General features: G+C 32.4%; 8 protein-coding genes and 1 long non-coding RNA gene across 12 annotated transcripts in view; 8 read left to right on the top strand and 1 right to left on the bottom strand.

Moving 5' to 3' along the window:
* The window catches only part of LOC143048348 (baculoviral IAP repeat-containing protein 7-like), an 11,381-nt gene extending 9,061 nt beyond the window's left edge, over positions 1 to 2,320 (top strand). For both annotated transcript variants that reach the window (XM_076221992.1, XM_076221993.1), the window contains exon 7: positions 1,596 to 2,320. In XM_076221992.1, the coding sequence (XP_076078107.1) occupies positions 1,596 to 1,753 (158 nt within the window). In that variant the 3' untranslated portion in view covers positions 1,754 to 2,320. The remainder of the gene's footprint in view (positions 1 to 1,595) is intronic.
* A 25,292-nt stretch (positions 2,321 to 27,612) lies between these two features.
* Positions 27,613 to 32,158, top strand: LOC143048347 (myophilin-like). The gene is made up of 4 exons (XM_076221991.1): positions 27,613 to 27,774; positions 29,914 to 30,050; positions 30,982 to 31,198; positions 31,626 to 32,158. The coding sequence occupies exons 1-4, from the start codon at positions 27,724 to 27,726 to the stop codon at positions 31,800 to 31,802; spliced, it is 582 nt and encodes a 193-aa protein (XP_076078106.1). The 5' UTR covers positions 27,613 to 27,723; the 3' UTR covers positions 31,803 to 32,158.
* A 3,526-nt stretch (positions 32,159 to 35,684) lies between these two features.
* Positions 35,685 to 56,726, bottom strand: LOC143048346 (myophilin-like). The gene is made up of 4 exons (XM_076221990.1): positions 56,571 to 56,726; positions 45,911 to 46,065; positions 44,992 to 45,226; positions 35,685 to 43,142 (listed from the first exon to the last, which is right to left on the bottom strand). The coding sequence occupies exons 1-4, from the start codon at positions 56,622 to 56,624 to the stop codon at positions 42,957 to 42,959; spliced, it is 630 nt and encodes a 209-aa protein (XP_076078105.1). The 5' UTR covers positions 56,625 to 56,726; the 3' UTR covers positions 35,685 to 42,956.
* Positions 56,727 to 56,907: 181 nt separating this feature from the next.
* Positions 56,908 to 63,027, top strand: LOC143049333 (myophilin-like). The gene is made up of 4 exons (XM_076223005.1): positions 56,908 to 57,035; positions 61,082 to 61,197; positions 61,695 to 61,899; positions 62,244 to 63,027. The coding sequence occupies exons 1-4, from the start codon at positions 57,024 to 57,026 to the stop codon at positions 62,427 to 62,429; spliced, it is 519 nt and encodes a 172-aa protein (XP_076079120.1). The 5' UTR covers positions 56,908 to 57,023; the 3' UTR covers positions 62,430 to 63,027.
* A 3,873-nt stretch (positions 63,028 to 66,900) lies between these two features.
* On the top strand, positions 66,901 to 94,917 carry LOC143048345 (ubiquitin carboxyl-terminal hydrolase 45-like). 2 transcript variants are annotated; one of them, XM_076221988.1, is made up of 20 exons: positions 66,901 to 67,039; positions 69,214 to 69,368; positions 69,942 to 70,027; positions 72,455 to 72,595; positions 75,029 to 75,132; positions 75,684 to 75,793; positions 76,359 to 76,477; positions 77,197 to 77,244; positions 77,837 to 77,992; positions 78,933 to 79,069; positions 80,218 to 80,305; positions 83,484 to 83,574; positions 84,117 to 84,205; positions 84,894 to 84,950; positions 85,634 to 85,792; positions 86,063 to 86,252; positions 87,287 to 88,411; positions 92,884 to 92,978; positions 93,302 to 93,388; positions 94,432 to 94,917. In XM_076221988.1, exons 2-20 carry the CDS (start codon positions 69,260 to 69,262, stop codon positions 94,789 to 94,791), a joined length of 3,351 nt encoding a protein of 1,116 aa, XP_076078103.1. In that variant the 5' UTR covers positions 66,901 to 67,039; positions 69,214 to 69,259; the 3' UTR covers positions 94,792 to 94,917. The 2 variants fall into 2 exon arrangements, with proteins under 2 accessions (XP_076078103.1, XP_076078104.1); XM_076221989.1 differs by having other exon boundaries at positions 66,902 to 67,039; positions 69,235 to 69,368.
* Positions 94,918 to 106,095: 11,178 nt separating this feature from the next.
* LOC143048344 (placenta-specific gene 8 protein-like) lies at positions 106,096 to 117,939 on the top strand. The gene is made up of 4 exons (XM_076221987.1): positions 106,096 to 106,199; positions 107,563 to 107,855; positions 114,051 to 114,190; positions 116,528 to 117,939. Exons 2-4 carry the CDS (start codon positions 107,585 to 107,587, stop codon positions 116,621 to 116,623), a joined length of 507 nt encoding a protein of 168 aa, XP_076078102.1. The 5' UTR covers positions 106,096 to 106,199; positions 107,563 to 107,584; the 3' UTR covers positions 116,624 to 117,939.
* Positions 117,940 to 122,679: 4,740 nt separating this feature from the next.
* Positions 122,680 to 126,054, top strand: LOC143049332 (placenta-specific gene 8 protein-like). 2 transcript variants are annotated; one of them, XM_076223003.1, is made up of 4 exons: positions 122,680 to 122,874; positions 123,888 to 124,129; positions 124,624 to 124,763; positions 125,860 to 126,049. In XM_076223003.1, exons 2-4 carry the CDS (start codon positions 123,901 to 123,903, stop codon positions 125,953 to 125,955), a joined length of 465 nt encoding a protein of 154 aa, XP_076079118.1. In that variant the 5' UTR covers positions 122,680 to 122,874; positions 123,888 to 123,900; the 3' UTR covers positions 125,956 to 126,049. The 2 variants fall into 2 exon arrangements, with proteins under 2 accessions (XP_076079118.1, XP_076079119.1); XM_076223004.1 differs by having other exon boundaries at positions 122,735 to 122,874; positions 123,898 to 124,129; positions 125,860 to 126,054.
* A 4,639-nt stretch (positions 126,055 to 130,693) lies between these two features.
* Positions 130,694 to 134,586, top strand: LOC143048343 (cornifelin homolog). Its single transcript, XM_076221985.1, has 4 exons — positions 130,694 to 130,780; positions 132,280 to 132,760; positions 133,069 to 133,208; positions 134,391 to 134,586. Exons 2-4 carry the CDS (start codon positions 132,523 to 132,525, stop codon positions 134,484 to 134,486), a joined length of 474 nt encoding a protein of 157 aa, XP_076078100.1. The 5' UTR covers positions 130,694 to 130,780; positions 132,280 to 132,522; the 3' UTR covers positions 134,487 to 134,586.
* Positions 134,587 to 140,411: 5,825 nt separating this feature from the next.
* On the top strand, positions 140,412 to 142,252 carry LOC143048342 (uncharacterized). Its single transcript, XR_012969797.1, has 2 exons — positions 140,412 to 140,551; positions 141,829 to 142,252. It is a non-coding gene; the product is annotated as an uncharacterized LOC143048342 (long non-coding RNA).
* Positions 142,253 to 144,179: the final 1,927 nt, after the last annotated feature.

Genomic DNA, 144,179 nt, shown 5'->3' with positions numbered 1-144,179 from the left:
AATTAACCCAAACTTGGGCACAATCATCATTGGGGTATCTTTGTAATTTTTCGTAAATTTTTGTTGTCTTTTACAAAAATCTTCTCCCCTGAAACTACTGGGTCAAAGTTAACCAAACTTGGCCACAATCATTATTAGGGTATCAAGTTTGAAAAATTTAACTGTTGACCCGGTCAACCAACCAAGATGGCCGTCATGGCTGAAAATAGAACATAGGGGTGAAATGTAGATTTTGGCTTATAACTTTGAAACCAAAGCATTTAGAGCAATTCTGCAAGGGGTTAAATTGTTAATCAAGCAAATATCTATCTTCCCTGAAAGTTTTAGATGAATTTGACAATGAATTGGATTTTCACCATGACATCTATAAAATTTGTAATTTTTGAAATACAAAACTGTTATTTCTGTTCTATAGTTACTTTATTAGAATTACAGTTTGAAAGTAATAGTAAGTAGGTTAATGTTGCCTCTGGTGCAGGAAATAATAATAAAAATCACAATTGAAGTTTACATATTGTATTGTCTGCTGCTTGAGTAATATTCAATATGATAAGTACACTGTAATGAGTTCAAAATTGAAACAACTATAGATTTGTGCATTTTTCCTACAAGTTAATAAAAGTTTTGTCTAGCACAAAATGTAGCAAATAAACTTGGTGCATGGAGAATATTATGGGACCCTGCTTAGTGCAGATTAGTTGATGTAATATTTTTTTTAAATCTAAACAAAAGACTAAATAATTAATACTTTCAAGTTTGTCTAAAGTTATAAAACTTTTTCACCAATTGATTCCTGTTTAATTTTCAGAATGAACAACTATTTATTTCCCTCTAAAACTTATGTGATGATGTGCCATTTTAAGCATTAACAAGATGTTTCCTGGTGCAAATATGATTTGTTTATAATATAAAAAAGCAACCATTCTGCTAGCTAGGTGACAAGCCTTCACAGAGTGCACACACTTTCTGTTTATACAACAGGCTGTGCTGCAAACATTATCTCTGAAAAAATAATTACATATATACTTTAATATAATATACATAAAAAAGTTCAGACAAGTGCTTTTGGCTCTAAGCTTAATACACATAAAGCCATAAAGGGTGGCTCCAAAAATGAGAAATACATTGAGATGAATTTGGACAAATGCACCTATAAATAAATGATTAGATATATCTACAGACTATTTTCATATTATGGACTTTTGATTCAGGAGTATATATATATATATATAGGTTATCTTAGCTGTGGTATGACATTCTAGTATTCCATCAAGTATGAGCAACTGAAAGATCAAGCTTACAGTTGCATGAGTTAGTGCAATATTGGGAGAAAATTAACTGTTGAATGTTTTCTACACACAACAAAATCATTAGACAACAGTTTATCCCCCATCCCCAACTCCATAATTAATCTTGATTCAAATACATGTATATTTTGTTTATGCAGAAAAAATTAACATATGTACATACTAAGCAGGAGGGTAACAATTATTTAAGCTCTGCTCATAATTTGTTTTAGTTTTACCTTTGTATGTTCAGTAAGATGTGGATTATAATATCATTATATTATTAAAAATATCATCATATTATTTCAGATATGATTACTTGTAAGATATGCCTGGAAAATGAAGTTGGTATAGTCTTTCTACCATGTGGTCATCTTTGTTGTTGTGTCCAGTGTGCACCAGCTGTCCAGCAGTGTCCAGTATGTAGGGCACAAATTAGAGGGAATGTTAGGACATACATCACGTAATTGACAGAGTTGAATATATTTTTATGAATATCAATGCTTAATTGATATATTTATTTAAATTTTGGACTGCGAAACCGGTTGAGAATTATATGCTGGAGTTCGATGTTTGCCTCTAAAATTATGATGGAAAAATATCAGCGTGTTCTCAGTGTAGTAGTATTTGTTGTTGACCAATCTCAATGAAAGACTAGGACACTACTGTCATATAAAGGAGGAAATAACTTGAATGTTGGCAATGTTTTGTGTGGATGCTAGTGATAATGCAGTAATTTTATTTTATTTTAACTATTTAGCTGAAACAAAAGTCAGGAAGGAGAGTAATTATAATGAATAGAAAAAAAGCTGTTGAAAGATGTTGTGTCAACCCAAGTTACCAGTATCAAGAAGAACGGATTACCAGTAAATGTGATTATTCCAGCCAATACTATGATATGACGGTGATGTCGACTCTGTACCTAACAGGCCTAGAGTTTTTTCTCTGTACTTTTGGTTCAAACTAAATACATGTGAATACACCATTTATGTTCATGAGCTCATAGAATAAAATAAAGTTTTTTTATTTATTAATACTCATTTATAATTATTCTCACCTTAATTATTTATTCTTTTATGTTGGTGTTCAGATTGTTCCTAAAGTACTAATTATTTGTACTACTGTAAACTGGGAAATTTTCGCGCTGTCTTTATTTCGCGTTTTATGAACACAATCTAAATTCACGTGGCTTTGAATTCGCGATTTCCCCGTGGCTTATATAAATATTTTCAAAAGGGATATATAAAGTGAAAAGCTTTACATGTATAGTAAATCAAGTGATAAAATCAATCAGAAATCTTTTGTTTTCTGTTCATTAATGTTAAAAGAGATTAAAAGTTGTGTCTTGTCTTGTCTACTTGTAAAAACACATACACAAGAACAGAGAAGACAAGCTAATTAAGAGTGAATTAAATGCTGTCAGAGTTAATGGTAATTAATCGATCTTTGATATGATTAATCTGTGTAGCAAATTCAAAGAGGTAATACTTTTATAAGTGATTGACAGGTATCATTGACATATTTGTAATGAGTGCTGTTTATGTAACAATATCGGTAGTGTCCGCTTGCTTGCATTGTGATGTCTTCAATGCTAATGAGATAACTTGAGAGTTAAAGTAATAATTTCTTACATTGCTTTTTATTTAAACTTACAGTTATAATTTAAGGTTAAAAGAAATACAGGCTCGATCTGTCGTTGGTAAAATCCGTGTTATACAGTGGTCCCCTACATATCCTATTCATTTACGTATACATTTATAGTATTCATCGTATGAATAGATTTTCCTTGAAATTTTCGCTGTCGTTTAATATTCCCGTTTCAAGTCTTACGGCGAAAATAGCGAAAATTAAACTGCCGTGAAAATTTCCCTGTTTACAGTATATAAAGTACAAATTTTTAACACCTGGTATCAATTCAGAAGGTTGAGTATTTTATATTCATTGTTTTTATAATATGCATTTTCTCCATATGGATTGCTGTCTTTTTTAATTCAAATAAGCATGATAATTATGTTGATTTACCTATGTAAATTTAGTCCCAATGTTAAAGGGGCACTAGCTACGAGATATATAAAAAATCTAAAGTTTGATTTTTTCTGTTCAATCAATAATGAAAGTGAAATAGTGAAATAACAATTCGCTTTTTGCAGCCAAAAAGGTTCAATTTTGTCAAATTACGCTAAGAAACATTGATAATTAGTAATTCACTTGCAAGTGAATGAGTCAACCTCATTAAATCCGTATTCATGTGAACTTCAATTTAACCCCTAGCTAGAGATTGACAACGCATGCATTGTACGTGTACTGGTTATTTAAAGAAAAAGAATGTCAACAAAGAAAATGAAACTACGGTAAATCAGTTGATTACTAATTCGATGCACATAAAATCATTCTTATACGGTTAAAAACAATGAGAAACATCTATTTTTAATCTATAAAATAAAATCAAACAAACCTATAAAAATACAATTGCACGTGTTGGTTTAATCTATTCATATCTTTATTTATGTTTACATCGCTTATATTGTCATCTGAGGTCAAATCGATTGGTAATTAGATGGCGTCTGGACTAAAATACACAAGAAACAAACCTATATATTATCTACCCCATGCTCTGTAAACTGTTTATTTTAGACTTTTGATAGTTTGGATAAATGTTTTACATTGTCATAAATCAAATATGAGAATTTGAGTCAAATCGGTGACCATGAATTTGACAGCTAGTGCCCCTTTAATGATATTGCTTGTTTTAATCTTTATATGATATAGTTAGAGTTATCTCCCTTTGAATAGTATAGCAATTTACAAGAATTCATAATTTTATCAGGAATCAAGGCATGTTTGTATGGATAAACTAATGCTTGCTGTATGGTGTGAGCCTCCATGTTGAAGGCCGTACCTAGACGTATAATGATTTATTTTTATATAATGTTACTTAGATTGAGAGTTGTCTCATTGGCACTCATACCACCTCTTCCTATATCTATAATATCAGTAATGAGTTGCAATGTTGCATTTTACATGGTATGATTTTGTAAATGTAGTTCCCAAACAAAACTTATTTTTACAAGATCAGCCCTATGCTTAGATTATGTCTTTTTGTTTGTTTCAACAAATTTTGACTATCAATAATTCTTTTATATCCTGTTATCTTTTAATTTAAAGATGAGGAGATGTGTTATGATTGCTAATGAGACAACTATTCACCAGAGATCAAATGATCTGGATGTAGGCAACTGCAGTTTAATAAACTAATCTTAAAGAGTAGATGAGATAAGCCCTTATATGACCCTAATATTTTAAACTTTCAAATAAGAATATTAGTTTACTAACTATAACATGTTTAACACTGAATCATAGGTAAAGGTGGTACCCAACACTTTCACTAAAATTAATTTGGCTCTTTTAATTTTCATAAAATTTTGACAACGTATTTACTTTGACCCTTTAACCAAAATTATAAATTTCAAAAATTTTGAGCCAACCATTTTATCAAAAAAATTACACTGGTTATAAAGCAGATTGACAAACACCAATTTTGATCATTGAGAAGCTTAATATTCCCTTTACAACACAACATTATTAAAACGTTTGGCTGATTTTACAGAGTTATCTCCCTGTAGTGTTAGGTACCACCTTAAACAATGACTATATACACATGTAGGTTTATGGTATTTTTTGTTGACTTTTTTTTTAAATTAGGGTTCTTCACAATACAGTACATCAGAAATAGCACACATTTGTAACTGCTTTATACCTACAGAAACTAAAAAGGTTTAACATCCTCAATCATTTTGTTTCTCAGTCAAATAAGACATTTTATAAATGAGTGTGAAATTGTGTATTAAAGACGTTTTATGTGTTCATGAGGTCAGATAGACATCTCATGTATATAAGTTATAAAGTTATTAAACTTGCCTTAAACTAATGTAAAAGTAATAATTTTTAAAAGTGTTCATTTACAGCATTGTATTTACCAGTTTTTGATGAGGTTTAACGGTTTTAACTGGTTGGCAGTAAAAAAAATAAATGGGTGTATTTGTGTAAACTTATTTTATTAATTAAATTCAATTTAAGTTATTATAAATTACACATTTTGCAACAAAAGCAATGGATTTGTGGAATAATAACATGTTTTAAAGATCGATAAGCTTGTTATCTCTAAACCAATTTAAATGGGAATGAACGGATATGTGGAATACATGTGTGCATCAATGTGACAGTAACCCAATTGCAAAGTGTATTTTTTTAACAGAGGCTTGCCAATTTTAGGGGGTTTCGTGGGTAGAAGTGAACCACGAAGTCAAATGTTTAACGAATACCATAATTTCAATAGGCTTTGTATACAGAGATTGGCAAAACCATGAAATCAAATATCCACAAAATGGCAGTTTTCAGCAATCCCACGATAATAAATGAATCCACAGTATTGCCATTCAATACTCACAGAATGCTTGTTATCTCTATTCTACACTTCCGTACCTCTTCTTCTTACATTCAGAGATACAGCATCAAACATGCATTACAACTTTGTAAGCACAACTTTCTAAATAATACATAACTCCCATTTAGGAGATAACTGTATTGTATTTCAAGCTTCGACGGCATCAAACATCAATTGGGGGATTTGATGGTCGCAAATAAAGTTTACTGGCGACGCGTTTGTGGAGACAGTAAACAGGTATTTGCTACCATCAAATCCACAATTGATGCCGTCGGAGCTTTCAATTCAATATTGTTGTCTCCATTCTAATGAAACTGACAGAAAAACAACGTTAAAACATGTATTAAAAATATGTCATATGCCGTCTGCACTTGTAAGTAAGTGACGTTATCCAATCAAAATGAACGTTACAAACATTGTTGCATTAGAATTGTATATCAATATGGTTAAAAACAGTTGTTGTGGTGACTTTAGTTGTAAGGAATTGTTGGATAAGTTGCTTTTTGTTACCTTAAAAGCATTCAGCATATATGACATGGACATTCAAGGTGAAAACAATTTAAGCAGTATTGTTATGTTATTGTTCTTTCTTTTGGGTCAACCGGGATTAAGGCTAAAAGTTTGTTTTAATATAAGAGAGTATTATGTATCTTTTCTGGCAACAGACAACCTGTGGACTCCTCAAAGACTTATTATGTTGTTCACATGCAGAGTATTCAAGACCTAAGATTTAAAATCCACAAAAGCAGTTTATAAGGACATAAAATATGAAGTTTTAGCAAATTAAGTGTGCAGGCTTTTGGTTTTGGAACTTTCCAGATTTTACACAAATAACCATGAGATATTTTGCATGCACTCAAGTGAAAATCTTTCTTTTTATTCCCCACTTACAATAGTAGAGGGGCATTATGTTTTCTGGTCTGTGCGTCCCGGTTGTTCATCTGTGCATCTATCCGTTCATTCATTCGTTCGTTCGTCTGTCCAGCTTCAGGTTAAAGTTTTTGGTCAAGGTAGTTCTTGATGCAGTTGAAGTCCAATCAACTTGAAACTTAGTACACATGTTCCCTAAGATATGATCTTTCTAGTTTTTAATGCCAAATTAGAGTTTTTACCCCAATATCACGGTTCACTGAACATAGATAATGATAGTGCAGATGGGGCATCAATGTACTGGGGACACAGTCTTGTTAAATCAAAGATAATTGTAATGAAGAAGAGTTCTCCTCGTTTGAATTTTTGCTTAAAATGTGAATGATGCTGCTTTTTCAGCTCACCTGCTCCATGAAGACTGTGTGAACTATTGTCATCACCTGAGGCCTGTCAATCCAACTTTGAAACTACAATTATCTTTAGAATGTCTTCTTCCAGAAAAAGGGGGAAACTCAGGTGCTCTAAAATTGAAAATGACTTTCTTTTGAATACACACTTTAATACTCTCCTAGACACAGTTTCATCAAATATATGACTATGTATCTTAGTATCTGAGGTATAACCTTGGTTATAAAGCTTCAAACAATTCAATGATGCATAAAATATAAGCATTAAGTCATTGTGACCAATGAACTTACAAACAAAAAAGGATGGAGGATTGTCAGTTTTCTTTGCATTATATTATAAGTAATAGGATATATTTTGTATGTGTGGATCTTGTAAGGTCCTCATGCCCATCAGACAGTTTTCGCTTGACCTCAACCTCATTTAAAGGATCAGTGAACAAGGTTAAGTTTTGGTGGTCAAGTCCATATCTCAGATACTATAAGCAATAGGTCTAGTATACTCGGTGTATGGAATCACTGTAGGTGTCATCTGACCTTGACTTTATTTTCATGGTTCAGTGGTTATAGTTAAGTTTTTGTGTTTTGGGTCTGTTTGTCTTATACTGTATGCAATAGTTCTACTATATTTGGTGTATGGAATGATTGTAAGGTGTGCATGTCTAGCTGGAAGCCTGTGTCATCTGATCTTGACCATATTTTCATGGTTCAGTGGTCAAAGTTATTTTTTTAAGTTTTGGTCTTTTTTTCTAATACTATATGCAAAAGGTAAACTATATTTGGTGTATGGAAATATTTTATGATCTATATGTCAGTAGCCATTTTATTTGACCTTGACCTCATTTTCACGGTTCATTGCTCTAAGTTAAATTTTTGTGTTTTGGTCTGTTTTTCTTTAACTATAAGCAATAGGTCAACTATATTTGTTGTATAGAAGAATTGTTAGATGTAAATGCCTGTCTGGCATGGTTCATCTGACCTTGACCTCCTTTTCATGTTTCATTGGTCAATGTTTACTTTTCTTGGTTTATGTTCAAGTTTATGTGGCAATTTTAATAAACCTTTATATTTAGGACTATCACCATAATATCAATGATTAGTAAAGAAGGCGAGATATTTCAGTGTGTGCACTCCTGTTTTTAGAAGTTAATGTTTTAAAAAATGCTGATTAAAGAATACTTTAATTTTAGCCTTGATTATGTATGCCACTATTTTAAGACTTTTATCATGTATTTTAATGGGTAATTATGGTTGCAAACTCCATTGGAAATTTGAATTGAGATTATGACCATATCTTGAGGGGGGGGTTGGGAAAAAGGAGGGGGAGTGAAAAAATAAAATTGGGGGAGAGGACAATTTTTTTTTTCATTTCAGATTTCAGAAATTAAAAATAAAATTTCTTTCAATATTTTTTTTGTAAAACAAGAGGTTCAATTCGCAACAGCATAGTGTATTTTGCATAAAAGCAGAAAAAAAATGAATATAAATTCAAATCATATAACCAATTCTAAGTTCTTTGACTACAGTTATTCTGTGTCAGAAGCCTATTATGTGTCAAATATCTAATAGCAATCTAAATTAAGACATGTATCAAGCGCGAATGGTGTGTCCATTTTTGCCCCAACTGTTCAGGGTTTACCTCTGTGGTCGTGATATTTGTAGTAAAGCTTTATACTTAGGACTATCAACATAAAATGAATGATCAGGAAAGCAAACAAGACATTTCAGCGTGTGCACTCTTGTTTTATATATAATTTTAATACGATATTTCCGAATTGAAAAGTTGCATTTATACATCTGCCGGCTAAATCATAACTGAAATGATAAAAATTTAAATTTTCACTCGTAAAAGATCTGTTAAGATAAATTGACTATAAAATTGAACTTGACAATAGACTGATTTTAGATAGGCAAATTATTGTATAACCTAATAAATGGATTCAGGCTACAACATTTACTAAGAAACTATGTTTAAGACGAGGACTATTCGATAATGGAGGAGGGGCGACGAACTTCGAAATAAAATGACATGAAAATGCAAATTATCGAAAAAAAAAAATGTTTTCAAAATCGATATCCTAAATCACAAAATGTTTAAAATAATTATCTTTATACGCCCGGCATGTATACGTATCAATCTAAATTATCAATCAAACAAACTGGATTCCTTATGATAAAGTTAAAAAAAAGTTTTGGGAACAAGACATCTGGAAGAAAGTGGCTCTTATGGGATGTAAAAAAAAATATAAAGCTTTTAATTATATTTGATGCCTGTTTTAATACGATACCGAGAGTTTGCTGCAGTGGCCATTTTATTACAAGAAACGTTAAAATGTTGTTCTATAGACATCTCATACTCGTTTTAAAATTATTAGCTTTGTTTATATAATCTTAGGTTTTTGAGTTTAAAATGTTAAACTGGAGTGGTGTCAAAATATGAATATTATAAGATATTTTCATTATTAATGGAAAACTTGCTCTCCTTACACCTGGCCTTTTATTAGATTTTATGTTCACTCTATAATTACGCAAATATTTGCACTGATAAGAAACCTGTGGCCTCATTTAACCTTTCAAATTCCTTTTCTCTATAAAATATTTAATCTGTAAATAAATATAACATTTTGAACTTGAAATGGAAGACATAAGTCTAAAAATATTTATTCTAATCTCATAAATATAACGTGATTTTGGTTTCTCGTTCGACGAATTCAACAGAATGCTAGACATATATTTGTATGTGATGAGACTACAACAAAATAAATCTGAATCAAAATGTTTTGTATAATAACTGTGAGAACTAATTTTGATTTATAGAATCCATGCAAGGTGAACTTGTCCGTTAAAAATAACTCATCGAAGACACTAGGCTCTAGACGCACGGTTTGTCTTCAACAGTGACGGCTCGAATAATAAAAGATTCAAGTCCAAAGAAAGTTCCAAAATGAACAGCAAATATAACTCAAAATTCCAAAAGGTTAGTCAGCGCTTGCCTTATCTCGAGAAAACTAAATAAAACAGGTTTTTCCGAAGATAAAAAAGAGATTAATGAACCAAATACGAATGAAAAGGGTTCACAAATAGGAAGCACATTGTAAATGAAGACTGTCAGTTTCTCTGTTACTATGAGTTATGGACAATTGATACATAAAAAGATAACTTCCAGGAATCATGCACAAAACACGATGGACAGTATACACAAGACAATATCGTTCACTATAGCAACCGACTCCTACTGACACACAATTTGGATATATATACTAAAAATTGAATTATGTGTCCACACTAATTTTATTTATATATATATATATATATATATATATATATATATATATATATATATATATATATTGTACTAAAAAAATATTGACACCGTATGCTTGTGGCATAACATCGTGGCCACAAGTTAATTTTTTTTCTGTTTAGTATTAAATTTATATTAAGATTCATTTTGTTACATCTTGTGATCAATTTCATTTGGCAATCATCAATGGCAGTCAGATCGCCTGCACTGCAGCCGTCCCGCTAGACCACACGACCACCTGGGCTCTACAATAATAAAGCTTTCAGTGGCTGTGTGTTACCTTTCCTCGTCAGTTTTAATCTAGCGGCGTACTACAATATATATACCTTTTAGTTTGGATAAACCAAATATGAGAATTTGAGTTAAATCGATAAACGTGAAATTAACAGCTTATGCCCTTTTAAATATGATAAAATAAGCCTAAAAATGTATATTCTGCACATTCTTTTTTTTACAGCTATGTCTTTTACTGTAAATTCTAAAATATAAGATGAGGTTGCATGGTAAAGTGTTGTTTAAAGCTACATGTTTGAAATAAATGGTCAACAAAGCATGTACTCGATAATACCAGAGACATGTATACTAAATGTATTTACATGTCTCTGATAATACACATTAGAACTTAGAGAGTATTTTTGTCTAGACGCCATCTAATTAACTATTGAGATGACCTCCGAAAACTGCAGACGGTCACCTAACCCGATACTGACAAACATAAACATAAATATAAGTAGATATCTCGTGCTTTATCTAGGTCTGTTTGATTTCAAATGTTAGGTTAAAAAAAGTTAATTGTCGTTTTTACCTGTATAAGAATGTTGATCAATTCAGTGAATGAAATGGTTTACCTTTGTTTAACTTTCAAGGTTGTCACTCATTTCCATTTAGTGGTTGAATACGACTAATTCATGTATAACCCGTCTCTAGCTAGTGGTTTGAATTGAAGGTTACATGCATACGGATTCAATAAGTTGAAGTTATTTATTTGCAAGTAAAAAAATTAAAAGCGATGTATCTTTGCCAATTTACAAAGTAGAACCAAAATTGGCTGCTAAAAGCGAATCATTATTTCATTTTTTCACTTTTATGAATGATTAAAACAAGCAAAATAGTATTCTATTTTTTTCATATCTCGTAGCCAATGTCCCTTTAAAGCAAACTAATTAAAATCGCAAAAAGACTGAAACATTGGTGATAGCCAATTATATAGAGGAGTTGTCATTTTCTCATTTTAAACAAATACAATAAAGAGTATATGTAATATTTTTTCAGATAGCTAATACAAATAATCAATAGATTCGTAATAAAAGAACAATTTTCATTACTTTATTGTTTTTATGTATTAAAACATGATATGAGTATTACCCTTTTCTAGTTTGCACCACTTAGTATGTAGCAATTTGAAATAAAATCAAAGGTATTACTTTTGAGTGATTTTAAGTGCTTTCAGATAGGGGATGGTAGTTTAGTCCTTTGAAATAGAATTTCGGAACCTCCTGAACTTAATTTGTATCAATTTGATCGGTATCAATCTGACCCCAGGGGGTGATAGATATCTAACCGTTACAAGTTTCTGGATAATGTTATTATTTAAGTCAGGACTTGGTTGCTAACAACTATGGACACTAAAGCCCCTCTTTCATGTAGAACGTTTATGAGTATATGAGTGCGAAAATACTGTCACATGTTGTTTTACATTATCAAAACAAGATGGTATCAATTTAAAACATAATTGTATAAGATACTTGAATTTTTTATTAATCTCATACCTAGTTCTAGTCAATTAATTTCAAGTTCAGAAATCGTTTAACTTGATACTCTTTTGTATCGATGGATTCACTAAATTCGAAAATTCACAAAGATTAACAATTCAATTATGAATTCATAATTCTTCGGCCTCACCCTCTATAGTAATTTACTAACCCTCTTTGGATCCTCAGGAGACCAGTAACAATTCATATTACTATAAGTGTCATGAAACACTTTGGCGTAATATAGAGCTTATACAAATCTTTCACTATAGATAGAAGCCCGTTGTGAATTATATTTCTCTTACCCATTATTTTTTTCGTTAAGAACAAGACAATAAGGATTGTTTATAATTTGAATCCAGGATAATTCAAATTCTCTTTTGACACTGGCAATTTCCCTTTTGGTCCGATTTTTATACGACAGCAAAAATTGAAAATTTTTTGGTCGTATATTGGTATCACGTTGGCGTCGTCGTCTGCGTCGTCGTCGTCGTCGTCTTCGTCGTGGTCGTCCGAAGACATTTGTTTTTCACACTATAACTTTAGTATAAATAAATAGAAATCTATGAAATTTACACACAAGGTTTATGACCACAAAAGGAAGGTTGGGATTGATTTTGGGAGTTTTGGTCCTAACAGTTTAGGAATTAGGGGCCAAAAAGGGCCCAAATAAGCATTTTCTTGATTTTCTCACTATAACTTTAATATAAGTAAATAGAAATCAATGAAATTTAAACACAGGGTATATGACACAAAAGGAAGGTTAAGAGTGATTTTGGGAGTTGAGGTCCCAACAGTTTAGGAATTAGGGGCCAAAAAAGGGCCCAAATAAGCATTTTTCTTGGGTTTCGCACCATAACTTTAGTAAAAGTAAATAGATATCTATGAAATTTAAACACAAGGTTTTTGACCATAAAAGGAAGGTTGGAATTAATTTTGGGAGTTTTTGGTCCCAACAGTTTAGGAATAAGGGGCCAAAAGGGTCCAAAATTAAACTTTGTTTGATTTCATCAAACATTGAATAATTGGGGTTCTTTGATATGCCGAATATAACTTTGTATGTATATTCTTAATTTTTGGTCCTGTTTTCGAATTGGTCTACATTAAGGTCCAAAGGGTCCTAAATTAAACTTAGTTTGATTTCGACAAAAATTGAATCCTTTGGGTTCTTTGATATGCTGTATCTAAACATGTACTTAGATTTTTTTATGGGCACAGTTTTCAAGTTGGTCCAAATCGGGGTCCAAAATTAAACTTTGTTTGATGTCAACAAAAATTGAATTCTTGGGGTTCTTTGATATGCTGAATCTAAATATGTACTTGGATTTTTTATTATCGGCCCAGTTTTCAAGTTGGTCCAAATCAGGGTCCAAAATTAAACTTTGTTTGATTTCAACAAAAAATGAATCCTTGGGGTTCTTTGATATGCTGAATCTAAACATGTAATACGATTTTTTATTATGGGCCCAGTTTTCAAGTTGGTCCAAATCGGGGTCCAAAATTAAACTTTGTTTGATATCAACAAAAATTGAATTCTTTGGGTTCTTTGATATGCTAAATCTAACCATGTATTTTGATTTTGGATATTGGACCATAATAGGTAATGTCCAATTTAAAATTCAAAGTTTTTAAGTTTAAGTTCATAATGTGTCAGAAACCTTTGTTGTGTCAACTTTTTAATCACAATCCAAATTCAGAGATGTATCAAGCTTGAATTTTGTGTCCATACTTGCCCCAATGTTCAGGGTTCGAAGTCTGTGGTCGTATATATTATATTTGGTAGAATTATACACATGCACTTTCGGGTCTCAGAAAAAAAAATCCTTGTACTTAACTCGCATTTAACAATCAAAGAGCTGAAAGCTCTGAGGAAAAATGACGCCACTGTCTCTAATATTGGGATATTTTTTATGCAAGTCTTGATTTTCACATACCGTAATAGACAACTTTTTGAGTTCGATGCATTTCCGTCAAAAACTCTGGTTTTAGTGAACGTAATTTGTGCGTTTAGGGGCGTCGTCACTTCCATTCCAATGTTGAGCGAGTGGTTGGAAAACTATAATCAGTCTATATTGTACGAATTATTCGGCAAATTGAATTCTCAAAATTGACAATCAGCATTGCTGTCATTAGGGAATTTTTCTTATGCCCTTTTAAATATGATAAAATAAGCCTAAAAATGTATATTCTGCACATTCTTTTTTTTACAGCTATGTCTTTTACTGTAAATTCTAAAATATAAGATGAGGTTGCATGGTAAAGTGTTGTTTAAAGCTACATGTTTGAAATAAATGGTCAACAAAGCATGTACTCGATAATACCAGAGACATGTATACTAAATGTATTTATATGTCTCTGATAATACACATTAGAACTTAGAGAGTATTTTTGTCTAGACGCCATCTAATTAACTATTGAGATGACCTCCGAAAACTGCAGACGGTCACCTAACCCGATACTGACAAACATAAACATAAATATAAGTAGATATCTCGTGCTTTATCTAGGTCTGTTTGATTTCAAATGTTAGGTTAAAAAAAGTTAATTGTCGTTTTTACCTGTATAAGAATGTTGATCAATTCAGTGAATGAAATGGTTTACCTTTGTTTAACTTTCAAGGTTGTCACTCATTTCCATTTAGTGGTTGAATACGACTAATTCATGTATAACCCGTCTCTAGCTAGTGGTTTGAATTGAAGGTTACATGCATACGGATTCAATAAGTTGAAGTTATTTATTTGCAAGTAAAAAAATTAAAAGCGATGTATCTTTGCCAATTTACAAAGTAGAACCAAAATTGGCTGCTAAAAGCGAATCATTATTTCATTTTTTCACTTTTATGAATGATTAAAACAAGCAAAATAGTATTCTATTTTTTTCATATCTCGTAGCCAATGTCCCTTTAAAGCAAACTAATTAAAATCGCAAAAAGACTGAAACATTGGTGATAGCCAATTATATAGAGGAGTTGTCATTTTCTCATTTTAAACAAATACAATAAAGAGTATATGTAATATTTTTTCAGATAGCTAATACAAATAATCAATAGATTCGTAATAAAAGAACAATTTTCATTACTTTATTGTTTTTATGTATTAAAACATGATATGAGTATTACCCTTTTCTAGTTTGCACCACTTAGTATGTAGCAATTTGAAATAAAATCAAAGGTATTACTTTTGAGTGATTTTAAGTGCTTTCAGATAGGGGATGGTAGTTTAGTCCTTTGAAATAGAATTTCGGAACCTCCTGAACTTAATTTGTATCAATTTGATCGGTATCAATCTGACCCCAGGGGGTGATAGATATCTAACCGTTACAAGTTTCTGGATAATGTTATTATTTAAGTCAGGACTTGGTTGCTAACAACTATGGACACTAAAGCCCCTCTTTCATGTAGAACGTTTATGAGTATATGAGTGCGAAAATACTGTCACATGTTGTTTTACATTATCAAAACAAGATGGTATCAATTTAAAACATAATTGTATAAGATACTTGAATTTTTTATTAATCTCATACCTAGTTCTAGTCAATTAATTTCAAGTTCAGAAATCGTTTAACTTGATACTCTTTTGTATCGATGGATTCACTAAATTCGAAAATTCACAAAGATTAACAATTCAATTATGAATTCATAATTCTTCGGCCTCACCCTCTATAGTAATTTACTAACCCTCTTTGGATCCTCAGGAGACCAGTAACAATTCATATTACTATAAGTGTCATGAAACACTTTGGCGTAATATAGAGCTTATACAAATCTTTCACTATAGATAGAAGCCCGTTGTGAATTATATTTCTCTTACCCATTATTTTTTTCGTTAAGAACAAGACAATAAGGATTGTTTATAATTTGAATCCAGGATAATTCAAATTCTCTTTTGACACTGGCAATTTCCCTTTTGGTCCGATTTTTATACGACAGCAAAAATTGAAAATTTTTTGGTCGTATATTGGTATCACGTTGGCGTCGTCGTCTGCGTCGTCGTCGTCGTCGTCTTCGTCGTGGTCGTCCGAAGACATTTGTTTTTCACACTATAACTTTAGTATAAATAAATAGAAATCTATGAAATTTACACACAAGGTTTATGACCACAAAAGGAAGGTTGGGATTGATTTTGGGAGTTTTGGTCCTAACAGTTTAGGAATTAGGGGCCAAAAAGGGCCCAAATAAGCATTTTCTTGATTTTCTCACTATAACTTTAATATAAGTAAATAGAAATCAATGAAATTTAAACACAGGGTATATGACACAAAAGGAAGGTTAAGAGTGATTTTGGGAGTTGAGGTCCCAACAGTTTAGGAATTAGGGGCCAAAAAAGGGCCCAAATAAGCATTTTTCTTGGTTTTCGCACCATAACTTTAGTAAAAGTAAATAGATATCTATGAAATTTAAACACAAGGTTTTTGACCATAAAAGGAAGGTTGGAATTAATTTTGGGAGTTTTTGGTCCCAACAGTTTAGGAATAAGGGGCCAAAAGGGTCCAAAATTAAACTTTGTTTGATTTCATCAAACATTGAATAATTGGGGTTCTTTGATATGCCGAATATAACTTTGTATGTATATTCTTAATTTTTGGTCCTGTTTTCGAATTGGTCTACATTAAGGTCCAAAGGGTCCTAAATTAAACTTAGTTTGATTTCGACAAAAATTGAATCCTTTGGGTTCTTTGATATGCTGTATCTAAACATGTACTTAGATTTTTTTATGGGCACAGTTTTCAAGTTGGTCCAAATCGGGGTCCAAAATTAAACTTTGTTTGATGTCAACAAAAATTGAATTCTTGGGGTTCTTTGATATGCTGAATCTAAATATGTACTTGGATTTTTTATTATCGGCCCAGTTTTCAAGTTGGTCCAAATCAGGGTCCAAAATTAAACTTTGTTTGATTTCAACAAAAAATGAATCCTTGGGGTTCTTTGATATGCTGAATCTAAACATGTAATACGATTTTTTATTATGGGCCCAGTTTTCAAGTTGGTCCAAATCGGGGTCCAAAATTAAACTTTGTTTGATATCAACAAAAATTGAATTCTTTGGGTTCTTTGATATGCTAAATCTAACCATGTATTTTGATTTTGGATATTGGACCATAATAGGTAATGTCCAATTTAAAATTCAAAGTTTTTAAGTTTAAGTTCATAATGTGTCAGAAACCTTTGTTGTGTCAACTTTTTAATCACAATCCAAATTCAGAGATGTATCAAGCTTGAATTTTGTGTCCATACTTGCCCCAATGTTCAGGGTTCGAAGTCTGTGGTCGTATATATTATATTTGGTAGAATTATACACATGCACTTTCGGGTCTCAGAAAAAAAAATCCTTGTACTTAACTCGCATTTAACAATCAAAGAGCTGAAAGCTCTGAGGAAAAATGACGCCACTGTCTCTAATATTGGGATATTTTTTATGCAAGTCTTGATTTTCACATACCGTAATAGACAACTTTTTGAGTTCGATGCATTTCCGTCAAAAACTCTGGTTTTAGTGAACGTAATTTGTGCGTTTAGGGGCGTCGTCACTTCCATTCCAATGTTGAGCGAGTGGTTGGAAAACTATAATCAGTCTATATTGTACGAATTATTCGGCAAATTGAATTCTCAAAATTGACAATCAGCATTGCTGTCATTAGGGAATTTTTCTTATGCCCTTTTAAATATGATAAAATAAGCCTAAAAATGTATATTCTGCACATTCTTTTTTTTACAGCTATGTCTTTTACTGTAAATTCTAAAATATAAGATGAGGTTGCATGGTAAAGTGTTGTTTAAAGCTACATGTTTGAAATAAATGGTCAACAAAGCATGTACTCGATAATACCAGAGACATGTATACTAAATGTATTTATATGTCTCTGATAATACACATTAGAACTTAGAGAGTATTTTTGTCTAGACGCCATCTAATTAACTATTGAGATGACCTCCGAAAACTGCAGACGGTCACCTAACCCGATACTGACAAACATAAACATAAATATAAGTAGATATCTCGTGCTTTATCTAGGTCTGTTTGATTTCAAATGTTAGGTTAAAAAAAGTTAATTGTCGTTTTTACCTGTATAAGAATGTTGATCAATTCAGTGAATGAAATGGTTTACCTTTGTTTAACTTTCAAGGTTGTCACTCATTTCCATTTAGTGGTTGAATACGACTAATTCATGTATAACCCGTCTCTAGCTAGTGGTTTGAATTGAAGGTTACATGCATACGGATTCAATAAGTTGAAGTTATTTATTTGCAAGTAAAAAAATTAAAAGCGATGTATCTTTGCCAATTTACAAAGTAGAACCAAAATTGGCTGCTAAAAGCGAATCATTATTTCATTTTTTCACTTTTATGAATGATTAAAACAAGCAAAATAGTATTCTATTTTTTTCATATCTCGTAGCCAATGTCCCTTTAAAGCAAACTAATTAAAATCGCAAAAAGACTGAAACATTGGTGATAGCCAATTATATAGAGGAGTTGTCATTTTCTCATTTTAAACAAATACAATAAAGAGTATATGTAATATTTTTTCAGATAGCTAATACAAATAATCAATAGATTCGTAATAAAAGAACAATTTTCATTACTTTATTGTTTTTATGTATTAAAACATGATATGAGTATTACCCTTTTCTAGTTTGCACCACTTAGTATGTAGCAATTTGAAATAAAATCAAAGGTATTACTTTTGAGTGATTTTAAGTGCTTTCAGATAGGGGATGGTAGTTTAGTCCTTTGAAATAGAATTTCGGAACCTCCTGAACTTAATTTGTATCAATTTGATCGGTATCAATCTGACCCCAGGGGGTGATAGATATCTAACCGTTACAAGTTTCTGGATAATGTTATTATTTAAGTCAGGACTTGGTTGCTAACAACTATGGACACTAAAGCCCCTCTTTCATGTAGAACGTTTATGAGTATATGAGTGCGAAAATACTGTCACATGTTGTTTTACATTATCAAAACAAGATGGTATCAATTTAAAACATAATTGTATAAGATACTTGAATTTTTTATTAATCTCATACCTAGTTCTAGTCAATTAATTTCAAGTTCAGAAATCGTTTAACTTGATACTCTTTTGTATCGATGGATTCACTAAATTCGAAAATTCACAAAGATTAACAATTCAATTATGAATTCATAATTCTTCGGCCTCACCCTCTATAGTAATTTACTAACCCTCTTTGGATCCTCAGGAGACCAGTAACAATTCATATTACTATAAGTGTCATGAAACACTTTGGCGTAATATAGAGCTTATACAAATCTTTCACTATAGATAGAAGCCCGTTGTGAATTATATTTCTCTTACCCATTATTTTTTTCGTTAAGAACAAGACAATAAGGATTGTTTATAATTTGAATCCAGGATAATTCAAATTCTCTTTTGACACTGGCAATTTCCCTTTTGGTCCGATTTTTATACGACAGCAAAAATTGAAAATTTTTTGGTCGTATATTGGTATCACGTTGGCGTCGTCGTCTGCGTCGTCGTCGTCGTCGTCTTCGTCGTGGTCGTCCGAAGACATTTGTTTTTCACACTATAACTTTAGTATAAATAAATAGAAATCTATGAAATTTACACACAAGGTTTATGACCACAAAAGGAAGGTTGGGATTGATTTTGGGAGTTTTGGTCCTAACAGTTTAGGAATTAGGGGCCAAAAAGGGCCCAAATAAGCATTTTCTTGATTTTCTCACTATAACTTTAATATAAGTAAATAGAAATCAATGAAATTTAAACACAGGGTATATGACACAAAAGGAAGGTTAAGAGTGATTTTGGGAGTTGAGGTCCCAACAGTTTAGGAATTAGGGGCCAAAAAAGGGCCCAAATAAGCATTTTTCTTGGTTTTCGCACCATAACTTTAGTAAAAGTAAATAGATATCTATGAAATTTAAACACAAGGTTTTTGACCATAAAAGGAAGGTTGGAATTAATTTTGGGAGTTTTTGGTCCCAACAGTTTAGGAATAAGGGGCCAAAAGGGTCCAAAATTAAACTTTGTTTGATTTCATCAAACATTGAATAATTGGGGTTCTTTGATATGCCGAATATAACTTTGTATGTATATTCTTAATTTTTGGTCCTGTTTTCGAATTGGTCTACATTAAGGTCCAAAGGGTCCTAAATTAAACTTAGTTTGATTTCGACAAAAATTGAATCCTTTGGGTTCTTTGATATGCTGTATCTAAACATGTACTTAGATTTTTTTATGGGCACAGTTTTCAAGTTGGTCCAAATCGGGGTCCAAAATTAAACTTTGTTTGATGTCAACAAAAATTGAATTCTTGGGGTTCTTTGATATGCTGAATCTAAATATGTACTTGGATTTTTTATTATCGGCCCAGTTTTCAAGTTGGTCCAAATCAGGGTCCAAAATTAAACTTTGTTTGATTTCAACAAAAAATGAATCCTTGGGGTTCTTTGATATGCTGAATCTAAACATGTAATACGATTTTTTATTATGGGCCCAGTTTTCAAGTTGGTCCAAATCGGGGTCCAAAATTAAACTTTGTTTGATATCAACAAAAATTGAATTCTTTGGGTTCTTTGATATGCTAAATCTAACCATGTATTTTGATTTTGGATATTGGACCATAATAGGTAATGTCCAATTTAAAATTCAAAGTTTTTAAGTTTAAGTTCATAATGTGTCAGAAACCTTTGTTGTGTCAACTTTTTAATCACAATCCAAATTCAGAGATGTATCAAGCTTGAATTTTGTGTCCATACTTGCCCCAATGTTCAGGGTTCGAAGTCTGTGGTCGTATATATTATATTTGGTAGAATTATACACATGCACTTTCGGGTCTCAGAAAAAAAAATCCTTGTACTTAACTCGCATTTAACAATCAAAGAGCTGAAAGCTCTGAGGAAAAATGACGCCACTGTCTCTAATATTGGGATATTTTTTATGCAAGTCTTGATTTTCACATACCGTAATAGACAACTTTTTGAGTTCGATGCATTTCCGTCAAAAACTCTGGTTTTAGTGAACGTAATTTGTGCGTTTAGGGGCGTCGTCACTTCCATTCCAATGTTGAGCGAGTGGTTGGAAAACTATAATCAGTCTATATTGTACGAATTATTCGGCAAATTGAATTCTCAAAATTGACAATCAGCATTGCTGTCATTAGGGAATTGTCATTAAGAACCTACAGAACATCCATATTTCTAGTTTATCCAGCACAATGACGATCACTAAGACGCTTGATGAACGTAAATAGTGCAGGGATACACGCGACCCCCTCTATCTGGTAAATGACATCATAAAGGCGCGTATAATTGACGAGTTTTTTTCCGGTGACGGATGAACTCGAAAGTGGTCTATTAGTTTAATATTGCAACATGTCTCGTAAGCATACAATTGATATTCGTATATGTGTGTGTGTGTAAAGTGAAGATGACAACTGGCTGTTGTTTTTAGTACAAATGAATAGGTCAAGACTACCTGAATGATCTACAGTATCCATTGACTACTTGCTGGTTTTTTCCTACAAATAAATACCGTAGAAAGGCTTGTATAGTTCGCAGTGGTTCATAGTCCGAACCCCCTTCTCCCCACGAAAGTTTGATTTCAAATCCTGTGCGATTGTTTGCGGTATTTTCTTGGGAAACCCTGTTTTCCATCATCAAACAGAAGCTGAAACTGCTTGTAAATGATTCTAGAACGCTTCATGATTGTTAAAATAAGTTAAATTCATTTAAAAATCAATTTAGACACTTGTGTATGTTTAAAAGGAAGTTTAAAAAGCACGTGTAAAAGAAGAAATTTAAAGGTGAGAGTCGAAATCCGTATACATGACAGATATCACTATAGTACGACTTTGAAAATAAAACAGTTCCACCCTTTTGTAAAACAGTTTTTAATATACCTATCACATTAATGTTTGAAGGGTCTTAAGCTAATACAAACCGTATTAGTAGGTATAAAACATCAAAACGGAATGAACAATAACCGATTACGTTTTGTATTTTACAAATTCTAAGCTGGTTTACGGTTGTCTTTTTTACTATGTTTGTATCGTTTCAATCAAGCACATACCATATAAAAAAAGAAGAGGTGGTATGATTGTCAATGAGACAACTATCCACAAAAGACCAAAATGACACAGACATTAACAACTATAGGTCACCGTACGGCCTTCAACAAAGAGCAAAGCCCATACCGCATAGTCAGCTATAAAAAGGCCCCGATAACACAATGTAAAACAATTCAAACGAGAAAACTACCTAACGGCCTTATTTATGTAGAAAAAATGAACGAAAAACAAACGTGTAACACATAAACAAACGACAACCACTGAATTACAGGCTCCTGACTTGGGACAGGCACATACATAAATAATGTTGCGGGATTAAACATGTTAGCGGGATCCCAACCCTGCCCCTAACCTGGGACAGTGGTATAACAGTACAACTTAAGAACGAACTATAAAAATAAGTTGAAAAAGGCTAAATCATCAGATGGACAAAAATACAAGTGGACGTGGCCTGGTACTTATACATCCCGACACAAAAACACACAATGAACAGATCTGAGAGTACTCGCAGTTATTTGACAGCTAGTTCAAAGCCACTAACAACTAATAAAAAAATCATGCAACTAAGACTAAACTTATTTCAACCAATACATTGAAAAGAAACGAAAAATTTGTAATGGAAGGTTTAGTTTTTATATTTATCAGTATTAATTTCATATTGAATAGAAATAACTTATTAATATGGATGAGTTTAAATTATACGTTTGAAAAATGAAGAGAGCGCCCTCTTCAATATCAAAAACAAAGATGGCGGAACGTAAACAAACCACCGCGAAATTGAACTTGTTCTCTTATTTCTTACTTATTGTACTCTATAGTCCGCACCCCTCTGGAAGATCCAATTCTGGAGAATAAAATCGCGGACTATACAAGCCTTTCTATGGACAGGTCAAGATTTTTTTAAAATGAAATACAGTATGTAAACTGGTTCCCGTCCGACTACAACGGTTTGTTCCAGTGTAGCGTAATACAAGCAGATTCCAGTTAGTATGTAAAATAGTAAATATGAAACCGAGTGCGGTAAGCGGAAATATAATCGACTTTCGTTCTGGTCAATGGTATCGGAAACATGTCGCTGATGGCGTCATTTTCCAAAAAAACTATGTCACCCGGTCGCGAACTGTCATTATAAGTTTCGACTTCACGGTTGTCAACCCACTAAAACTTGTTATGTCGTAAATCGAAATATTTTTTCTGTGACGAGTGCTGCGGAATTCTAAACATTTGACTGTCCTTGACCTCATTTCCAGGTTTCATTATTCAACGCCGTTTCAAATATAAATGGTAATGTCAAAATGTACTACTAAGTAGAAGTTAAGTATTAATTGGTATTCAGAACCATAATGATTGTAAGAGGGTCATGCACATTTGGTTGACAGAATTCAACTGTTCGTGACCTCATTTTCATGATTATTGGTCAATGTTAGTGTTGAGTTACAATATGCTATATATGATTAATTATTTTAAGGCGCATATATTTGTCTGATAAAATGTTCTTGATCTTGCCCTTATCAACATCCAATAAAGAATAAGAAGAGACTGTAAAATATATCTTACCCATTAAACTCATTTATTACACAACCGTCTTAAAGATTCCTTTCTTCACCATATAAATAAACAGTATGCAAATCTGCATGTAAATGACATGATATAATATAACATGCGTCAAACCCTCAACCTTTTGGTTAATACACAATCTTTCGTTTACATCTTTGTGTTCAGGGTCGTCCTGTTGGTAGATGCACTGTGCATGTTTTCTATTGTGTGTTTTAGTTTTCGTCTACAAAGGAAATATGGGGTGTTCTGCGCACGAAAAACTGATTAAACACCACAGTTTGTGGCTTTACTATGCTCTCTGGAAAATGTTTTATTCGGTCTTCGTACTTTAGTTTTTTTCGAAGGATTCTGGAGTTGGTGGTTGATATGGTCTGGTATACAAAGATACTGTAACAGGGACAGACATTAATGCCCCGATCAGTCCTCTATGTCAACACATGATACTTCCTATAAAATGTATACACGTACGTGATGTTGCAATGGGTATACTATTTCTTTCCTTTCAGATATGATTGGACAACGAAACCTGTTAAGATAATTCATTCTCATCAGTGCATTTTGAATAAGAATGATTGGTAATAAAACAATCCATTTAATTTGCAAAACATTTTTAAAAGCCACATTTAGACCCCTTACAAAATAAAAAAAAAAAACACAAGACGACTAAGACTTCAACAACAGCCAAACGTCTATACAACGTCATGTCAAGTCCTTAGGCTCGAGTCTAGAAAAACCGTGAAGAAATGTAATAGAGATTATCAAATATCTTCAATCAACATCAAATTAGCTCAAGGACATTTTAGATTGTCTCTCTCTCGTATATGTATACACATCATTTCATTTCGTATCTCGTGCTGCGTCTTAAATTTTGTATGAGAAGAGCTGTTGAACAACTGGCATATACTGTTAAAATTAAATTAGTCGTTTACAAAGTTGTCCTTTGAAGGAATATAAGACTAACTATAGTAAAGATGAAGGACCAACTGATGACGCCTGTTAGGTTGTATACTCCGATAAAGACTATATTCAGTAGTAACGATAACTGTACCTTCTTCATTATCTCATGACCGGAGTTTAACATACCTAAGGTTATATACCTTAAAAAGAAGTTTTTTTTTAAACAAGACTTAGAGTCCCATGTTAACCATCAAGTGTGTAAATCCTCACTCAGCCGAGAAATTGGGATTTGATCATTGTTGCACGAAGGCCGTTCACTGACCTTAGTTGCTTAAAGTAACTTTAGCTGAACTTGTATTATTTGCAATCTTACCACATCTCCTTAATTAATACTCTAATTGTTGTATGAAATACAGATGTATCGCACATTTAATTAAAATAGACATATATACAGATACATATTATACAACAACGAACAACACATTACAACCGGCTCCTCTGATAAAATAGACAAACAAATACACACAACAACGAACAACACAGTACAACCGGCTCCTCTGATAAAATAGACAAACAAATACATACAACAACGAACAATTTAACACAGTACAACCGGCCGTCCTCTGATAAAATAGACATACAAATACATAAAACAACGAACAACACAGTACAACCGGCTCCTCTGATACAATAGACATACAAATACATAAAACAACGAACAATTTAACACAGTGCAACCGGCCGTCCTCTGATACAATAGACATACAAATACATATAACAACGAACAACACAGTACAACCGGCTCCTCTGATACAATAGACATACAAATACATACAACAACGAACAACACAGTACAACCGGCTCCTCTGATAAATTAGACAAACAAATACATACAACAACGAACAACACAGTACAACCGGCTCCTCTGATACAATAGACATACAAATACATACAACAACGAACAACACAGTACAACCGGCTCCTCTGATACAATAGACATACAAATACACACAACAACGAACAACACAGTACAACCGGCTCCTCTGATAAAATAGACATACAATTACATATAACGACGAACAACACAGTACAACCGGCTCCTCTGATACAATAGACATACAAATACATACAACAACGAACAACACAGTACAACCGGCTCCTCTGATAAATTAGACCTACAAACGTTCTTATGTTGTACTGTTATACCACTGTCCATGGTTAGGGGGAGGGTTGGGATCCCGCTAACATGTTTAACCCCGCAACATTATTTATGTATGTGCCTGTCCCAAGTCAGGAGCCTGTAATTCAGTGGTTGTCGTTTGTTTATGTGTTACATATTTGTTTTTTCGTTCATTTCTTTTACATAAATAAGGCCGTTAGTTTTCTCGTTTGAATTGTTTTACATTGTCTTATCGGGGCCTTTTATAGCTGACTATGCGGTATGGGCTTTGCTCATTGTTGAAGGCCGTACGGTGACCTATAGTTGTTAATGTCTGTTTCATTTTGATCTTTTGTGGATAGTTGTATCGTTGGCAATCATACCACATCTTCTTTTTTATAAATACATACAACAACGAACAACACAGTACAACCGGCTCCTCTGATAAAATAGACATACAAATACACACAACAACGAAAAACACAGTACAACCGGCTCCTCTGATAAAATCGACATACAAATACATACAACAACGAACAACACATGGACCAGATAATCAGACTGGGTATTGACACACAATGTGATGGGGATATCCATTAAATCCTCCACATTTCCCATTCTATAAACTAGACATTGTAAAAGTTAAACATATAGAAAATAGCCTGCATATTCCAGAAACCAACATATTGGCCGCCAACCGCTGAAACAAGTCTGAAGAATATGGATAGAAAGGTTTAAAATGATAGCTGCTACAGACATTTGGAAAGGGCTGGATTCATTAAATCGGCAGTGGTGGTTCAGAAATGTTCAAGGGGTCTGGCTTCCTGAGACTGCGGGCTTACTATAGTCATGCTTCAGTGATTCCCTAAATAATCAACCAAATTTTGATCACAAACGGGTGGCTGGTTCCCTGCCGCCACTGGTCGGTATAGTAAGCACAAAACAACTAACTGGTCGGTATAGTGAGAACAAAACAACTAAGAGAGAGACACCGATCACAAAGTACCACTCTTGGATTTCTTGTGGTTAATAAAAGCTAGTTCAAAACCAAATTTCTAATACGCCGTAGTAAGTAAATAATGTTGTACAGATTTAAAAAAAAAAGACAGCATACAATATGGTGTACCCAGTGGTCTGTGAGTCCGTTCGTTCGTTCGTTCGTTCGTTCGTCCGTCTGTCCCACTTCAGTGGGTTGAAGTTTTTTGTTAAGGTAGTTTTTGATGAAGTTGAAGTCCAATCAACATGAAACTTAGTACATATGTTCCCAATGACATGATATTTCTAAATTTTGTGGCCAAATTAAAGTTTTTATCACATTTCACGGTCCATTGAACATAGAAAATGATAGTGCGAGTGGGGCATCCGTGTATTATGGACATTTATTGTCTGTTCTATTGTTATAAAGAAGTTTCCTATCCTTTCCTTGAACACTAGGCTGTACTGATAGTAATGTACACTTCTAAGAAGATCTATGATGAATTAAAAAAAAATCAGATATTACATGAATCCACCCATATGGTAAACACTCCTTAACACTGACGGTCATTTTTCGTGTACTTAATGAAAACCACAACCAATTAATTCAATACTGTAAAGTTATCTCTAACAAATAATTTCACTAAAATAACAGAATAGGAATGTTAACTATTCCTGACGTATTTACAAGTACGATAGAGTACTAGTATTCGATTTGATCATTATAAATTATAAAAATTATCAAACAAAAGGTGTCATTTAAATCCACCTTAATGCCAAATATGGTGCGGTACAAAATACATTTATGGGTGCAAAATTACGTAAGTCAATGGGCTTAATAGTACAAATTGTAGTAAACAGTGTATTCAGGTATACGCCCTTTCCAACTTTATCTAATGAAATTCAGATTCTTGTATCATGTGACTTGTTATTGATTGAAGTTGTGAATCACTCGTGTCGCCGGTATATATCGCCAGTGGTGTAAAATTGTTACTTACTTTGATTTTTAATTTTAATAGAAACCTGAAAATGTCTCACAGAGCTACAAAGTCAGGATTTGCTGCTGAAGCCCAACAGAAGGTAAGGTGTCATTTGTTATGATAAACATGTCAAATAAAACCATATCAGACAAGCACATGCGGTAAAGATGACTAAACGGTGAACACTCTCATATCAGTCAGGAAATACAATAAATGTTTCCTGTGCGTTATCAGGTTATGTATTTAGAAGCAGTTTGGGGTCTCCGACCAAACCCAAAATGTAATGTACTGCACTTTGTCGCAGTATAACATGTTTTTTTTTTTTAAATTGCTGTGTGTTGTCCTATATATTTTCATTTAACTTATTTAGCTATTTGTTAGTTTGCTTTTGTGCATTAAAATAAATGAAAAATTGAATATATCAACATGAAAATGTTAAAATGGAGACTAAAAGTGATGTCATGCAGAAATACTGCTCTTTCCAACAGAAGAGACCGTTTTCAATCTGTTACGCGTATACGAGTCGTATACAGTGGCGGATCCAGAAATTTTCATAAGTGGGGGCCCACTGACTGACCTAAGAGGGGGCCCGCTCCAGTCATGCTTCAGTGATTCCCTATATAAGCAACCAAATTTTTTCCCAAAAAGTGGGGGCCCGGGCCCCCTGAACCCCCCCCCCCCTAAATCCGCCTATGGTATAATCGACAAATACATCAGGGGCGGATCCAGGCATTTTAAAAAGGGGGGTTCCCAACCCAGGACAACGGGGGGGATCCAACTATATGTCCCCATTCAAATGCATTGATCGGCCAAAATAAAGGGGGGTCCAGATAAAAGGGGGGGGGGTTCCAAACCAGGACCCCCTGGATCCGCCAATGTTCATGATGGTTCCCAGACTTATTTAAGACTTATAAATCTTATTTTCCCTCAAGTCACCCCTGAGACCTCCTCTAATCTTATCAGTCGCTGAAGTTACTTGAAATATTTACAGTGAATTAAAATTGACGATGTATGTAGGCTAGTTTCAGTAGACACATACACAAATACAAACTCATATATTATATTTCATAGTGATGAACAAATATGTTAAAAGTTGTCATTTATCATTCTGTCGGAAGACCAGACATTGAATAAACAAATGTTACCTGTAATATATTTCTACAGGTAACTTATGAAATGAAATGATCTGAATCTAATGTGATGGATTTGATATTGATTTGTAATTTCTATACGTATACTGATACGTTTCAATTTCCCCAGGAATGCCAGAATATGCACTTTCTCATTAAAAAGCAAGAAGACACCAAGAGGTGTAATAAATAATCAATTTTCTAATTAGAAAATAAGATTCAATAGGTACACATGACTATGGGTCTATATCTAATTGTACATCTGCCTCGTTTTTATCGTGCCGCGAAGACTCGATTAATGTAAGTAATAATCCCAACACTTCTCATTTGAGAACGTATAGTAAAGTGAATATTATATGTTCACGACCATATAATTTTAAGATTAAATCTGTCTGAATTAAAATGTATCCGGCATACCAAGATGAAATTGAATCACCTAAGACACGCCCATTAAACATTTCAAGAGCACATAGTTAAATCAACATCCGGAGGTATGGAAATGTTGCCTGGTTAGACGACAAGAAATTATTCACTTTTCATTTTTTATTATCGAAAACCACTCGACTGAAGTCCTAATAATATTTATTATTCAATATATTTCATCAACATTCATAGTTGGATTTAGAATTGAAAGGCGAGCTTATGCTTTATGGTCTTTTACATATTTCATTACAGTTAATCATATAAATGACATAGATGGTAGTTACATCCCCAAAACTACAAATTGGAAGTCCGGTCTTCATGTAGCTATGTGAATTTATGACAAAAAGAAAAAAATTACTTTATGAAAAGATAACTGTTAACTATTAAAATTAAACCTGAGACTTCTATATAACATTATAGTAGACTCAGTTTAAACCAAACACAGCCATGCAGGCATTGAAAAGACATTTTACGAAATTATTGTTTAAGCATTGATCTCTCTCGTAACTATAACCTTAAGAGTACATGTTATTCAAATACTATTAAGTGTCAAATTTATACTTATGGCAATACCTTGCATTATTCATATGATAAATATATTCTTACTTTCAGTCGTACATGTGATAGATCATAGCCCTTGTTCAACTGACAGCAACTCTTATATATTTTTATATTTGCCTTTTCAGAACCTTGATAAATTCGACAAAAACCTAGCTACAGAGATTTTACAATGGATCCAGACAACTACTGGAGAATCTATCAATACGTCTGGAGACATGGATAACTTTGGAGCAGTTTTGAAAAATGGCATGTTATTATGCAAGTATGTAATCTGTTATTTTGTCTTCTTTCATCCAACAGTCTTAATATGACAGAACACACAAACCGGTACGATTTAGGAGGCTACTATTTGGTATTTATGGGTGGTTTGGGGACGGGGGGGGGGGGGGGGGGGCTAACTTAAGCCGACATAATCAACATCTAGGTTGTATATGTGTTTGTATCGTTACGTCAAGGTACCAAGTCTGGCCTCACGGTCATAAAACTTTCGAGCATGATTTTTGTACTCAGACTCCGAAAAATCAACCAATGAAATTGCTGGATTTCATGTTTCGAGCATGATTTTTGTGCTCCGAGCACTGAGCAAAGTTCTATGCTTTCACTCGCCGGGAGTATGAGTATGATTGGAAAAATCGGCGAATCTTATTCATGGTGATGATATTGTAGTATGCAGAAGAAAAATTGTGTATTTGGTTGTGTTGCATACGAAAATCGACGTTCATTCTTAACTTTACTGTTGTTTGAGACAATAATGGGCGTTTGACTGATTCAGTGATTGTACTTAGTCATGCACACATGTATCTGACTTTGTATAAGAAATATTGGCGTTTTATTCACAGGCACTTGTCTCACAGACAAGTGCCTGTGGTTTTATTCACAAACTGGTGCACAGTGACTTTACTTTGTAAAAGATAATATATCAACGTTTCATTGGTTCACAGTGACTGTAATTTATATAAGAGTCGGCGTTTTATTGGTTCACGGTGACTTAGTCCGAGATTACTCTGACCCACGGCCCCAGCTTGTCTGGAAAAAACAGCCCTTGGACGTCAGGATAATTTTCGGTAATTACGGTGACTATACTTTTTGTTCACGGAATGTCGGCTTTTCAATTTACGTTGGTTTACAGTGACTGTACTTTTGATGTTTTATTATGCTTAACTTGTATAATGCATGCCTTAACTTTTTTCCAGGTTAATGAATACCTTAGCTCCAAGTCCACAACTACAGAAAATAATTAATGGCAAAGTTCCAACTCTAGCATTCAAATGTATGGAAGTTATAAATCAGGCAGTCATGGCCATGGAATCATACGGTGTACCTAAAACAGAACTTTTCCAAACTGTTGATTTATGGGAGGCAGGGAATTTGACAGCTGTATTAACGTGTTGTTCTGCAGTAGGAAGAAAGGTCAGTGTTATAACTATAATAGGTTTTTTTTTTTACTGAAAACGGTGTTACAGTAACACCCTTAAATTGATAAATAGCTGGAAAAATTATATAAACATGCAAATGCAAAGCAAAGGTAAACTATCACATTTGAGAAACAATAGTAAGAGTTCTATATAATTAGAATGTTATGCCATAGATGTAGATACATCCACAGATAAAGTTGGTCAGAAGTTCCCTAGTTCTCTCTATTGTTAGATAAAAAGAACCATTATACCAAATTGACTGTCTTTGATGTTCCATGTGTGTTATCCTCAATCGCGTTAATCTAGCTACATCTTTTTAAACTTGCTAAATTGTTAGACCATGTTAACTGAGGAATAAGACACTTGTTTTCTGGAAACACTTCTGCTGTCCTTATTTTTTTTTTATTTCTTTATCATTTTAGGCTAAATCAAAAGGACAGGGTGGTATTGGACCAAAGGAATCTGCAAAGAACGAAAGACAATTTACTGAAGAACAATTAAGACAAGGACAAAGTGTTATAGGACTACAAATGGGTACCAATAAAGGTGCTTCACAAGCTGGCATGAATATGGGAAACACACGACATATTATGGATTAGGAAATCAATCTCAGAATTATAATTATCTCTTTTGTTCATTTTTATCCTCATTTGCATTTATTAGATCTTGCCATCTACTTTCTAAAGGTGTTTTGATGCAATGAACCAAAAGGGTGCAATTTCATGTTACATTGTTAGTATGTGGGACCAAGATGTTGTCATCCGTCAGATCTCCAAGGATTTGTTATTGTTTTGAAAATGTATTTGTCAAATTATATGTTAATGTTAGGTCATATGCAAATGATAAGGGCATACGTGAATATGATTCCAATACAGTACACTTTCAGTAAGTTAACTATAATTTTACACCATTTTTGTTACTATTATTATGAATATTAAAGTTATAAAACAATGTCTTTTCAAGGCTTTATTGTATTTATAGTGCATGTATGTATTTCTAACATACACCTGCTATAGGCGTTCGTTTATATATACCATAGGGTTTAAACGTATGCTTGATAAGGTATTATTAAAATACCACCATCACTTATTTATAAGGAAACTGCAAATAATTCAACATGTAGAAAAATAAAAGGAAAATCAATTGGGAAGAAGTTCTACCAACTTATTTCATCAAAGCAAGCAGAGATTAATTTCATACTTCAGCGCAATAATTTCAATGATTTTTAATAATTTCCATGATATCAAGGTAAGCCATGCAGGTATCTTAAAACTGCTGATCAAGCATTAATTCACGATGATTATCGTTGAACTAGGATTAACCTGAGTATAAGGATTAGTAATGAGGAGTTTAATCAAACATGAGGAACAAAGTACTGATATGTAATGCATATTTACGAATCGAGTCACGAATGCACGAAAGGGAAGAATTGAAATTGAAACAAAGAAGAGGAAATACTTTAAATATTTAAAAAATGAAAGAACCTATAAAAAGAATGGGTATATTGTTGTTTTGTGACAGTCTGGATAACCCAATGAGGAAATACATCCTCTTTACAATGGGAAAAGTGTTATGATAGAGGAAAAACAGAGAATATTTAAAATTCATAATATATTGGAGATACAACCGCCACTTATAATGTGAATAGCTATAAAGCTTTATAGCTTGCTATTCGGTATGAGCAAAGGCTCCGTGTTGAAGACTTTGACCTATAATGGTTTACTTTTACAAATTGTGCGGACTTTGATGGAGAGTTGTCTCATTGCCGGCACTCATACCACATCTTCTTATATCTATTTAATACAAAGAAGGTTTAACTTGAACAGAATAGTTGCCAAGTTGAAGTCTGAAAGGACGGAATTTCCGCATGATGTGATACATTATAAAAATGAGGAGATTCTCATCTGTATGATTGCCATTGAGACAGCTATCCAACAAAGTCCCGCGGCAAAATGACGTGGATGTAATGAAATTTAAGTTAGAAAGTTATAATGACCAAGTACAATTATGAAATTTAAAATGTTTAAATAAAAGAGCGAAATAAAAATCTATGTTAACGACTGTTGCTCGCTGGCTTATTGTGTCCCAGTCCTAGTCTGCATGGTCTTTATTGTATATTAGACTTTTGGGCGTATTTACCCAAGCAACGAGTTTCATGGACTTGCAAAGGTTGCACAATCTAATTATTCGGCCTTGAATGATTAAGGATATAACTCCACCCACTGATGTGACATGTGAAACACAAGTTTGTTTACTTTACTATCGTGGAAGGTTGTTAAAAGAAAATATATCATTGTCCGGGTTAAGTATCTGCGTCATGAAGAAAGTATTTTAAGATGTTTTACTTTAGTCAGTAAATTTTTAAATCATTATTTAGAATTGTGAAGTGGGTCTATAAATCCTTTTTCAAGCCAATGACCTTTTTCTAACTGAATGGAAAATGCAATCACTCCGTGACTCGTTGTCTTTCCTTCTATTACTAGTATATTTATTGCGTTCAATGATCTTCAATGTCGAAATTTCTAGTTATTTATTTGAAAGTTATGAAAGTATATTCTAACTGTAACATGTGTAAAGTAATTTCTTATAAATGATAAAGCTTAACGGTCCAATGACCTAGATACTAGTATAATTTATGATGCTGCTACTAAAAACCAGCCGGCGTCATACACTGGAAAAATTACATACGAACCAAGCATCAAAAGCACACGGATTTGTCTAGGTATAATGGATTAAGGCCCACAACCCTATTAAATAATTGTATTGATAACATATGCAAACCCCATAGTTTTTGGGTTTTGAAAGCCTGTATTGTAATGTACATGTATGATTCATATCGATAATGCTGCAGGAACATTTAACATATGAACACAATTGATTTTAGTAGACATGTTATAAATCAAGTTTCCTCCGGTAATCCTTGACGTATGATTACGGTAGATTTGTATGCATATACATATACGTTAAAGTATCATAAAGGATATATAAATCCATACTATAGTGTGTATTTATTACAGTGTCTAGTTACATATTTCAATATCGTTTTGTTATGATCAAATTATAACAACTCGTCTTATTCACCTCTCATTTGATTATGACACGCCTAATAAAGGCTCGCATGATAACATCACATTAATGGGTATTTTTTTCTATTAACGTCTTTTGTTACATGTAACAGGTAAAGTTACTTGCCCTTTTGGTATTTACATTGTTACATATAAACGCATATAATTATGATAGTATTAATGATTGGAATGCGTCCTTCAAGCGAGAGGAAGAAACCAAAAAACCTGCGATTAAGCCACGGTCGCACTTTAAATTAAAATTCAATACGTGTACGATACACCTTGAGGATGTTAGCGCGAATGGGTTTATATAATGCACACAAACATATTATCGTCAATGTAGAATGATAGTTTTCATTAATTACAGAGGGAATCTTTCAACGATAATGCATGGTTTTCAATTTCATTTAACGAAGTATTGGTGTAAACACTAAAACTGCATGAGCTGAAACACATTTTGCTAAATATGTGACAAAAAGAAAAATATAAAAGTTCAAGGTTGAATACATTGATATGATTAGTTGTGGTAGTGTTAATCATTTCTTGCATATTTAAGATAAGAGCAGACTAAACTATAGGTACTGCAAAGGGAGTAAGTATCATGTGACCAGGATGGAGAGCATGAATCTTTGGACTGCCACTGGAAAACTGAGAGGAAATGTTGACCGGATACGGGCACGACTTTGACCTAGCAATAGATCACTTACAGAGCAAAATGAAGCATGCAGCTGATTCGGCTTAATTCTTTTGATGTCAGTCCCCTAAATAAAACATGAAAAAATCCAATGATTTTTAAATACAGATTTTGGAGTATATAAGGAAGGACCAGTACAATTAGCATAGAATGATAGTTGCACTCCAGAATGTTTGCTCTCCAAAAACACATGTTAATACTTTCTGTCGTGGTGTATAGTGCCTGTTTTTGTTGCTGGTTTCTAGTCCTAGTTTAATGCATCACTCATTCACAACGGTTTCATTGATTTGATTTGCCTTTTCTCACATTCAAAAATACCATATCAATGGACAATGGCATTCACAAGCTAGGGTGAGGAATATTCAGAAAAAAAAACTTTCATGTGGACTTAATACGTGTATGCATAGAAAACTGTCAAAAATCTTTTAAGTATTCCAGTCAGTTGAAAAAAGATGTCAGAGAGAATGTTTTATCCACCATTTTGCCATTACACAGGGCATTACAATATTAATCTACTATTCCAAACTATTTGTGGACCATGACAAATTTATTTTATGTAACATGAAGAAGGATGGGGTCAATATTGATTCAAAATCAACCTACCAAATAATCATGATATAAAATTGAACACCACACCATCAACAATATCTAATACTGGATTCCAAGTTAGAGACCTGAACCTGAACATAACATTTACAAACATACAAGAAAAGACACAGATACAGATATAAAAGACTTTAATAAAATATATGTTTAATACATTGTTCAAAAATAAAATTTACATGATACATATACAAATTTAACAAAGTTCAAAACAGTGTAAAAACTTGGACATTAATTAATGGTCATCAATACAGATCGTCATTTCTCAGTAATACTATAACAGTCAATATTCTGCATACAGCAGTCAGCTGGGTAACACAACTACACAACTTGAGGGCAACAATGATTATATTCAGCTAAAATATCAGTTGGCATTAGAAATGTATTTAATTTAACAATAGTAATCTCAATAGAAGGAAAAAAATGCAAAAATTTATCTCATCTACTGTTGATACATTGGAAAAATTCATTTTTCAAGATCTCATGATTTTGGTCTAGGTTGCATCATGCATCTAACCCTGTGTGATTCAATGTTTGCTTAAACTAATTATAAGCTATGAAGCACCAATTTTGTTTTGGCATTTAGGAAAAACTTTCAATATATGGCACATTACAACACTAAATTCTGTTTGTTTAAGTTATTGTATAATGATTTTTCTTTCTAAGTTGAAAAGAATTTTAGAACTTTGGGAGAGAAATATTTTGTAGCTGACTAATATTTTTAACATAGTATTACATCATAGTGCTTTCTAAGGTTTAAATCTTGTCAGTTAACTTGACAAGTGATATAATATTAATAGTCTAGTTCCTTACAAAAAGTCACTGTAGATGAATTCAAAGCTATAAAAAAGATTAAATTGTGATAATCTGAGTCAATTGTTTATAGCACTTTTATTGAAAAGATGTAACCTTAGCTTGACCTTAGATGTCAATAAATAAGTTGTTAGAGACAATTCAGTATTTTGTGAGATTTTTAAGTGAAAACTACATGTACTTCTTTGTTTTAATCTGATTTCCTGACAGACCTTCAGATGATTTATATTAAAATACATGAGTTCAATATACATAATATCCATAACCTGGTGTACAATTATTGAAGTACTCCTTCAACTTAAAGAACAGGATTTACAGATATAAGATTTAGAGCTTGACATATAGCAGACACTTGTCTATTGTTGAACCTTTTAGGTAGCCATCCAATTTTACTTATTTTTTTGTTTGAGGTTGTAGTATTTCTTATCATGCAACTTAGTAAGTTACAGATATTTCAAAGCCCATACAATTTTACAGGCATTAAAAAGAGTGATTGCTAGATATTCACAGAGAAAATTCGATATTTATGGTAGCTGCAGCCTAATCTGGTTTACCTCACTATAGGTTTTGGATTGTTTAGGGTTGATGAACAATAGAGGAATAGGTGAACCAAAGTTTTGTCAAGACTGGATTGAAAAGTAGCATTGACCTTTGACCTAAGTTTTAATAGGGTTCATCCTGTACTTATGTGTAATCATTTAAAATTTTGTTAAAAAGAAAATGTTTGCAACCTTCATAGTGCAAGTTTCTTTCAATATTTACCTCAAAACAACCTTCACTTTGGACCATGATGAAAGAAACAGTTTATAACCTTCTCATGGTGAAATTTGGTTCAAAGTTTCATTAAATTTGATGCAAGAATAAAGATCAATTGTGCCTTCCTGTTGATATACCATTGTGTTTTTGCCCTTGACCTCTAACATCGAAATTGAAAAGGACCCAAGCAACCCTGTGGGAAAGCACTGTACAAATTTAATGAAGTTTAAAGCACACTGGAACTCTAATGTTTCTATAATTAAACAGAAGGGTAGCATGACCATACTGAAATATTGAAATCTAACTGTATCACCACCAGTTATACATTATAAAGAGAATCACAAAGATTATAAAGTCATCTCAGTTTAAATAGGGAAGATAAGTTAAGGTAAAACAATTTTCTGACTATATTTACCTACCTGACACAACACGTTTATATTTGCTTTCACCTTTTAAAAAGATAAAAAGATTTCAAATAATCTTCAATTTTCATCATGTCACAAACTTTGAACAAAATTACAAAAAAATTGTTTGACAACCACTGTTTATCTTTAAATCACATTTCTTTCCTTTAAAATTATCATAACAAATACATACAGATCAAGTGAAGTGTTACTTCCTACTTATAAGTAACATTTCCTTGTTATTTCGTTAAGATCTCTAATCTTAAAGAATTTTACATATTATATTGGGAGTATCTATAAATAAATAGTTTCTATATTAACAATTGACTTTTTCACATTTGAGGGGGGCTCATTGGGGGGTTCTGATCCTGTATCCCGCTTAACTGTTTTGTCAGATTCCTGTATCCCGCTTACACTATTTAGTTAGCAATTCTCATTTTTTTGTAATTTCCCCTGTCCTGTTAGACTTCATTTCCCATTAACATGGCACAATAATTTGACTTTCACTTGTCACGCTTACAAAAATATCGACTATCTTGCGTCAGGCTTAGACCCCAATGCGACCCACTTTTGACCTAAAAATACATTGTTCTTTTTGAGAAACATCACTACAAATCTGTAATATTGCATATTAATATGTATTTAACACAACATTATATTCCCTGTTAAATTATAAATAAAACCAAAATTATTTTGTAATATTCGCTGATATTGTTCATGGCAATATTGCTTCAAAATGGTGGCATTATTGTAAGGTTTCAATTTGGAAACACATATTTGGTCTTGGAACTAATAATTCATTTTAGGATTAGCTATAAGTTTACTACAGAGCAATATATTCTACTACCAGATAATGGCCACTATCAACAAATTGAATATTTTGCCATGATTTTGGTGTGCGAACAGACCTCTTCCCCATCCCCATATTGTTAGAATTTAGTTCAGCTTTGTTACGGGTGCTGTTACAACCCTGGGAGGGAGTGTTTTCCAGACTTTGATGGAAAGAAGGGATAATGAAAAAATAACATCACACATGCCAAGGATTTAATAGCCCCCAGTATAAATACAACAGATCATAACATTGAATGATAATAGATTAAATCATATGAAGTAAGAGAGCAACTATTTACAAATGTGGAAATACATTGATTTTATAATCTGTCCTGTCGCAAGATATTTTATCGCAAGAATTTTTAGAATAGATTTATAATTTTGTGTGAATAGGATTCATATAACAATTTATCAAGTCTAGCCAAGATGTTATCAACAAGGTTTTTCTTTTTAAGAAAAATCAAGTGATCAATGTAGATAAAAGAAAGTATGAGCTGAAATAGAGCAACCCAACAAATAAACAAAAATAGACATCAAGTAACCCTTAAAAGTTCAACAATAGACAAGAAGTTGTATACATGTATATATATTTCTAGCTCTAAATATGTCAGTATGGACATTAGAATAAATTCTAAGAGAAAAAAAATATGACACACTATTTACAAATTGTCAATAGATAAAAATATTTGAGATCAAAATCTGTTGACGAAAAACCTTGAGACAGGCACATAAACATATGGTGGGGTCAAACTAGTTTGATAAGGTTGTGGGGTCGAGAAAATTAGTTTATTCTGTAATAGGTTGACAATTTGTTTTTGTTTACTCTTGGACATTGTCTAGATTTCAGTTTGATCTTTTAGTGATTTCACTGATACTAGTAAGTGATTTTTGGTATTTAATACCTAGTACTCTTGTCTAAATTGCAGTCGCAAGTTTTTATAAGTTGAAGTAGGGATTTCATCTTAATCTTTGATTGATTTCACTGATTTTTGGTGTTTATGCCACTTTAAGTGCTATTGTCTATATTGTGGCAGTAAGTTTTTATAAACAAAAGAAATAGTCCCTGTAGAGAACCACCAGCCTTTCGCTAGAAAAATGACATCCTTCTCAATATCAGAGTTTATAGCATCTGCCACATGCGTTTAAAACTCCAAACTTATGTGTTGACTACCAGTAGCCAGTGTTTATGTAGATGAACTACTTACACAACTCAGTTACAGAGGCCTACTTTAATTTCAGACAATAGAATTAAAAATTTACAGATAAAGTTTCGAAATTTGTGACATTTTAACTTTCTGCGGTAGCCAATTTTATCTTAAGTAATAAATCTAGCTCATCTAGTATGTACGTATGCCTAAAAATGTTTAAACTGACAAGTTAAACTCTGCTACAATATACAAGGCAAGATTACACTGAAAATATGTACAATTAAAAACTACTAAAAACGTAAGAATTATGCACTATTGTAATAATACTGTTTAGCACCTAGATATATACATTAATACACCACTACAACCTACTAACTATATTTTGATTTAATACTTCTAAAAACAAAACCAGCAGTTCTTTAACAGTCAATCTTAAGATCAACCCATTCTATTATTTAGAAAATTTCCCTTAAAATGCTACTGAAAAAAGAGAAGTGATCACTTTAGTCTGTATGGAATACAGATTTCTACAACTCTATAGTCTTGGGTTTATTCACTTGTGTGCAATATTTACTTTGAATGTCAATAGATTGAATTTCACCCACTTAACAAATAGTGACTTGTTACTGCTATAGGAATCTGCTGAAATGAAGAATTATCTTTGCTCTATACTGCAGAATTGCTGTTGTGAGCAACCCAAGATGCAATATTTTTTTTTTAAATCTTGGTTACCAACATCCCTACATTATTTTTTGCAATATAACAAAGTCATTCAAAATTAAAAATTTAGGTCCATAAGTCATGTATGATATATCTTAAAATCAACAAATTAATGGGAAGCTTTGCTTTATAGAAACATAGTGTAAACATTTTGTGAAGATTCATCAAATCAAACTTAAATGTATCTTGAGACATAAATAGATAATTTCTCAATGATCAAAGTCCCATAACTATGGAACAAAAAATCTGAAAATTGAATTCCTAAATTGACAGGCAAAAATACATATTATAATAGAATGATCTTTTCTTTTAAAGACATGATTAAAAATTGATTAATATTTTCATAACTATTACATATTTTAATGGAAATTTTAGATATTTTGTTCAACAAACAATGAGCTTTGTTTTGTTTAGAACATCTTTAATCAAAATAATTGAGCAGGGCAAAATTTAACCCTATTTTATCAAAAATTGTATTAAGATAGATGTAGGGGAAATAACTCTTTGATATTTTGACTACAAACTAATCAAAACTTAATACAAATTTGACAATTCAGTTGTGACCTTAGTTGCAAAAAAGTTTAAAACATTGAGCAGTTTTCAACCAGTTTAAATAAAATTTCAAAATATATATTATGTATAAAGTTCCTTAACATATGAGATTAATTTGTTTTTCTATCCTTTACACTTTCTTCTTCTGATAAAAGCTGTACATTGCAAACTTTAACAACCATTTATTACCCTGTGCATTCTGCTTTTAATTCTGATTTATGGACAACCTTTACTTCAACAATCACAATGGTATAAGGGAAACAACCCTCAATATTTTGTAAATAAATTTTAGAGTTAACATTTAAAAATGTTCTTGTTTTAAAAATTCCATTAGGGGACATACTTTTCATTATTGTAGTATTAAACCAATTTTTTAGATGATTGAAAAAGAAAAAATGTCTGCCATGTAGGTGTGAAGAGAAATAAAAAAACTGAAGAAGGCCAATGGCTGAAACGTCTTAAAAATTGGTTTAATACTACAATAATATAAAATATTGTTTAATTAGAAATGGTGGGCAAAGGTTAAAATGTTTCAAACAGAAATATATGGGTGCTAACATTTTGTGAAAGGATCATGACATTAAGATACAAATAGCTATTAATCAGTGATAAAGTACCAGTTATAATTGTTTTAATTTTGTTAGAAATCATGTCAAGTTTTTAACAGAAATGCTTTTTAAAATGTATTTATTCATTATGAAAAGTTGCAAGATTCTATATATATTTTTAGTACAAATGTATTAAAGAGCAAAAGAGATTCCATTCTTTGTTTAAACATAATAATTAGAGTTTTTTGTTATGTTAACAAAATGAACTTAATAACATTTTTAACATCATATTATCATCGATTGGGTATAAAATTATTACTTTTCATTGAACACTTACATATACAAGTATATATAAACATTGGAATTAGTGAATTAAGTCTTTATCAATTATCTAATTAGTACAAATAAAACAGGAGTTGTCTTTCCTTATTACAATGGTCCCAGTAACACGTGGAATATATCAAGAACAAATATTGCCAACAAAAACAATACAACCTAACAATATAAAATATCATCAACAAGGATTTCCTCTATAATAAACAAACAACACATGTTTTTATTAATACTGACATCTCCAATGTTTGATTTGTGTTAATTGTGGAGACTTTGAACAAAACAATTATCATTTCATGAATGAGTATAAATATATATTGTTATACATTGTAAAATAAAATAGAATAAATGTGAATGGCTTATACATGAAACAACCGTGTTTAAAGAAAAACAAAAGAAAATAATATGTCTTTCAAATCTTCATGAAAAGAACAAATGTTAATTGCTTTTCTTTTAAAAATATGTTAAATAGACAACTTTCGAGTTCGCTGCATTTCCGTCAAAAACTCTGGTTTTAGTGAACATCATTCGTGCGTTTAGGTGCATCATCACTTCCGTTTCAATGTTGCAAGTGGCCGGGAAAACTATAACGTCCTATTGCCTGAATTATTCGGCAAATTAAATTCTAATAATTAACGATCAGTACTGCTGTCATTAGGGAATTGTAATTAAGTACTAACAAAACAAACATTATTTCTAGTTTATCCTGCACAAAGACGATCACTAAGATGCTTGATGAACGTTAATAGTGCAGGGATACAGGCAACCCCCTCTATCTGGTAAATGACGTCATAAAGGCGCGCATAACTGACACGTTTTTTTCCGGTGACGGATGAACTCGAAAGTGGTCTATTGCTTTCTATTTTATTGTTTGTAATAGGGTAAACTACTACAGAATAAATTTGTATGTTGGCACAAAATTGCATAGCACTTCATATTATCACAGATGTATAACTAAAGCTTAGTAATATCATGTACAAAAATAATATCAATCAAATAACAAAATTTTTAGAATATTTCCTAAAGCAGATCTATGGTTCAAATAGGTACAGCTATATTATGGATGTTATGGGACTATTTCTAATGATTAAAGCTTAATGAAAACTGTAATATGAAATGAAATCGTTAAAAGCAGTAAATAACTTCTCAATTTATAATTTCTTATCATACGGCTTTCGTATACTGCAACAATAATATCTTACATAAGCATCAAGGAAATATTCTTCAATATCGCCCTCCACAATTTAGATTGACTAGTAAAATGTTTTTTCAACCTTAAAATGACCTTAGTCGAGAATCTTTCGTTGTTTACCAAAGTTCATGCCTGCCTGACTTGCCCCTTTGTTAGTTCCATACTGCAGGCTGATTATCTGTTGGCCTGCTTTCAGCTGATCCTCAGTAAATGTACGTCTGTTTTCCTCTGATTTCTTTGGCCAAATCATTTCACCGCTATATCCTGGCTTAGTCTGAGCCTGCAACAATTAAAAATATACATCAAAAGTATTTTTACTATTAACCATATCATTCTTTTATTATCTTTAAAGGAAATCATACATTAAATAAATGGGGAGGACACAGATGATGCCCCCGCTTACATATCATATAAAGTTATAAAGGGGCATGACTCTAAAACAATAAATGTGACACTACCCAAATTTGTAATTGATCTGAGTTTTGTGAAATATAGCTTTGTGATTAGTTTCATAAACTTTGGTTGAGGCAAACTAAAGCTAGAGAAAGGAATGGAAAATTCAGCAATTTTTCCATTTGGAAAGGGGCATAACTCTAGAACTGTTAAAAGTCACATCATTAAAAGTTAAACTTGATCTGTTTGATAAAGGCAAAATAATATTAAGAGAACGGAAACATTTTTCCATTTGTAAAGAGGCATAACTCTAGAATGGTTTTTAAATTGATACTTGATCTGTATTATGTGGTAATAAACATTGTGTATATGTTTCATAACATTTGGTTAAGGCAAATTAAAGTAATGGGAAACCAACATTTGGACATACAAGACGTACGTATGTACATAAAGACGAATAAGGGTAAAACTTTATGCCTGCTCTGTTACAGTGGGGGCATAAATATTCCAAAAGAAATGTTTGTAATGTTAATGACTTTTATATGAATAGAGATTTAAATATACATCCACTAGCTATGTATAGACATCACACATACAGCACAAATAATTTGTTTCATCATTATCAATATTTACACCAGATTACAGTTAGCAAAATAATTGTTTTGATTGGAATTAATGTATGACAGCAACTAGCAGTGCTAATATAACTTAATTAATAGGGAGAATTTTTAACAGAAACTCAGTTGCAATATTCAGTACTTTTTTTTTACAAATATACTTTACATCAGAAAATGTTGTCTATCAAAAAAGGGTATTATTTTTAATTTTTTTGTGAATCCCCAGAATTGAACTTTTAACTGCATACCGGTAGGTAAATAAGGGTCAATCTAGAAATTGAAGCATTGTAACAAGTTTGCAAAATTTGTGTCTTACCGTTTCTGAAAATATTTATCTTACCACACTATATCCATATTCCTTGAATCAACAAATTTAAATACAGGGAAATATAAACATTCATTCAATGAATAACATTGGTTGATTGGTTGTCTTCTAAAGCTCTGTTTTAATTGGATAGGAAAATAAAAGCTATTATCATTGACTGTGGTGGTCTCTATGATGATTGAATGACACCTGTTTCAGTATAGATTATCTTATAATCAATTACTGCACACTGTTTTTTATCTTGTCTATCTAATTGATTATCTTAATTAACATATGAGAAAACACTGGAATCTACATGACAACAAATTTTGACAGTATGCATGATCCAAAATCATTAACACCAAAAGTTTTGATTGAAGCTCACAGTTCTAATTTACTGATATAGAGATAACACCTTCCTCTAATATCAACTTTTAAGCAATGCTATGAACAGAGCACGAAAATATATTCCATCACTAAACTGAGGTACAGCATTCAAAACTTATAAATGGATACCCCTGTCCAAAAATAAAAGGGGGGGGGGTTGCACTCATGCTTCAGTAATTCCCTATATAATTAACCAAATTTATCCAACAATGAACAAAAGGGTAATGAATGTACAAATGTGTTTTATAGTGTTTTAATATGAAGAAGTTCATGTCATGCCATATAATAAGGTATTCCATATTTGGTCCTTATGGCAGTTAACCAGTTAACTGTTGATAACACTACTGTTTTTGGTAACATTAGAAGGGATTTTAGTGTGTAATCATGTTTGTGTTGGAGGTATGTTCATATAATAGACCAGTCCATACCTCTATTCCTAATGCTCTGATTGTATTACAAACTTGTACTAAGTTAGTCCTCTCATACAAATTATCTGTCTGGAAGATATTAGCTTCTGACACACCATAAGCTTTGGCCTTGTTCAGGAAGATTCCTATCCTCTCCCTTTCTCTGGCCGATTGAAATGCTGGCAGTTTAGTTTCCTGAAAACTCTTCGCATTGAAGTCTATTTTATCTTGTGGTAACAACAAAGCATCTATCAATCTGTAATAGTCACACCAAATATGTGTTTTCTTAATGATAAATCCATCATACAAAATAAGTTTATTACAAATTTGTTCAGGTCTATTACAATACCGATTATTGTAAAAGAATATTTCTAGTTTATACATTACATTGGGTTAGAGTACTGTGGATTCATTTATTTTTGTGGGTTGATGATGGTGGTGTTTATACAGCCCTCGCACAGTCGTTTTTTCGCGGGTACCAATTTTCGTGGGTTAAGGAAAACTTGCATGTTCATGGATATTTAATTTCATGGTTTTGCCGGTCTGCATACAAGCCTATAGGAAATTTGTTATTCATTGTACATTTAATTTTGTGGTTTGCCTGTACCCACGAAAGCCAGGAAAATGGTATCCAACAAATAATAATAAATCCATAGTATATAGGAAAGTTGACTTTCCTCTTTTTTATACATGTACTTGTAACTTGGAAATCAATAATAGAAAAGTAATGAATATGTTGAAATAATTGTTTTAATGTTCATATCTTGATAAACATGATGCATTCTATAAGGAATTATCTATAGAGGTCTTATTCCAAAATGTTCTCTTGAATTGATGATTTCAAACTTAACTGTATATTAGTGTACAGGTATTAGAATCACCAAATTTTTAAAAAGTTTTTTTTTTCTTTTTCTGTCATCCTTGTCAAATACATTTATACCTGCATAAAACCATTCCATCTTTAAGTGTAGTATGGAAGAATGCCATCATCTTGTCTCTTTCTTCAATTCCATTTATTTCAATTGTCTCCCCTGACGTAGAACAAATCCATTTCAAACATTTTTTAGCCTCATCAATATCAAAAGATCTGTTTATCTGAGGAGAACAAAATAACAGTATATATCATTAGTAAAACTTCACTGTATAATTTGGTATGGAGATAAAAAAAAAAAATTCAACATAATAATCATTACTTTCACTAAAATCAAAATAGTTGGATTGGATGATGTTTAATGCCACTTTCAGCACTATAATGCTATTTTAAGGTGGTCATTTTGTCATTTGTGGAGGAAGCTGAAAAAACAGTTCACCTTTGGTAGGAAAACAGTTGGGGGCCAAATCATATAAATAATGGACACTGTTTCCTATGTTTGTATTCAGATTTATCATATAAATAGTGGACACTGTTTCCTCAATCTAATTAAAAACCGATCTCTCATCTCTCCCGTTTTCTGATATGTCGCGTGGGAGATCTAACGAAACCCCAATTTGAGGTCACATGTGAGTGACCTCGTAGGTGTGTCTTTTTTGACCAATGAAATTGAGTCTTCCACAATCTTGAAAGTTTATCGTAAGGTAAAGGGATGTGACTCATTTTATATACGACGAAATCATCAGTCAAAATAATTCATAAACTTTTTTGATTGGCTTATTAATAGGTTGTCAACATATTTGCATTTCATTATAAATTTGTAACTTCTAGTTCACTCAGATGTGACCTCAAAGGGGGTTTCGTTAGATCTCCCACGCGACATATCAGAAAACGGGAGCGATGAGAGATTGGTTCTTTATTAGATTGCTGTTTCCTATGTCTGTATTCAGATTTATCATATAAATAGTGGACACTGTTTCCTATGTCTGTATTCAGATTTATCATATAAATAGTGGACACTGTTTCCTATGTCTGTATTCAGATTTATCATATAAATAGTGGACACTGTTTCCTATGTCTGTATTCAGATTTATCATATAAATAGTGGACACTGTTTCCTATGTCTGTATTCAGATTTATCATATAAATAGTGGACACTGTTTCCTATGTCTGTATTCAGATTTATCATATAAATAGTGGACACTGTTTCCTATGTCTGTATTCAGATTTATCATATAAATAGTGGACACTGTTTCCTATGTCTGTATTCAGATTTATCATATAAGTAATGGACACTGTTTCCTATGTCTGTATTCAGATTTATCATATAAATAGTGGACACTGTTTCCTATGTCTGTATTCAGATTTATCATATAAATAATGGACACTGTTTCCTATGTCTGTATTCAGATTTATCATATAAATAGTGGACACTGTTTCCTATGTCTGTATTCAGATTCATCATATAAATAGTGGACACTGTTTCCTATGTCTGTATTCAGATTTATCATATAAATAGTGGACACTGTTTCCTATGACTGTATTCAGATTTATGTTTTAAATCACTTACCTATACAATTGCCAATAAAAAAGTCATCTTGAAGTTAAATGTATGAATTTTATTGAAATTTAATTAATGGAAGGGACATAACTCTAACATGCCTAAAAATCAACAGGAAGAGAATATTCTAATTACCCACTTGCATATAATGTAATGAGAATACTTGATGAATGAGGTTACAACTGTTTTACAGCTGTCTTCCTGGATGATGCTAAATTACATAATAATGTCTGTTTTTGTGTGTCTTGTATTAATCTAACAGATGAATGTAGCTGGAAAATGTAAAATCAAGTTAGTTTAGCTCTTACTCTTGATATTAAGATACAAAAAGCACAAAAACCTAAACTATTTCTGTCTGAACTAATGAAATTTTGTCAGTCAGACAGAGTTTGGGATACACTGGCTTTTTTGAAATCGCAAAACATAGTTGAAAATTGAAAACTAAAGTTTATCTTCAAACTTTCAAAGCTCAAGTATTTAAATTATTTTGAAGGCCCTTTATACACTTCTATATATATATATATATATACACTACAGAAGGAACTTCACTTAGATACACCTTCAAATAAACCACTTAAAATTCTGTAATTGCATTCCAAAAATAGAATGTACTGTACGTGTATAGCTTATCTTTGATGTGTCATGAATATTTTCGGTAAGTTCTGAAGCTGTACATAATATATCTGATAAAATGTTTATCCCAGATCAACATAAGAATTTAATCAAGATGAAGTTAATATGAATGGCAATAACAAATGAATGACATCACAAACCTTTATACAACATATGTCATATTATATATATATATATATATATTAGAAAACTGGACCAGAAAATAATAATACCAGATTTTCAGACATTCAAAGACACAGAATATAGTGTTCACTTTCAAATGAAACCAAATACATATCTATGAAAGACAAAACAAAACTAATCTAAAACATATTCCACTCTTGCTTATACTTAAAATATAAAATTTTGGAAACTAACATTTCACTTGGGTGTCAAAAGTCCCATTCATGCCAAAATTAATTTACTTAGTCTGGCAACTTGACTTTTGCCCATGTTAAGTTAAATCAACCGACTTAATGTAAAAGTTATGAGGACATTTGAGAAAAATAAACTGTTTGACATTAAATAAAAATTATTGTTTGTTCACAGAGTGACAAACTCCTTGTGAAAAAAATCTCAAAATATATTAATAAAACAAATATGCTGTGTCATTCAAAAGGAAAATATAGTTTAGTGTCCAATATAAGGAAAAAAGTTCACTGTCAGGTCTCAGGGCATAGAGGGAACCTGTAACATTATAAATAGGTCTTGGCATAGATGACAAAAGGGCAAACACCTCATCTGAGAGGACATTTGTGCCGTCTACACATGAATAGTACAAAAGGTCATTTGGCTCAATTTTTAATGTGCTTGGCACCTGACTACATAACAGTTGATTTTTCATCCATCTTCCTATTAGCCTTTATATTACTATTCAATACAAAAATTCTTCACATGGACCTCATTTCTAATACTGCATTAAAAAGTAACAGATCAATGACTCTTTCAATATCAAAATATTTTAAGAATGTGGTGTGTTGTAATAAAATATGAGAAGTATGAAATCTAATCAATACAAACATTTCTATCATTCTGCACATTTATACCACAAAATATTTAAATACACCTCAAAACATTAACAATATCTTAAGGACTGGTGAAGAAGTAAATTGTTTTTTAAAAACCACAGATTAAATTACAATTAACTGACTACTTGTGACAAAGTAAATATTTTGTTTAGGTCTTTATTCTTTTCAATGGTTCACTTACACTTATTTTAAATCACTTAATCGTATTTAAAAGGATATGTTCGAAATTATCCTCTTACAAACCTATGTATTCATTGTTTGTAAATTTTCAAGAGCTTCCGTAACTGTTCTCAGATTCAAGGGGTAGTTTAAGTAAAACTCGAATCCTTTAGTCTTTGGTAAAAAAAAAATATATATATAATTTTCAGAATATTCACTGAAACACATCCCTTCCTCAGCTAATAGATTTTGCTATTCTGCTAAAAAAAAAGAAAATAATAATAAAACTTTACAACAATCCCCCTCCTTTCCCAAAACTAAATATAGTGCACGCTGGAAAAGAACCTGAGACTAGAATCCCCTCCTACAATATTGATAAAGCTTGTTGGAATTTGCTGAACTTCCAGCACTTTGATACACATTTTACAATAGACTGTTTACCATATAGTCAAGGTCATATGAATGATGAATAAGGCATTTTACACACAGATGGATACTTAAAGTAAGCGTTAAATTACTTATCTAGTTGTATTATCTGTGAGACAACATGTTGCAGAATACTACATCAATACACAGAAGGTGTGTTTTTGAATACAAATAATTTATCATGTTTATAATCCAAGATTTTGCGATCAGGATGGTTTTATACCAGACTTTCTACTTTGTAGTTCTTAGCAATCAGGTACAAACAACAGTCAAATTATGGAAACGCAAAATACACCAGATCAGATCATGGAATCATAATCTATATATGCAATGTATATCTGCTTGTGTACTGAAAAGAGAGGGGGTTATTCCTTTTAATGATCTATAAAGTTTTTTAAGAGTAATCTCCCTTTAAAATTGTAGGTACATGTATTTTAAAATAGTCACACACAAAAAAAATAAAAAGATAATTATAGCGGATGGCGTCAAACAAACTTAAACACTTTACAATACTGTATATTATGAAATACAACATTATATCTTCACTCTTGACAGTTGAAGGTTAAACATAAGAAATGTTTGGCAAGTCTCATGTTTCAAAATTTCAAATATAAACAATCTTAAGTGGAATAATATCCAAGGAAGTGGAAAAACCATATACATGTTGTAAGTGTTCATCACTGGTTAATGTTTGTTTTATATGTTTCTCATTTGGTTTTAAATCATGTAAATAAGGCTGTTGGTTTTCTGGTATGAAATGGTCCTTTCCTGCACATTTTGTTATGTCAAGGCCTATTATTGTGACAATATGGTATGAGTTATGGCCAGGCCTATTATTGTGACAATATGGTATGAGTTATGGCAAGGCCTATTATTGTGACAATATGGTATGAGTTTTGACAAGGCCTATTATTGTGACAATATGGTATGAGTTTTGACAAGGCCTATTATTGTGACAATATGGTATGAGTTATGTCAAGGCCTATTATTGTGACAATATGGTATGAGTTATGGGCCGCCTATTATTGTGACAATATGGTATGAGTTATGTCAAGGCCTATTATTGTGACAATATGGTATGAGTTATGTCAAGGCCTATTATTGTGACAATATGGTATGAGTTTTGGCAAGGCCTATTATTGTGACAATATGGTATGAGTTATGGCAAGGCCTATTATTGTGACAATATGGTATGAGTTTTGGCAAGGCCTATTATTGTGACAATATGGTATGAGTTATGGCAAGGCCTATTATTGTGACAATATGGTATGAGTTATGGCAAGGCCTATTATTGTGACAATATGGTATGAGTTATGGCCCGCCTATTATTGTGACAATATGGTATGAGTTATGGCAAGGCCTATTATTGTGACAATATGGTATGAGTTATGGCCCGCCTATTATTGTGACAATATGGTATGAGTTATGTCAAGGCCTATTATTGTGACAATATGGTATGAGTTATGTCAAGGCCTATTATTGTGACAATATGGTATGAGTTATGGCAAGGCCTATTATTGTGACAATATGGTATGAGTTATGGCAAGGCCTATTATTGTGACAATATGGTATGAGTTATGTCAAGGCCTATTATTGTGACAATATGGTATGAGTTATGGCAAGGCTTATTATTGTGACAATATGGTATGAGTTTTGGCAAGGCCTATTATTGTGACAATATGGTATGAGTTATGGCAAGGCCTATTATTGTGACAATATGGTATGAGTTATGGCAAGGCCTATTATTGTGACAATATGGTATGAGTTATGGGCCGCCTATTATTGTGACAATATGGTATGAGTTATGTCAAGGCCTATTATTGTGACAATATGGTATGAGTTATGTCAAGGCCTATTATTGTGACAATATGGTATGAGTTATGGCCCGCCTATTATTGTGACAATATGGTATGAGTTATGGCAAGGCCTATTATTGTGACAATATGGTATGAGTTATGGCCCGCCTATTATTGTGACAATATGGTATGAGTTATGGCAAGGCCTATTATTGTGACAATATGGTATGAGTTATGGCAAGGCCTATTATTGTGACAATATGGTATGTCAAGGCCTTCTATTGTGACAATATGGTATGAGTTTTGCTCATGATTAAAAGTAACCTTTTGTTACTTACATCTTTTCATATAAACCAAGTATATTTTGTTTTCTTATGTTGTTTGTTTGCTGTCTCATTGATACATACATGTACCTACATCTAGAAGCTTCTTATCAAGTTATGTAAAAAGCTTTGACGCTAGTTCTTATAACTCAAAATGCTCATTTGAAAACTGAATTAAACTACTTAAACTTTGTGTATTTAAAAAGCTCCCCACTGAATATCTAAAGATCTGAAGGTTTTAAAAAAGGTCACAGCAGGTCAAGTATACCAGTTAAAAAATCCTGTCTGACATAGATATTTATGATTGTGTCAAAAGATAAGTATCATTATCAATGGCTGATCCACTTCAAATATTTTAATCCCACAAAAGGTCTCACAAAATGACAGTCATACAAAAGGTGCTACATAAAAAGTTCTAGTTTGGGGAATGTAACTGTTTACTATGAACCTGTATTTACAAATACTTGTTATCATCTTTTGAATTTTTTTGAATATTTCTTCGATTTATCTGATTTTAATTTCACGCATTATATTTGGCCTGGTTAAACCTCATACCTATATTTATAATTAAATTATTGAGCAACCTTTCACACAGTACAAAGTGATAAAAAGATTAACATACTTACAATTAAAGAGATTAATCAATATATGCAAATATATAGATTTGGTAAGTCTTTTTGAGCAATGTATGCCCAGAATCTTTCAATTAATACAACCAGCATCAGGACAGGGGTAAAAGGTTAAAGGGGGGGGGGGGGGGCAACTATATGTCCCCATATCCCCCTCACATGGATCCTCTACTGATCATTCATATTTCTCTGTATATCTTGTATATGGTAAGTCTAATGGGCCTGTGTAAATATTAACAAATAAATAAAGACTCTTTTGGGTTAGACTACTAATAGACTAGAAACAAATCTGAAACCTTGATAAATTTCAATTCACATACATTTGACATCAATATGTTTTTAAACACATTAATAATCTGTTGGTTCAAGGAACTACCCATAATACTGTGAGTGTTTCCTAATTAAATAATGATATAATTCCCAGCTGATGCCTACAAGTGCTACTATAGACTTAACAAAGTCTCATTGAGTAAATTCACATATGTTAAAACGGGTACAGGTATATTATTAAAATACCATTCATTCAGTTGATGAAGGTCCTTGCTTTATTAATGGAGTAATTATATATGGTGTTCCTATAGCACAAGTACATACCAATTTCACTTTAATAAATTACTTTGAACTAAAGATTTACACTAGTAGTGAAATGATAATTTCATGCCCAGGAATTTTTATTTTATTGAACTTGCATAACTTCTTACTTGAACTTCATGTAAGTCATGTAAGTAAAGGTAAACTCAAACTTTTATACCTAAATAATGTCCTAACAAAATGCAACAAGCAAATTAAAATTGTTCAAAATATAAATATTTATTGGTGTTTGCAATTGCATACAAAAAAAGATCAAAAGTTCAAACTTAAATTAACAAATAAAAATCTTATTATGCAATGCTATAAGCATGTTGTGTTTCCTTTGAATCTGCAACAAAAAATTACATTTTCTTTACTCTCTGAATAATTAAATTCTAAAACTTATATCCCATACTGAACCCCATAAAATTGTTTTCTTTCTATTAAATTTGCAAGATTCTTGATAAACAGAGGAATGTAGTATTTGATAAAACTTGTAATTACACAATATCAGTTTCAGTGTGTATTCAGCTGACAGTAGTATCAGTTAACTTGGAAACATGTGCATGTTAAAATAAAATTAGCAAGTACAAAATGTAGCAGGAAACAAATTTACATCAATGAGAAAACTGAGCATACTTTCTCATGAGGGGAGAAAGGTCATCTTTACCAATAACATCTTAATGACTTTAACAGACTTTAAGAGTAATTACTGGCAACAATAAAAATGAATTGAAAAAGCCTAACTACCAATGACAAATGTACCACAAGAATAGGATATTATCATTGTTGTATTCTAGGATTAAGCATTATAAATATTGTGCTTTTATCCAATTAAATAATTTCAAATTTTAAACCATATTAAAATGCATAAAATTATATAATTAATTTTTTTTTTTGTAAAACCTGTTATTATGTGATGCTTTGAACATAGCTTTTATCCTTTGAATCTGCAACTTAACTGTATAAGGTGCAGTGGCAGATCCAGGGGGAGGGTTCAAAAGGTTGAACCCGCCCCCCTTTTAAAAAAATTGTGCATAGTTTTCCTCCAACTTGATATACTGCTTTGAATATGATCATAAGGAGAGTTGAACAACAACCTCACAAGACAATAAAACAAAATAAAAGACATCTATCAGATGTGATTTCTATGTTCAAATTTGCATGGACTTTCATTTACAATTTACCATGTAAATAGCATGCCATGATTTTCTTTAAACTTTTCTGAGACATCTGTAAATATCACTCTGACATCTTCACTGTAACTTTCTACTAACAGGTGGGGTGAGAACATGAGAGAAGCTAATTAAGAAATCAAGATACAGGTTTATCTTTTAATGAGACTGGAAGTAGTAATGGATGGCACATAACAATAGGAAGCAGAGATGACATTTAGTGGATGACCTGACTGTTTTTTATCAGTTTTAAATGTGTAGAAAACTCAAAAAGAAGATATTTGTAAATCCAAAATTATCTTAAAATTGATGAAATTGATTATATATATTAAAATTACATTTTTTTTCAACTTCAGCAATTATTTGTTTTATATTTCTTGATATCTTTTCTAAGAAACATAATCATATTAAAGGGAAGTATAAAGCCTTCAATCAATCCATCCACAGCATTTAAAAGAATAAGTTCTTTAGACCAGTATCAAACTTTAAATTTTAAATCAGATATGGATTTAAAAAGTTGTACTCAGATTACAGCATTTAAGTTTTCAACTTGTCTAGGGGATGGATGCTCAGCTTCCATAAACCCCAGGAACTATCAACCATGTCATACACAGAAGTGGTCCATGATTACCTACCATAGTTATTGAATACAAGTATATACTACAAGATACCAAATGTTTATTTTCTAATAGAGGCCTTACATGTATATATATATATGGCTTATCCATGGTATTACAACAATTAGTAATTTCTATCATTTCTATGGAACTTTAAAAGCAATAACAATATTAAAGAGCAGATATGAGGATTATCTGATTGAAAGAGTATAATGGCTACTTTGGTGTTAAAAGTTCTTTCGACTAAAAGCTGTAGTAGTATTTCCATTCATAAACCAGAGGGATTCAGACCCATTTTGGAAATGGAAGTGGTAACAACATGAAAGTAAATTGCAACTCTAGAAGCAAGACTGGGTGTGTCAGTCAACAAGAGTGTAGTTGAAAAACGTATAAATCGGTAAACCAATTTTTGATAGTGACCAATATACATGTACTTGTGTAGTTTTGATTTCGAATGTCTCATCAGCTGCTCATAACCTGATAACACTGAGCACAGCCTATTGCACAGTTGGATTCCACTTGGAATCACATCTCTAAATCAAATGAAATCTAGAACTCCATATAGATCCCAGATGTATCCAGGTGTAATGATAAGTCGTTATCCTAAGGCTATTTTTTTCTTATTTTTTCTGTACACTTAGCTTTCATTTTTTATTACTATGCATTGTCAAGCTTGGTAACTCATAATTATTTGTCAGTAACTAAATGTACGATGCTGTCCCATACTGAACCTTCTGACCTTGTTTGTTTACATTTAAATTTCAATGGCGTCAAAATCACGTGATGTTAATTCGTTCTACCCAATCAAATTGTTCTACTGTCAATTAGGGGATTTTCCAGTGTACGGCAATTACGTTATTTCTTTGTGGGATATTGCTTCAAAATAGTTTGCAATAATTTTGGGTTTTATTCAACAGGAAAACTCTTTTTTTGCCATCCCTTTTGACATCAATGGAATTCTGTATGAATATTTATCTACAGTCATGATGGTCAGAATATCGATCTTTTTATAATGAATAAAAAGAAAATTCTATGAAAAATAAATGTAAATTATTTTCATTAACCTACTCTATATTCCTGTTCAAAATTATGGCATGGGCATCGTTTTTCAATTAGTTTTCCTTTCATTTTGGTTGGGCTTTTTTCGCGGGAAAATCGCGAAAGACGTAAGGAGCATGTCATTTTAAAATTCCTAAAAATACGATTTGCTTGACCTGTATTGCCTGCCACAAGATTGATGACGCTGAATGGAATGTACACAAAGCAATGGAGGCCGGAAGTGGGATTTTGTGAAGTTCTAGAATGTTTTTAGACATTCGGAAGTCGGGATTGAAACGGGCATTAGAAATTTGGCATTTTTTAGCAATAATTGAGAACAACAATGAAAACTTACCTTCAGAAATGTTTTTTTATTCAAAAGTGCAGAAAAAAACGTATTCTACATTGTTTTTCTACGCCGGAAGTAGCGTAGTGACGTCAATGCGGAGTTTCCCCGTGTGTTAAGTTCAAACACAAATACCTAACGAACTGACAAGATGAACGATTTTAGACTACGGTAGGATATATAGTTTTAATTTGTAAATACATATTATTGTAAATAGCAAGAACGTATATTAGATGTTAGTTATACGTCCTTGTAAATAGTTACAGGTGGATTTGTTACATTAAGGTATGAAGGGAAAACAATTCTAAGATAAGTGTCTGTGGCACCCTAAAAGAGCCTAGAGCAGTAAAGGGCCCTTCTGTCCTGAAAAGGGTTTTGAAAATCTAACTTCTAAGCTTAGTAGACACTGTCATCTATATATTTGTACGTAATGGTGAATTTTTTCATACCTTTTCTTGAGATTCTCTAGCCAATCCTGACTTTGCTGCTCGATAAGTTGCCATGTTTTAAAAAAGTTACTGTGACAGCAGAAGTAAACTCTTTCGTTCAAAAACGTGGGAAAATGCTCTTAGGTGACAGTGATTTTATGTCATGTGGACGCTTAAATTTCATAACAAATATGTGTACGCGTCCCGATCTCAGTCGGTATTAATAAAAAAAAATGTATGTGATTTTAAAATGTAATGAGAGCAGACAAGGGCTTATATCATTCATCACAATAAGATGTAAATAGCAGATAAAACTTTAAGATTGGAATCAAAAGTGAGTGCAACATCCTTCGTTACCTGATCAATAAATAGAATAACCCGCAATTTGATTATTTACGCAAACGCCTTTGAGAAATCACCTTGCAAATTATACAGTTTAGACTGGATACATATTGTTTATAATAAATAACAAAAATGCCACCAAAGGTGAGTCTATAATTTTATAATGATATCGATGTTATTTTGTAGATGACCGCAAAATTAAGTAGACTTACATTTATAGTTCCATTTCATAATTTGGTTTCCGTGTAATTTGAGAGGGGGGGGGGTCTAATTTGCTTTTTTCTATTACAAAAAATGACTTTCTTTCTGAATTAAAAGGTTTTATTTGTTAAACGGACATTTTTGACTTGCCAATTAACTTTAAAGTACATTTATTTAGCTAATGATCCCGAGGCGTCGACGTGTTCTTGGAACCTAGTAAAACTAATATCTGAAAGAAAGTTCCAGGTTTAATGTAGTTTTGAAAAAGCAATATGCTGTGCATTGAATTGTATAGTTGAAAATCTCGAAACAGGCCGATGTAGCACAGATACTTGCCTCTGAAAAAAAAATACCTGTTTATATACAGGTATTTTTTTTAAATTTTAGATAAGGGCATATGCGATGTGGAATAACTTATGTGAAAGTTCTCATAATTTATAAAAGTTAAGCAAACGGGCCTCGTAGTCATACATGCAAATATTGCTAAAAAGTTTTAAGAAAAGCCGTTTCGCATTGAAGATCATTGAAGTATAGAAAGTTTTAAGCAGGAGGATCGGATGTCAAATTCTAATGGTACAAGTGTAGGGACCTGACCAATATTTGCTTCTCGTCGGTAAGGGTAGCAAGCAGTTAGGCCGAGATTGTTCGGACGCCTGACTACCTTTTGGTGGCATCAATTTCATAGGAAGCCTAGTCAGCCGCAAAATAATGATATGCTGTGAACAAGGCCGGACCACAGGCAAAATCAAGCACCAAAAATAGCGATATATATGTTCTTGACATCCGTCAGTTTCAACATTAGATGCCCTACAACTATGTTCGTCTACTATCACAGCACAAAAAAAAAGTGATTTTCTTTTTACCACAGACAAAAAAGTAATATTTAAACAATAGATTTTTACAATGATTATTTCCTTGTATAAAAATATACATATTTTATAGACAAAAGATGTAACATATCAGGATCGATTGCGCAATTCCGAGTTTTCAGTTTTCTGAAAAATGTTCACCTTTTCATGAACGTCAGTCTAGTAACTTAATTCTGCAGGACTGTGATCAAAAGTTGAAAAACGAAGGACAGCAATTAAAAATTAAAAATGAAAGAGCATCTGTAATTGTTTCATTGTTTTAAACTTTAATCTAATTGGTATTTATTAAAGTAACACAATTCGATCGAAAAAGCATGGCAAGATTTACCAATAATTGATAACTGAAGAAAGGCCGGTCGGCTTATAAGCAAAAGTTTGATAAATGATTGAAACTGTCTATTGTAGAAAAAGTACCTTTATTCTATTAAAATGATACAAATAAATTATTATAAGTACATGTATACTCGTTAGGGTGGTGAACTAAAGATTGTAACGTATGTTGTCAGACATTTTGAAACATCAGCTGACGTATAGATCTAGACAAACTATGCATTTGGAATCAAACCAAAAACATGTAAATGAGGAATTGATGTTTCTTATATCTGTTTGGATAATTACGATGTAGTAAAGGTTTCTGTTTAATGGTGCGTTAATTAGTTATGTTTGTAGGGGGAGTTGATGTACCAGATCAATTATCAATATGCCAAATGTCGTTCATAACATCTTAAAACATGTTGAGTTGCAAAACAAAAAACGCCAAATGGGACGAATTCATTTTAAATGTAGGTGTGATCATGGAAGTAATACTGAAATATTACTTCCGTGGTGTGATTGAAGAGAGCATTTTAAAAGTTATTACATTCTTTTTTTCACAATTTGGGATATAAATATATCTTTTTGTATTTTGCTTATTTTTGGAAACAGACTGAGTATATTTAGTATTCATACAGGATGCTGCCTTAAGTATATCATCTTCAGCATCTCGCCTTCATTCGTCAAATATGCCCATAGACAATCGTTTGGAAACCATAATAACTACAAACATTTGAAAACTATCAAAACCAACAGAAATATATTAAGAACGCTCTTGACCAAAATTTTGAAAATATGTACTTAAATAAAAAACATTTAAAACATTTAAAATTATCAACAAGTCAAAATAAGATCGGTCAACTTTGCCTAACGGGTTACATCCTAAGGAATATTGAAATATAATAGTAAGTAATAAGTTTGCTCCAAAGTTTGAAAACAGATAATAAACAAATGTGATATTGTATTCATCCCTGTATTCTTTAGTACTATGCATTTTTAAGGTTTGTTTTCTTTACTTTGATTCTATAACCGTGTGTTTAGAAGGAAAAGGTGGGTTTTTTTTTATTTCTTTAACGATAATATTTATTCTTGCAAAGGTTATCTGTGATGCAGATGATAAATTAGTAGTGGGAAATAATGACATCATTGTGATTGCATTCACGTGTAATTATGCATTTCTACAAGAATGTATATGCACTTTACAATAAGGGTGAATGAACAGTTTGCCTAGCATATCTGGTGCACTGACGAGGAAATTTCACAGACGGTTTATCATGAAAAATGAACAGAAGTTTTGTTTATATAGATCTATATAGCATGATGATTGAATTATGACATTGAAATTCTAAAAAAAATAATAGTCACCAGATCTTAACTTATGTTCAGGGGACTTTTTGAAATGAGTTGTTAAACACAAGTTTTCATCGGGGAAGATATGCCTACTATATGAAAAATGCACATACAGAAAGGTCCCAACTCATTTCTCATACACATACCTTGTAACAATGACAGTTTGACAATCATGATATCTTAGCAAGATCATATTCAGCTGTGCTATGGATAAAAAGAGACGAGTCAAAAAAGACAGCAAACCCTATAGTATTACGTGTTTTTTTTATGATAATGTGTGTTATGTGTTCATCACGAGACTGCTATAACACAGTTGTTATAGTAGTGTCATGTTCTCTCTTTGCCTATTCATATTGTAACTCCTGTGATCATAATTAAACATAAGTGTGTGCTTAATCTCAAAATGGAAATATATAAGATATTAGAATTTCCCATAGTATCAGATAAGTGATAGCTTTTGTCTTATTAAGCAAACCCTTGGCAAACATATTAAACGAGTGGCTGTTGTAATTAACAAGTTTTCAAAGTTTACTGATAGCTTTTTCTTATTAAGCAAACCCTTGGAAAACATATTAAACGAGTGGCTGTTCATCTGTTGTAATAAACAAGTTTTCAAGGTTAGAATTAAGATATCATGTAGTAATACAAACTTGTCCTACAATTACTACCGGCAGGGATGCTATTCTAGATTAATCATATATCCCAGAAAGTTTTCTAAAATCAACAGTTTTATCAATCTAATCAAAATATAGATCTCTTATTATTTTGATAATGATTCCAAACCAGGGGATGATCAAGGATTTGAAGAAAGGCTGGCGTAAAAAGTGTTTGTCAGTAACCATATGGGCGTGTGCCATTTAAGACGGATATTTTATGCCCGGGCATTTGGTCAGAAATTTCTATATTGACATCCACCGGACTTCCCGTTGTTTAGGACCATATAATGAGACAATCTGGCGATATGGATTCTTAAGCTTTCTATGTATATAAAAATAAAAACAGGGTACATATTTATCCATTGCTGCTTGCTTATAACATCCAGTAAGCAGGGTTTATATCAAATGAGCTGACACAAAACTGCATCTGACGAATGTATAATTAAACGGTGTTTGTTTCTATCTTGGTTTTATATGCTTGGTTCAGAGACAGTTCCATATCTCCCTGCTTTCTTGTACGTCAAGAAGTTTTTAATGACTCTTCCAATTCACAATATCTTGACATAAATTCGTATCATTTAATATCACTGCCAGTATATTCATTGACATTAATATATCACCGGTGTGCTGTTTGGTTGGAGCTTAGAAAGATTCCAAGCAATAGCTGCGGACTCTATATCCGAGGCATTTCTTGTCTTAAAATTTATAGTGATGACCTTTTTCATCTAATAGAACCATTTTTTGGAGAAAATATATAGTATTTGCTTGTATGTTGATAACATATATTTTTTTGTCATTTCAGAGGGATAAAGAATTGGAAAAACAAGCTCTTGATTGGATTGAAGCCAATTTAGGAGAACCTGTAGATAGATCTAAACCTTATGAAGATGTTCTACGAGACGGGATTGTATTATGCAAGTAAGAGTAATATTCTAATATTTTGGCGAAAATTATATACAAAAACCAAAAAAGCGGAAAATATGTGTATTGTTTATCTATGTTTCCTTCTAATTAATAGCATATAAATAATAGTGCTAAGATATAAGACTTATTTATGTTATATACTCAAAAACGCACACATTATATATAGTTTTTATATATTATTATGCATCTTTTTTATTACTTGAATGTAGTGAAATATCAATAGACAATCAATTTTATCTTGTAGATAACCTTTTTAACTCATTTGAAAAAAATATCTACGGAAATATGAAAATAGTTCCCTATGATATGGTCTTTCTAATTTTAATGCCAAATTAGAGTTTTGACCTAATTTTACGGGCTACTGAACATAGAAAATGGTAGTGCAAGTGGGGCATCCGTGTACCATGGGAACTGTTAAAATGAAAGGCTACGAATCTATAATTATTTTCACTAAATGATTAGAATAATTTTACTTATATTTATGTATTTAGTCTGATGAAGAAATTAATGCCCGGATGTATAAAGAAAATTGATACAAAGGGAGGAGGTTTTGCTTTAATGCAAAACATAGAGAGATTCCAAGAAGCTGCCAAAAAATACGGGGTACCAGTAACAGAAGTTTTCCAGACTGTTGATTTATGGGAACGAAAGAATATTCCTCAAGTTACACAATGTATATTTGCGTTAGGAAGAACGGTTAGTAAATAATAAGACATTACAATTTAAAGATACTAATTTTTTTCACGATATAGTGACACCAAGGATTTGTATAGTTCTTACTATACAAATCCTTGGTGACACAGATATTCACTTCATCTATTTTGCACACGTTAACAGTTTTTGTAATGCTTATGGTCTAAGGGAAGTCACTCTATCTTATTTCATGAGAAAGATACATTTGGATTGCAATAAAATATAGGTTTGATATAAGGATTTTCTCCAAACGAGTTGATTCCTTTAATAGTTTTGTTTTTGTTCACTGTTCTTTAGAATTTCAAAAACACAGCACAGATATTTTAGGTAATTATTTTTTTTTTCAGACACAAACTCATCCGGAGTATACAGGTCCACCACTGGGTCCAAAGATGGCAGAAAAACAACAAATAGAATTTACGGAAGAACAAATAGCAGCTGGTAAAAATGTTGTCAGTCTTCAGTACGGGAGTAACCAAGGTGCCAGCCAAGCAGGACAGAGTTTTGGAAAACAGAGAATGATAAATGATTAATAATTACAGACTTATTTACTCATTTACAATTGTCAATTCGTATTTTATTCCTAGGTTTTCCTTTATTAACTATAATTATGTATACTTTTCACGATCTTACAAGAATTATAATAAACTAGAACATTTATAAAGATTTTGGTATAATATATTTTACTGATAAAATATTACAGTTTCTCAAAAATAGTAATATTGATAATAATATAAAAAAAAAATCATGGCAATAGACTTCTTTGAAGAATATGAACAGAAATCAGATATTTGTTTTCCTTTTTTTTTATAAATTAAAAAAAAAAAAACAGCCGGAAATGTGCAATCTAGCTATATCTTATCGCGTAATTGTCAAATATAACCGTAACTCTTAATTGTTAAAAATAGGAGTCTTTAATATAAAAGTTTCAGTATTCTTTCAACTTAATATATTATATTTTTTTTCCTCTGTACTGTTAATTAAAGTTAACTTTAATTTTATGAACAATTTATGTATAGTTTTACATTATAATGCATGTTTCGTTTTTGTTTGTTAGTAAGCTAGTCAATTGTATCAAGGCACATCATATGTAGTTAATTTATTTTTTGTTTTATAAAAAGTTGAATATAATATATTCTTCTTCATTCAATTGATAGTTTCATTATCTTAGTTGTATGGTGACAAAACAACTTGAAATTTTGAGTCTTGAAATGAAGAATAGCTGCACGCACTGATTTTGCAAAGACTGTTGATACATACTGTAATTATCGATACTCGTGTACATCTATAGTACACAAAAGAGAAACACACTGGGGTGTCCTGATCCTAAACCGCGGAGAAATCCCTCAAAACAATCAGGGAGTGTGACATCAGTCTTTTGTAACAATCAGAAAATGAGTTGAGAAATCAGTCCTTCAAAACATTCGTGAATCAGTCACTCAGAACACACATAAAACAGTCCTTCAAATCACAAATTAATCAGTTCTTCATAACAATTATAAAACATTCCTTCAAAACATTCATAAAACATATGGTTGCAAATTAAAAGCATTTACACCGAGACCATTTGACGTCAAAAATAGCAACTATATTTTTCCGATAGGCCCTACGCAATGAACAAAGTCCATACCACATTGAAACTATTTGAAACCCCAAATGACATACGCAAAGAATTCAAGTGAGAATATCAATGGTTTGATGAATGAACAAACACAACAAACGAAAAGGCAAATACGATAAACAGGGGGGGGGGGGGGGAAATAACAGATGATGTCAAAAAATTTTCTAGATTAGAAATGTCTGTACCAACTCAGGAATATGGCAATTGTTTTCCATTTGTTTGAGCTTTTGATTTTTTCCGATTTGAATTTTCCTTGGAGTCTGATATTTTTGTTATTTCAAATCTCTTTTTACACGTTCCTGACTTTGGCGAGGCACATACAGAATGTGGAGGGACTAGATATGGTTGCTGTAGCTAAACACCCTTAAATTCTAGAACAGTGGTAAAACATAAGATCACATAATATATACAAACCACTTGATCAAGGATTGACTAGTCAGATCGACATACAACGCACACAAATAAACATTATCATTCAACAAGAACAATCATAACACGAAAAGATATCACTGAGTCCATTAGAACAGTCGTAAATCAGGTAATGACATTAGTTTATTAGAACAGTCACAAAACATGGAATGAAATGTATCAGTCATAAAACATAGAATAACAAACACATGTAATGAAAGTATAAAAGAGGGAATGTCATTAGACATAAAAGTAGAATGATATCATACCTGCCAACATTTCAAAATGCCCATGGGGGTTTTATGTGCGAGAAAGCTCTCATAATCATACAAAACCCTTTAAGGGACCTTCAAATTTATTTTCATGTTGTTTTTTGACTTCTATATAATTTAACAAACCAAATGCAATGGCAAATTGATTGTTTTGTTTTAAATTGTAGACAAAATTGCCTTTTCAAAATTTCCATTTTGGAGCCTTCATGGGGGAAATCCCCCACAAATAGTGACAGTTGGCAGGTATGTGATATCAGAAATAAAACATGAGAGTTCATGAGAATAGTGGTAAACCTGGATACGTCATCAGTCCGCTAGAACAGTCATTATACATGGTATGACATGAGTCATTGAGAACAGCCACAAAACAGAGTTATTATAAGCCAAACGAATATTAACAAAAATGGAAGTAAAATGAGTCCACAAGGATAAGCAGATACTGTTCAACATAGTAATGCCGTTTTATGTCATAACCAGTAATTTAATATATCAGATAGCATTACTTGTTAATTCATTTGTAAATGGGAGACACGCGTCTAATGGTCGATCAGCTTGATTTACAACGTGAAACTAGTTGCCTGCTTTCAAGGAAACTAAGGGAAAGACCATTTCAATTGAAGAGGGGTTGTGTTTTTTTTTCCTAAAACAATATGATAAGAATTTGATGAAAATAAAATCGTGGTCAAGTAATCGACAAAAAAAAAATTCTGAATCCAGATTTCCTCCATACTTGTCACGTATAGTGTTAAATTTTGAAGAAAACAAATTTGATTGGTAGCGCCCAAAAGCTGAAAAAAGTGATGCGTATTGCGTGAGAGAGAAAATCTGATTCAAGGCAAAAAAAAAACATACCCCTCACCCAGATTGAAGTTAAAGTATTGCTCTCTAATGAACTGAGGGTTCCTAATGGTAAAATTATCCCAACTATAGTTTAAAGGAGGCCTTAATAAGTGATTTAAGTGACCTTCATAAAGTGTCTGTGCCACAGGATCACGGATATCTTCAAATTGTCATATATCTTCAAACTATCGTAGCCACAATCCCGTTCCCATCTCTTCGAATGTGATATCATCGAATTTGCACTAACTTTGAGCGACACAACGGTCGTTGGCATGTGTAGCAGGATAAACGCTGATCGTTTGTAGGTAGACTGTAAGCTTGTATCTCAGTGATTGTTTAACACATTAGTTAATGTCTGCAGTATTTGTTTTTCGTAAACTATATTGTTAAATTTTAGTTTTCCATTTTAAATGTTCCACATTTTTCACGTTGACCAGGCCTTTTATGCCCGATCATATGGTATGGGATTTTCGCATTTTTTAAGACCGTGCGTACAGTTGTCTATAACTGCTTACATTTGTACTTTGGTGGGTAGTTGTCTCCTTGACACACCAAATATCCTTCATTTAAATTCTGAAATGATTACTGAAATTGTATGATTACCCTATAACTAGTGTGATGATTGACTTACTTGAAGATCTTCTTTTTCATAACTTTTTTCTGGGACTATAAAACAATATGGTCCAAGCTTCAGTTTTTGCTTTTTAAATTTTTCCTCTAACCAAGGATTTGTATAGTTACTATACAAATCTTGTCCTAACTCCTATAGTTAAAAAAAACAAAAAATGATAAGAAAAATCATTAGGAAACAACTTCATGTTGACTTATTTGTAGATCTTATTATGTATAGTTTTATTTTTTTGCTTTTTCTGTTTCTTAATTGCTATCTATTGGGGGTCTCATTGGGGGTTCCGATCCAGGATCCCGCTTACTGTTTTGTCAGATTCCCGTATCCCGCTTAGTTACACTATATACGTAAGCAATTCTCTTTTTTTTTGTCATTTCCCGGGTCCCGCAAGACCTCATTTCCCGTTTTCACGACACAATAATTTGACTTCCACGTGTCACGCTTACAAAAAATCGGCAATCCCGCGTCACGTTTAGACCCAATGAGACCACAGGTATTCGGGGCATTGACCCCCCTTTTTTGGACCTCACTAAAAAAAAATTGTTTGGTGTTTTTTTTTTAATTTATTTACAATTTTCTACAATGTATAAACATATATCAAGTCTCAACAATCCATTGCTTCTTTTTTCACTTGGGGCTCGGCGTATGGATAGTAAAAAAATTATTGTAATCGACTAGCAATGGATTGTTGAGACTTGATATATGTTTATACATTGTAGAAAATTGTAAATAAATTAAAAAAAAACACCAAACAATTTTTTTTTAGTGAGGTCCAAAAAAGGAGGGTCAATGCCCCAAATACCTGTGAATGAGACCCACTCTATTATAGTTTATTAAAAAAACTGCAAAATCATGAGAAGAACTTTTTTCAAGACATACCTATCAATCTGTCAAGACAAGCAAAAAGTTAAACTTGACAAACGTATTGCGAGGCATTTTCGATTCTCGGCTTCGATTGTTTGGATTCGACTACAGAGGTTGCGGTGCGTTCGAAAGTTCTATATAAAAAAAAAAACGGAAAATAATAAGGTCCGTTACCAGAATTAACTTTCTATTTTAGTCGATGTTGCAAAAAACATTTTATATATTATAAAAATCCTTGTAAATATCATATTTGTGATATCATTATGTTAAATTGAGAGACTTGATTATAATTCAGTTATAAATACATAATATTCTCATTGAATTTTAGACAAAAAAAAGTGTGCCAAAATTTCCTACAACCGGAAGTGAAACTCTAACTTCGCCATTTTCTGGAAGTCACGATGAGAAAGAAACAGACTTTGGAAACTCAATGACACGGCTTGACTGTTTGTCATTATATGTCGTTGATCTATTTCTATAGACCTTCTATTTTACTCAGCTGTTATATTGGTAACATTCTATATATTTAATTGAAATATCTATGTAAACCAGTAGAAATAAAAAGTAAACAAAGTCACAAGACTGTTTCAATTTTTTGGGGTTGCTGCTTGCAGAACGTCACGAATGTGGTAGAAGGCAGTAGCATGTACGAAACAAAATAATTCTCTAATCACAATTTTTTTGATAAAATGTAACTAGACCTAATATGCAAGTTTCACTTTAAAATTCTGTGTCTGTGATATTCCACACTCCGGCACCCAAGTCATTCTCTTTATTTGAAGAGGAAGATAAGTTTACAATGATAAGAGGCAGGCATTACCTGTGAAAGGGGTTAAAGTCTGTATGAATAAATTTCTTTAGTTCAAATATATTTTAACCGTGATCAGGTGATGTTATTTCAGAGATGCAACTAATCGTTGGACCTAAGGGGCAGAATTTATGCAGGTCCGGCAAAACTCGTAGCTGTGCAGGACCTGATGGCCGGCAATATTTAAGTCCGCTTGGGTCCGCCAAAACTGAAATCCCCGTCGGCCCCGGCAGAGTATTTTGTTTATAAAATTGCGATCATCTTTAATAAAAGTAAATGTCCTGTTCCCCCGCATTTTCTAACTCCGACAACCAGTATTTCCGCCCAGGAATAGTCTTTCGTTCCTTGTCCATCTCGCCCAGAACAATTCTCCGTATTTCCGTCATGTTTTTTGTTTTAGAAATTCGCTCTCTAGGAAGGAGGTCTATTAAGCATAGTTGATAAGTTCAGGAAATATGTCATGGCCGATAAAATTTGTATTTGAGTGAAAATATGGGTCTGGCAAAACTTGGTACCCTGTAGGCCCCATTGTCTGACAGGAAAAAAAACTGTTTGCATCTCTGTTATTTCGGTTTCTTTTTAAAAAAAATTTGAAGTTAAAAAAATTTTATGTTTGAAAAATAATTCATATTATGTCCCCTTTCACAGGTAATACCTGCCTCATATTAGCTGGTTTATTTCTGCTGAATGACGACCCGATCAGTTGAAGTTGGTATAATTATTTCAACTGTTCAATGGCGAACAAACAAAATTTCCAAAAAGACATAATGTTATAATTAGTACACAATTGAGAGAAATAAGAAGTTTTTAATACAAAACAGATTAATGGATTACAATTTTCTTCAGGCAGTTTTTATCACATTTTTAAGAAGTAACAAACTTATTTTGCTAAAAATTAGAATGATGTTATGTATGCTCTCGAGTCTTGAGGAAGTGATAAAAATTGTCCTTATGAAATAACATGCAACCAACTCAGTCAATGCTTCTTTGTGGTTGTTGTCCTACGATCAGCAAAACACCCATATTCCACGACCAGATCTAGATACCAATAACCCTTAAGGGCACATCACGTCAAATTTTTTCAGAAGAAAAGGGCATGGCGTCGTGCCATGCTAAATAGCTTTAGATGAAATACTTAATGATTTACTCACATATAAGACCATAGATTTCTTTGCAAATGCAGGAAAATAAAAATTTAATGATTTTGAGTTCATTAGTAGACATGGTAGACTTTGAAGATTTTTTTTACATTGATTTTTCTACTGAATCGTTTACATTTTGTGTTCAAGAAGTGATGCAATCAAATTTTACACATCATTCACTTGTTGACTTTTCTCCTCCACTCTTGGCCTTGTGTGATAAGGTGCTTGATAAGTTTTCTGTAATGTTATTTTTAATAAATATTAAATGCCAAATCAATTCTTTTAGTATCCTGTTATTTTCTTTGTAGCAATTATGATTAAAAGAGTAAAAAAATTGATGGTTTCTTTGGTGTTTTTTTGAGGACCAATTTTGATAAAACATGATGAAACCAATCGATGTTAACATTTCTTAACAGAGAATGCCAAAATTCCTAATGTATGTGTATGTCTATTGTATAACTTTCTACACCACTATTTAAACACTTAGTTACTGCAAAACCAGTTTCTTTTGTTGGAGAGAAAAAAGTGCTAGAATATTTACGTCTATTTTACATTCTTTTCTTCAGAGTCAGAAGTTGGAAGTTCATGTGATCTGTAGTAATTTAGGTATTATTATTGGTATTCATATTCCTGATATTATGTTTTTTAGTGTGTTTAAAATAGATTTTATTAAAAATAAATTAGGTTGAATGACACATATTCTTTTATTTTTAATTTTACAATTCTCATTTTAGAATTGCTGATTAACTTTACAGAAAAAAGATACTTTCCACCTAAGGAATGAGAGTACAGGCTACAGAAACTACACCAACCTACAGCATGGGAAAGAATAAAAAGCATAAGATACGCAAGACAAAAGAGGCGTCTGACTCATCAGATGATGGATCTGGTTGGTATATGTATATGGTCATAATGACCTTATCTATTGATTAGCAAAAAATAAAACCACTGAGCGTAGTATGTATAAAATCCCAATCAGTCCTTTGAAATCAGTTTCAAGTGAATTGTACAAGGACACATTTAGAATATTTGATTCTCTTTCCAGACCGAAATCAATTAAAAGTGAATTGTACAAGGACACATTAAGCATATTTGATTCTCTCTCCAGACCTTTTTTTCAAAGAAAGGTAGTTAAATGGGTATAAAGTGTTCTTGATTTTGTTTTGCATGTTTTGGTCTACACAACTGAAAAATGGAGAATCATGACAAAACATGGAGTGGTCTTCATAGAAAACTTTGATTTAATCCAAGCTGTGAATGAAAGAAGTTATTATTACTATTCAAACTAGAATTTATAACCTTTGCACAACATTAACTACATATACATGTATATTCTCCAACTGATACAAATCTCAATACTATCCTATGGTCATTATATATTTGAAAGAAGAATGTTGAAATACAAATAAAGATGCCTTTTTCAACACTGCCACAATATTTTCAATAAGATTTTTCTTTTCAGTACCTACATGTAACCATGTGAACATGTCTGTTAATTTTGCTCAGATGAAGAAGGGATTAGGTAAACAGACTTTTGGAGAATGTTTAGTAAGTAGATTATACTAGACACTTGAGAAGGATTTAATCATATATGTTTAATACAAAGTTTGAATACATGATTTATTAATTGTTGCTTTACATATGCATGCAGCTGTAAAAAAAAAGTGTGAAAATATTTAGTTGTTTTTAAAAAAAGTGGATGTCAAATTTGCATTACAAAGTAGTTCAAGAACTTATTAAATATTTCTTAGATAATGGTAAAAAATAGTATATATACAAGTAACTCATTACATTTTTATTCGCTATAATCAACTTATAGAAACCTGTCTATTTATATTGAAGACTTCATGTTGACCCATACTGTATATTCAGAAATTATTGCATGCATTTATTATTGCGATTTTGTCATTTTAGACTGAAATGAAATTTTAATTTTTACGATTTTGAGAACAATCCTGTTTAATTCATATAAAATATTTCAAAATGCGAGTTTAATTTATTGCATTTACAACTTTCACATTTTTTCGCAATAATTTGTGAATTTACAGTAGATTAATTGTTGGTTGGGTTGTTCTTTCATTGATGCATATACCTACAAATCTATATCTCTCATATTTCAATATTTATTGTATCCTAGATCCTTGTCACTATCAAGGAATTAAAATTGAGAATAGAAATTGGTAATGTCAAAGATACAACAACACAACCAAAGAGCAGACCAATGGGTCTTCAAGGCAGCGAGAAACTCCAGCACCTGGAGGTGGTCCTACATATGCATTTTAAAATTTAAAAATAGGCGATCTTAAATTTGCATTTACAAATTATCATAAAACTAGATTGTTTTTGGAAGATTAGATTTTGTTCTAAATCTTTACTAAGGCACCGGCCTCCCTAACAACATGACAGGTTAGCTACTGTTAGTGAATGTATTCACACTGAAATATAGTTCCCTATTGTTCTCATGTATGTGCACATAATACACATCTAAACTGGAAAAAATGGGTATATTATTGGAGCAGTTTATTTAAGAATGTATGTCATTAATGTGTGTTAATGTGCAGGCTTTTTTAAAAATCATTTTGATTAGGTAATTGGGTATTGATACAATACTAGTATGATTGACAACTGTCATTATCACTAAACAATCAGAGACAAGGTAAACCTTTTATTAGAATGCCCCATCTCCTAAACTGTCAATCAAATTGACCACATTACTTATCAACCTCAGTTTTACATAATTATACAGACCCTCCAATATACAGCTAGATCTTAATATTCAAATATTTGACCTCATAATTGAAAACACAAATGTATATATTAGATGTTTGATATATATAAGGATGATAGATTTATTTATTGCCTATTACTTTTGATCTACATTACATAAAATGATTCTGTAAATTATATCTGAAAGATAAATGATTAATGGATTAACAAGATCTTTAAAAAAAAAATGAAATATGAATATAAATATGAATATATAAAAGGTATTCAAGTAAGGCCTATAATTTACTTGATAAATTTCAAATAACCATCTGCATGATCTGTAATTAATCAACAATTTAGATTAGTTCTTTTTTTTTTATTATCAGGAATTGGCTTGAAGCAGTTTTGAAATGTTAAAACATTTAATTATATCAAACCATTGTTTATTAGTTTATTCCCCATCAATCATTATGTCTATTTTAGTCATTTGAATTTTTATTAGAAGTGAATGTATATTTTTGCAATCAAGAAAGAATCCACTTTTCAATAAAATAAGTTTTTTAATTTGTTTACGTTGAAAAAGTACATTTTCAATGCCCTGTGTTGAAAAATACTTTAAAAAATTGATCAAAAGGCACTCTACAACTTTTAATCTTCAATGTCATATAACCTCTTTTTCAACTTACAAAATGCCCAAAAACAACATTTTTAGATTATTTTTGTTGACACTCTAAATTTCTTAGCTGTTGGTCTAGATTTTATGTCTTACAAGGATAGTTGGTAACATTTATTAGAAGAATTTTTGATATGCATTTTTTTCTTTTTCAAACATGTTCAGAACAGGCAACATTATTTGGATAATATATAAAACTGCAGTTTAAATAAAATTGTGCAAATTAGAAGACCCATATTATTTAATTTGAGCTCATTTTATCCTCATACTGGAAAAGCACGTTTCCTTCTAAAGACCTGCTGTTAATGCAATTTTCAGCAATAGTGCTTTATTAATGTTCATTTTCCCCCAGGCCACCATTCTATGATATGAAATTATTCCAACTACTCTTCTAATCTTTCCTTTAGTGATTTCCATCACTCTGATTGTTAATGTTGCATTGTACTACATGTATGTGTAATTATACTATCAATAAAAAATCTCGACATGCAGAGAAGTTACAATAAGCATGTGTTAGAACTTTTTTTCCCCATATTATCAGTGAATATAAATGCATTTTTTACGGAATAAAATGTAATTGATTTTTTTTTTTGCAGTCATGTAATAAAGATTCAACCAGTAGCAAGCGTGGGGATAAATCATGTGATGGTATGGCTGCCAGTGCCATGACAACAGAAGATAGTCTGCTAGGAGAGATGGAACCCACCATGTGGGTGTGTTTACACTGTGGACATCAGGTATGTTTGATATTACAGTCGATTCCACTTAATTGCATACCGCTTAATAGCATAATTCGGTTAATTGCATACTTTTCTCCTGCACAAAACCATTTCCCATTCATCTAATGTTAAATTGTACGGTTATATGCATAGCCCCACAAGTGGCATTTCGGTTAATTGCATAGAAAATAATCGCTAGCTAGATATGCTTAGTTAAAACTGACGAGATTTTTGACCGGAAACAGCAATTTGGTAAGTATATTTTTCTTGAATGCATCATAATTTTTGATATTATTTCACATTTACATCTGTGTTATTTAAATAAAGTTTTAAAACAGTTTCTTTCGTGTTTATATGGTTATAAAAAAGGCCTCGATGTGTACACAGGTAAAGTTTCCCATATTCTATTTTAAGCCTCGAGGTCATAAAAATGTCAATCAGCTGATTGTTGTAAAAACACAACCATTCTATGATCTTCTATCTCAAAAGGTGTTAATTATTGATTGCATTTCAAACATTGTTCATAGATTACATTTTGGGTGTATTTTTAAAACAAAAACGCCTGCTAATAAATTATCGATCATTATCCAATGTGCAATCTCGTAATTTGGCTAGGGGTGAACTACATTTATGTTAAATATTACAGGGCATTTATATATGGTTGAAGAATTTCATACATCAATCTTTCATTTTAAATATTTTTTGAAAAGAACATTATCTTAAAATTATCATATTTTCTCACTTTCAACACTCGTGACCAGCAAATAACCCGTGCAGGGCCCCATTACCTGTTAACTGCTTTGCATATATATATACGAAACTAATGAGGTTAAAGTAACAGTCTTACATCACTGTGCAATCGGTAAATACTGCATATTAAAGGCAGTTCATTACACATTTATTGTATCAAATGTTTATGAACTGTGTAGCATTGTTCAACCGTTTGTTTTAATCAAAGCGTAACAATATAATTTGTACATCCGGGTCACAGAAACAAATCTATTTTTAGAAATTTTTTATTTTCGTATCTCAGGTAAAGGAAAAGTCGGTACATAAATAAACTAAAACTAAATGTGTTTATAAACTTTATTGAAAGAATAAAATGCATGACACTAGACAAATAACTTTTATTAGAATAAATAATCATTCAATATGTTGTAAGTGGATTATGGACGTTCATCTTTCTTCAGGATTTCCTTTACTGATCTGCACTATCGATGTTATTTGACTCCGTATTTTGGCATTTCGGATATAAGCATACTCCGCTTTATTGCATAATTTCGTCTGACAAATAGGCTATGCAAATAACCGGAATGTACTGTATATGGTGTGGATTCATTTATTGTCAGATACCAATTTTTGTGGGTTTCAAGGGTACAGGTGAACCACATATCCAAATGTTGAACGAATAAAATTAGTTCTAAATGCTTAGTTTAAACATATTTTATTTGTTCAAATACAAATTGGATAGGACACAAGTCAAACAGACTTATGAAGTCTTTTCCATTTAACATTTATAGCAATATAATACAAAAATATATGTATGAGTATGCATGTAAAGAAGGATTTATTAAATATAATACATAATGGAATTGCAATTTTTTCGGGACAAATTTTAAGCTGGGAAAATGAGCTTCAACATCTGCTAGCGATGAAATGAAACAAAAATAATTATTTAGAATGTCGCATTTCTCGTCGTCTCTATCGGCAAACTCCTCGAAACAATCATCATTAAGAATATTTTTTAATGGGGGTATGTTATTAGATCCTTTATTTGGCTTAATCAGCATCTTCATAATTTTCCAATAAGTCTTCTAAATGCTTTGTATGCATTGCTTGGTAAAACCACAAAATCTAATATCAAGGGAAACACAACTTTTCCTCAATCCACAAAAATTGGTATCCACAAAAAATAAATAAATCCACAGTAATGTGTTTTAATTAGATGAATAAACAAACAGACATGAATTTATATATAACATTAACTCTAGTTGAACTTGCTGTGATTAGATGGAGGAAGGTCACAGACAATACCTTAAAGAAAGTTTATCAAGTTAATAATGAATATAAATTGAGTTTCAAGTCAATCAAGACTGACGAAATGTTAACCTTGTTCTTGTTCAAGCATGTTAACCTTGTTCTTGTTCAAGCATTATGATCAGTTTATTTAAAAAAAAGAAGTATCAGGTAAAAGTCTCAGTTGCCTTGGTAGAATGCTCACCTTCATTACGAGGTCAAAAGGTCAATTAAAGGCTTTAATTTTTGGAGCCCTTTATAGCTTATGTTTGGTTTGAGCCAAGGCTCTGTGTTGAAGACCATACCTTGACCCATAATGGTTTACTTTTATAAATTGTGACTTGGATGAAGATTTTTCTCATTGGTACTCATACCATATTTTCTTATATCTATTTGTTCTGAATCATTAAACTTTATGTTATTTCTTCTTTTCAGGGCTGTGACAGGAACTCCCATGAGAAGCATGCACTGAAGCATTATGAAACACCAAGATCTAGTAGCCACTGTATAGTGATCAATACTTCAACATGGTCAACATGGTACGATTTTGAAATAAAAGCATCTTCTCTGTTTATATCATTCTTCATGATCTTCATGATGGAAAAATTTGTTAACAATATTATTTTCTGTTTTGTACACAAAAGGTGGTAAAACTATAAATATCTTTATGGTATTAATTTTTCCTAATAAGTTTTGGTAAATGTGGACAATTATTAAGAAATGTATTGTAAAAATAATCACAATATCAGCATACTATCATACAATATAAACAAGTAGATGTGGTATGATTGCCAATTAGACAACTCTCCACAAGAGAACAAAATGACATAGAAATTAACAACTGTAGGTCACCGTACGGCCTTCAACAATGAGCAAAGCCCATACCGCATCGTCAGCTATAAAAGGCCCTGAAATGACAACATAATACAATTCAAACGAGAAAACTAACAACCACTGAATTACAAGCATATTTTATTTGGTCCAGGTGTTTTTCATGTCAGACTCGTTTCTATTAGTTAAATTCAATTCAGGTTTTACAATTAATAAAAAAACCAAGACTTTATAGATTACCATATAATGAATATTTTAGGTGCTATAAGTGTGATGATGGTGTCCCAGTAGAGAAGAATAAGAAAATACAAGAATGTTTAGATCACCTTCGTAAGCAGTCTGGTCTGCCGCTTATAGAATCTGGTTCAGGTACAGATAAAATTCAATTTGCCTTTTCAGCATCTGATTCATGCTGGGTAATATTTTCAACAAGTATGCCAAAACACTGTATATTTTTATTGGTTTAAATTTTTTTAAATGATTGATATTCAACCCATCAGAAACTTTTTTTTCCCATTTTGGTGAACAACAATGAGATTTCCCATAGTCCTTTAGATTCTGAAAAAGGCTAATTGCTCCTTTCACAAAAAAAATGTACCACAAGAATATTTCACCAATGATGAACAAATGTAGTTGTAAGGATTTTAGCAAGATAAACATGTAGTTTGCACTTTTTTTTTATGCCCCTGCAGTAGCAGAGGGGGCATTAAGTTTTACCCGTGTCCATCTGTTCGTCTGTACATACATCCCAAAGTTGGTTTCTGTCTTCTAACTTTAGATTGCCTCAACCAAATGTTATCAAACTTTTACACAATTGTTAATACCACAAAACTCAGTTCAAGTACAAATTTAGGTAGCATCACATTTACTGTTTTTCAGTAATGTCCCTTTTTAAAGATTGCAACATTTTAAGAAGTATTGTTATTCCTTTTAGCTAAAAGAACCAGCAGTTTTGGAGCATCAGGAAGCAGTAGTGTAGAACAAGTTAAGGAAACCAGTAACAGACCTTTGACCCCTAGAGGACCAACTGCTGGTGTATGTCATAAATTGAAAGTAAGTAAATTAATGTGTGACTTGTTCAAAGTTTATTCTGCAGTATCCTTGAAGTATATGTCTTTGTTACTGCTGTTGTATAGAACCAGTTTTCATTCTAGATGATGGTTCAAAAGCAGATAGAAAAGTTGAAAATGATACTCAGAAATTCTGAAATTGTATTAGTTTCGTCCATTTCTATCTTGCTTGTAACATATATAATATGCAGTGGAATATTGTTGCATCATCAGTGGGGTGGGGCAATATTTTTGTTAATACTTGACAATACGTTTTCTTAGATTAAGCGCTTCTCATGGCTAAATGATATTTCATAGTGTTGATGGTATCCAGATGTATCTCATTTGCAAAGTATCATGCTTCTTTGACTGGGAATTTTGAATTATTCTATAAATATTAAGCTTTATTCTTATCACTCTAATTGACATTTTGTTGTTGCATTCGTGTTGTTTTTAATCCAGTATAAACTATTGCTTTATGATGTATCCACAAAAAAGCTTCACCCATTAGAAACAAAATTACAAAAAGGTTTCACCAAGAAGAAAGAAAACATGAGAATTTTTCACTAATCAAATATTCAAAAATGTTTCAGAAATCAGAAACAAATACACAAAAAAATCCACAAAGTAATTATGCTGTTTTAGTCGTTTATTAGCATTAGCTTTAATGTATTGTATCTGTTGATAAATTAAAGTATCTAATGAACTGAATTCTTTTGACAGGGCCTAAGTAATTTAGGAAATACCTGTTTCTTCAATGCAGTGATGCAAGTAAGTATTACTAGGGTTATATCTAGATTAAAATGAGACTCACTCAAATTTATCTAGAAACTGTTCCAAAATTTTATAAGGTCACTTTGTGTAGATTAAATTGTGGCCATCATCTTGGATTTCAGAACTTGATATAGGTTTTTTTTTGTTGTGTGAAATTTGTTTACTCTAATGAAGAGCTTCAATTAGTGTAATAAAATTCATCTCTATTATTTAATAATGTGGTAACATTTTTGATACCAGAATAAAAAAAAACAATCAATATATTTCTAAATTAATGCATTTGTTTGACTGGAAAAGTCTGTAAAATTATTGAATGAATATATAACAACTAAGTTAAAAACATAATTATTGCATTCAATTTTTTGTATGAATCAAGCACTTTAGGGGAAATTCTTTAAGTCACTGTAGGAATTTAAGTTGTTTTCCTGTTCTGGGACCAAAAAATTAGTTAGAAGCTTTTGAGAATCACCAAAAAGAAACAAATAGAAAAAACAGGGTATTTTTTGGATAGTTGAAAAAGTGAGCAATATTCAGGCATTCAAAGTTCAACTATAAAAAAGTTTGTAACAATGTCTATTTTGTTTTGTAGAATTTGACACAAACTCAGTCTTTAGAAAGTTTGGTACAAGAGAGAAGTAAGAAAGGAAAGTCTGTGAATATAGATAGTAAACAGCTAAGTGATACAGAGGACAGCAATGATGAGGACGAGGAGAGAAAAGGAGATATCACTGCACTTAAAGAACTGGTATAAATAAAGATTTATTTAGTGAAAAACAGAACCATTATATGGGGACGAAGTCCCCTATTACAGTAGAAAATTCAATAAAAAAAAAAATTTCCCGAAATTTTTCATTGTTCTAATGAACTCAAAATCGTTCAATTTTTTTTGTCGCGTTTTTTAATTTCCCGATCTGCGCAGAACACATAACTCTACTTCCTTCTTCCGGTCTTGTTGTCGTGAGACTTGACTGTCCCTTTGGTATCTTTCGTCCCTCTTTGATTAGTCTAGTAAAATATAGGAACTCAAGGAACACAATACCAATATTTCATTTTTAATCATTCTTTGTCTTTGGTATGAATAAACGTTAGGCCTACCTGATGCATTGCGTTTCTTTGTTTACATTGAACATGACTTCATAACTTAAATAACGTCACAAGTAAAATCCCTAACAACAGAACCAAAATCGGAAACGTTACAGTATTTCCGTATCTTTTTTTTAACAAATGTTTAAATTACAAAAAAAATAATTTAAACAAACTTCATTCCCATTCACAGGTAATGCCTGCCTCATATTAAAATCTATAGATATATATGTTCCTTTGAAAATAATTAAAACTTTGTCCCAAATTTGTGAATTTTACCCATCTTACAGTTACATTACATAGTATGTATAGACTGCCAAGGTGGTGTATTTGTAGCTTGCTAAAATGATGCATCTTCCACCTTGCAGTGGTATAGCCTTTTTGTGCTGATGCAGCATACATCAAACATCGATCATTCACCTTGGTAACTAGGATTTTTAAAACCCCAGCTCACTTATTCTGTCTATCTAGTACAAAGCAGGGTTTGTATTTATATCACATTAACATTTATTTTTTTCTGAATATGCACCTAAAAAGCCATTGGAGGAGGCTATTTCAAACCATCTTTGAGTGTATTATAGTTGTCATTTTTTATTTTGTAGCCTCCTATGGAGATAGTTTTACCTGAAGCAGGACCTTTAACACAATCAATGGTTCATTTTCTACAAGAGATGAATAATAATTCTAATCGTAACAGTACAGTAAATCCTTCAGCATTATTTAGTCAAATATGTAAAAAGTAAGTGCAATTGTATCTACATCCATCTCTTGTTTATTTGAATCTTAAACAAAACTATTTTATTTATGTTTTCATTTATTTAAGGAATGACTGTAATAAATTTTATGTTATTTTGAATAGACAGAAAAAATATTACAGATATTTCTTATAATTTAATTCTAAATACCATTTTAAACCAGAGTTAACCATGAAAAAACATTGATGACGTCACGGTCACATGACAAAATTATGTCTATGGGCTGATAAACAAAACGACGTCAGCCAATCAGAAGACGTGTTACATCCAAAATTAAATTATTCTGTTATAATTTTAAAAAATATGGATTTTTACGATTTTTGATTTTTGATTATATCGGTTAAAGTCATAAGAAACCTCAAATTAGAAAAAATAATGCATATGTTTTTTATAACTCAACATTTGGATAGTTTTCATTATAAAACTTATGTACATATACTTTTTATCTGAAGAAAATTCTTTAATTTGTTCATATTAAGAAGAAGTTTACTTTTATTTTAATTGCTTGCTTTCAGGAAGCAATTCCGTGACATATTTCCGTATGCAAAGTGACCTCCGTGTGACCCATCTCGTGATTGCGATACGCATGGATGTCCTTATAACCTATTATCTGATTGTACATGTTAAACACGTGCTCAATATCCATGCTTTTTTTGTTTATTGTTGACCAACAGGTGACAATCGTTAAACTTCAGCTTCAAAACACGAACTTTAATTACCTGCCATATTTTCACAACAACACTGACCGATTAAAAAAAAATTGACGATTATACGAAATTTATGCAAAAAAATGATAAAATCGTGCACAGAAGACTAAGTTTTTACATTATTTTTCACCGGTCACTTGTTTATTATGACTTTAAAAGTATGCATATATGTTCTATTCATAACTACATCAAACATAATGCAAAGGAAAGACAAAATCATTGGAGACTGCTTATTAATTCTCTTATGTGTGTATGAATAAAATGAGATGTAGTTTATACCTCAATGAGACTTAGCCTAAACACATGAAAAAAAGAAACCATACAAATATTTATTGAATGATACATACAAACCTTGGCTGTAGGGTGATGGTATTTTGTTCGGCCTGTGGGATAGCTTTGTTTTTATTTTTGTATTCATGTTGCAGGGCACAACGATTTAGGGGATTCCAACAACAAGACAGTCATGAACTTTTACGATATCTACTGGACAGTATGAAAATGGAAGAAATTAAGGTTTGTCAGGAAATGTTTATACATTACTTATTACTAGCAGATATTGTATGTGAAATACTAACTTAAACGATGACTATATGTCGCAGATAAAAATGTATAAATAAGACGATGTGGTATGAGTGCTAATGAGACAACTCTCCATCCAAGTCACAATGTATAAAAAGTTTAAAATTATAGGCTGTAGTACATCCTTCAAAACAGAACACAGAACAACAAGCTATAAAGGACCCCAAAATGAACAATTCAAAAAGGAAAACAGGTATGATTTATATAAAAAAAAAAACAAGAAGCAAGAAACACCTATGAAACACACAAACAAACAACAACCACTGAACCACAGGCTCCTGACTTGGGCCAGGTCCATTAAAAGGAACAGGTTTAACATACTATTGGGCTATATGTACCACTGAACCACAGGCTCCTGACTTGGGCCAGGTCCATTAAAAGGAACAGGTTTAACATACTATTGGGCTATATGGATCACTGAACCACAGGCTCCTGACTTGGGCCAGGTCCATTAAAAGGAACAGGTTTAACATACTATTGGGCTATATGGATCACTGAACCACAGGCTCCTGACTTGGGCCAGGTCCATTAAAAGGAACAGGTTTAACATACTATTGGGCTATATGGATCACTGAACCACAGGCTCCTGACTTGGGCCAGGTCCATTAAAAGAAACAGGTTTAACATACTATTGGGCTATATGGATCACTGAACCACAGGCTCCTGACTTGGGCCAGGTGCATTAAAAGGAACAGGTTTAACATACTATTGGGCTATATGTACCACTGAACCACAGGCTCCTGACTTGGGCCAGGTCCATTAAAAGGAACAGGTTTAACATACTATTGGGCTATATGTACCACTGAACCACAGGCTCCTGACTTGGGCCAGGTCCATTAAAAGGAACAGGTTTAACATACTATTGGGCTATATGGATCACTGAACCACAGGCTCCTGACTTGGGCCAGGTCCATTAAAAGGAACAGGTTTAACATACTATTGGGCTATATGTACCACTGAACCACAGGCTCCTGACTTGGGCCAGGTGCATTAAAAGGAACAGGTTTAACATACTATTGGGCTATATGTACCACTGAACCACAGGCTCCTGACTTGGGCCAGGTGCATTAAAAGGAACAGGTTTAACATACTATTGGGCTATATGTACCACTGAACCACAGGCTCCTGACTTGGGCCAGGTCCATTAAAAGAAACAGGTTTAACATACTATTGGGCTATATGTACCACTGAACCACAGGCTCCTGACTTGGGCCAGGTGCATTTAAAGGAACAGGTTTAACATACTATTGGGCTATATGTACCACTGAACCACAGGCTCTTGACTTGGGCCAGGTGCATTAAAAGGAACAGGTTTAACATACTATTGGGCTATATGTACCACTGAACCACAGGATCTTGACTTGGGCCAGGTGCATTAAAAGGAACAGGTTTAACATACTATTGGGCTATATGTACCACTGAACCACAGGCTCCTGACTTGGGCCAGGTCCATTAAAAGGAACAGGTTTAACATACTATTGGGCTATATGTACCACTGAACCACAGGCTCCTGACTTGGGCCAGGTACATTAAAAGGAACAGGTTTAACATACTATTGGGCTATATGTACCAATGAACCACAGGCTCCTGACTTGGGCCAGGTGCATTAAAAGGAACAGGTTTAACATACTATTGGGCTATATGTACCACTGAACCACAGGCTCCTGACTTGGACCAGGTGCATTAAAAGGAACAGGTTTAACATACTATTGGGCTATATGTACCACTGAACCACAGGCTCCTGACTTGGGCCAGGTGCATTAAAAGGAACAGGTTTAACATACTATTGGGCTATATGTACCACTGAACCACAGGCTCCTGACTTGGGCCAGGTCCATTAAAAGAAACAGGTTTAACATACTATTGGGCTATATGTACCACTGAACCACAGGCTCCTGACTTGGGCCAGGTGCATTTAAAGGAACAGGTTTAACATACTATTGGGCTATATGTACCACTGAACCACAGGCTCTTGACTTGGGCCAGGTGCATTAAAAGGAACAGGTTTAACATACTATTGGGCTATATGTACCACTGAACCACAGGCTCTTGACTTGGGCCAGGTGCATTAAAAGGAACAGGTTTAACATACTATTGGGCTATATGTACCACTGAACCACAGGCTCCTGACTTGGGCCAGGTCCATTAAAAGGAACAGGTTTAACATACTATTGGGCTATATGTACCACTGAACCACAGGCTCCTGACTTGGGCCAGGTACATTAAAAGGAACAGGTTTAACATACTATTGGGCTATATGTACCAATGAACCACAGGCTCCTGACTTGGGCCAGGTGCATTAAAAGGAACAGGTTTAACATACTATTGGGCTATATGTACCACTGAACCACAGGCTCCTGACTTGGACCAGGTGCATTAAAAGGAACAGGTTTAACATACTATTGGGCTATATGTACCACTGAACCACAGGCTCCTGACTTGGGCCAGGTGCATTAAAAGGAACAGGTTTAACATACTATTGGGCTATATGTACCACTGAACCACAGGCTCCTGACTTGGGCCAGGTGCATTTAAAGGAACAGGTTTAACATACTATTGGGCTATATGTACCACTGAACCACAGGCTCCTGACTTGGGCCAGGTGCATTTAAAGGAACAGGTTTAACATACTATTGGGCTATATAGACCACTGAACCACAGGCTCCTGACTTGGGCCAGGTGCATTAAAAGGAACAGGTTTAACATACTATTGGGCTATATGGAATGGGGTTACTGTAAAACTACTATGGTCTTATGATGGGTAAAACATTTTATTCTACAAATACAGCAAAAGATTTATGAATAACATGTCAGACTCTTTTCTGTTCTCTTACTTTAGTTTACCGCAACCAAATGATATGAAACTTATATACATAATGCTTATTACCACAAAACACAGATCAAGTACAAATTTGGGTAGTGTCACTTTTACAGTTCTAGAGTTATATCCCTTTTTCTTGTGATGAACTGGAATTCCACCTTATCTGCTATACATACTTTGTAAGTGTTTCAGAACATTATTTGAATTGATTTAGACAATTAGAATTATAGAATATGTTTGAATGAAATTTGATTTGACATTAGTCTAATTTTGGAATGTGTTTTATTTCAGAGGTCACAGGCAGCCATCTTAAAACACTACAGACTTCCTGAAAATATAAATCCCAAGAAAGTTCCCGAAGATATAAAGGTTAAAATAAAAGGTAATTATGAATAAACACAAACTCCTGAAGATATAAAGGTTAAAATAAAAGGTAATTATAAATAAACACAAACTCCTGAAGATATAAAGGTTAAAATAAAAGGTAATTATAAATAAACACAAGTTCCTGAAGATATAAAGGTTAAAATAAAAGGTAATTATAAATAAACACAAACTCCTGAAGATATAAAGCTTAAAATAAAAGGTAATAATAAATAAACACAAACTCCTGAAGATATAAAGTTTGAAAATGAAAGGTAATAATAAATAAACACAAACTCCTGAAGTTATAAAGTTTGAAAATGAAAGGTAATAAAATATTATTAACTATTATACAACAAAAGAAAAGAGAGAGGGTGTTTAAGATGCACTGCACTTAAAGTGGGTTTTTTGTCTGTACTATAATGCATGCAAGAATTTATTGGTTGTCTGTTGCATAATCATTTTATGTGTTCAATATTAATTTGTTTATTTGATATTAACAAACATATAATGAAATATAGTCTGATAGAATTCTGACTGATGATTTGTTATCTATTGTAGAATATGGTAGATTGGTGAAACACACATTTGTAGATACTATGTTTGGTGGACATTTACTCAGTACAGTTATGTGTGAGGAATGTAAACATGTAAGTATTGTATTGCTGTCTGTTTATTCTGATAATTGGTATACTACTTTCATGGTTATTTTGTATCACCAACATTTTTTTTTTAGTTGCATTAACAGTAACTAGTTAGATAAAGGCACATCTGTGGATTCAATTATTTTCATGAATGTCAGTTTTTGTGGATTGGTACCAACTTGCATTTTTATGGATATTTCATTTCGTGGTTTTTCCAATAGAATTGAGATAGAAGTAGGGAATTTGTCATAGAAACAACAACCCAAATAAAGAGAAAAAACAGTCCAAGGCCACCAATGGGTTTTCACCACAGCTATAAAATCCCACCAATGTCTGCATACATTTCTATAGTAAATATGTAATTCTTTCAACATTTAATTTCTGGTTCCCACAAAATACATAAAAATTGATACCCAAAGAATTATAATGAATCGCTGGATGTTCAGAAATATCTGTTTAAAAAAATAACAGAGAAGAAATAGAATTGATTGTGTTTTCTTATTTTGAATTTTGTATGATTCTTGTTATAAAAAAAAATTCAAAAAGGAAAAAAAAAATAGAAATCAGAATAGTCATGAATTTTTAAGAAAATTATGCCATCTTTTTATACAATATGGTAGAAAGTGCACTTGTTTATAATTTTTATCATAACTTATGTTAATTAGATATACCTATAAAATTATTTTCGTTTCAGATAAGTCAGATATTTGAACCATTTTTAGACCTGTCTTTACCAGTCACTGAAGAAAAAGTAAGTATAAAGCAGAAATTATTTGATATGTGTAAATAAAATTAACATATTTTTACGGGGGCTACTCACATTGTTTGTAAAATCATCACACACATTTTGTATAATTTAATAACTGAGAGGGATAGACCATTTTTATTGTTTTTATGTATTAATGGTCTGAAGTTCTGTCAATTTAAGATGTGAATGTTGTGAATTATCAAATTATCATGGTTTATATGGGATTTTCATTTTAAGTTTTCATGATGACGATTTTCTAAGTAAAAAGTATTATAATCAAATGGTTTGATGTACATCATTGTACATTGTGAACATTGACTTTTAACATAACCAATCATTCTTACAAAATATTTCTGCAAGTCTTCTTTTGTTTTACACATTGTGACTGACAGAACAGTTTTACATTTATTGAATTTTACATTTCAGTAACACGCTAGATGTACAAAATATCTGGATTTTTATTTCAAATTTTTTTTTCACACATTTTGTATTTTCATATATTTTGTGGACACTAAAAGTTTTAATCAAAAGTTCCTTTACGTGAATGCAAGTATCAATTTTTAAAACTTGAATTTGATTTGGTGATGAATTTGTATAACTTACCTTGAAATTATTTTCTATATAGTAAACTTTGAAAGAATCAATTATTTATGTATACTTATTCAACATTTCTTTACCATCTGTAGACTCAAAGGCCAAACCAAGCACTAGGTGCCAGAAGGAAAGAGTCGGAGGAAAAAACAGATGAAAGTGTCAAAACTGATGGTGGCAAACAATACAAAGCAACCAGACAAAGTAAACAAGAGATAAAAAAACAGAAAAGACTAGCAAAGAAAGATGCAAGGGTATGGTTTATACTTTATAATTTTCTTTTGTCATAGTGGATCATAAAGTTAAGTGAAACTATTTGAATTATCATTTTCTTTTGCCTTAATTAAGTCAAGTGAGACAATTCATTTATCATTTTCTTATGCTTTAATAATGTTAACATAAGACAATGAAATTATCATTTTCTTTTGCCTAAAATGTCAAATGAGTCCAATAGTAAAGTCAGTCACCCTTGAAGCTTCTTATCTGTTTGCATATTTCAATCCTAATGTTGTTGTTTCTTGCAGAAGAAGAGTAAAGTTTCTTTAACAAAATCGACACAAGAATCAACTGGTCAAGAAGTTGAAGGGGAAGTGGATCAAGATAATGAGCCTGAGGGTGTAGATGATGAAGAAGAGGAGGATGAGGATAAGAAGTCAGAAGGTCAGAAGTCAGGGGAGCAGGATGATAATTCCAGTAATAAGGATGATCCTTCTGGTATATATTTTTTATTCATCATCTAAAAGTGTATTAATAGATTTAAATTGAGACTTGAAACACATTTTAAATATTCACATCATAGTTTTGTGTTACCATCTTGGTGGGTTGACAAAAGGTTAGTATACAAACTTTTTTGCAAAACCACAATTTAATCCAGTATCCATGAAAATACCATTTATCTTCAATCCATGAAAATTGGTACCCATGACACTAAATGAATCTACAGTATGACATCTGGAAACTAAACTTAAGAAGGCTCAAGGGTTTCAGAAAAAAATTAAACTAAAAAAATTTCATTACAAATTTTATTTATTATCCTAAGTTAATGTTGCTTTATCATATGGTACAAAAATCATTCAAAAAAATCAATTTGTGTTGGCCACAGATGAATTTTAAAATGTAGAAATTATCTCTGTTTGGTGCAAAAATGCCATTTTTCGCATTAGAATTGAAATATCTTTTTTAACTCATCGGTGACCTATAATTTTAATTACTATTTTCAAATAAGCTATACTTAAACTAGACTATAGTAAAATTTGAGCGATTTCTGTAATTAAATTCTTCTTTTATTTCAATATTACCTCTAGATCTATTTCTCCTATTAGTTCAACAGAAAAAAGGTACTTTTACAAAAATGTATGCTTCTTTCGAAGGCAGATGTGAGCGTAAATGAACAGTGACCCAATTTCTTTATTTTATTTTTCTATTCAGTATAAGATAAAGTTCTTTTATAGAAAAATATAGCGAAATCCTATATAAAAGAAAAAATTCGATTTAGACCCTTAAACTTGATAAAAATCCATAAAAACAACATTTAACTGTAAATTTAGAAATTATTTCTAAAAAGTAGGATTTTTTTCGAAATTATTATAGCTTTAATATTTGTAATTTATATCAATACATTTTTTTCAAACTTAATAATACTTAAGTGGCTTTTGTTCAAGATTTTATCAATTATGTGTAAGTTATATTGGTAGCAGTGAAATAGTGATTCATGTTACAAGTATAATCCATACATTCTTACTTTACAGATGCAGATATTGAAGATAATTTGGAGAGTGATATATCTCGAGTTCTAAGTATGGATACGTCTGTCAATTTGTCTGCTGAGGATGTAGGTAGTACTAATTCAACCACCTCCGTATCAGAGAATACAATGAACAGCAGTACCTCCACAGTACAAGACACTACTGATAGTACATTGAGCAGTAGTACCTCCACTATACAAGCTGATAGCAGTGTTACTGATGTACTAAATACAGATTCTAACAATACTTTGAATAATGTATCAGCCTCTGTGTCATTAAATGATGTAGAAGTTGATAAGATAGAGGAAGGTAAAGAACTAGTTAAACCAAAGGTGATTGCCAATGCAATTCTCGATGATGTTCAGGGAGATGTTGTAAATGGATACTGTAATGAACTTCATGATGACGAGGTGTTTGAAACTTTGAATAGTTTAGATAATGCAAATACTCTATGCAATGACATGGATGCTGAAACCAAATCAGAATGTCATGGGGTTATGAGGGGCAAAGGTGAGAGGTTGGATAATTCTATGGAAAATGTTAAAAATGGGATAGAATGTGCAAAATCACAGGAGGCTAGGAATACTTTTGTAGATACAAACGCTCCATCTACAAATGTCATAAATAGTGCTATTGAAAATAAAGGTGGAAAAAACGTTGAAGAAATGTCTTCAAAGTTAGAAGGTTTATCTGTTAATGGTGCTTTGGATACGCAAGAATTGACTTCCAAGTTAGAAAGTTTAGATATAAATTGTAGTCAGCAGAGGGATAAAGTCAATCATATACATTTTAATGGCTTAGATGTGAATTCTGATGATGAAAATACCTCAAAACACGACAAAAATATTGATGATGAAAGCTGTCAAAAATCTTCCAGAAATTCAAAGAATAGTCCACCTCTTTCTAGACAAGGTTCCGCCAAGAATACCTGTAATAAGAGGGATTTTAAAAAGGAAGCGCAGGTTAAGTCAACAACTATGCTTGGCACACATTACATTCCTTCGTCAAGAGAGTGTTCTGTGATGTCATGTCTACACCAGTTTACTTCAGCCGAGTTATTGACGGGGAACAATAAATTTGGCTGTGCTAATTGTACCAAACTCAGAGACAAGAAACATTCAGATGGAGGTAAGTTTGATACATTTTCATGGTTGAATAGTTTTCTCTTTTTTTAGCTCACCTGGCCCAAAGGGCCAAGTGAGCTTTTCTCATCACTTTGCGTCTGGCGTCGTTAACTTTTACAAAAATCTTCTCCTCTGAAACTACTGGGCCAAATTTAACCAAACTTGGCCACAATCATCATTGGGGGATAAACTGTAAACAGCAATAATGTTCAGCAAAGTAATATCCACAAATAAGTCAACATGACCAAAAAGGTCAGTTGACCCCTTAAGGAGTTATTGCCCTTTATCGTCAATTTTTAATATTTTTGTAAACTTTAACAAAATATTTTCCTCTGTAACTAATGGGCCAAATTCATTATAAATTGAGATAATTGTAAGAAGCAAGAATGTTCAGTAAATTAAGATCTACAAACACATCACCATCACCAAAACACAATTTTGTCATGATTCCATCTGTGTCCTCTGTTTAATATGCACATAGACCAAGGTGAGCGACACAGGCTCTTAAGAGCCTCTAGTTTTTAAAGCAATTGCTTTTATGCCGTCGCGTATGGCCATCTTTGTGACCCAGATCAGAGACTCCGCCCAGATCAAGCCATAGTATTTTGTTAAACAGGCTCCTGGTCAGTCATTCTTTAACACCTATGTATGTTTTCTAATGCAATACATAGCTTGAAACTTTAAAAAAAAGTTGGTGGATTTAAGAAGTTTCAGAATATGTTCTTGTAGATGTATTTTTGTATTTAAAGGGTCAACCGTTTGACTATCAAATAACATAGAAGTCCGAGTGAAAAAAAGTACATTTTTATAAATGCGATTCCGTTTTCCGCCGTTCGTACGATGTTTCAACAAAATATGGATTCATTTCAGTTGTTGATTTAGTATTGAAAATTTAACTGAATTATCTCCTAATTAATACGGTTTTTTATGTTTAATTTGTGTTTCTTTAAGAGGTCAGGTGCTCTTGTTCATTCATAAAATTATCGTTCATTCATACATTTATCGTAAAATCAAAATCACTACACAGGTTAATGCGTAGTGTCAAATTATTACCTGTAATCTAAAAATAGACAAACTTTATTTGCGCAAATAATTTAGCGGAACGAAACCCTTGTTGAAAACACATAACAATAAGTTCGTTTTCCTTTTCTGTCAAAACTCCGTAATATTTATCGATCACCTTACTAATGAAATGGACCCGTCCAAACGTAGTAGATGCCAAGTCGGTCCAGATGAGAGATATTTACAATTTGGAATTTTCTAGTTTATTAATACATAGATTGAAAAAAGTACGTCTTTTTAAATATCATGATCAAAACTGGGTTTGCATAACAAATGTCAGATGAAACCATTATCCTCGTCAGTACGAGGGCACAAAGAACGATTCCTTGTTCCTTTTGCCAGGACTCGAGTATATCGATACTCGTTTTTCCCAGACACCATCAGAATCTGGAACGGACTGCCACAACAACTAGTAAGCTGCACAACCCTTGATTCATTCAAAAGGGGTGTGCAAGTGGTCCAGCTTCGATAGATGTACAACCTTGTTTTTAACCTTATTTTAAAGAATCACCGTTTCACTGTAGATATTTCGCACCTACCCGCACATTTGTTGTTCTCACATCGAACATGTACATAAAACAGTACGATAATACTCCCCTGGGAGGCCTGTACTATAAAGGAAGAAGAAAAAAGTCTTTTCAGTGAACAAGTCTTCTACGTTTGTTGACACTCGACGGTCCACCGTGTTAGCAATTTTATTTCACATGTTTTCGAAATATTGAAGATCATGTTTCGCAATGTTTCCTGAAAATTGATAAATATTAAAGCAACGTAGAGCTGTTTGTTCTTGTTCGTATAATAAAATTGAGAATGGAAATGGGGAATTTGTCAAAGAGACAACAACCCGACCATAGAAAAACATACAACAGCAGAATTAAGGTCACCAACAGGGTGTCTTCCTCGAATGCCAACATTTTATATGTTACCTATTCCTTGAATGCCAACAAAAATATTTCAATAGATTTCAACTATTTATATGGATAATCGACCTTTGGATAGAAACAAGTGCCTGTGCTCGTACCGCATCAGAAGGACACATATCAACTGAGCAATAATGTTTGGAACTTAGTTTTAAAAATGATGACAAAGTAACATTATGAAAATATTTTTATTAAGCTGAAATATACATTTATTCTTTACATGTTTATGTCTTGTAAGATATTTTATTTCTTTCCCTTTTTTTAACATTTGCGTCTGGAAAGTTGAAATGTTTTAACTTAATCATTTGTGTTAATGGTTAAATATAAATTAATAATGAAAATTGTTAAAATTAAATCAATAAAGGAAATTATTGCCAAGGAAGTTACAAACACTACCAGGGGATAATCCATGATGATTTCTTTTTGAGTTATATGTTTCAGCACATGTATATTTGACCCCAACTTTAGCCTGGTAAACGTGTTGTCTCCTTGTGAAATATAAAACATATTAAAAATGACTTTCTGCTAAAGTCTTTTATTTATATAAAGTTAAAACCTTCTTACTTTTAACTAGACAACACTCATGTCAGGTTTAATTCTTGTATATATGTGGATGAAAAATAAAAGTCCCCAAACATTAACATGGCAGCAATTGCTTTTACAGCCTTTAAGGCTTTGATTTAAATCAGGTACAACTGTCCAGAGTATTTGACATTTTGCTTTAGACCTATTCAAGAAAAAAAATATATGTGGGGTTGGAAGGCACCTGAATTAGTTTTGTATGTGTTTGGGGAAGGTCAAGAAGTTCAAATTGTGTGGTATGTATGCAGAGTAAAATGCATTTGTATGGCATTGGGTGATGGCTATAAAAAGTGTTTTCCAATCACCCATATAGTTTTTTTCACTGGAATAGCCTTAAGCATGTTAAGATTTTCATGATTGAAGAGAGAATTTTAAAGTACCAGTAGGATGAAACTAAAACTCTGGAATCAGTAACATGACAGTTTAACTTCACTGATCAAAATGAAAATGTTTTATTTTTCACATGGGATGCAGTGCCCTGATAATTTAAAGGTATATGTATAGGCACTCTCTCTTCAGCCTTATTAGGCCAAACAAAAAAGTATGTGAGTTTACTGTACTCCTACCTACCTACCTTTAAGTTGTTTTACTTATTTGATTAAGTCACAATGTTGCTCCCATAGACGCAATGTAAAAAAAGTATTAAAAATTAAAAAAATCCCTACTTTCTACCCTTTTTTTTCCAGCACGTGACAGTAAACACACATACTTTTTTGATTGGCCTTACATATGAAACATGGAAGGAAAAAGATGTCATCATGGGTATTACCCCCAGGAAATAATTTAATGATAATTGTGAAATACAGTCATTGACAGTATTAAAATGTTCAGGTGCATCTATTGTTTTTCTTTATCTGGACAGTTTTGAGAAATGTTTCACTGTGCCCTGTTCAGAAAGATTTTCATTACATGTTAATATGCACTGTACAATAAAATAAATTAACCCAGATTATAATGAATACCACTGTTCATAAGATTTACTGATGTTTATTGATTATCCCACATCTGCTAGAGTAATCCGATCTTTTTATGTTAACATTTAGAATTTACAACCAATATGGTATCATTACTGTTCATATATATCTGTATATATTGTTAAATGAGTGTAATTATTTTTAACAATGTATTTCAGAATAATGATGCACAATATTATAAGCTCAAACTTGGTTCAAATTCAGTATTGTAATTCATGTGGAAAGGCAACCATGTTAGAATAGAACAAACTTACAAAAAATGAATTCAAACTGATTTATTTGTGGAAAATTCAAAATTTAAATTCCAAAAACCTGCTTGATAATTTTTTTTGGAAAAAATCCAATTAATTACAAAAGCATACATTATGCAAATACAACTTCCCTTTTTGCAGTCTATTTTTAACTTGCATAGATGTTAGTATAGTGTATGAGATCGGGGATATATTTAAACTCTGGGTCAATCCAAAATACAGTGAATTTATTATTTTCTTGATCTGTGAAAAGTGTCAAAATTTAGCTACAAAATGTACGAAAGTTGATATCTGAGTACACATCAGGGTTCATAGTCATAACACATTAAAATTTTCTAAATATGCATGTTTTAATTTGCCATTGGATGTTCAACATTCATTCATTAATGAGTTTGGCAAAAACTTAAAATCACAAAAATGCTATACCCTGAAGAAAATTCAGATAGGTAAGTCCAAAATCAATGGCAAAATCAAAAGCTCAAACACATCAATGAATTGATAACAATTACTTTTGCAACTGTCATTTTCCCTACTTGGTACACAATACATGACACAATACATGACACAATACATGACACTGGAAACTTTTCAAATACAAGCAAACACCAGAAAATATTAGTGTAAACCAGTTTCTCTGTTTTCGTATATAAAATAATAAATCTGTACAATATGTGACTTATTTTTCAGAGAAGAAAGGTATGGTTTATTCCAATGCCTCAAAGTATTACTTAATCTACACTCCTCCCCCAGTTCTCACACTTCACCTTAAGAGGTTTGAACAGGTAATTATAATTTATATATGAGCTCTTTTATTTTTATCAAGAAACGCTTATGCATTTCCAATCAAAATGCAGATGGATTTTTATAAGATCACTAGTAGGTACAATGCAAATCACATGTAAAAATAAATACTTTATAAGAGAAATGTTAAAAGTTGGTGAAATAAAAATTTTGTAATTTCTGAAATCAAATTTAGCTGTGATTGTAAAAACAGATGACTTTTCAGTATGTTCAGTATTGTTAATCATGTTAAACTTTTTTAATCATAGAAAGACAGATTGAGGAAGCAAAGCTATCTACAATTGTTTATTTGATATATTTGTAGGTTGGTTTTACCTCACGGAAGGTTAATAGACACGTAGACTTCCCGTTTATACTGGACATTTCTCCTTTCTGTAGTTCTATGTGCCAGGTAAGTACATTGTAATACATGTGAAGGGTTCTTACTAACAAGTTTTTGAAGGTGAGTCCAAGGAATCTTCATTTTTTGCCTTGTCAAGAAAAAGATATTGTATTGCCATATCATTTCAGTCTCCATGACAAAATAGAGAAAGGAAATTACATCAAACTTAGATTATTTTATTACCTTTTGCTAGTTAATGATTTTTGTGATCAGTTAAAACAACAGTTTAAAATCTTGATGAACCTTCGGATTTCTCAGTTTTGAAAATGAGAAGTTCAGATAGATTTTCATGATTTTGGGGCACATGGACTCACCTTAGTTCCAACCCTGCTTTTGTGGTCTTTTTTACCCTGATACAAACTGAGTTCCCCTTTGGTCTCATAGGGATCAAAAACAAATTTTCATTCAAAAGTAGCCACAGTAAACTGAAGTACATGTGCAATTTATGGTTTAAATCTCAAAGTTTTAAACATCAGTATTCTTCAACACACGTGTATTTTTACAATTATCTTAATAGATGACAATTGAGCAATATAGGCCCTTGAACCCAAGTTTTCAGTTCAATTCAATTCAAAGCTTTATTTATAGTAGGCATGTTACATAACAAATAAACATAAGCTCTGTGAGCTTTTATAACAGACAAATACATACATTTACATATTAATCATACACAATACTAATATTAAAACATAAAAGACATAGAACATACATGTCATGCACATTTAGTCTGAACTAATTTAAATACTATATACTATATATACATGAATGAGAACTAAGCTTAAAGCAAAAAAGAGAATTCATTGAATTAAAGTAATGGGGTAAAAAGTTGTAAATATTCTTTAAAAAAAAAAACGAACTTAAACAGAACTTAAAATTGCATTTCTTATTCCTCTTTCTGAGAAATAGCAGTTACTTACAGTAAACATGTTTTCTAACACCTGCATAGTGCAAACATGTTAATGGATCAATTAAAGTTTCTTCTCACACCTGCTCACATTTTAATCATCTGTTAGTATTTTATTTTATTTCATATCATGATTATATAATTGTAGGGAGTGAAACCAGGTCAGAAGAAAATTTTATACTCCCTATATGGTGTGGTCGAACACAGTGGGCGATTGAATGCTGGTCATTATACAGCTTATGTTAAAGTCAGACCAAATATTGGAATGATATCAAATTACTATAACCATTCAGGCCCTTCATTCAATGACTATATACAGAGGTACACGGAACGTCTTGTAAATAATGGACCAAAGGAAAATGTAGAAGATATTGATGAAGTCCAGGAAGAGAAGTTAGTCCCTCCTGGTCGCTGGTACCATATTAGTGACAGTCGTGTCAGTGAGGCTACGGAATCTACTGTACAGAGAGCTCAGGCTTACTTACTATTTTATGAACGCATTTATTAACCAAAGAATACACATATATAATATTGCTGTCAGCAATTTGTTAAATTTGCTTTTTATAGGTGATTGTAGGTTTATGGGGAGAATTTAGGGGGTAATGAATTTGTCTTTACTATTACAAGGTTTGGTATATATTGTTAACTTGATTAATTTAAATCATTTTGTCTTATATCTCAATGTTATAAAAATAGAATGAATATTTGTATAGCCTCAGGTGAAGTGAGGGCACAACATTTTTTGTATCTTGGATCACATTTATATATATGTATTTATAACATTTGTTTTCAGGGTTAATATATGCATATGATTTTATTTTATTTTTACTAAGGTTATTTGCTTCCCTTCTCTGCTAATATTTACTGAAATAGTGTTAGAAACTCGTTAACTTGGTTGAATTTAAAGTTTCCTACCTATACACGCTATGGCTTGTGCTTTTGCAGGTTTCTTTCGCAATATATATACCGCAGATTCATTTTATTCGTTGTATAGCAATTTTCATGGGTACAAGTTAACCACCACTTCAAATGATCAACAAATAGTAAATTTTTCAAATATCCATCAAAATACAAGTTTTCCTCATTTCACGAAAATTGATACCCGGGAAATTAAATGAATCTACGGCAATAAATGTATAAAGAGAAAGAAGCTGCGTTTATAATAGATTTGTTATTAGCTGTTAATCTGTTAATTTATTTGTTTTGTTTGCATAATGTGTTCTTATTTTTGTTTTTATATCAAAGGTGTCAAGTTTCTAAAATCTTAACCCTGAGATTAAACAATGTGTGTTGATATACATATTTTGTGCCCTTGTTAAATATCTGAAGTAAACATTGCAATAATCCAGGTTACTGGTTCAGAGTTCGAGATAAATCAATACCACATCCCAGATGACCTTGAACATTGTGATTGTATAGACAAACATTGGACAACAAAATATATATACAAAGCAAATCTGTAGTCATATTATGAAGTCAGGGTCATCAGTGGCCATGTGGTGTTAACTAATTCATATAGGTATTGTAAACTTATCACTGAGGTTGTGTGTTCAAACCCTGATCATTGGAGGTGTGTTGGACTCCTATCTTATTTGACTAGGATTGAAGGTGGTTCTCTCCATGTACTCTGGCTGACTCAATCAGTTAAAACAGTGTATACTTTTGTTCAAAAAGGGACTGTAAAACTGATGTTAAAATGAATCTAATAATAATAATGTGTCTTGACATTTATGATCCTCTTTCAGTATTCTATGTTATTGATATTTACCTGTTTTGAATGTTAATGAATGCTGGAATATGTGCATTATGTAGGTAACAGAAATTTAAAAATTAAATTTTTATATTTTTCAACACTAAGGTTCCTTTTTAGATTATCTCATTACAAAAAAAATAATCTCATTACTCTTTAGAATTTATATTGTTAATTAAAAAAATGGTGGTATGTGGTTTTTTGATGAGCAGAGATTTTTTTATTTTTGATGAAAACACAATAATTCGGATCATGTAGTAATTTAAAAAAAATAAAATAATAAATTTTGAAGATGAAAAGGTGTTTACTTTTCATAACTTACCTTATTTTTTTCATTTGGATAAAGGTCATCATTTCATCAAATTTCATATTTGATACCATTATAACAAATTATATATACCCTTTTTTAATTGATTGCTAATTTCATGTTTATCTTCTTATCTTATAGATTCTTAAACTCTGTAAAGCCTTCTCTGTTTTCTGCAGCAGGTTAAAATATCTCAAAGTCAACTTAAAGCATTCAATAAGTCAAAGATTCAAAACAATATTTAGCAGCATATGAATTTAAAAAATAAGTTTCCGAATAAATAGCAGTTATGACCTGTTAAAATATTCCTTTTTCAAATTTAAATATGTTGATTATGATTATGAAAGCGTGGATTTTATTTAACAATTTTCCTTTGTGAGGAATGTCACAGAAAGTGAGAATAGATACTCCATATCTTGAATGCAGATGCATTGTCGTGATTATGGTTCGAAATTCTATCTTGCTTGTGTCTCTTATCCTTCCATGGTTCATTGGTCAATATTAAGTTTCTTCGATAAGATCCTATTCTATACAGAATACCGGGTAGTCAACATGATTTGAAGTATAGAATGATTGTAAGTTGTATATGTCTGCCTGGCAGGGTTCACTTGACCTTGACCTCATTTTCATGGTTTATTGGTAAATGTTAAATTTTAAGTGATTAGATTACAACTGTAAAAAGTATTATATAATTGGTACAGGAGGTGAAATGATTATTTTATTGGCAGATTTTCTCATCAGTATTCCTTACAGCCTGCTTTATAACTATTATGTTTTGAACAATGTTAGACATTAAGAAAATACTACAACTTTATGAGGCGAAAAAATTATTTATGGGCAGTGTTAATATGAAATAAATTTATTTGATTAAGATCCAAGTGATTTAATTTATAAGATACATTTTCAAAGAGATATTATAAATGTTTTCTGAGTTCAGTCTGTTTACATTGTTGTAAAACGATATGATTTATTGCATTTAAACAATGCTGATAATATTTGTTATAAACCTGTGGTTGATTTGTTTGTATGATAAAAAAAAAGTTTAATAATAAACAAAATCTCAGCAAAAAATGTGTTATTTTTCTTAAAATAAAAGGTCAGTATGTTGTGTTTCTTTTAAGCTCACCTGGCCTGGAAGGTCAAGTGAGCTATTCTCATCACTTGGCGTCCATTATCTGTCTTCGTCGTCGTCATCATCTTTTAACATTTTGAACTTCTTCTAGAGAACCACTGAATGGAATGGTCCCAAACATGGCATGACTGTTTCTTATGAGGTGCTGACCAAGTGCCGTTATTTTAAAGCCTATCCATCATTCATGATGGACGCCAGCGAGGGACTTAGTTTCACACAGAACCCTATGGGAAATACATACATATGTCTTCTTATAAGAACCACTGAAGAGAATGAAACAAAACAAAAGCATGAATGTTCCTTATGAGGTGCTAACCAAGTGTTGTTACTTTGTAGCTGATCCATCGTCCAAGATGGACGACAGCAGGGGACTTAGTTTTACATAGGACCCTATGGGAAATACATATAAATGTCTTCTTAAAAAGAACCACTAAATGGAATGAAACCAAACATAGCATGAATGTTCCTTATGAGGTGCTGATCAAGTGTTGTTACTTTGAAGCCAATCCATCATCCAAGATGGCCGCCAGCTTAACATAGGACCCTATGGGAAATACATACAAATGTCTTCTTTTAGAGAACCATTGCTTGGAATGAAACTAAACATGTCATAAATGTTCTTTATGAGGTGCTGATAAAGTGTTGCTGATTTACTGTTCAAGATGGCCACCAGGACTTATTAAATTATGCAGCCAATATTAAACAAAATTTGGCCTCAATCATTAATTAAGTATCTGTTCTTATTTTTATCTTTTTTTATATGATTTCAAAAACCCAAGTAGAGTCATGTGAGCGACACAGGATCTTGAGAGCCTCTAGTTAAAATTTTTATCTCATCTTAATGATTTAGGCTATATTAGCTCTTACCGCTACTTGGCTTCCGTTAGTTACCTGATATCAGAAGAATTAATATCTTCTTCTCTGCAACCTAAGATCCAAATTCAGCCGAAATTGGCCCTAGTGGTCGTCAGTCTATTTAGTTCATATTTTATGATTTAGCTAATGCCTGTCTACAAACCATTTGACCATGGATAAAAATTTAGCATTATAGACAAATTCTTGAATTTGATTTATAAGACTATAAATGATTTATAAAATTTTGGAAATATTGGGGTTTTTTTTACAATTTCTTCCTACAGCATTGCCTAACCAACAGGGATGGAGCTGTTTTAACCAATTAATCTATATACACTGAAATATAGTTCCAATTAATTCTCATCTAAATGTAAATGTGCACATTTGACAAATTAAAAGTAGAAAATTAGGGTGATATGTTTATGAAAAGATAGGTCATTGTTATTGATTAAGAGTATTGCTACAATACCAGTATGATTGGCAACTGTTTTGATCAACAACAATAAGAGAGAAAGGTGAAGTAAAAAAAATTGAAACTCCTCTCATTTTTTTTTTTAGACCAAACTAACTTTTGATCTTTATGGTTAAGTACTTTTAAATTACACAACACAACATAATTGACCTCTTTGTTATGGTAATTAAGTTTAATGACATTCTATCTTCTGCAAAAAAATGTCTAAGAACTGTAGACATCATGTTTTTTTCAACCCCATGGATGGAAGACTGAAATATAAGTTGAATAGACATAAATTCCTTTCAATCTTAGGCCAATTTGTTTGATCACTTTGATTGGTAGACATATCTTTAACACCATTATATGTAACTTGACCTCTGTAATAAAACCTTAGTTCAAAGGTCATACTTCTTATTAGCCCAAAAGGTCAGTATTATCTGATCCCGAGGGTAACCTTGATATATAGGTTTTACTCTATTTGAACACCTTTATCAAAGAAAAGGTTTTAAAAAAGTAAACAATGGAAACTTGGTCAGATGAACAATTCAAGTTACCCCCGAAAAAAAAACCCGCATACAAGACAAGAAGGGGTGCACTAATGTTGGTGAGCATTTATCTATAATCATATGTGACGGATATTTTGTAATGGTCAACTATGACATCTTGTACGTATTCTTCAATTTTTTTTATACTAAGAACCGTTGAGATGCTTCCTTGTAGAAACACATGATCAAGGAAAATCGTGATAGGAAATGCATGTTCGGAAATATCAATCTGAAATTTAAAAAAAGAGATGTTATATATGTCAATGAAAACCAGGGTACATAGAGGATCATAGAGCTCAATATTTTAAAAATTCTTTAAAAGTTTTCAACAATAGGCAGCTAATGTCAATATATATACTACGTATAAGCTTCCGTTCACTATGAGCACCACCATGAGCTATGATGTAATGCAGTACATTCAGCGCTTTATATCGGTACACCTTAATGTGAGCATTTTCCCATCCAGTTCACTAACCTTGCCATGATAAGACTTACTTTTAGAAAGTGAACAATCCCCATAACAGCATAAACAAGCCGGAATGTGTCCATAGTACACGGATGCCAAGTGGCAGATCTAAAAATTTTCATAAGTGGGGACACGCTAACTGCCTCAGAGGGGGCCACTCCGGTCATGCTTCCGTGATTCCCTATATAATCAACCAATTTTTCCCACAAAAGGGAGGGGGGGCAGGGGGCTCTAAATCCGCCTCTGATGCCTCACTCTCACCATCACTTCTATGTTCAGTGGACCAAAAACTTAAACATGCAGCCGGGTCAGACGGACATACGGACGAACGAACGAACGCACAGACCAAAAACATAATGCCCCTAGATGTGGTATAAAACAATGCAATAAAACATACGAACAAACCATATCACCAGATTCGTCAATCCTCAAAATTGAAAAATATATATATAAAATAAGAGAAAAGAACATTATTATCAATCAGACCACTTTCCCACTCACTCATCCTCTTTGTGTCTGTCAGCACATAAGGCCTCAACAAGTACTCACCACATTTGCCCGTCTTTTGCCTTCTTTTCAATCTCCTTCTAGGTGTTCCCAAAGCCTTTCATCTCAGTGTCTAACATTTTGCGCTAAACCGATACTGATGTCTATTTTGTATGTCAAGCTCTAAGACTTAATCGCCCCAGATCGAAAAAAGTCGCAGATGAATTAACCAAACTATCAAAAATTTACCAAGAAAACCATATTCCCGAAATAAGAAAAAGATAGCAAAGAAGATAATCGGGATTACACTGTTCAAAGGGTTTTTTTTCACAAAATAAATGCCAACATAGCATATGAAGGAAGTCGACTTTGTCCACCTCGCCGAGACACCATGACAGAAGCTCTCACTTAAATGGTTCAAAATACTGCGCTCTGGCCAATACCCGAAATTTTAATAATAATTGACAAATAAACAATAACCCAAGCAAGTGATAAAAGGAACAATTTCACTGAAAAAAGATATTTCTTTTATGATCATGTATGTTATTGAACAAATAGTGTTTACCCTGTACAAATTATCTGTTGACAAAACTTTGAAATGTTCCGAATACCAGGCACAATTCTGTACATACATTAGGCCGTTAGTATTCTCGTTTAAATTGTTTTACATTTGACATTTCGGGGCCTTTTATAGATGACTATGCGGTATTGATTATGCTCATTGTTGAAGGCAGTACGATGCACTTTAGTTGTTTTTTTTCTGTGTCATTTGATCTCTTTTAGAGTGTTGTCTCATTGACAATCATACCACATCTTCTTTTCTTAAATACATATTCATGTATCATATGTCGCTAGAAATTCTTAGGATATCCTACTTTAGAAAAAAGATTGCTTAAAGTTGGTTTAATCTTTCGAAATATTTGGTCCTCAATGCTTTTCAACTTTGTATTTATTTGTCCTTGTTTTTTATTCGAACATCGCTTATGGCCCTTCTGTTGACGAAAAGCGCGTATGTTGTAGACAATTACAATCCTGGTATCTTTGATGATTTTTATGGCCCTGCCACAAAATGGCCGAAGCTATATAGTTTTTCGCGCGTTCGTCATTCTGTCATTCCATAATTTCGCAACGAACAATCATGATATGGTCTGTTTTTTACTAAACGCCTACCCATATTGAGCTGATTTTTCGAATGCGAGTCTACTGCGGATCGAGTAACATTTGGATCTGCTTACTGCTCTGATAATTTTTGCCGAAATTTCGGTTTTTGTATACCGTTTTTTTTTTTTAATTTTGCGAGCAGGCCCTTACAGGACTGAACTGTTTGCTGCACATCTGCAGCAGACCAGCTATATGTTTGCTGCAAATAAATGGTAAATAGGGAACCTGTAAAAATTGTTTGCAGATATATCCAGCTAACAACACACCTCCTGTAAACGTTATAGCTGTTCGCTGCTGAAGACCGAAGGGTGAGCATTATTTTATTTCTAAAATGAAGTGAAATACAATATACCGCCTCTATACATTACATTTAGCGTCGATTAAATGGTGACATGGCATGTTACAAAATGTTGGAAAATTGCATCACGGAATCTTTATTTTGTTCTACCTTCTTCGCTAAGCATTACAGGCGGAAACCCAGTTGAAATAGAACAAAAGAATCAAAGCTCTTTGTTAGAGAATGCGAAATTTATCTATTACATAATAATGCAGAACAATTAGATATCAAGTCGACGACATGGGTATCTAACAAGTTGGATGTAGAAAATGCATAACCTTCGATTTTTTTTTTAAATTACCACGGACGGAGAACATATCAATCTATAAGTTCATTAATTTTCGTGTCTGCCCTTCCATTATGTGACTCAAGAAAAAAATCCCCAAAATGGGTAACATTTGTATCGAAAAGAGAAAATCGAGTGCACCTTTTTATGTTAGGGCATGTTTGAGGTGAATATTTTTACAAAAATAGAGTATTTGATATATCATCTCGCTTCAGATTCTATCATTTTTATATATCAAAGCTACAGGTTGACTTTATAACATAAATATATCACAGTTCGAAAAGATGAAATATATGGGTCAAGTGAAATTCCTATCTAATGAATCACAAAAACAGAGTAGGTGTGTTCGAATGGCCATTTTTTTCTACTAAAAGTACTTGACGACAGTCTTTTAAGTTGAATGATGAAAATGCATATCTTCGAGAATTTTTTTTTTTGTGTGTGTGATAACTAGGGTTTATAATCTTGAACCACTGAAAATCTTTAGTCTGCCCTTCCACGAAATATTTAATTAGATTTTTTTTTAAATGTTTAAGAATTTTCAAAAATCCACCTGACAACCGATCAGACAATAGTTTTACGTTGAATCAAAGCAGACAAGATCACTAACTTATGCTCATTAGCTAGAAGATACATTTGTCTTTTAAAATACAACTGACATATAAGGATCGTAATAGTGCTATGTGGATAAATTTATCGGTTTTCAAGAGCAAAATTGGGACCGCGTCATCCCTACAATTGCTTCCATTTCTACGAGTACGAAAATGAACTGGCGTAATGGGGAGATAATTTTGACGAAGTAGAATCCTGACGGATTAAATAGTAAGAATGAATCGTACTACATGGTTACATTAACATCCAATGATTTAAGTATTTTAACTAAGTAACGGATTGCAAACGTCCCCTACTTATTTTCCCTACTAGCTTTATCAAATCTCAACTTTATTTATAAAAAACACGGCATGCACCACTTGATTTTTGTTCACTGTCCGCATCATGACATACCCCTTTAAATGTTCACTGGGGTAAAGCTGATGACCGTAACTGCATTCACGGTCATCCCAAGATGTCGGATGAAAAATTAGGTCAGTATCTGTATTGTCTGTCAAAGTGTTTCTATATCATTTTCTTTACAAATCATACATTGAAACGATGTAAATTTATAAAAGAATCACTCGAAAATCACTAATTACTTCCGAGAAATGTGCATGAAACGGGAAATTCGATTTGAAAAAATCGTTAAGATGACCGTAAATCATAATCAAAATATTTTCAAGATGACCGTAACATAAAACCAGGATGACCGTGATTGGTAAAAAGATGACCGTAGCTTGTAAAGGATGACCGTAATTTGTAAAGACTGACGGTAATTTATATAGGACGACCGTAACTTTTATAGGATGACCATCAATTCTAAGAAATATCCGTATTGTATTCAAAGCTTTTTTGTTGATCTCAATAGGGGCTCGGTTAGCGGATATAAATATGTTTCATAAATTTCTTTTTTTAAACTATAATATAATTGGCCATATTTAGGATTTATAACAATGATAGTAAATTGCATATTTCTCGTTAACAATGAAATATTTATTGATATCGACGTTAAAATTTTAACACAAATTTACAGCGATACGACGAAAATTTGAAGAAACATGAATGTGTCCCTAGTACACGGATGCCTCATCTACACTATCATTTTCTATGTTTAGTGGACTATGAAAATGGGACAAAACTGTAATTTGGCATTAGAATTAAAAAGATCATTCCATAGGGAAAACGTGTACTAAGTTTCAATTTTATTTAACTTGAAGCTGGACAAACGGACAAACAAACAGACGAACGGACGAACGTACGCACAGACCAGAAAAACATAATGCCAATAAATGGAGCATTAAAAACATTAATAATACATACGAATATTTGGTAATCGAGCCCATGTGTATGGGTCCAGAGGAAGCAGATTAAAATCTTAATTTGTCTTGATATATGCAGGCGGAAACACTTTTGAAATAGAACAAAAGAATCGAAGCTCTGTGTTTATCGAGAAAGCGATAAAAGTTAACTGTAATGTTTGATATAGTAACAAAATTTTAAAAAGTTAATAGAAACAAATAAAACGACAATTTTCTTATTTTAAAAACACCATTTGCATAAGTTTTCAATGTATCTATTACATAGTAATGCAAAACAATAAGATATCAAGTCGACGACATGGTTCTTATCGGGGCCTTTTATAGCTGACTATGCGGTATGGGCTTTGCTCATTGTTGAAGGCCTTACGGTTACCTATAGTTGTTAATGTTTGTGTCATTTTGGTCTTTTCTGGATAGCTGTCTCATTGGCAATAATACCACATCTTCTTTTTTATATATAGTATCTATAAGTTGGATGTAGAAAATGCATAACCTCCGATTTTTTTTTATCACGGACGGAGAACATATCAATCTTTTAGTTCAGAAATTTTCGTGTCTGCCCTTCCATTATGTGAATCAAGAAAAAATTCCCCAAAACAGGTAACGATTTTATCGAAAAGAGAAAAATCGAGTGCACCTTTTTATGTTAGGGCATGTTTGGGGTGTATATTTTGTCTTTAAAACGTACAAAGCAAGAGTATTTTATATAGCATCTTGCTTCAGATTCTATCATTATTATATATCAAAGCTACAGGTTGACTTTATAACGTAAAAAAATGACAATACGAAAAGATGAAATATATGGGTCATTTGAGATACTTTTCTAATGAATCACAAAAACAGAGTAGGTGTGTTCGAATAGCTATTTTTTCTAAATAGACTTGACGACAGTCTTTTAATTTGGATGATGAAAATGTGTGTGTGATAACTAGGGTTTAGTCTGCCCTTCCACGAAATATTTAATTAGAATTTTTTTAAATGCTTAAGAATTTTCAATAATTCCATCTGACATCCAAACAGACAATATTTTTAAGTTGAATCAATGCAGACAAGATCATTAACTAATGCTCATTAGCTAGTAGATACATTTGTATTTTAAAATATAACTGACATATAACGATCGATCGTAATGGTGCTATGTGGATAAATTTATCAGTTTTCAAGAGCAAAATTGGCAGAGCGTCATCCCTACAATGGCTTCCATTTCTACGACTGTGAGCATGAACTGGCGTAATGGGGAGATAATTTTGAAGAAGTAGAATCCTGACTGTATGAATAACATTTCTGTATATATACAAATTGACAACGTTCCGCCTTGTGATACAATTTTCGTGCAATACTATTTTAAGGATCTACTTTGCTGGAGCTGACCTTCACTAGTTTATTCGAATGATATTTTCAAAATATTTCTGTTATTTTATTTGCACGACAAAATGAAAGACGATATAATATCAATGGGTGTACATGCAATTTTTTTGGGTTGGCATTTTTAAAAATGTGTATTTATTATATGTCATTAAAAGGAATCCCAGAAACAAAAAAAAATCTTTTGTCGAGCACTTGAAGGCTGTGCACCGCATGTCTTTTGGCAAATTCATTTTAAAAATTGAACCCTCTACTGTAAAAAATATACATATGATAATCTTTGCATTTGAAGCACGTCTTATTTTCTTCTACCTATAGGATAAAACTTTCATATTAATATGTGTATAACAACACGATTAATCATTTGATACAAAAAGATAGTTATATACATACGGATATTTCTTAGAATTGAGGGTCATCCTTTAAAAGTTACGGTCATCATTTACAAATTACGGTCATCTTAAAAGCAGTTACGGTCAGCCTTGTTATGAATCGCTGATTCTGTTACGGTCATCTCGATTGTGATTTACGGTCATCTTGGCGATTTGTTCAAATCGAATTTCCCGTTTCATGCACATTTCTCAGAAGTAATTAGTGATTTCCGAGTGATTCTTTTATAAATTTACATCGTTTCAATGTATGATTTGTAAAGAAAATGATATAGAAACACTTTAACAGACAATACAGAAACTGACCTAATTTTTCATCCGACATCTTGGGATGACCGTGAATGCAGTTACGGTCATCAGCTTTACCCCAGTGAATGTTGTTATTGTCACATCTATAACTATTATGTAGAAAGCGCATGCTCTAAGTAATCTTTATTTATAAACACAGGTATAAAAAAAGGCAATCTAAGGTAAGCAAACAGAATTTCTAGTAATTGTTGCAGACAATTAACAGCATTGATCTTAATGTCTTCATTTTTTTTTCTTAACGCGAGTATAAGCCAGTAAATGAACAAATGTGTACACCTTGTTTTATCATACGAATCGATGTAATGTTACGATACTTGCATGTAGCACACGTATTTCACAAATCAACGATTTTTTTATTACACATTTAATGTGAGTTTAATGATGTTCTCTTTACTGATATTCTAAGACGTTTTTAAAAGGGTTTCTATTGTATTTGCAATTACGAAGAGTTTCGATATAAACTGAGGTAAACTGTGTTTTAATTCAAAATAATGGAGAATGTTATTATTCTTCCTTATCAGTAGGAATTTGATTGGCTGGTAAGGACATGTTTACTCCGGGTAGAAACACACCTGTGTACCTGGAAAAGTTGTTTTAAATTCATTGATTTACATATATACTTTAACTTATATTCATTGAGCGTTTCAGAAAATAAAAATATTTATTGGATTTTGCGATTAATTTACCGCCGCTCTGCAGGAAGGTTATACAGTTTAATAACTGTCTGTCTGTCCGTCCGTCCCATTACATTTCTGTCATGCACAGTTATGTCAAGAACTTGGAGATTGACTGAAAATAGAAATTATACAATGTAAAAGTCTTGAATGACTCTAGAAGCTGATATACAATATTGATAAAAAAAATATAGCTTTTTTTTTTGGTAGCACATTATAATGACTGTCAGATGCAAAAGTAAAACTTCCTGTTATTTGTTATCAGTCTTCGTGTCAGCACTGTTCTTTACCGTCGGACACGGTTTATCAACTTTCAGTTAACCGAATTCTTATATTTGCTAAGATTTCTAAGCATAATGACCATGTATGAAATAGGAAATTACAATCAGTAGCTCTCTGAAATTTGTTATCCGACTTCTAGATAGCATGTTATTTAACTTCCTATTATTGATTATTTAACTCCTAGATACCAGGGTATTTTTTTAACACTAACTGCATGGCCATGTATGAACTATTCGTCGTATCTTTCTACACAATCAATTTAAATATAAGAGCTTCACGTTTGATATCAGGCTTAATGTGGACATACTTTTTCAGGTTAATTATTCTTCCTACTTCCTTTTTACCAAATGCTTAAACTGTTAAGAACGGGATTGAGCAATTATTGCTCTCAGTTTTATTGTCTTGTCTGCAACAAAAGTCGCAGTATGCGAGATATAGGAATGTCTGTCCGGCAGTGGCGGCGATGTAAACTATTTGTTGAAAGCTTTATATTTTAGAAGGAATCAGACCAGTATGATTCGTACAGTATATGCAGATTCAACATTAAATACAATACAATATATTTCAGTTTATCACAGACATAATAGAATATGGAACCATCTGCGACCAGCGACCCAAAGTACGGATATGATGACCCGGAAGTTAATTATGGACCACCTGGTTATAGACAATCTGGTTATGGACCATCACAGCAGCAGATGACATCTCTTCCTCCTGCTTCTGGAATATCGACCTCAAATGTGACGGTGGTGGTCAATCAACCAACAGCAGCAACGCAGAATCAACTCATGGTCACTACACTGGACGGAAACAGAACCTGGACAACTGGACTCTTTGATTGCTTCTCTGATATGGCCACTTGTAAGTTATTTATCACTTTTATATGGCTGTAATATTTTTAAATCGTATTAGGGTATATTGTAAGGCATGTGACATGTTGTTTTTAATATGTCACAACATTTCATAAGGACCTTTTAGGTGAGGCTCTTAAACCAACATCATTCTTTTTAATATTTTTGAGTGAAAGAAAGTTCAAAATACGACCAAAAAATATTCTCAGAAGTAAATGTTACCGACTACCAAATTTGAAATATCTGATAAATTTGTCGTTGTAAGGGAATTTTTGTGCTGTACAGAGTACGGTTCTCATAGGTAGGTACTAGGTGTTCAATTCTTAATGACATCGGTAATTATTACCCGATTTATAAGAAATCAGGTTATAATTTTCCAATTCTCAAGGATTTAGGTTGTATTTCCCGATTCTCAAGGACTTACGTTATAAATGCCCGATTCTCAAGGACTTAGGTTATAAATGCCCAATTCTCAAGGACTCATTACTTTCCAATCCATGTCATCCGTCATCCATTCAGTCACGTCTCAGTCATTACAGCTGAACGGACGTGCTGGGCCAGCTCTCCTTTACCTGCTTTCTTCGATGAGGGTTTACTTTTAGATGGATCAACGAATTACTACTTTAGATGACAGAAACCAATCCAACGCTGTACAGTAAACGTAGTAGTTGGCGTATTCCTGCGTTTACATGCACTCCAAAACCCATTGTAGATGGGGGAGTGTTATGCCGATTAACGTCCGAGGGCTGTATTCTAGGTGTTAGATGATTGACCTTTATCTCACTGCCTCACGGCTTCGGTCCTAATAATGCTTCCTGTCATATTTTACACTACGTCCAAGACTCATCTACCAGTACTCCACCATCGAGGTTAGCGGGCTGCCAAGCTGACCAAACTGGCCCTGAGAGCAACAAAATAGTAAACAAACCTAAAATAACTCATTAAACCAAGATGGCGACCCCCAAAATGGCGACCTCCAAAATGGCGACCACCACCTGTTCCTGACCGATGGCACAAAATTATTTAAACGCTCACCAATCGCCTTCGGGACCCGAGCCGACCTAGCGAGGGCTGTATAGCCAGTCAAGGTCGTTAAAAACTTCCATTTGTTGTTGTCTCAAGGACTTGGGTTATTATTGCCCGATTCTCAAGGAATTGGGTAATTATTGCCCGATTCTCAAGGACTTGGGTTATTATTGCAGGCCGATTCTCAAGGAATTGGGTTATAATTGCCCCGATTCTCAAGGACTTCGGTTATTATTGCCCGATTCTCAAGAACTTATGTTGTTTAGGTAACAGACGTTGATTTTTAAGGACACATTTATGAGTTGACCGATTCTTAAGGACGTCTGTAATAATCACACAATTCTTAAAGAATTTGAAACGATGTTCCATATCACAAGCAAAGGCTGTTATTAGTTATTAGTTTTGTGAATAGCCCCCTTCACTCGTTTCTGACTCTTTTCGGGATAGTTTTACTTGTTTGTTTATGTGCAGTTGTCAACACATTTGATGTATCTTTATGCATGGTTTAAGTGACACAATTCTGTAAATATAATTGACATTCAAAAGTATGTTATAATAATATACTTTAAAAATCGTAGATCTTAATTTCGGGCATCTTAATTTCGGGCATAGAAATTCTCCTCCATCTAAATCTTTTTACAATGAATTATCGTACTGCATTTCTATCTATGCCAATCTTGCGTCCTGTAGAACTTCTCACATATACTGACCTTGATGACTATTGAAATTATTTTATGACTGCATGAAACCAAAACTGCACCCGGATATATAAAAGAAAAAAAAACAAAAAAACATATTTTTCCACACTTTGTCACGTAAACAGTCATTGATTTTCTGGGTGAAAACGTTTCACAGTTTGTTATTCGAGATGGCTTGTAAAACTAAGATTTATTGGCAGTATTGACCACAGCTTTTTATTATTAAACACAAATTTAAATATGTATATACACAAATTTAGATTCAACGATAAATATTGTTCAACTAGATAGATTCATAGATGTATAGATCATTTTTTGGTTACCTCTGGCAACCTACAGATAACTAGATAGATATACATATATATATATATAGATAGATAGATAGATGTATGATCCTGGGATACAGCGATCAACTAACTTAGCTGTTTGATCCTGGGATACAGCGATCCACAAAATGTACTTTTTCACTAAAATATAGACAACTGTAACCGTAATTTATCACACGCAGCGAAGTTGCCAAATTGATTAGGTACGATATATGTCAAACTCAACCGTACCGGATCAACCGCCACTAAAGTGGGGATGAAGCTGCAATAGGACTGTGGCCAATACTGTTTTAAAATTACTTAAGATATACACATACTAGTACCAAATGTATCTGGATATGTATAAGAACCAGAACAAATAAACATTTCAAGCGCACCTTGCAAATTATTCAGAAATATGTCATTTCCTAGATCTGTCAAATGAACACCATCTTCCTTTAAAAAAGTACTATTAGGAAGTATATCTGGATACTTTAAATAATGTCCCCCATACTTTACCACGAATGATGCAATGGCACTATTTATGCTAATTCTGCATGTCATCATGCTGTCATGACTTTTTGCCAATTTGTTCTCGGTAAAATCTGAGACCAAACAATCGAACTATTGGGGAGATAACTTTGTACTTTCTCCAAGGTGGCCTTGATTTCATTTCTTAAAAAGCCTATTTCGTCTTTCCCAAATCATTGCCAGCAATATGAAGGACAAGATATTTCGGTTTTTTTTTCATATTTCATCAGTCTTTTTATTGTTGATTCCAAATCTTTCAAACCCATGCCGCCATACCCTTGCCACCAAATTTTAACTCCTATTCTATGGAGACCTAAATTTACACCACCTGTTCTACTTCTTGCGTGTACAAATGCATTTCTTATCAAAGATGAGCCTACTATCCATACTGACACTTCTTGACCTACAATTTAATACATGTATGTATTGACATTAAATATTCTTAATTGACCATCAAATTCAACGAAATTAATTCAAAATTGTGGTATTCGTATATAACTTTTGAAAGTATCAGGACTCCAACGACCCATTACTTTAATTTGCTCGTCAGAAAAACCAAGCATAGTTGCTGAAGTCGCACTACCGATTCTAAATGAGTGCGTTCCATACTTTGATTGATTAAAATCAATATACCCCAGGGCTTGTTTTAGAATCACTGAAAACTGATATCGAGTCATCGGGGAGCCATCCCAGTGGCAATATAATTGACCACTAATTCGAGGTCGAATCTTTAAATATTCTTGCAGTAATTTTACCGGACAAATTCCATCTGACATCTGATTGTCGGGCCACACAAATTGATGTCCCTCGACCTAGCTGGTCTGTTTTCGAAGACGCCAAGTATATTTTGATATAATGAATAGTAACCTCCACATTTTCAATTTTAATTGCATGATTAGCTTCAATAGACCCTTCCCTGCCACATGCAGTTATCATTTCACCAACTCGCAGAAATGCAAAAAAAATCCTATCGAAAAAGCACTAGAAAATAAGACAGCTTCATATCTGGAGATACAAAATGCGGGCAAAATCTTTATAATATTTTCTAACAGATCAAGAGTAATAGGTAATCTACTGTCAGGTCTCTTCAACTTTGACCTTGCCATTCCATCAATCATTTTTCTTACAACAAATAAATGAGACAGATCTTTGTAATTATTAATCTTATTATAAAAACTGATAGCTGAGATATAACACTTCACCGTACTACGGTGACCGTAGATGGAGCCATGTCCAAGCAAGACATATATGCAATGAACTGAGTAATGTGGTTCAATGGTATTTGAAAACTATGATCTAATTCAAAACTGTCCCTAAATTTAGCCAAAGCATTTAAAGCTCGTTGATAAGCTTGAATTGCATTAGGAGCAAGCGAACAATTAATTAATCTGTTTGTTTCAGACTCAATATCATATCTCTGAACTCTTCCGGGTGGTTTTCTGGAACCGACACGGCCCCGGGTGCTAGTTACCGGAATCTGTTCAACTGAAAACGAGAAATCGAGTCTTCAATTTCATTTTTAAAACCATCAATATGTTGTGCTTTAAACTGAATATTGTGCTGCATTGTAAAAAAAACCAAGGAGGCGAATAAATGCCATCACATGTTTCGACTTGGCAGTTCTTTTATTGATAATGCTATATATATAACTAATGCCATAATGTCAATTCGAAATAAAATATTTCGATTTTGGAAATTTGATGCCCATATAAACATAGCTAAAACAATTGGAACTAACCCTAAAAAGTAATGTCCCTCATGATTGGCATATTTGGCCATGCTTCCGGCCATTTATATTGTGCCCATTTACCATCAAAATATGCACTACAACCTAAATCATCACAGCTGTCTGTGTACAATTGCAACGTTTCATTTGTTATCCACATGTTTTCTGATAGATAGCAATCTCCGTTAAAATGTTCCAGAAAAATCAGCCAGACTTTTGCATCTTCTTTGAGATCTTTATTTATTCAAATTGAATAAAAAGGCTTTTTATTTTTTATAGACCCTTTCTACAGACCCGAAGGAAAGTAATCGCCCTTGAACAGAAAGCCATCAAACCCACTACTGATTCTAAGTCCTTGGGTGTATTTTTTTTTTATTCAACAAAATCGGTTCAAGTTAGGACTTTAGCTTTAACAATTTGTCTTGTGGTATTCTGACAACCATTTCAACAGTGTCAATGACCAATCCTAAAAATTTCAAAGATGTTACAGGTCCAACTGATTTTTCCGAAGCAAGCGGAACACCTAGTTCCTCACAAATATCTGAAAAAGTGTCTAGCATCATTTGACACACAGGTGTACTATCCTCAGGGCCTCCAAATAAAAAAATCATCCAAATAATGCACAAGTGATTTCACTCCACTCCGTTCAACAACTAATCAGTGTAAAAAGGTCGAAAACTTATTGAATAAATTGCATGAAATTGAACATCCCACTGCCATACTTTTATTTACAAGAACTTTTCATCAAAATAAATCCCTAACAATTCAAAATCTGATGGATGCACTGGCAGCAAACGAAAAGCGGACTTTATGTGCCGGACCCCAATCATTGAATCAATAAGACTTTCCGAGTGAACTGACCATTTGTATAACTTCATCAAAAGATGCATATTGAACGGAACATTCAGCGCGATCAATAAAATCGTTGACCCCGGAACCTTCCGGATATGATAAATGAAATATTAACCTCCAACCTTTCTCTTTTGGTACTCGACCGATAGGAGAAGTCCTAAGTGTAGAAATCGGCTTTGTAATTATACACGTCTGCTCTCTTGCAGCTCAAAGTTAAAAAAAGAACGCTTATATCAAATTGACGTCACCACTATACATCTTAACGACTTCATATTTATAAAGGAAATAAACTCCTCATAGATGCCAGGACTAAATTTTATATATACGCCAGACGTGCGTTTCGTCTACAAAAGACTCATCAGTGACGCTCGAATCCAAAAAAGTTTTAAAAAAAAAGGCAAATAAAGTACGAAGTTGAAGAGCATTGAGATCCAAAATTCCTAAAAGTGTTGCCAAATACAGCTAAGGTAATCTATGCCTGAGGTAGAAAAGCCTTAGTATTTCAAAAAATTCAAAATTTTGTAAACAGATAATTTATAAATATAACAAAAAAGCACTGCAACGGACGAGATTAAAACTTTCCACTAGAATAACCGAATTTATGTATATTACATTAATTCTATTATTCCGAATGTGCATGAAATGTTTTCCACCCTACGTTAAGCAACCGAAAATCATCAATTGTGTCATTCTTTTTTCTTTGTCTCTTGTACACATTTTAGTTATATCCATATGACATTATTATGTCTCATCTCTCAACAATGAATACAATCGATATTTATAAATTGTACAACAATACTACATAAAATATGAGCCATTATATACAGAAATATAAGAGACTATTAAAATGAATAGATCTAAACTACATTTAACAATATACAATAAATTACTAAAATTTGAAATACATATATAAAATGTCTACCTATTCTTGAAATTAAATGACAGGTTTTAGCACACACTTTTACACCTGAGAATAAAAACATTAATATTTAGTTGTCATCTAGAGTATTAAAGTTTTCATTTAAAATAACTTAATATTTGTAAATAATTTTATGAAATGTTTATAGGTGTTTTCACATTCTTTTGTTACCCATGTGCCGTCTGTAACTTGGCCTCCAGAACTGGAGAATGTTTTTGCGCACCAGCCTGCGTTCCTGGCGGAGAAATCGTTCTTAGAAACAGGATAAGGAGTGTTGGAGGAATCAGAGTAAGATATGAGATATTTAGGCTTTTTAAATCACAGTTAAAACACAGTTGTATAGATAAATTAGCATATTTTGCCCCCAAATATCTATATAACACAAGTTGTTTGAATAGACGACTTCAATAATATTAATTTTTTGCTTCTTCTCATTCTATAAAAAGAAGGGAGAAAAACCGTATTGCCAACATTGTATTTTGTTGATAAGTTTTGATTATGAATTAAAATAGATTTATAATCTGCATGTCATTTCAAAAATTAAATAAAACTTATATATGATATAAATGCGTTAAATTCTATTGCCTTTTGTATTCAAGATGACCATTATAAATTTACCCCAACAGAGGTTTATTGAGATGGATATAGGGATATAATTTAATTTTAAATGTAACGCGTCTTCTGATTGGCTGACGTTATTTTGTTATCAGCCCATAGACATAAGTAAGTAATGTGACCGTGACGTCATCAACGTTTTTTTCATGGTTTTCTACGTTTTTAAAAGGAATTTAGAATTAAATTATAAGAAATGACTGTAATATTTTTTCTGTCTATTCGAAATAACATAAAAAATGTGGTGCGCACTGTTAAATAACCCGCTACGCGCGTTATTCAGTGTGCACCACATTATTTATGTTATTTCGAATAGACAGAAAAAATAACATAAAAAATGTGGTGCGCACTGTTAAATAACCCGCTACGCGCGTTATTCAGTGTGCACCACATTATTTATGTTATTTCGAATAGACAGAAAAAATATTACAGTCAATCCTTAATTATTTTCCCGTTACTATAATATTTACTGAGGCCATAGATCGATCTTAATCCATATTATATCCCCTGAATTAAAGTTACAAGTGTTTCATTTTATTATGCCTTTTTGTTTTGTTTTACATAATTAATCTAATTTCTTTTAAATACGAAATGTATAAAAAAAAGAAGATGTGGTATGATTGCCAATGAGACAACTATCCACAAAAGACCATAATGACACTGACATTAACAACTATAGGTCACCGTACGGCCTTCAACAATGAGCAAAGCCCATACCGCTTAGTCAGCTATAAAAGACCCCGATAAGACAATTTAAAACAATTCAAACGAGAAAACTAACGGCCTTATTTATGTAAAAAAATGAACGAAAAACAAATATGTAACACATAAACAAGCGACAACCACTGAATTACAGGCTCCTGACTTGGGACAGGCACATACTTAAATAATGTGGCGGGGTTAAACATGTTAGCGGGATACCAACCCTCCCCTAACCTGGGACAGTGGTATAACAGTGCAACATAAGAACGAACTATAAAAATCAGTTGAAAAAGGCTTAACTCATCAGATGGACAAATATACAAGTGGACGTGGCCGGGTACTTATACATCCCGACACAAAAAGACACAATGAACAGATATGAGAGTACTCGCAGTTATCTGACAGCTAGTTCAAAGCCACTAACAACTAATAATAAAATCGTGCATCTAAGACTAAACTATCAATTTGTACACATCCAACATCCAATGGATTTAGTGTAAAGACGTCATAAACAGCCAGAGAAAAAATGCATTGATTTAGCTGTATTGCAATGTTTTATTTATTATATGTACCACGCCGTCACACCATACCAGACATAGAGGGATTTTAAAAACAAATCCGAAAGTAACCTACAAAAAAATAATATACAAGCGACGAGATACGAGTAGGAAATGCCAGAAAAGATTCGAAAAAGTACAAAGAACAACATACCTCATAAAAAGCGAAGATTTAAGATTGAAGTTCGTTGCTAAATAAAGCATAATAGTGAAACAAGAAAACGGGATAGATGATTTAAACGAAAACTGCAAGCTAAGAACTATGACGATACAACAAAAAAAACAACAGTTTAAACACGAGACATAAAAAGAACTTATTTGCAGTATAGAGATTATAGTCACAAAACAGCAAGACAACCACACTGGCACTCGGAATTCAATGAAGTGGACCGTGCGAGGGCTGTTAAACCATTTCAGGTCGTAAAACACTTCCATCATCAAGCCCTTTTTGACATTCACCACAGAATAGGGGGGAGTCACCATACATAAATAGTACCGGTAACACATACGAAAATGCTAAATTACGGAAACTGTCACCTTTGAGAGATTCGAATTCAGTAATATTGCAGAAAATTAGAGATAAGTGCATTATTTCTATCACTTTTCAGCTCTGATTCAAGGAGCTGAAGTAGCATGCAACATTTAATCAAATTACAACTTACCTTGGCTATTAAAGCAGGTATCATTTATATTATGACGGTAAAACTATTTAATCAAATCATTCACGTTTTAACTAGACTAAGTCTGATTTTAGGGTTCCATGTGTGATGATTGTTGTGTGATTTTATGTTGTGGACCATGTGCTGCTTGCCAAGAAGCCAGAGAGCTCAACAACATGGGAGTTCCTTAAAGTAATGTCATCTGGAGAAAGATGCTTAATGACGGTTATTTATATCCAATAACCAATCAAAGCTGTATATTGGTTAATTATTAATCTAGTGTAAAGAGTTTGTAAAGACTATTTTGAATAGAACACTAGATAGTGTTTTGTACTACTGAAAACAATCATTTCCATTTTATGTGACTGTATACAAACAAGCCAGTTTGAAATGTTGTAAATGAATTACTTATTTCTTACGAAGGAACAATTTTATATGAGAGCACATTTTTGTATTATTTTTTATTAAAACAGTGTAGATGTTTGAGATACAGAAACCGTCTTGTAAGCAGTAATTCATTTTTGCCATATGTCTTTTCAAGATTTTTCAAAAGTGAGGGATCAGAGATAAGAGCCTCTAAAAGATTTTGAATTATTCAAGATTAATGTTCTTATTTTCCCCACCGGTCACCACTCAGCTATTCTGTCTCCACGGTTGCATAATAAGTGATGAACATATGGTTAAAAGCGTGGGGATTTAAAATAAAATACAAATAGATGAAAGACTTTAATCTTCCGTCAATTTTCTACACTTTTGAATTCAATGAAACAAAGTTCAACATAATCAAACTTTACTTGTGTATACCTATACTTAATTTGTACCTAGATTTAGTAATTACCTTGCATAGTTTATGTACTTCAAAATGAAATTTCTATAAAATATGAGGACAAATGCAAGCCTTTCAATAATATAAATACAGGTTTAAACGAGGAAAAAATCTCTTACTCCTTATCTTAAAGCATTTAGACAATGAATGTCTTGACCTTTTGTTATCATATTTTATATGAGATCACATATGTATATTTTTTTCTCTCACTTTGTTGCGTTTATATTTATATTTCTTTCACTTTATTGCAGTTTTATGTGTATGACTTTAACTCTGGTGCGTTACGGTATCATCTTAACTTAAAACACATCAAATGGTTTAACACATTCGTCATTTGATATACATGATCTTAACCATCAGAAAACTAAACAGGACAATCAAAATGAAATCCGAGTACCTTTATTTATATTTGCACACACATTTGAAATTCTATAATAATATGTGCATTAAGATTTCAATTCATTTTTCACTACTGTGTTTTCATTGCTGTTGTTAAATTGGTATTTGTTCAACAACAATAACTGTTCATATTGAGCACAATGAATTGTATTAGTATTCTGATTACATCTTCAAAATTGTGAATATATGTATGTGTTAGAACAATACAAAATTACTTGCCACTTCCTGATGTTAATCAATGTTTTGTTGTATTAACTTTTTTCAATAAATGCTTGAATCTTGTGGATTTTATCTTATTTGTAGCATGAAGATGTATTTTTTTTAACAATACATACTTTGAAATTGGTGATTATCCGCTTAGCATGTGATATTTATAAGTATTAGCGAGCTGGAAGTCAGAAGTATGTTTCCAAGTAAGCTTGCTACCATGTGAAATTCCTATTAATAACCATCTGAACCTGTTACGTGAAATAAATATATTCTCGTTTTGAATATGCATGTCCTAGTTGCCACAGGAAATCAACCACCAATCATCAGCCATGCAATCATTCCGAGTCCAAAAGGCAGAAAGATAAAGAATAATGTTCAAAGTTATCTTACCCAGCAGAAATCGTGAGCCAAAGAGAGTGCATAGAGTACATTGAGAACAAGTATCAAACAAAAAAACCCAAAAAAACAAGATGCAAAAGAAGAGGCTTAAAAACGAAATCGTTAGTTAAAGAAAGGCAACAATACCCATGGCAAATAATCCTCGTGAAACGACGACAACACAATTAGTCAACAAACACTACATAGAAAACTAAAAACAGGGCAAAAGAACCTCAACAATCCTGAGGTCATCTCAGGGGTTAACATTTTATAATTTGCTCACAGCAAGTGCAAATTTGGTATAAACTTTAAAAGTAGTATTTTGTGAAGTCTCGATCATGGAAAGGTACAGAATCGTGTGGGTACGACAATGGTAACTCATCCGTGACCAGCTGTGACACGGATTTACTATCATAACATTTAAACAAATCATGACAGCGTAAGTAAAACTTTTGATGGGACGACTATAAGTTTACTTCGACAAACCCTTAGTTCATAAGCTTCCTTGTAAGAATCGACCACTTTATTAAGTATCATGATTGGAACTGTAAACTTTGAACTAGCGTATGACAGCAACGGGGAGATTTATACTCCATATGCAGGCTCTACTGTGATGTTGCTACATATTAATGGAAAGGGCTAGTATAAAATAAGAAAGCTCTCCTGTCATAAAGTTTAGTTCTCAACCGATCCTCATTGTCAGTTTTGATATGAGTTAAAATATGAGGCAAACTTATTTGTACATGTTATATCCTATTTTTGAAGTTCGTTGGAATAGATGCGCTCAAAATAGTCACCAAACTTTGAATCATCTATATACTAGTAGTGAGAAGACGTCATCCATACAGGGGAACTTTACGTGAAGGGTAACCTGGCTTCTTTTAATTATTATTTAGAAGCACCTGTATGAAGTCTGCCCCATACGGATTTAGAAACAAGCAGATCCTTCTCCACTTGATGACGTTTACATCAATAACTGCACAGTTTATTAAACATGATAAACACTACATTGGCTTATTATCTTTTAGGTGAAGATTTAATCTCAGACATGTAGGTACCTACAATTAAATACATTGGTTTCAAAAGGATATAAATAACAGGCTTAAAAAATGTTGTACCGGTATTTCACTGATTATAAAAAACTATAAAGTGCTTTAAAAATATAATTATCGGAGATAGATTGCCGTATTTAGCACAATTTTTTTAAAGAATTTTGGGTCCTCAATGCTCTTCAACTTTGTACTTTTTTGGCTTTATAACTATAATGACCTGCGCGTCACTGATAAGTCTTATGTAGACAAAACGGGCGTCTGACGTATTGAGGATGTTTGCTTGTCATGTTTTGGATATTTTGTCAGATTTTCGAAATCCTCTGATTTTATCCATTTGAATGCCTTTAAAAAAATTGCCCATGAACCCCCATTTTTCTTTCATTAATCTTTTATATGTATAATTATACGCCATTTGTAAAAGTTTTATAAAATTTTATTTATTTTTTAATGGTTTTTGAGAACTTTAACTGGTCAATGATAAAGCTATGAAAAAACAAGAGAGAACATTTTCCCGCCAAAATTTCAATGGCTTATATCTCGAAAACAAGCACATTGACCCCTATATTTTTTTTTGCTTTTTTGATTCTTCATCTAATCCACTATCAATATATATAATTGTTTTATGAAAAGTTATTTATTTTGAAACTGAGCAGCAAACTTCCTTAAATTAAAATCCTGGCACCTTTGATAACTATTTACCATAGCTGTATTTTGTTCCTCAATGGTCTCCAATTTCGTACTCTATTTTGCCTTTCTAACTTTTTTATTTCAACTTCACTGAAGGGCCTTTTGTAGTCATAATCACTATGTCGTCTTTATTTTGATGCGTTTTTGTGGCATTGGTTTTGTTTTTTAACATATTAATACATGACTTAAGGATGTTCGCTTGTCATGTTTTGGATTTTTTGTCAGATTTTCGAAATCCTCTGGTTTTATCAATTTGAATGCCTTAAAAAAAATTTGCCCATTGACCCCCATTTTTCATTTTTACAAATCTTTTGCATGTATAGACAGGTTTATCCAAGTCTTATCCCAAAAACATGTGCGCTGCCATTAAGAGGTCACGTGGTGCGTCGGCCATAGCACTCGTGAATGATAACGCACGTGCAATCAATAACCTATATAGTCTATATAATTATCGGTCATTTATAACGTTTTTGTTCCACATATTTCATGTTTATATGACCATGGCAAGTAACGAAAATTATGGGAAAGGGGGTGGAAATTCTTGTGCTGTTAATGGATGTTCTAATAATCGTCGTAACTTAAATGATTGGAACTAAATTAAATGATTGGAACGTATCATTTTGTGAATTACACGGACAAAATCACGAAGACTGTTTTTGTTTGGTTCCATTTAAACTACATGTTATGCCCTCTAATGAGACAAAACGATTTCAGTGGATTAAAGCTTTAAAGCCATTTGTAAATAATTAACCCAACCGTCTCCCATACTGAAATTAATTATAAAAGGTACCAGGATTATAATTTAGTAAGCCAGACGCGCGTTTCGTCTACATAAGACTCACCAGTGACGCTCATATCAAAATGTTTATAAAGTCAAACAAGTACAAAGTTGAAGAGCATTGAGGATCCGAAATTCCAAAAAGTGCCAAATACGGCTAAGGTAATCTATGTCTGGGATAAGAAAATCCTTAAGTTTTGTAAACAGGAAATTAAAAGTCTTATAAAATCTTAATTTTTTCTAATAGTTTTTGAGAAGTTTAACTTGTCAATGATAAAGCTAAGAAAAATCAAGAGATAACATTTTCCCGCCAAAATTTCAATGGCTAATATCTCGAAAACAAGCACATTGACCTCTATATATGTTTTGCTTTGATAAACTTATGGTCCAAATGACCGCCGATACTAATAACGTGGCATAACACGTCAAGATCATGTGTTTCTGATACTTTTAAGGATGTATTCACTCTTGTTCCGTTGGAGGTAAACTAATTGAACTTGTAGTTCAGATAATCATGGGTAAGTTATCAGTTGAAATTGGGGTTCGAATAAGTTTTCTCTTACTACAAATACACTTATGACAGTATTTCGTGTACATTGTCTTTGTTAGTTGATTTTGTGCTGCAACTTATCTTACTTGTCATAATTTTTCCAAATGGTTTTTATACGCCTGTTTATGGAATCTTATTCATAAAAAAATGAGGAAAAGGGGGGGGGGGGGTTGTTCCAGATTTCAGACAATGCTTTGAGTAGTTATCATGAAAATGTGGTGACTGGTTAATATATATATTAAGATAACCTCTCTTCAGTTTTTCGTGAATTTCTGATAAGACATGGAGAAGTTGTTGAACTTTACTCTTTGAAAAATTGAGGGGCGTATCATGCGCTCATGACGCAGCTGTTTATAACATGTGGTGTGCTGTAACAAAACATTGAATTTTTCGAAAAACTAAGGATTTTCTTATTCCAGACATATATTACCTTAGCCGTATTTGGCAACACCTTTTGGAATTTTGGATCCTCAATGCTTTTCAACTTTGTACTAGTTTGGCTTTATAAATATTTTTATATGAGCGTCACTGATGAGCCTTATGTAGACGAAACGTTGGTACCTTTGATAACTAATTAAACTGCGTATTCAATGCCTCTGCTTTCTGTTGGTCTGTATAGGCCGTCTTGTTTTTCCGAGTCTAACGTGGTGGTATTCGCTGTTTTTCTGACTTCTGGTTGTTAATATATTTCAAAAACTGTTTAGAATCCTGTTTTTTATCACCTTTTAAGTAATTGTGCGTCTTAATTCTGGCCTTTTTGCGCTGAAAATATACTTTTTCCGTAGGTGAATATACTTATTTATTCAACCACCATTCATATAGAAAAACCTACAAAAGTTTCATAGATATAGAATAAATATATATATTGGAATTTTGGGACCTCAAGGCTCTTCAACTTTGTACTTGTTTGGCTTTATAAATATTTTGATATGAGCGTCACTGACGAGTCTTATGTAGACGAAACGCGCGTCTGGCTTACTAAATTAGAATCCTGGTACCTTTTATAATTAATTTCAGTATGGGAGACGGTTGGGCTCTGGCATAAAAAATGAATACCACTACGTTTTTGATTTGCCTGTCAGGAGCCTGTGATCCGGTGGATATCGTTGTTGTCTGTTATATTTCTTCTAGTTTCTCTACGGTAGTGTGTTGTTTGTCCTTTTTAAATTATGATTTGCATTGCCGTTTGAATTTGATTACTTTTTCAATGATCAAAAAGTTAAAATAGCTTTCAATCATAGTTGCCGATGTGAATGAATAAATGTTATTTTTTTTTACCGTTAGGCGAGTATTTTTGTATAATAATCTCGAGTCAATGGAAATCCCTTTACAACGGAAGAAACAACTTAATAAAAATCATATGATTAGAGAAAACGGATATCACCAATTAGGTCGTATGTAAACTTAGATCACTGGAAACTGTTTTTGTCATTTTGGTTATGTGAAATAGGGAAAGACTTTTGATACTTTACAGAATAAGGATAACAGAATAATTTGAAAGCATCCATAAAGGACACAACATACATTACATTATTTATAGATATTAGCAGACATTTTGAAAGGTATTGTAAATAATGATATTTCGGAGTCTAATCTACATGCTCTAGTTCCATTCCACAGCAAAAGTGTGGATAATTAAAGCTCCCCTATCCAACAGTATAATGACGGTTAAAAATGACACATCTTGATACCGTAGTTACCTTGTACATTTTGAACAGTTACAGATGATAAAGGTTGCCAAAAGAAAAATAAGACAGTCATAATACAAATTATTGTCTAAACAGAATTACACGGTGATACAGCCTATACTTTAATCCAAATGAGGGTAATAATTTGGACTATTCGAATGGTATTCAACGATAAAAAAAACTACTATTGTCTGCGAATGTGCGTCACCGTAAAGAGTGTTGAACATTATGATAAACAAAAAAATGATGATATAACATGTAAACATATCTGACCGAATAAACGAAAATATATTAAACAGGTCATATTCAATAATTTGTTATTATCAACAAAAAGTAATAAAATACAAAATCTGAATTCATGAAAGACATTATAAAAAAGATAAAAAAATATTACCACAATATTATCAGATAATTTTTATATCTAACAAAACTAATCCATTAGAAAATCGTGAAAGGGAGTGAGGTGTTATTCGATGTTTCTCATTTATTTAATTTTTATATTTTGTATATCGATCTTTATAAATTATTCGGCATAAAAAGACAGAGAAAGGGAAGAATATATTTCTTATTCAGTCATAAAAATTGTGTGTATCATTAAACAGGATTTTCCGGTTTAAGCACTTTGATGCACGTGCTTATGAGAAAAAATTAGGATCGGGTATTGCAAAAGTGACAACTATCGCACGACCCCTAGCTATGAGGAAAACACATATAAAAAAATACAATGCATCGACAATGAAAATGTAAAACAATTCAAACGAGAAAACCATCCACCTAATTTATTTACACAACAACAAACAAAACAAAACACAAGTACGACTTACAGCAACAAACGACAACGACCGTAAAATAAGTCGGAAATATTAAGATATATGATTTACTTATAGTATTTTACAGACAATGGAAGCACTACCAACCAGTTATCGATCATATGGATCAAATGATTTTGAAGTAAGTCCTGAACGGCCACCACCACAAATGCAACCATACAAGATTACCACCTCAAATGTGACTGTGGTGGTCAATCAACCGACATTGCAACATGATCAGCTTATGGGTACTACTACATTGGACGGACACAGAACATGGTCAACTGGACTCTTTGATTGTTTTTCTGATATGGCCAATTGTAAGTCGATAAAAAAAAAACATTACAAAAAAATGATTACAATCGTATATATCTTTTTCTTTTATACTGGGAAAATCAAAAGTTAAATATGGAGGACATGCAGCTCCTGCTCAACTAGTGGTTTTCGTTGTGTTACTCGTTATCATAAGTAAACATACAGAGTGATAATTCGCATTCATTGATTTTATTAATGAGATATAAGAAGGACGGGATTATGGCTGCGCCTATTGAAATACATATGTGGTCATCAGGGACACAAATATTTAATAACAATCCACCAAATCACGATGGTTTCCTTAAACCGATGACATTATTTCAAATATTAGAAGCAATCTGTTCGATAGTTTCTTTTAATGTTGCACAACCAATCAACGGAAACATGAATAGCGACATGAAATGTTCTGTGTTATTTCTTTATCCCACAACAGCATGTCCGTTTTAGCCGCCTGTAATGTCCAAATTTGATAAACACTGAACATTGCATTTTTTTGCAGGTGTTTTTACATGTTGTTGTTACCCATTTGCTGTCTGTAACTTGGCATCACGATTAGGGGAATGCTTCTGCGCACCAGCCTGCGTACCTGGCGGAGATATCATCTTGAGAAATAGAATAAGGAGTGTTGGAGGAATCAAAGTAAGATACACGAATACTAGTTAAAACATTGTTCACATTGAGTCAACATAGACAGTGGCGGATCCAGAACTTTTCCTAAGGGGGGGGGAGGGGGTCCGCTGACTGACCTAAGGGGGGGGGGGCGCTCCAGTCATGCTTCAATGATTCCCTATATAATCAACCAAATTTTTCCCACGAAAGGGGGGGACCCGGGCCCCCCAGCCCCCCCCCCCCCCCCCTGGATCCGCCTATGATAGATCTTGACTCTGTTGTCTATTTATGTTTTAGTGCTATACTACTAGTATTAATTCAGAAAGGATTGAATTTTGATTTTTTAATATTTTGCCACGGGCATCACCGAAGAGACATTGGTTGCGAAACGTGCATCTGGTGCAGAAAAGATGGTACCATTTTTCTCATTGGTAAAGATGCAGAAACATATTGAACATTGCTTCATTAAATTTAAATACATTAGAGGAAATTCATGACAATCAAGCAATATATGCCCATGTGTCTTATTTTATGTGTTTGCCTATGAACATATCTGTTCTACAAATTGTAAATATGTTAAAGGAGAGGAGCCAGTCTGTCTAGTTTTATAGCTAGCCAAACAGCTCACTTATATGACAGTCGCATAAAATTCCATAATATTGACAACTGTGTGTAAGCAACACAAACCAAAAATATGTTATAACGTCACAAATTGAGGAACAACAGTCAACATTGTGATATATAATCTCTAACACTATAAAACAAATAACTGTTTTAACAAGGAAACTGAAAATAGCATATAGACAAAGCTCATACGCTACCAAATTCACCATTTTCTACATAAGGAATTGCCTGTATGATAAAGTTATAGTTGTTTTCCATTCGTGTTTGAGCTTTTAATTTTCAATTTGATAAAGGACTTTCCGTTTTGGATTTTCATTGGAGTTCGGTATTGTTGTTGTTTCACTTTTAAGGAATGTGCAATATAATTGTGGCGTGGTATGTTGTAAAAGAATTTTTATGTGATATGATTATTTATTTAGCACCAATTAATTTGTTTGAAATACTTTATAATAGAATTATCATTTAGTCTCGATAATTGAACACGATCTTCACCTGATTTTAGGGTTCAATGTGTGATGACTGTCTTGTAATTGTGTGCTGTGGACCATGTGCTGCTTGTCAGGAAGCAAGAGAACTGACAAATATGGGAATTCCTTAGACAGGTCTTCATAAGAACACAGACTTATGTGTAATGTTCTTGTAAAGGATCTTCTAAATGTATACAATACAATGTTACAGTATCAAAATGTACTGCATTGGGTAGTGATATATTCGTAAAGTGTATATATCACATGTACTTTATAACACAAAAACATTTATTCCAGATCAAACATCTAGAGCTTTTAAAACACAAATGCAGGTAGATGTGTATACAAAGACATTATTAGTAATTATTTTATTAGTCAGCGCCACTGCTGAATCTATCTTTTGCAGACAAAACGCGCATCTGGCGTATCAATAAACTCATCATAGATACTAGGATTAAATGAAGTATTTACGCCAGACGCGCGTTTCGTTCACAAAAGACTTATCAGTGACGGTCGAATCCAAAAAAGTTATAAAAGCCAAATAAAGTAGACAGTTGTAGAGCATTAAGGACCAAAATTTCCAACAGTTCTGCCAAATACAGCTAAGGTAATCTATTCCTGTTGTAGAAAAGTCTTAGTAATTAAATAATTCAAAAGTTTTGTAAACAGTTAATTTATAAACATGACCATATTAATGACAATTCATGTCAGCACAGACGTGCTGCCTACTGAGCTGGTGATACCTTCGGGAGAAATAAAACTCCACCAGCAGTGGCATCGACCCATTGGTTGTAAATAAACTCATCATAGATACCAGGATTAAATTTAGTATTTACGCCAGACGCGCGTTTCGTCGATAAAAGACTCATCAGTGACGCTCGAATCCAAAAATGTTATAAAGGCCAAATAAAGTACGAAGTTGAAGAACATTGAGGTCCAAAATTCCTTACAGTTTTGCCAAATACAACTAAGGTAATATATTCCTGTGGTAGAAAAGCCTTAGTATTTAAAAAAAATCTAAAGTTTTATAAACAGTTAATTCATAAAGATGACCATATCAATGACAATTCTAATGCAACAACGTTTGTAACGTTCATTTTGATTGGATAACGTCACTTTCTTACATGGCATCAATTGACAATTGATGCTATGGGACGTACGCGCAAGCGCAGACGGCATATGACAGATTTTAAATACATGTTTTAACGTTGTTTTCTGTCAGTTTCATTAGAATGGAGATAACAATATTGTATTTTAAGCTCCGACGGCATCAATTTGGGATTTGATGGTCGCAAATACCCGTTTACTGTCTCCGCTAACGCGTCGCCAGTAAACTTAATTTGCGACCATCAAATCCCCAATTGATGCCGTTGGAGCTTAAAATACAATACAGTTATCTCCTAAGTCATGTCAGCACAGAAGTGTTGACTACTGGGCTGATGATAACCTCGGGAAATTAAATTCCACCAGCAGTCGCATCGACCCAGTTGTTGTAAATAAACTCATATGGATACCAGTATTAAATTTAGTGTTTTCGCCAGACGTGCGTTTCGTCTACAAGCCTGGTTCATTTGATAACTATCATAACTGAAAACGTGCTTTCGTCATGTTGTTTGTTATGTGAGGTTTTTCATGGTTTGAAACTGTCCCCATGGTATCTTTTCCATCCTTTTTGCCTAATGAGAAGTTCACCAATGTGTTCAAAATGCCTTCAGTTTTGGAATTCACAACGCAATTTATAAACTCAGATGCAAGATATATACATATGCATGTCTATATACTATGTCTATATAAACAAAAAGTGTTGTGATGGCCAATGAGACAACTCTCCACAACAGACTAAATGACAGAGATATTAACAACTATATATCACCGTACGGCCTCCAACAATGAACTATAAGCACATACCGCATAGTTAGCGATAAAGGACACGAAAAAAAACATATGTCAACAATTCAAACGTGAAATCTAAAGGCCTAAATAATTAATGAAAAAATTGTAACTCTGCAACAAACTACAACCACTGAATAACAGGCTCCTGATTTGGGACAGGAAAATACAGTGACGGGGTTCAACATGTTAGCAGGTGATACAATCTCCCTAACCAGGGACAGAGGTGTAACAGTACAAAATAAGAACACACTATATAAATCATTTGAAAAAGACTCTGCTGATCAGATTAATAGAAATATAAATAAATCTAAAAACACAGAGTGGACGGGTACTTGTACATCTTAACAACAAAGAACACAGAGTGGACGGGTACTTGTACATCTTAACAACAAAGAACACAGAGTGGACGGGTACTTGTACATATTAACAACAAAGAACACAGAGTGGACGGGTACTTGTACATCTTAACAACAAAGAACACAGAGTGGACGGGTACTTGTACATCTTAACAACAAAGAACACTAAGTACAGATTTGGGAGTTCTCGCAGTTTATGACAGCTAGTTCAAAGCCAATAACAATCAATAAAGAAAGTATGCATCTTAGACTTAATACATATTTTGTAGCAGAACAAGTAAAATGTCGTCGCTTCGCTCGTCTGTGTTTATTTTGTTCATTTATATGTTTTTTCTAATGTGTTTATGAACATTGTAATAAACAATACTCCTCATTATCGCTCAGTAGATTTTGATCAATGTTCACAATTTAAATCTGCGTCTTGCAGTTGAAGGGTAAATAAAAAAAAATTTATTCAAGTTAATATAAGTTAAATAGTCAGGCGATTCAAACTAATAATAGCAAACATGCAACTGATCTTTTAAGTTATGTCATTGTTTATCAGACACTGACTGCAGTAATGAGATCTTTCAAGTATTAGGAAATCAAAAGAACAAAGGAGTAGGTTCAATAAGGCACGGATATGTCCCCTTTTTTTAGCTTAAATTTCAAATTCGGATTTATTGAACAATATCACACATGTCTCTAAGTCAACTTAAAACATCTTTTATCTTGTAACATTGAACTTTACTATCGGGGCCAAATATGTCCCCTACCGAACATACTCCTTTAAGCAAGCAAATCATTATTATGTGAGAAATTGCAATTTCAAAAATTTAACTCGAAATTATGATAAATTCAACCAGCTGTTTAAATAATTTACCTTGAGTTGAGCAGATATAAACTTTTTAATTTCCATAGAATATTAATGCAAACCATAGCCAATCACATTTGGGCTCAAAGTCATACAACTTTATATCTATCTTTCAGGAAAAGCTTTATTTATGCACATATACGGGTTTTGTCAAGAAATGACAATCTTTCACCTGATATCATTTGGTTGAATCAAAAGTTAAATTAGTGCTGTGAACAACATAGTAATTTTCAATTTTTATTTCCAATATTTTAGCCTTATATGAAATCTTATCATGACTAGAATGACTACGAATTGTTATAATGTTTTAAACCAAATTAAAAAAAACACCACCATTGTATCGTTATATTTATGTATGTTGGTGTTTGTTGCACTTCAGTGTTTTTGTTGTTCCATTTTTTCCTGTTATAGTTGATGTGTTTCCCTCAGATTAAGTTTGTTACCCGGAATTGTTTTCTCTTAATCTATTAAAGACTTTGGAACAGCGGTTCACTGAGGTTGCCTTTTATTTATGCGTCCGAATCGCTCTTTTTGATTTGCAATCAACTGGTACTCTCGAACCCAGAATATAAAAACGAAATTAAAGGATGTAGATACTTAAATACGCTGTGAGGTTTATGAGGGAATAAAAGAATAACAATTTTTTGACGCCAACTTGTGTTAGAGAGCTAGGACCTTAGTTTGTTAATGATATTCTTATTCATCAAAAGAAAATTTACGAAAGGTAAGATAAAGGTTAAAAGTCAATGTAACTGCAGAAAAGGCGGAAGATACTAAGGGGACATAACAAAAACTCTTGGATGAAAAATAAACAGTGTCATGACAAATAAAAGATCACGAAAAGATACATTAGTTAAAAACACTTCATAGAAAATAAAAAAAAAACATGAACCCCACAAATAAGAAGTGATCTCAGGTGCGTCAGGAGGGTGGGCAGATCCTGTTTTACTATCCGTCATGTTTCTGATGGTTAGTTGAAATATAAAAGTTATTCCCAATATATTCCCACCAAAAGATATCCGCGTATATCAATCCAAGATAGCGGTATTTCGGTCAACTATATAAGTTGTTATAATTGTCTATTAATTTCGCAGTTAACGGAATTCATGATATGATCGAAGCATTACATAAAGGATTTTATTTGGTTTTAAATGACAACCGGTTAAATAATAAAAACACATGTATTTGGTTTTCACCCATTTTTATTATTTTCACTGGAGATTATTTAAAACACGTCATTAATATTGCATTTGACTGTAAATCTTTCTTCTCAGCGTTTTCTATATTTTCATACATTCTTCTTATATTCATATGATAGAAAATGCAATAATGCTAACACATTGAAAAATCGAAAATAGTCATTCCGTACCTTTGACTGAATTTGCAACAGACGTATTATCTGTAATGGAAGAAACTGGATCGTTTGATGTGTTTCGTCATTTGATTTTGCCATGTGATTAGGGACTTTCCGATTGAGGGGTTTAGTATTTTTGTGATTTTTATTTTTGTTTAGAGTACAAATACTTAGCTTTTGCCGGCTTTATTATATATCCATGTGCTAAATGGGTGCATTTAAAATGAAATTGTAGACTTAATTTCAATCGCCTAATAGTACCTTGAAGTTTTAATTTTACATTTTTTCATTTTTCCAAGACAACAACATTTTTCGAAAAACAAACAATTTCGAAACGGAAGAAATCAATTGACATATTATAATTGTTGTAATCGGAAATGTATTGTACAGTCTCGTTCTAAAATTATCACATGATTATATAAGAGGGATTAGCGAATACTTCCGTAATTATCTATACTCTCGAGAACAAACAGCTTACATTTATTCGTACGATATAAGAGGTTGGTTACTTCAATAGAATAACATAACATAACTTTATGATTTTTATGATATTTGATTCTTTTAATTAAAAATGTTTCTTGCGAGCATTCATATACATTTATTAATAAGCTTAAGTATCGATTTAACGGGTAATGTGAAAGGTAATATTTCCTTGTAAAACTATTTAGTTCATCGTCAATTTATCAAAATTTATTGAAATCTTAAACGAACAAAAATAGTTCATCTGAAAAAAAATCTTACATTAAATCAACCGATCTAAAACAAAATAGCTAGATGATTCTTTTATATTTAAAGTGAATGTTTAATTCATACAAATGTTGATGCTTGATTGGTTGAAGAAAGAATCAATTGATTCTGTCATATTGCTTTTCATTTCACATGAAAGCAACCGAGTTTTATAGTTTGTTCTTATGTTGTCCTGTTACACCACTGTCCGAGGTTAGGGGAGGGTTGGCGTTTTGAAACTAGTTAAACATCGCCACACTATGTGTGTGCCCGTCCCAATTCAGGAGCCGGTAATTCAATGATTGTCGTTTTTATAGCTGACTAAATGGTATGGGTTTAACTCATTGTGGAATCCCGAACGGTGAGATATAGTTCTTTTTGTTGTCTGTTTAGATATTGTTTTATTTTCTTTGCATTGATGTGCCTTTCTGACATATCTTATTTTAATTTGTGCCTTTGCAAAACACCATATTTCATTTACAAACCTTTGAAATATATAAGTTTAGTACTATTACTTATATAAAAAAAAGAGAAAAAGCAAGTTACTTAATGACATAATCCGAAGTTAACAATTCATTTATTCTACATTTAAGGATTTGTTAGTTGAACGTAAATAAAATGACTTGTCAGATTGAAATGAATTGGATCCCGTCTGACTGTTTAGCCACTTTTGATGTTTTTTCACAGATGTATCGAGAAAATGTATGACGTTTTTTAAAATCTTGATAAAGTAATTGTTCAATCCTGATCTACCTTAAATAATGAAATGCGCGTCTGACGTATTAAATTATAATCCTGGTACTTTTGATAACTATTTACACAGCACTGGGTCGATGTCACTGCTAGTGGATGTTTCGTCTCCGAGGGTATCACAAGCCCAGTATCAGCACTTCGGTGTTGACATGAACATCAATTATATGGTCATTTTTATATAAATTTTCCGTTTACAAAACTTTGAATTTTTCGAAAAACTAAGAATTTTCTAATCCCAGGAATAGATTACCTTAGCAGTATTTGGCACAACTTTTGGGAATTTTGGGTCCTGAATGCTCTAAATTTGTACTTGTTTGGCTTTATCATAACTATTTTGAACTGAGCGTCACTGATGAGTCTTATGTAGACGAAACGCGCGTCTGGCGTATTAAATCATAATCCTGGTACCTTTGCTAACTAAAAACTTCCGCCTTGACTGGAAGAACAAAACTTTAAATTTGAAAGGAAGGTGTCAGTATCAGTTTTCTATACAAAATTTATAATACTTACTTTATTATAGCAGTGACGAGTTTTTCCAGAATTGCATCTACGAATTTATTATTGATTAACCAGCTTTCAAGTTGAGGTAGTTAGATGCTTACTCACCTGTAATAGCACATAGGTCATATGACTTTTTATGTCAACATAAACACAAGATAGAAGTCCATAGTGAGGATCGACTATAAACATCAGGAAAATTTTAAATAAGGCATTAAAAATAAATAAAAAGTATTTTTCAAACTGATTTTTAATATATACGAATATGGAGTATCGAGGAGGAAATCAACTATACCCAGAGATTAACTATGGATCTACCAATGTCACTTCTCAACAACCTCAAAGTTACTACCATCGATCACCGTCTCAACAATCTAACTTTCCTAACCAACCCATTGTTCAGCAACCTCAAATGCAGAATAATTCTTTAATGGTCACAGGCTTTGAAGGGCATAGGGAGTGGACCACAGATCTTTTTGACTGTTGTGCAGAGCCAAATACATGTATGTTTTAAATTTTTATGACAAAAAATTCAAACAGGTCAACATCAGACATACGATAATCTATCATTTGATAATAATGTAATGCAACTTCATAATATACGTCTTATATTTATTTTGCAATACAAATTGTCATTCATAATAGCTCTCTAAAATATAGTCAAGAACAAATGAAATTATTTCACTGTTGTGGTAATTGAAAACATATCAAATTATATTTATTGAACGGATGTTTTACCTACAGTATAAACAACACATAGTGACTTTTATTTATCCTACTTTGTATTCATATATTTTGTATCTTTTTTCAGTTGTACTCACTTGTATGTGTTACCCCTGTTCTATTTGCTACTTGGGATCACGAATAGGAGAAAATATGTGTATGCCCTTATGTGTTCCTGCAAGTGACATAACCCTTCGAAACAAAATAAGAACTGTTGGTGGAATCAAGGTAATCATTACAAAACTGTCTTGAGATAATTTATTCATAGTGAACTCTTTACAGATTCAATTGAAAAAAAAGTTTGCTACTAGTATTTTTGATGAACTAATAATTAAATGTTGAATCCAGGAAAACAAGAATCGTAAATAACTGTACAATTATTTTTTCTTTCTCTGGAATAGATTACATTAGCTGTATTTGTCAAAACTTTAAAGAATTTGTGGTCCTCGATGCTCTTCAAAATCTTGCTTTAATTGAACTTTTAAACTTTTTTGATCCGAACGTCACTGATAAGTCTTTTGTAGACGAAACGCGTCTGGCGTAAATACAAAATTTCAATCCTGGTATCTATGATAAGTAAATTCATAATGTCATATTCAACCATTTGCTTAATATTTTATACTGATTTGCTTAAAAAAGTTATAGTACAGCTGTTAGAGATGGAAATAAAGAGCCTAAAAATTGAGAATTCATAAAAACTATCTGGTAGTTTTACTGGATTTTTCTATTTGTGTTTAAATATTGTATATTGTGATTAAAAAGAATGACAGTGAATTGTTAAATTTCACGTTTTAATGAATTATCCTAAACAAGAATCGTAAATAACTGTACAATTTGTTTTTTTTTCTCTGAAATAGATTACATTAGCTGTATTTGTCAAAACTTTAAAGAATTTGTGGTCCTCGATGCTCTTCAAAATCTTGCTTTAATTGACCTTTTAAACTTTTTTGATCCGAACGTAACTGATGAGTCTTTTGTAGACGAAACACGTCTGGCGTTAATACAAAATTTCAATCCTGGTATCTATGATAAGTTAATACATAATGTCATATTCAACCATGTCATATCCACGAGTTTCCACTTCAGTTTGAGTTAGATACTTCGATATCAGTTAATTAAGGTCGTAGCAGAACATATGCAACATGATTGGAAATTTGCTTAATATTTTATACTGATTTGCTTAAAAAAAGTTTGAGTACAGCTGTTAGAGATGAAAATAAAGAGCCTAAAAATTGAGTATTCATAAAACATATCTGGTAGTTTTACTGGTTTTTTCTATTTGTGTTTAAATATTGTATATTGTGATTAAAAGGAATGACAGTGAATTGTGAAATTTTACGTTTTAATGAATTATCCTAAACAAATCTACATCTTATATTTTAGTTTTACAGTAACTCTTTTCTATTACAGGGCTCGATGTGCAACGACTGTGCAACAGTATTATTTTGTGGTCAATGTGCCGCCTGTCAAGAACATAGAGAACTGACTAACATGGGCGTGCCATAGATACTGGTGCTTATATTTCTAAAGCAATGTAAACCTGGATTAACATAATTTCAGAACAATGTCATATTACTTAGTATGATAATTAAAAAACGAATACAAACTGTTGTTTAACTCTTTATATATAGATCGATCTTTTAAAAGTATTGTCCTGATGGTTATCGGAATTTCGTTTTGTCCTTAATTCCATTCTGCTTAAAACATTCCGACGTCTGAATGCATCGAGTTTTGTTATAGTCGAATACGCTTACAAACAGTATGATATTATAGTTTGACTGGGTCAGATGGTTGGTTTTCTTTATTGAATTAAACAAACATCATCACAAAAGATGTAGTTTCGATCAATTATGAACTAATCTGTTGATAATTATCATTGAATCAGGTAACAAAGCTTTTCATACGACTCTTTAACTTTCAATTAATATAACAGAAAACCCACAACAAATGACTGAACACCACGAACATATCGGGAGTGATCTCTTTTGTACTAATAGGGAATCAGACCCTGCCTGGTGCACATGTGCCAACTGTCGTAGAATTATGATTCAATCATGTGTAACTCCTGTGAGAGCAACTTCGGTGAGGTCATTAAAGGAAAAGGGGACGGAATTGATGTATAAAACATATCCGTCGTCATCTAGGATAAATAACGACCAACCAACTCGTGAGTGAGTACGTACAGATTACTTCAATTTCACTACTTAGAACCCATGATTTTCAGAGGTTCCCTTTTCAAGAAAACACAAATTTGAAATATAGCTATAACTAGAAAACATATACATTGTACTCCTTATGCCGGCATTGGTGGAATTTTGCTACATGGACATGTTCATAATGTGGAAGCTGAAAGGATCTTTTTTTGCCGTAAAGTGTTGTTCTAAAAAAACTCGCTTGTTTATTTATACATTTGAGTCAAGAGGCAACTTTACCGTATCAGTGGAATCCTACATTTTCAGTTTGATGGGATATGTGCGTTCAACATAGTCTATCAACTCATCATTTAGTGACTTGGTATCATTTATATCGACTTGATTTTATAGGGGAATGCAAGGTCCTTTTCATTCTTACTAAGTACTTCTATATTAAGTCTGCTCCTTGTAAATGAACGAACAAACACGCAAGAATATGAGCATAGTTAGTTAACAGAGAAATGCCGATTGGTTTTTTAATGAATGTCTTTAAAAGGTAATAAAATTTAATAATCAAGAATTCAACTATCTTGATGATGCCAGTTTCAGAGATAGTTTTTATCAGAGGCGGGATTCAGCTGATCATTAAAAGAAAATGTATACTTCTTCAGCGAAAATGAACGTCAAAATAAACTCTTAAATCTTATGAACTATATTATATCTGTTCATATTTTTCGTTTTCCAATTTGAGCCACAACACGCGATCTTGAAGCAAGTATGATGTGAACACAGTAGAAAATAAAGCTTTTGTTTTCAATGTAAAAGCATACTTATTGTTGAATAAAGTGCTCATTGGTCCTATTTATGAGATCACAATTTTAAGGTCACAAATATTATTTTTCCATCAATACTAAGTGAACCAGATTTAAATAAGAAAAACAATTACATAACTTATGTTTGCAGTTAGTTTTCTTTGTCCTATTTGTCAGTACTTATTTCATCCATGTTTATTTTTATTGTAAATGAGTTGTCCAATGACTTTACATCGTTGATATATTATCGGTCATACTTGATATGATTATATGTTTTAATTAGTTCTCGTCATCAATAAATGTAACAGTAGTATACCGCGATCAATACTAATAAAACGATTAAGTGGAAACAAGTCCTGGTCACGAACCAAACACATAACAAATAAGAGGGAAGCAATGGAACAACAGAAACACTGATCTGCAAAAAAAAACAACAAAAAATTTATAAATATGTGCAACAATATTCAAGAGCAATGCCAAATTGAGACATTTATGTACGCCACAGACGTATTTCTATGGATACATATCAATGATTTATTATCAATTTAATTTATTGTGCCTAGTTCCGTTAAATCCAGAAAGGATGGACCATACTTAATACGATGTTATTTTTCTATTTTCTAATCTATACTAGAAATAGCTAAAACTTAGTGAAAATATTTAATATCCCGACAAAAATGACATAATAAGCATTCTGAATATCGAACTAATATATATTTATGAAACTCCAGAAGTGTCCTTCATTATGTACACACAAAACACATAATGTAGGACTACTTTTCACAGGAGCACTTCGAATGTTGTGATGTTCCAATACACAGTCGTGTCCAAATGATTCAAATTAAGTAATGTTGCAAAAATACCGAACTCCAAGAAAAATCTAATCTTTTTTCTGTTGCTCTCGGGTACCATGATTTCCTTATCATCACAGGCACAAATGATCAGCCCTAAAATTGCTGCGGCCATGTTGCTCATCTTTGGTTTTTTTGTTGTGTTTCAGACAGTTGTTTGCCTTTTCGTCAACCTTTAAATAATAGACGTTTTAAAAGTAATCAAAGGTACCATACTTATAATTCAATACGCCAAGCGCGCGTTTCGTCTACATAAGACTCATCAGTAACGCTCAGATCAAAATAGTTATACAGCCAAATAAGTACAAAGTTGTAGAGCATTTAGGACCCTAAATTCCAACAACTTTTGCCAAATACAGCTTAGGCAATCTATGACTAGAATAAGACATCCTAAGTATTTCGAAAAAAAGTAAAATCACAAAAATACTGAACTCCGAGGAAAATTCAAAACGGAAAGTCCCTAATCAAATGGCAAAATCAAATTTATAACACATCAAACGAATGGACAACATCTGTCATATCCCTGACTTGGTACAGGCATTTGCAAATGTAAAAAATGATTGATTGAACCTAATTGTATAGCGCTAAACGTCTCACTTGTATGACAGTCGCATCAAATGCCATTTTATTAACAACGATGCGTGAACAAAACAGACATTTTTGCAACTATCAAATTCCAATTTAAGGCTTCAATTCTTCAAATACAGCAGTTTATTTCCGATTTTAATGCATTACAAAAGAAATAGTAGTCAGTACGCTAGATCTTAAAAAAAATCTTCAAATTTGATAAATCATAAAATTCCGAGAATCTTCATGTATAATTTATGCACATAAACGCCATGGGTATACGTGACGTCTTCAAAATGGAAAAGTTCAAACTTGATGTTACTACGGTACTTCTGCGATTTAGTTTTAGATTAACAATGACAAATCATTTGACTGGAAGTCGAACACATTATTTATTTTCATTGGCACAGTAACAGTATATTTGCTTGGTCAAGCGCTATTTCCCGATTGTTCAACACTCTAAATCGTTATGTCTTTTGTTAACTGTAGCCTATTGTGAAAGCTGATTAATTCTGATATAATTGGACGTTAACTTATTATTCAACAAGTTAGGTTTTTTTAGATAGTAGTTCAAGTAATAATGAAACCTTTTCATATAAAATTACTCTTGAACAACCATTTCATATTTTTTTTTCATTGGATAAATAAAGGAAAGTAGTTTAAAATTTGTTAAATATTTGTGATTGATACTTCACTAGATTTTGAAACTAGTGTTATCACCCAACAATTACTATTGAGCAATACATACTGATAAAAGATACATAGACATTGTCAAGGTACACTTATCGTCTTAAATGCAAATATAGATAAAATTGTTTACATAAAATCTCGTGATTATTACACAAATCATGCATATATATACCTTAAAATATGTAAAACGTGTATGGTGAAATTAGTTAGGTGATACCTCAGCAAGACGTTCCCAGGTAAACTTTAATGCTAAAACAATTATTGCAGCCAGACTTCATCATGAAAAAAAGAAGTTATTTTGTTTAGGTTTTCTTATTTGACCGGAATTTTTTTGTGAGGTGGTGATTCAAGAGGAATCCCGATTGAACAATAATTATAAAAAAAACAAAAAAACTACCGCAATTTTATTTTTACGGCTGTTATGGTGAATGTTACGATGATCTAAACGCATAACAAAATTATTTGACCAATAATGTTGTACAATTGTCTACTATTTTGATAAATTGAATCAAAGGGTGATAAGGTCTACACATATTTCTATTTGTTACCAACAAAATAGTACATGTTATCATATTTACTACATAAGAAAACATATTTTGACTTTTCTTTTTTTTTACTTGTCATATTAGTTCAATGACAACTTAAATGTAGATTTTATTTCACCTTTATTAGTCAAGACGTATTCTTATCCATATCTATGTCACAAGTTAAATACCGGATTAACATTATGTGGATACGGGATGTGTAGACTCATGGTATGAATATTTTACAGATACGTCTTTGTCGGAGATCTATTGTATTTTCTCAATATACACACACCAAACTATGCACTTATGTTTCGGAATAAGAACTTCAACATATTATCAGTAGAAGCTATCTTACTTTTCATAGATTATCAAATATGAGTACTGATGAAACAAAAAAACCTCTTTATCCAGAGGTAAACTATGGTTCAACCCAACCACCACCATACATCCAACCAGTGGTCAATCAACCACAGCTTCAAAATAATCCTTTGATGGTCACATCTTTTGAAGGACACAGGGATTGGACTACAGGACTGTTTGACTGTTTAGCTGACCCAGCAACATGTAAGTCATTACAAGTCTTATTTGACAGATTTTTTGGATGTTTGCCTTCATTTCAACTGAGTTAGTAAACTAGCTTAAGTCCTTCAACATACTCATTTAAAATCCAAAAACCAAATTAGAATAAAATACAACAAAAAAGGAAAGAAAAAATCCCACACCAAATGACCAGTTCAATATCGTAAGCATATCTGAGCTTTGATACCGTAAAAGATCCTTTCTATACAAACTCATTGTGTTGAAAACAATTTTCATAAACACTTCAGTAGCTATTCGACCAAAAGCAGACTAAGATCATAGCCAAGTCTCCGGATGTTTAATTTTGTCGGAGTAAGTAGAACCTTAGTTACTCAATGACTTTTTTTTGTAATTATTTTATTTTTGATGATGAAACATGTGAAATTACATACTACAGTATTCGATACACATTTTAAAAATAAAGTAATACTTGATAAATCAATTAAGTCATATGGATATAATAAGATATATATATAAATATTACAAAAAGATTTTGTTAATTAATCAAATAAATTAAATAAAAGCTGCTTCTAACATATGCCATTTCTGATCCATTTTTACTTTTTGTACAGGGGTTAAGAAACATACAGAGTATTTTTCTATATTAATCCAATATTTTAAATATTCTACCCCACCATATTTTGTGGGGGATATGTTCTTACATCTACATTTGTATACATAGTATTTGAATAACAACAAAATATTGTTAACTGTTTTACTGTTAACAAAATCCTCAGACACACCTAACACGACTTCTTTTGCACTGAAAGGCTGGAGAATGCCATAATTTTTAATCCAATCAATAACGGATAGCCAGAAGTTTTGTGATACATTACATTCCCAAAAAATGTGAAAAATATTTTCTTTAAATTCTGAACAAAAAGTACAAAGTTCAGTTTCTTTTAATTTACATTTCAATAAAAATGAATTACATGGTAGAATCCTATGAACAATCTTAAATTGAAAGTTTTGCAAAAAAGAGTTTCTGGTTATAATGAAGGGCATGGAATAAATAGCATTCCAATCCTCAATCTGCATATTTAAATCTCTTTCCCATTTTTCACGGGAAGATAAAGATAATACTTTATTATCCTCCAAAAATAATGTACTCAATGACTTAATTTTTATTCTCTCAATGGATAATGCAATAAAGATATGTTAACATTACCATTATAACTTATTTTTAAATTTTTGAAGTATTATGTTGGTTTGGAATATTACAGGAAATAGTAACACTGAAGATGCACCATTTTCCTAAACTTGTATATTCCAGGTTTGCTAACATGCATGTGTCATCCTTGTTCTTTGTGCTACCTCGGGTCCAGATTGGGAGAACATTTCTGCATGCCAATGTGCGTTCCTGCCAGTAATATCACTATTCGAAACAAAATAAGAACCGTTGGTGGAATTAGGGTAAGTAAGCAAAGCTTTATATGGAATTTAAAAATACCCCCACTAAATCGAATAATATTGATAGAGTCGAGTAGATGATTATTTGAATCTATTTTCGAACTAGCTTTACCAACAACTGTATTACTAAAGACATATTTCTCAAAAATAGTTAAAAAACGATTACAATTTTATTGGATTAGAACGAACATTTATTGTTCCTGAAATAGACAATGAATCTTAATCAAACAGCAATTATTCAACCTTATACAGAATCACATGGCCAAAACAATAGAAATAATTTATCTTGGTTAATCCTAATTCAGCGGTTTAACTCAGATTTAAAACAAAACACAGTTGCTGAATGAAATATTAAATATTTTACAGTTTATAACCGAAGATGAATAACATCTTCGTACCTTTAAATGCTGTGTTAACTTTCCTGTTTATTTTGTTTTTATTGTATCATTTATCTATTGTTGAGTCTTCATGTTCATACCTGCCAAGTTTTCAAAATGCCCATGGGGGTTTTGCGTGCAAGATGGCTGCCATACTCCCAAAAAACCTTCAAGGAGGCCTTCAAATACAGTGTAATGTTGTTTTTTGGCTTCTTCATACTTTTATAAGCCTCAGTTCATTGTAAAATTAATTGTTTTGTTAAAATTGTGGACATAATTGCTCTTTAAAAATTTCAATTTGGGAGCCTCCATGGGGGAAATCCCCCGCAAATAGTGACAGTTGGCAGGTATGCATGTTACATATTAGTATAAGCGTCTAAGTGTTATAAAGTACAGTCATGAATCATGAAGAGTAAACAATGTTTTGTCTAGAGGTGTATTATTACCAATTCGTGTAGACTCTCAACCGTTATCCATTGTAATTATAACAGGACTAATCTCAACAATATAAAAATTAGAAGGTGTGGTATGATTGTCTCAATGAGACAACTCTTCACCAGCGACCAAATGACATAGAAGTCAACAACTATGTGTCACCGTACAGCCTTCAATAATGAGCAAAAATTGATACTGCATATTACATCCCTTTTCAACGAAAGCATTACAGTAAGTATGTTATATAAGTATGGACAGTTCTTGTCCATTCGTTTTTGATGCGTTTTGTTTTTTGATTTTGCCATGTGATTATGGACTTTTCAAATTGATTTTCCTCTGAGTTCAGTATTTTTGTGATTTTTATTTTTTATATAAGATTACAATTAACAGTAATATACGCTTACTGCGTTATCCTTGATGACTGACTTTTAAACTACTTTATTTTTTATGTGTTATGTCATATTATAGGGAACCATGTGCACAGATTGCGTAACAGCTACATTTTGTGGTCCTTGTTCCACATGCCAGGATCATAGAGAACTTACAAATATGGGTATCAAGTGACACAGGAAAATAGAAAACATCAACAGTGACTAAGTGCTATATTTGACATATAGGTTAAACAGTTAATACTATGTATCTTACCGAGACAACGATTTGTTATAACAATTTTACATGTATGATATGTGTAGTCATTTACACATCAAACGTATTAAACACAAAGTGAAAATTGATATGTCTAACTACAGTATATGACATATTGTTGCAAACATGAAATTTTCCTTTATGTGGTGTGTTGCTATATCTTGGACATTGAATGCAAAGTGTTTAAACGAGCCAACAGAGTAGATCGGCGGATATAACTTCTCACTAAATACAGCATAACATTGGTTGTTTCATTGTTTTTATTATTTTACCTTTCAAATTGTCTCGATCAAAAAGAATATATCGTGTTATTAAAATTTATTAATTTAATAGGCTGTAACTTAGCTTTCGATGTGAAACACGACGGATGTAACTATTGACTCAGGTGAGACTTATCCTATGAGGTTTTGTTTTTGTTTTGCTTATTTCTGAGCTTTGTGTGTAGTGTTTTGTTGATATTTGAATTAATTGGACTTATATTTTTTCGCTCGTTGGTATCTTTCTCCCTTTATTGTTTTTTTTTGTGGTAGTAGCATGATTATAACACCTTTTAATATACCAGCCTTCGATATTGGGCTAATTTAAGTTTACTGTCCGCCATTTTGAATTTAACCGGAAGTAAGACATTTTTTTCAAATGCCTCCCTATCTGAAATCAAAGATTAATACTAGGGGAATTTTGTGCCAAGTTTCATGATTGTAGCAGGATGTGCACAATTTTTCACGAAGCAGCCGTATAGGTATTAAGGACACACTAAACCAATTTCATTTTTGATGGAAAAAGTTGTATAAATTACGACAAAAATCAGGAGAAATTGGCCTTTTTAAAGATAGAATATAGAATTGGGTTTGAGTTTGTAATGTTGTTATTTTATGTATTTTCTAACCATGACAAGAATATTAAAATGGAATTGTGTTTGCAATGATGTAATTATTTGTTTCTTCTCACCATGTCGGTTTTTCTTCTATATAAACAAAATAATCCTGTGCATATAGTTACTTAAACTAAAAATTATATAGCTTATTAATAACCTTAACTTCAACATACATATAGAAAAAATAGAAATAAAATTCAAACCAAACACGTAAGACATAACACAATATTCAACCAGACTTACCGAAAAACACCATAACTTAATACATGAATGTTTGATGTATAAATTACGACATGTCATATAGCAATGCGAATTTACACCCGGCAAAACTGTCATATTTGGGAATAGTTCAGTTCAGTTATTAGCAGACCAGAAGACGTAGATGTAAACCATAATTTAAGACGTGGTATTACTTGATTTATTTCACTTGACTGGGCGGGGTTCAACCGGTTCGTTCATTTAAGACCAGTCTATCTTTAGACAGTTGTGTCGGGATAAACTCATCAATGAAGTGTCCAGTTATTCGTCCCATAGCATACACTCAGTTCATTTGTATATCCGTTTGGTGACACTAATAGTAGATTAGAAATCAATTATAATTATAACGGCCATCATCCTTATCACACACATCTTCAAATAGACTGTCCTTATGCAAATTAAAACGTAAGCTCCGCCCGATCAGTTGCAATGACATTGGTAATACAAATGTCGTTAGTAGTTTAGACACAGACACATCGTATAGATCAACCAATTCGTGACGGTGTCCTTCAAATTTACGGAGTTTCATTTATCTTTCCTCCTCATAACTCTGTTTGAGCCGTTTCTGCGTAAGGAGCACACTTCTGTTTATGAAGTCGGTATAGTGCGAACATGAACGGGCATCAACTGAGATATGTTAACATAAAACGAGGATGAGAAATGGGAAATAGATAATTAGAAAGTTGAAATCCTCCCATTTGTCATAGATGTTAGTGTGAAGTCGCGATCTGTGTCAACATTGAGGAAAAGATCAAAGTATGAATCAGTCCTTCTAGTATCAGTAGTATACTTAATTTCAAGTTCATTGAAATATATGAGATGTAAGTACTGACTGAAGAATGGGTTATTCCATTCCCCATTTCCATTCTCAATTTTATTCAATCAATATATCTGAAAGTAAAATTACGAAATTTTGCAAGAAGCTTTTTTATGCCCCACCTATGATAGTAGAGGGACATTATGTTTTCTGGTCTGCGTCTATTGATTGTCCGTTCGTTAGTCATCCCGTCTGTCCCGCTACAGGTTTAAGTATTTGGTCAAG

This window comes from Mytilus galloprovincialis, chromosome 10 (assembly GCF_965363235.1).
Source record: "Mytilus galloprovincialis chromosome 10, xbMytGall1.hap1.1, whole genome shotgun sequence".
Taxonomy (NCBI): domain Eukaryota; kingdom Metazoa; phylum Mollusca; class Bivalvia; order Mytilida; family Mytilidae; genus Mytilus; species Mytilus galloprovincialis.
The sequence above is the reverse complement of the archived record's forward strand: the minus strand, read 5'-3'. Positions and strand labels throughout refer to the sequence as shown.

Bases quoted from the DNA above. Each gene is read 5' to 3' on its own strand.
- LOC143048347 (XM_076221991.1), top strand. From the start codon at position 27,724: ATGTCTCACAGAGCTACAAAGTCAGGATTTGCTGCTGAAGCCCAACAG. The intron at 30,051-30,981 runs GTATGTAATCTG...ACTTTTTTCCAG, and splicing joins AATGGCATGTTATTATGCAA to GTTAATGAATACCTTAGCTC. The intron at 31,199-31,625 runs GTCAGTGTTATA...TTATCATTTTAG, and splicing joins GTTCTGCAGTAGGAAGAAAG to GCTAAATCAAAAGGACAGGG.
- LOC143048346 (XM_076221990.1), bottom strand. From the start codon at position 56,624: ATGGCAACTTATCGAGCAGCAAAGTCAGGATTGGCTAGAGAATCTCAA. The intron at 45,227-45,910 runs GTATAAATGTAT...TGACTATTACAG, and splicing joins GATGGAATGGTTTTATGCAG to ATTGATAGATGCTTTGTTGT. The intron at 43,143-44,991 runs GTATGGACTGGT...TAATTGTTGCAG, and splicing joins TCAGAGCATTAGGAATAGAG to GCTCAGACTAAGCCAGGATA.
- LOC143049333 (XM_076223005.1), top strand. The intron at 61,198-61,694 runs GTAAGAGTAATA...TTATGTATTTAG, and splicing joins GACGGGATTGTATTATGCAA to TCTGATGAAGAAATTAATGC. The intron at 61,900-62,243 runs GTTAGTAAATAA...TTTTTTTTTCAG, and splicing joins TATTTGCGTTAGGAAGAACG to ACACAAACTCATCCGGAGTA.
- LOC143048345 (XM_076221988.1), top strand. From the start codon at position 69,260: ATGAGAGTACAGGCTACAGAAACTACACCAACCTACAGCATGGGAAAG. The intron at 84,951-85,633 runs GTAAGTATAAAG...TACCATCTGTAG, and splicing joins TACCAGTCACTGAAGAAAAA to ACTCAAAGGCCAAACCAAGC. The intron at 88,412-92,883 runs GTAAGTTTGATA...CTTATTTTTCAG, and splicing joins CAAGAAACATTCAGATGGAG to AGAAGAAAGGTATGGTTTAT.
- LOC143048344 (XM_076221987.1), top strand. From the start codon at position 107,585: ATGGAACCATCTGCGACCAGCGACCCAAAGTACGGATATGATGACCCG. The intron at 107,856-114,050 runs GTAAGTTATTTA...AAATGTTTATAG, and splicing joins CTTCTCTGATATGGCCACTT to GTGTTTTCACATTCTTTTGT. The intron at 114,191-116,527 runs GTAAGATATGAG...GTCTGATTTTAG, and splicing joins GGAGTGTTGGAGGAATCAGA to GGTTCCATGTGTGATGATTG.
- LOC143049332 (XM_076223004.1), top strand. From the start codon at position 123,901: ATGGAAGCACTACCAACCAGTTATCGATCATATGGATCAAATGATTTT. The intron at 124,130-124,623 runs GTAAGTCGATAA...ATTTTTTTGCAG, and splicing joins TTTTTCTGATATGGCCAATT to GTGTTTTTACATGTTGTTGT. The intron at 124,764-125,859 runs GTAAGATACACG...ACCTGATTTTAG, and splicing joins GGAGTGTTGGAGGAATCAAA to GGTTCAATGTGTGATGACTG.
- LOC143048343 (XM_076221985.1), top strand. From the start codon at position 132,523: ATGGAGTATCGAGGAGGAAATCAACTATACCCAGAGATTAACTATGGA. The intron at 132,761-133,068 runs GTATGTTTTAAA...ATCTTTTTTCAG, and splicing joins TTGTGCAGAGCCAAATACAT to TTGTACTCACTTGTATGTGT. The intron at 133,209-134,390 runs GTAATCATTACA...TTTCTATTACAG, and splicing joins GAACTGTTGGTGGAATCAAG to GGCTCGATGTGCAACGACTG.